Source organism: Cibotium barometz, chromosome 48, assembly GCF_041138505.1.
Source record: "Cibotium barometz isolate CiBa-2024 chromosome 48, ASM4113850v1, whole genome shotgun sequence".
NCBI classification, from domain to species: Eukaryota; Viridiplantae; Streptophyta; class Polypodiopsida; order Cyatheales; family Cibotiaceae; genus Cibotium; species Cibotium barometz.
The window spans coordinates 30,511,963-30,656,141 of NC_141093.1; the positions used below are offsets into that span (position 1 = coordinate 30,511,963).

Here is a 144,179-nt window from a genome sequence, read left to right on the forward strand (position 1 = left end):
GTTTTTTATGATATTATGCATATGAATTTCTAGGCACCAATTTTAATGCTCATTATTGATTGAGTGACTATGTATACATACCGATTGAGTGAATAGGTATGCCTCTATAATATTGCCACAATAGCCTTTTAAAGTTTTAAAAGATAAAGTTGATAGCACAGATAATGGGGCTTAAAACAATAACCTATAAAAAGATAATGGGACTTAAAACAATAACCTATAAAAAGATATTACCTTTCATAAAAGGGTTTTTGATGATATTTTCTAGGCACCAATTTTAATGCTCAGTATTGATTGAGTGATTATGTATACATACCGATTGAGTGAATATGTACAACTCTATAATATTTCTACAATAGCCTTTTAAAGTTTTAAAAGATAAAGTTGATAGTGCAGATAATGGGGCTTTAACAATAACCTATTGACTATGAGCCTTAAGTTCTAAATAGGCAAAATGTTTTCCCTTTAGTCCATAATTTTCTCCAACAAATGAGCCCTCCAGATCATAACACTCCCCACTCCTCTTCATAGCTTGGCGATTTTTAGATGTAGCTATAGCTAGTCTTTGTAGCTTTATGCCACAAATCCTTGCAGCCATTAGCAACCCTTAGCTCTTTTTTTTCAAGGTCAGGAAATCTAGAGCTTCGTGCTTTAAAACTCATGTTTTTTTCTTATGCTTTACATATATGTGATCCTTGGTTTTTACACCCATGCTACTGTTATGGTAATTAATTTATTGTTGGTTGACCCAATAAGTGAAAAGAATATCTTGGGTCAAGTTGAATCCAATCAATGGGGTAATCCAATCAATGGTAACACGTGTGAGACATAAGTTAATTGTGAGTGCATTTGATCAACTTTGTGAACACGTGCGATTCGTGTGAAGACATTGTGAGTGAATCCAATGTGGGAGTGAATCCAATTAATTATGTTTCACATAGTGTGAAGACATTGTGAGTGAATCCAATGTGGGAGTGAATCTAATTAATTATGTTTCACATAGTGTGAAGACATTGTGAGTGAATCCAATGTGGGAGTGAATCCAATTAATTATGTTTCACATAGTGTGAGGACATTGTGAGTGAATCCAATGTGGAATGAATCCAATTAATTATGTGTGATGCATGGTTTATTTGTGAAGCATGGTAGTAAATGATTTCCATTTGTGAGATTTTTTTTGTGAGTGATTCCAAAGTAATTATGATCTAACATTGTGGACTATGTTGAGCATAGATCATGAGTTCGTAACAACCAAGGTGGACATTGGACGGGATTATCTAGCTAAGCACATGTGTGCTAAATATTTGATTTTGTATGGTTTGGCCCATTGTACATATGTTGGGAAAGGTTTATTTTTTATGAGATACTTTAAAAGCATTGGACCATGGTTCAATTTTGTAAAAGCCCAATTTTGGAAAAGCTATACTATTTATGGCTCCAAGGGCTAAATTTATGATAATATGATTTAAATACCACGTGTGGGAGTAGAGCCACACATGTAGGGGGGGGAGATTGCACCCAATCTTGTGTTCTTTGATTTTTATGCTCTTGAATTATGCTATGGTGTTTATGGTTTATTTATTCTATTATTCAATTTGTGGAATATTATAATCTCCATGTACCATGGTCATGTAACAGCAGCTACCTTCCCCCCCTCTCCATAAAGGGAGAGAGATGCAACACAAAAAAACACTTATATTGCATTAAAAAAAGGCCTCCTCATTTACTCCATTGTGCCACACTAATTTATGAGAGAATAGAAGTGTTACAAACACGGTGAAACAAGCTCATACCTCTGTGTGACCATTGTAATGTACTATGTCACCCATATGCACGAGTAGCTAGCTATATCATCATCCATATGCATGAGATGCTAGCTATCTCACAATCCAGAGCTTTAGTTGCATCTATATAAACCCTAAGCTTAAGGCTAGACTCTAACTACCAAACTAATCGTTCACCTCACTTTTCGCAATCACATCAACTAGCCAAAGTGTGAGCTAGGGACATTGATGCAAGACGAGTGTCTCTATAGTAGTCTAAAAGCAACACATGCAGTTGTAAGCTAATTAGAGGCATGTTGCTTAGTAGACTAGTCATATTTAAAAAAAAAACAAAAGGTAAGCATGTTGCTTACTAGACTAGTCCTATAAAATAAGCGTGGATAAATATATACCTTAACCCTTACGCTTAATATACATCTTGACCCTTATGCTTAATATACATCTTAACCCCTACAAAGTGTAAAAAGTGTGGATAAATATACATCTTAAAGCTTACACTTTAAAAAATTAAAATTTGCATCATTCTACTAATAGGATACACCTATAAAAGTAGGAACACTATAATCATCCTAAAAGTGTCCCCTTGAAAGAAAAAAGAACATTAGAATCCTTTTTCAACTCACTATTACACACCACCAACAAGAATATATCACACATGATCCAAAAAAAAGGCTAAATAATGCTTCTAGGAGTGATAAATTCATGTTACCAATGCAAAATGCAAAATTAGACTACTTATAAAGGAACCCTATGTAGCACATGCATTTACGTATTAAAAAATCCCCTATTCAATGGATTGTGCTCTTTTAAAGATGTTTTAAAGATGCTCGTTTTGCAAATTTAAGCCTAGTAAAAGTATCCTTTTGTGTACATTATTGGAAAATAAGAAAACACCCTTTACGCATCCATCTATACTACTATTAAGGAAACAAAGAGAAGTGACAAAGTATTGTGTGGACTCTCTCTACGCCCGTTCATGAGTTTCACAAGGTGCCATGTGTATGCTCTTGTTTGGATATGCTAGCATAGTTAAGAGGTTCAGGCTAGGCTAACCTTAGGCTTGGGCTAAGCATTAAAGGTAGGGCTTTAAGTTAATTATGATCAAGATTATTAGTTAGAGTTGGTCTATGATGCCAATGATCTCCCTTATACCCATGTTAGGTTTGATACTATTTTTTTTTTCTAAATTCATGAAAAAAGTACATATATTCTATTAAAATCTTGTGGTGTCTAACATTATCCTTCTCCCCCCCACCCCCTCCCCCAATACACACACATGCATGCAAGTAAGCATGGGTTTGTGTGCATGCACACGCACTCAAGGAAGCTTCTCATTCTACTAAGCTAAAAGTCTCATTTCGAGCTTGGAAAAGTAAAGATACTCTTTTTAAAATGGGAAACTCACTCATTTAAGATGGGAAAAACCATGCTATAGTGGCCTTGAAAAGGAGTTTCTTAATAAAAAGATCTAGGTGACACTTGAAAGCAATATGAAAGAGTGGGGGTGGAATGGGTGGGCACAAGTAGAGCAATAGGGGCATCGAAATTCCTTTCTCTTTTTCAATGCAGAGTCCTGTAGCATTATAGCCCATGGTATCATTTGTTTAACCATGCATCTCTTTACATGATGGGCACTCTTTTCTATTTGTTTTGTAGATCGAAAGGTACTTCCTCCCTTTAGCTTGAGGCATGACACTTTGAAAATGTTTCTTATTTGGTTGGGGTTTATAGACTAGTTGAGCAAGGGGATGAGGTGGCTTAAATCATGTAAATATTAATCAATGTTTTTAGTAGTTATTCATGCTATTTTATCATTTACAATGTGTCATAGTGAGGAGTTAGCTCGACATGAAAACATTCTCTATAGAGTTTCTTTTTTAAAGAATAGTTATTCTTTTGCTCTAGTGGAATCGCAAGGAAGGGGTTCCCTTTGGAACATAATATTCATTGGTTGACATGCAAAGGCATAAGGAGATGGCATGTAATGAGGCATCTTGATGATCCCAACTTTAAGAGGTATCATAAACAAAAAATCCCTTATAAGGTAAGGCACCATAGTGGCCTCATGATATATGCTACATGTGGCTACTCTATTTTTGGTAACTACCATTCATCGTCTTTTTTGACTGTAAACATTTGGTCATCCTTTTTAATATACACGAGCACATGCCTATATATATGCACATGCCATGCACATGCATATGCATGCTTGTGAATTACAATATGTGCATAGGTGAAACCTTGAGTTTCTTAGGCTCATATCTAGTGACATTTTGAGGAGAATTCATTCCTTCTCTTTGTCTTGATTTGATTTACAATAGTATAATAATATTTTAGCAACTTTATGATGATCTTTGCGGTGAAAAGTGTAAAATTGGAAAATGTGGGATCTCAATATTTATCCTCCCTAAAGATCAATTTTTGTCTCTTTCTTAAGCCACCCCTTCTCTCTCTCTCTCTCTCTCTCTCTCTCTCTCTCTCTCTCTCTCTCTGCATGTGCATGTGTTTAAGTGTGAAGGCTTTTCCCTCATGTTGGAAAAATCCAAGTTTCTTTTTTATGGAATATCATAGTTTATTAAAGCTTCTTTGCATGCACAAGGGTTGCATAAGTAGATGCAACCAAGCTCATGGCCCAACCAATAACTTTGGTAACTAGATAGGGTAACACCATCAAGTCTTGCCAAAGTATTTTTGTGATTGATATAGAATTATGGACCTTTGGTAAAAAGGGTGTCTTTGGAGAAAGCCCATGGTGTGTGTCCATGAGCCATGCACTTGCTATCTCCATGGTTGTAGTGGAGAAAGCCCATGGTGTGTGTCCATGAGCCATGCACTTGCTATCTCCATGGTTGTAGTGGAAAAAGGACCAAGTAAATTAGTCAAGTGTCAAACTTGAAAAACGAGCCACGCTCTTTCTATCTCCGTGCTTGCAGTGGAAAAAGGACCAAGTGTAACAATGTAAATTAGTTAAGCCTCAAATTTGAAAAATGGCGTGTCTATGAGGAATGCATTTTCTGTTTCTGTGCTTATAGTGGCAAAAGGAACAAGTGTAAACTAGTCAAGCCTCAAATTTGAAAAATAACCCAAAATTTCACGAACTAGAAAAGCTCAACTCCACCTCTCTATCTTTTGAAGGGTAAATAATTGATTTCACGAACTAGAAAAGCTCAACTCCACCTCTCTATCTTTTGAAGGGTAAATAATTGATTTCCCTCCTTGGGAAATGTCAATTTCTCATTGATGGTAATAGCGACCTTCAAATCTACAGGCTCTTTATAGAATATATCTCTCTAGGCTCTTTGTGAAACCGTGTTAATTTGGTTTCGGTGAAAAGGACTTCTTTGGGAAAGCTCGATGTGTCTATTTTTGGCAAACAACATGCTTGTTTTGGAGCATTTTGGTCGTGGGAGACTCGTATAATTGTCACTGGCCTGCCGCGAGAGGATAATGTGAAAGCGGAGGGGGTTAGGGAGTTCGTATCAAGGTGAAGTGCAAGGAAACTGGTTGAAGAACAACCTAGGTGTTTATTACTAGGGGGTGTGTATGGAGATCTTCTTGTGTGCAAGCAAGGACTCACTATAGGGCTCTTTATATGAAAATGGGTGTGTGGGGAAAAAGCCCAATCTTTGGACCCTTTGTTTAAGGACAAAGAAGCTTTGCAGTGGCCGTCCACACCCGCGCCCATGACCCACCTCCCCTCCTCGAGCTCTCCAACAAATGGCAGCTTTGGAAGCGCCTGCAATTCTTTGTCCCCCCAAACAAAACAAACACCGGTCTCCTCGCCCATCGCCGCCTGTGTTTCCCCCCTCGCTCCTCCTCGTCGTCGCCGTCATCATCATCATCATCATCATCATCGCAGTTTTAGCTATGGCGCAACCCACACAGCACAGCTCCATCCCCATCCCCATCCCCATCCCCATCCCCCCTCCCCTCCTCTAGAACAGCCCGTACCTCTCATGCCTCGCCTCTGCCATGGGTTGGCTCTTGGGTTGCTTCAAGTGCAGAAATAAACCCCAACGCGGTGCCTCCTATCGCAATCAAGCTAAATCCAAGGTGCCTTTTGACTTTGATCAATCATCGCAGCTCTTATTGCTGGTTTATGATTCTAATCTAACCCTAATTGGATTGATTGGCCAAGCCTTTTCTTCTTTCATTCGGTCAAGAAATGGCTCTTGCTTGGATTCGAGCTTCGATTAAATTTTCATTTTTGATTCCTTTTTTCTGCCACAAATCCTTTTAATCTGTTTTTTTCTTCCTTGTTTTAGAATCAAACTGCGGTTGCGGTGAATGCGCTGCCTGTGAGAGTCAGTTTTGCAGCAGTAGCGCACGGTAAGAGATGCAGTTATTTGGTTTATTTTGAGAGAGAGAGAGAGAGAGAGAGAGAGATTTATCAAAGTCTGCTGGAGACCATGATGACCCATGAGACGACAATCACGAAGACCATAGGATGGTCTTCGTGATTGTTCAGTAGAAGAACCTCAAATGAAACCAATAGAATCCCACTATTCGGTGAAGCCGCTGTCATTGAGAGAAACACAAAAGTTAAAATATTTAGAGGCCCTTGTGCATGCGTGTCTGTGTTGGGGGGGGGGGGGGGGGGGGATGGGGAGAGAGAGAGAGAGAGAGGGAGAGCTTTGATTGTTTCACCTTCTCTTTGACTCCTGAAGTGAGTGTGAGCGTGCGCGCGCGTGTGTGTGTTTTTGAGAGAGAGAGAGAGGGAGGGAGGTTTGATCATTTTACCTTCTCTTTGACTCCTATCAGCCACTAGTCCAGAAGACCTTCACAAAGTGCGGAAATCGCCTTCTGAGTCATCAGCTGCCATCAGCAGTAGTTATGATAAAAGGGATCCCTTTGAATCATGCCCTCCATCCCTAAGCTCCCAAGCTCACGGCAAGAAAAGTGAGGTGGGAAAACGCAGTTCGGGAAAAAACAATGCAAACAAAACAGATCCTTATGGAGAGGAATGGTCTCATGCGGATGAGCTCGATGAAGAGCTTGAGAGTCTCAGAAGGAAACTCATGCAGGAGGCAGATGCAGCAAAGAAGCTGAGTGATGAGGTACACATTCACCATAATCATCGAAAAATAGGCAGCAAAATGTATGCATGTGTGAATGTGCATGTCTGGACTTCATGTTGTCATTTGGGTTATTTATATCCCTTGAATATCCATTTCATGGCAGGTCAAATACCTGAGAGCTTGTCGTGAATTGCTAGAATCTCCTCCCAATGCGTTTAATGTCACATTTGACAAATCAGACAGAGGTTCAAGTGGTCAAGTTGATAGCGGCCAGCATTCATGGCTTCTATCATCCGTCCTTACAAAGATTCAGCCGGGCGGACTTCTCATTGAAGCTTGTTCTACCCCAACAAGTCCTTTCCAGTGCCTTCCCAAATTAGAGAACAGGTATAAGTTAAAAACTTTATATGATGCCAGTTGGACAACTCAATGAGTGTTTGGAACACCCAGATGGTTTACAGTTTCTTGGATACAAGTTTTGTAACCTCTTTTGTAAAATTAACAGGGCGATCCGAGCTTCTCGGAGTGGTGATTTTCAGGACAGTCCTGGAGATGGCAATGTGTTGAAATGTGCTGAACTCAATTTGTTTAGAGTAGAATCGGATGTTTATGATGAGCTTATCAATGGAATCGACGAAAGCATTAAGCCTACACAATGGGCAGAGGATCGTAACTCAAGCGCTGCACTTATTGGGCATAGAGTTCAGTCTCCTCCATGGACCTTTTCTGAAGCAAAGCTTGACATTGCAAATTATAAAAACTGTCAGATCTTTGAGCCGTCTGAGGACTTGTTGCATGAACACCTTGATGTTTCATCTCTGATTGAAGACTCTGAATTAATCACCAATTGGGAAAACTCGTTTGGCAAGTTAGATACAGAAGAGCAACTTTCACATGACCAATCATTGCTTGAAGACTCAACACGAGTAAGTGATAAGTGTCTCACTCAATCAGCTAAGTATCAAAGTCTGTAGTCTTTCTGACACCTATGCCCCACAAATTTCTTGCAGTCATGGCAGGTGCTGGGTCAAGAAGAAGTTGATGAAGAGGATAGACTGGATGCCAGGTCGTGTTCCCAAGTGGGTGAAGCTCTCTCCTCTTCGAGAGGCATGTTGATTGAAGCTAAAGTTAGACATGATATTACACGTGAGTATCTCAATGATGATAGGCTGCCTTATCACACTCTGAGATACTTCTTCTGTAAGTTTGTGTGCACTTTTTAAGATTCTTCTTCTCAGTTGTTGTTGTTTTGTTATACAGGTGATGGGCAGACCATCAATGTGGCAGAAGGCATCGATATGGAGTTTCATTCTGAAATCCCATTGTCCCAGGCAGGGTTTTGTACAGACAAAAATGATACTGCTTCACAAAGCTGCTTCTCCCCTCAATTCAAGCTATCAAAACGGATATGGAGCAGTAAGAGAAAGAGTGCCCCTGAAAAGGAAGGTGGCATCTTTTTGGTGGCTCATAACTCGCAACGTGATGAGAGTGATGTCCATCAAGCGCTGTTACCGCATACACATCCAACAATACAGCAGTGGGAGCAAGTAAATAGTTCTGGAGATGCCAATCACCCATTCTCAGATGCATTATCCCACATGTCAGCAGAGTGCAGCAAGAAACGGAATGACATTAACGGCAATTTTTCTGGCAGTGCAAGTGTACAGTTGGACCATATAAACCACCCTTTAGACACTAGTTCTTTCAAAACTTCAGCTCAGCAGGGCTGCTCAGAAGTCTCTTCTGTAGAAGATGAAACTGTTGCAAAGAGGAATGACAATCTAAACTTGGTGTCCTCTGTCCCAACTGAAGAGGAGAATGGAGCTCAAAGAAAAAAGTTAAGGCATGGAATTAACAGTTCATCTGAGAGGGTGCTGAAGCAGATGAGTTCTCAAAAGCTTCAGCATGGGAGTGTGCTGGTTGAAGAAGAACAAGCTAGGGTTATAGACTCAGCATTTGGGGATGGCCGTGTGAACGTTTCTGCAGCAGGAGCAAACATCTTCCAGCAGGAAGCTTTAAATTCCAAGTTTGTGGAAACCAGCTTGTTCAATTGGCCATCAAGTGAAGGGCCATTCAAGCAAGAGCCGGCTTCATCTACAGCCACTTCACCATCATTGCAGATTCAAAAGCCACGAAAGTTCATAGACAGTCATCCATCTCCTGCCAGACTCGCAGATGACAGACCCATCTTGGGAACAGTTGCAGCACATTGGAGTCCTATCTCAACCAGGAAGTGGTGGGATGGTAAAGGGATTCCCAACTCTACCAACAAATACAAGGAGGTACTAGTCTGCTTTGCATGGACTCATTTATGCAGCCCAACTTTTTTGTCCCCAAGTGCACTTTAAAGAAAGAGTCCAAATCCGCATGCCGAAGAGCATAATTCACAACAATGTTTAAACTTGTCCTAATTTGTACAGGACCAGAAAGTGAGCTGGCATGCAATCCCCTTTGAGGTGAGGCTCGAGCAAGCACTGGCCAAGCAAGATTGTGCGCTCCCAAAGTAGCTGCTGTAAGTGACTACCAAGCAGGCATGTCGAGCAAGCAAAGTTGCCTGTTGAGAGTGAAGGTGGGAATATTCTATAACCCGATTCTTATCTGCTGTATTGGTTGATGACTGTTCATACGTGCATGCAGCTATTAGGAATATACCTGGTTTGAAAATGCTGAAGAACATGAACACCTAAGCCTGTGGCGTGTTTCGGCATGCTACAGGAGGATACTAGGGAGTGGCGATTGGACGTGCTGGCCTCTCGTGGAGATGGTAGGAGAACAGGAGTAGAGTATACATCACATACTATCAAAGCTACAAACATGTCAAGCTTTTGGTCGATCTAAATAATTTCTTCATTCTGAGGTTTCTCATCTAGTAGTCTACACCAGATCGTTACTGTAGATGTTGGTGGATCTGTATTCCACCAAGTTATGCTCTGTTGTGCATAAGGTGTTTTCATGCTGCTTTTGAAGGTCATTTTGAGTAGTTGCTGCTATCTTACTCTCGTGTTTCTTTAAGTATACGTTGTTGCTAGGTTCAACTTTCCCCTTTACCAAAAAAAAAAAGATAACTTTGTAATCGGTTGTGTCTAATTTCTTTGCACACACTGTCACTTGATTCCTACACGACTTTAGATTCGGTACTTGAAGTTTAAATGGTCTTTTGGGTTCTCCATTTTACAACAATATGTTGTTAGATCAGACAGTCAAAGGCATTCTTGCATACAAAACTGAAACACTGCTGTTCAAGATCTTGTCAAGGTTATGCAACAGTTACCAATCTCATCGGTTGGCCACCATACGTATCTATGGACAGCATGCTCAAAACTTACAATCACAACAAATAGTAGAACAGGAAGAGCACAAATCAAGGCTGTTAACATTTGTGCACCCACATTTTTGAGGGTGTGCTTTGACATACTATACTTGGATAACAAGCCAGTGACCCTATGGTTGGATTTTAAAGACATAAGGCTGATTTCGTGAAGTCTTAGAATCTTATCGAGCAAGTCTTTTTTAGAGGCTTTTGAAATTGAATCCATGTTACTAAACATGAAAGCTTAAGATGTAGAAGTAACATTATGGCATGTTTAGAGTGGCCCTTTGGTGGAGTTGGTGTCGTCCTTGACCTCTCTTCATTTCATAGGTATAATAAATGATGGTTTGAGATTGGAATTATTTTTTCTTTTCGAGGTTGCAAGTATTCCTTTCATCTACATGCTAAAGATACCAAGCAAGCTTGCCTTGGTTTTATGTTTCGAGCAGTTTTAGACCAAGGTCTTCCACCAGACCTTAAGGCTATACCATTTTGCAGGAAAGCTGAGAATTTACTATTAGAGTGGGTATCCAAGTTGCTTCGAGGTGGTACATTAATCCTTGTTATACAGCCTTGCAGCATAGGGCTGCTCAACTTTGTGCTGATTACCAAGCCTTAAACAAGCTCATGGTTAAAAGTTTGTGCCCTCTACAATCTATACTTTGGACCAAAAACCTTTACACATACAGCCTGCACTGCGAGTAGATGGACTTGATCACCTATCCATGAACCAGAGTCCTTGCTTGCTATTAGATTCTATAAAGGTGGGGACATGCTGATAAAAGCTCTAAGATCAAATGAAAGTTTGCATATGATAGTTTCGAACAGAGATTATTTTGATTCATGCCTTTTGTGCATAGACGATTAATGTTTTATTCTGAAGCCTTTGATTTTGTCATTGAATGCATTACAAATCACAAGATGCATAAAATATATGCACGGAAGCACTATTAAAGTCGCGAGGATGTGAGCATGAGAGAGAGAGAGAAGGGTGTGTGTGTGTGTGCTATTCAATAGTACACACACAAGATAAGAGCATTGAAAATTGACTAGTTTAACTTGTGGACTTAACTAGTACTATTCAAAACTTATAAAATTATCCCTAAGCCCTCTCTATGGTTGTGCTAACAAACTCTTTGATTATTTGTCCACCACATTCATTTATGTTGATATCATTGATTATTTTTCCACTACATAAGTAGTATTAATTTTATTAAGAGTCATTTGAATATGCTTTTGTAAATGTAATCTTGTGAGTTCACTCGTGCAAATTGGGTGACAAAGCCTTGAGAACAACTCTTGTATTTCTAGTTTATCCACCATGTGTATACTAAGAAAAGAAAAACTGTGCAGGTGGACTCTCTCTATTAAGCATTGATATTATAACCTCTCTCCCTCAATGTACAGAAAAAAGTGGACTAGCCCTAGGGGCCTTGGCCAAGTAACCGGTAGGGCAAGGGCCTTGCCCAAATTATGAGGAAATCACCATTGAAGACATGACTGGAAGCCACAAGAACCTTCCCAACTCGACGTCACCTCAAATTTAATTTTTACGAGTATTTTTTCAAAATCAAAAAGTGCAACCCCTAATGTGGGGCCTTTGAGTGACTGCTTTCCACTTTATCTAATCACTTGTTAATTGATCACCATCTCATAAGATACCATTTCTTAAATGCCCAAATAAATCTGGTAATTAGTTATAATCCCTTTCAATCATACAACGCTTTACAGAGAATTCTATCTTGATAATAAATGTCTTAATCATCTTATTCTTCTTGCCATTATCCATCCAATAACTAGCAATTTTATGGTTAATATGGTTTTTTTAATGCTTCATACGATTTTTTGGATATTCTTCATCATATTATTCTTCTTGCCATTATCCATCCAATCACTAGCAATTGTATGCTTCCTATGATTTTTTGGATATTGTTTTTAAATAGACTGATTTCCATTAGATATTTGAAAATGGGAGTCAATTGCAAGCATGCTCTTTGTAGATCTCATTTTTGGGGATCCAAAAGCTATTTTTCCCTACTCAAAAAAGTGCAGATTGAGCCTTCTTACCCAAGCTAAAGTGATGGTACCAACTCAAACAACTTTATTCTTTATGTTTTTATAAAAAAGCAAGAAAACAAATAAGGGTGCTTAAAACAACAAAAATCAAATGAAATATGATTAATTTATTTTCCTCCAGGCTTCCTAGTACATAAAAAACAACAAAAAATCACACTTTCACCACACTTTTCACCACATAATAGCAACAACATTATCCACACATTCGTTCACCTAAAACTTCACCAAAACTGGAAATGTTGATTTCAAACATGCAAGGAAGCAGTTGAGTGCTCAAAGAAGACGCAAGAAGCAAGAATGCTTCCCCAAAATCAGCGCCAAAAATGTTATGGCTCGTTTCTACCATGATGTTGCCACAATTGGTTGCTTCTTGCTTAGCCAAGAAAGAAACAATTTCCAGATGTATTCATCTTGACAGGATAATGTTGCCACAGTTGATTACTTCTTGCTTAACCAAGATATGCATAAATTGCCAAGAAAGAAATAGTTTCTAAATGTGGACTGTCGTGTATCATAATTGTCTGGCCAATTGGAATCACTGAAGGCCTATAGCTCTAAATCACCCCCCTTAGCATAGAACAATCCAAGATTTTGAGTGCCTTCTTGCAAGTATTGGAAGATACATTTAACTGCCTGCTCTAATGCTTTGTGCCTGGGCAATGCATGGACTTTGAAAGGTGTGACACACTATATAGGATGTCTAGTCGTGAGTTGCACAAATAGATTAGGCATCTAACAACTTGATCATCAATGGTTATGTTAAATGGTTTCATCGGCATCCTATAGACTAAGCTTTACACCAGGTTCTATTGGTGTAGATATAGGTTTGCAACTTTCCATATTGAACCTCATGAGCAGCGTCTTGATGTACTTTGACTACTTAATGACTATACCATCATCTTGCTATATAAGCTGCATACCCAAGTAGTAGTGCAAAAGACTAAGATCTGACATCTCAAAATTTGAGGTAAGGTCAACTTTTGACAACAAGCAAATCCTGCTTGTCCTTTTTCACATATAAAGTGTTTTCCATGGGACACATGAATCTTCTTGTACCAAGCTTTGGAAGCTTGTTTTAAACCATATAAAGCTTTATTAAGCTTGCATATCTTTTGTTCTTCCTGACTAGGTTAAGCAAGTCTAACTAGTTGATTCACATAAACTTCTTTCTGTAAGTCACTATTCAAGAACATTGTTTTGATGTCTAATTGGTGCACTTTCCATCCATGATGGGCTACCAAAACAATAACAAATCAGATAGTGGTCATACAGGAAGTGGGAGCAAAAGCTTATCATAATCAATCCCTTTATATTGGGTATAACCTTTTACACAAATTTGGCCTTGAATCCGTCACACAGATCTATCTGCCTTTCTCTTGATTTTGAAAACCCACTTAGTACCACTAGCTTCCTTGCCAAGTGGTAGATCCATAAATCTAGGATCTCTCCTCACCAAAATAATTTATATATGCCTCAAAGCCATTTCCTAGTTACCAACTCCCATGGAGAGGCTTGCAAAAAACTAAGCTTCAACACAAATGCCTAAGAAGTCAAATAGAGCCAATGAGGTGATAGCTCAAGTGGTGAAGGTGTTTGCCTAGGAGTATAAAAGATGAAAAGATTAGTGAAAGGACTAATCTTTAATTAATTCTTAATCACTTTTTTACATAACTCATTAAGGCTAATGAGCATTGAATGAGTAGATGCTCATGAGTTGTCAAATTGTTCATTTTGGGGATCATTTACGAAGGGAGTAAGGGGGTGCCATAAAAAGGTTGACTTTTTTTTATTCCCACTTATCACGTGCATGTAGCATATAAGCTAATTAGGGCAAATGGCTACCCGTTTGACCCAACAAAGAGTATGCCAGGCCTCCTGAAAACAACATTTATCCATGGCTTTTCAAGACAAGGTGATCGGTGGAGTGTAGCAAAAGAACTTTATTCAATTGAGCGTAAACGAAAAGAAACCATTAGAGACTTTATCCTTCGAATAAAACTCTTGGACTCACGATGTGAGTCATGGGAGAAATTAAACAATATTGAAGAGATGTTTCATGATGGGCTTAAAGAATAACAGCTTACATAACTTGATCATTGTATCCAATCCAAAAACATTTGATCAATGTTGTAAATAAGCAATACGTTTAGATGATAACATGATGGAAGATGATCATGCTATGAGATGTTCCTCATCTAAACCAAGTGAAGTAATGGCTAAAGAATGATCGATCTCGGAATTGTCCTTCCTCTCTCGAATTCTATGCAACCTTACTTAAAAGCTTTCAATCGACATCTCTAAGAGAGGATGAAATCCTTCAAAGCCAAACATCATTAATGCATCTGCAAGTGAGGAGCAAATGCCTTGTGTTCAGTGCAATCACTACGACCATCTCAATCCCCATTGTGCATACAAGGCACCTATTTTTCTATATTGCATATATTTGTAAATCCTTTGGTCATAATACTACAAAGTGTTCCAATTCATCAACAACAATTGACTCAAACTTCCATCTCACGTGCACCAAACAGAAACAATCCAAAGGGTAGAAACCGCTCAAGAAGCAGTTAATCAAACACTTCAATGTTTCTATTGTCGTGGACCGCATAAGGTGGCAGACTACATAGTTTGGAATACTTCCATGTCCACAATCACTGACACCTTGCAACCCATGTGTGAACGATGTGGCATTGATCACATGTTCCAAGATTTCCCAAGGTGAGTTGCTTTCACGCAACCTGTCTCTCACATAATACAACTCTAAATATCTTAAGTGTACAAAACAAGTAATTGTCCATGGTACCCTTGAATGTGCTTATGTGATTGCAAGCCAAGGCATGAGAAACGATCAAAAAGAACGCAAAAGATAACACTTCAAAATGGGTAGCAGAACATGTCTTAAAGCAGGAACCAAAAGACAAAACAAAACCTTCTAAATCCAATAAAAACAAGGGGCAACAAACTGTCGACACCAAAGTTAAATTAAAGGATAGGAAAAAAGATCCTATGGAGGACATAAACCCAAAAGGGGACATCACCCCAAAAGAGCCAGACGCTACACATGATGCAAAAGCATCCACCTCAAAGGCCACCACTCAAGCCACAACACCCATATGTGGACACAAAATACAAAAGCCCAAAAGAAAATTTGTTCTCATCACATGGGTAAACTTAATGAAAACCTGACGATCCAAAGAAAGTCAGAAGATGAAACAAGTTCTGGTACGTCGCTAAAGGAGGATGAAACAAGTTCTGATTCGGCATTAGGTGCACCTCACAAACCAATCAAGAAACTAGAACCCACCCAACCACCCCAAATTGAAAATCATGACCATATGATATATGCGAAACGCAAAAAGCAAGCTTAGGAGAGCATGCTTAGCATGGTTGAGTGTCTTACAGGATCACCGGTTGTGATTGAACCTCATAAGGCCAATCCTAAAAAAGTAACCACCTCTTTCTTAGGGGAGGCGTGTATCTGCCCCTCATCTGAGTGATCTCGGCCCAAAATATAAAACCCAGAGGGGTACCGCTTCCCCTTTCAAGAGAAAGACATACTCTCTACAGAAGAGTCATTAGAGACAGATTGCAGGAATTGTGTGGTTGAGAAAGCACGTGACGAATTCAATAATTTCCTTACAAAATTAAAGCAATCTCTCAAAACCTCGTTTGGAGGAATTCTCTTCTCTGATCGCCTCGTGAAGCCAGCATAGCATGAGCACTTGCACCTTTAAAACCAAGACATAAAGAGCTCCATAGAATAGGACTATGAGGATTCACAAGTTTACAAACAGAACTCAGTTAGAATTGTCAGAGGACCGAGTGTACCATTGTACACATTGGGTACTATTGAAAAAGCTGAGAGCCAAAACGAGGATGAAAGTAAATGGGAATATGAAACAGAAACGAGATCTGAAGCTAAAACACAAACTGAAACATCCATGGTTCTTCTTGAAGATTCTATCATGATATGGTTGGATTTTCCTATGAGTAATGATGTTAAGCGCAAACACATGTTGATTGGCCCTCGAGCTAGTCATAACATCATGACAATAGACACTTGGGTGTCATTGGGACAACCTAAACTAATCCCTACAGACAATGGATAAAACATTGAAGTTCCCAGTTATTTTAGCTATGCTACTCAAACAATCGGTGGAGATGTGGAATTCAGATTCCATGTTACCACAGATCCCCTTGAGTATGAAGTCATCCTTGGTGGAACTTGGATACATGACTTGTTGTATTCACTTGATGAATCCATGCAAATAGTCACCTTGAATACTCCTACATGAATTGTGCAATTGCTCTTACAAGAGGACGAGACCTTGGAGGAGCTGGAGCTTCAAACATACCTTATGGTTGGAATGGACGAGACCTTGGAGGAGCTGGAGCTTCAAACATACCTTATGGTTGGAATGGAAATTTCTAATAAAATCACCACAATCCAAGCACATCTTTATCCAACTCAAGAATATAATCTCATGACCCTTGAGTTATGGGATTTGTTAAGTCAACCAACACTTACAGCTCATTTACACAAGACTTGAACATGCCATGTCTAGGGTACTTTGAACATACAATGTATAAACTAACCCCCTTGTAAGTTTTTTGTGGTTGAGTATGTGTTAGAAGCAGATTTGATCTTAGGGAATAAATGGACTAGTGCTGCCCAAGCACCACTGTGCTTTGCTAGAGCGATAGGGTCATCATGATGGTCAACGACACAAAGTTGACAATACCATACTGCACAAAGGAAGCACAAAGGAAGAGGATCCAACGTTAATGGATTTCTATGATGCTGAACGAAAAAAGTTACAAGTCTCTTCCACGAAAGCCCCTCTACAGAATGGCCTACCATCTGCATCAACGACAGACTTTGATAAAGCATCTACTCCTTCAACTTCATCCTCACCAATAACGAAGTTCAATGCCAAAACCTCACAGTCTCGGCAACTATTCCAAAAAAAGTTTCCTATGCTTATCTATCTATCCCTAACAAGGAACTCAAAGGAAAAACCCTGGAGCAACACCTCTTCATCAACCAATCTCGCCAAAAGAGGGGGCTGCATGCTCAAAAGCCTCCACATAAGTAACCACCACTCTGCGAGAAACTCGAACCTCATCGTCATGTCAACAACATCCATGAGTATCAAAACTACAGTCTCAGTGCCAACCAATGTGAAGGATGGCCCAAAACCTTCCACTTCCACCAAAACTAAAAATCCACCAAGACAACACAAATCAAGATATCTTAATGGTATCAAAAGGTGGGTGGAGAAGAAACTACTTGTAGCCCAAGGCTACCACGAAGGCACCAATCCAATTTGGGTGTCTCGATCATCAAAGCCTATTCCTCAACGTAGCACTTAGAGGCTAAGGAAAAACAAAAGTACTCTACAACACCATCCATAAAAGCCTATGCAAGTTTCTCAAAGGACTCCACCAAGTCAACAAGTGTGGGTACCAAAAAGATTACTGCAAGAACAAGGGTACTACCAAGATAATACCAAAGCTTGGATTCCCACCCACAAGACCTTCTCAAAAAGTCCCCTAAGCATGTTCAAAGAAACAAACCTCAGCACCAAATGCATCAGCCCACCAATTCATAATGTTCATCAAAGATGGGTGCCTATGCACGTGCTTCAACAACAAGGATATTATGATGGCAATCCCATCATATGGTTGCCAAAATCGAACAAAGTGAAGAACAGCCTTGTTGTCGACTTTAACCCCAACAGCTTCACCTAAAGTTCGACAAGAATGGAGTCCCAAGCAACACCAAGCAAGTCACTCAACCACTCTCGTGTATTCAGCACCTACACAAGAGCTTGTGTGTTCAAGCAACCCCAATGGTAACCAACCCTATCGCCTCGACAACATTTGAGCCAAAAATTCAAGAATCAATTCCCACGTCTACAAACAGAGTCTTATGAGCGCATCAAAGACAAACTCGCAATGCTCTTCTCACCCCCTCTGGATGTGAAGCGTAAGTGCAGAAGCTACGCGGGCAGACATAAGAACCTGTTTTCTCAAAAAAGGAGAGTAGCCATAAGAACTTGTTGCTCGCAAGGTGGTAACCCAAAAAACACACACACACACACAAAAACACAAGGGAGTCACACATATGGCCTACCAAACAACTCCCAAGGATCTTTAATAGCCAATACATCTTTGTTAAGCTTATAGCTTACTATTCTTTTGGCTAAGTTAATGTAGCAGCTGCTCCATGAGTACATATCCATACTCATGCACTGGAGGACATTTGTACCAAAGCCTCATCATCAACGACTTTCCAAGTACATCTCTAGATTGGGGGGGCATGGTGGGCGAAAGCCTGGTCAATGGTACAACCCATCGCCTAGAATTTACCTTCAAATTACAAACCTCTCTAAAAGACACTACCATCTTCACAAATTAATGATCTCCAATCCTTAGTGAAGATATCTATATTAACCTTGCAAGTCGACGTAATTCTTTCAATCCTCGCCAACAAGTGGCTACTTCAACACAGAGCAGTTCAATAAGAGTCTATATGACTCACTTCTTGTACTTCATGTATATTTGCTTCATAAGAGCCCTTAAATATATAGTAAAAACATAAAAATCACATGGGAAGAAGCATGTAAGAATAGGTCCTACTCAACAACATTTGATAAGAATCCTGGCACACAAAGGGACATCATTGAAGGCCAATTTCTTCAAATGATGAATGTCTCTTCAATGAATCAAATGAGGAACTAAGAATGTCGCTTCAATGAATCAAATGAGGAACTGAAAATCACCATCTCATTCTGATGATATCTACATTTCTCTGGATAATTCTCTCTCTTCTCTCCCATTATTAACATCTCTTAGCGTCCCCACTAACACAAATAACATGTAACCTTGCTTATGATTTCCAAAAACAAAGTGAGCAAAAAACCCCCAAAAAAACATGTTCACACAAATATAAAAAGGCAATCATTCGCAAAAAACCCCATCCCACCGAACCCGTTTTTAGAAATTCCCAATAAACCACTAACTTTTTTTACTAACTAGCCCTTATTATTCCATCTAGAGAAACAAAAGACCATTGAACATCACTCAACATCAAAGCCATCTACAAGCTTGTCAATTCTCCCCACACAAAGGTCTTCAACGCGATCACGAGGATGTGATCTCCGTCGTGGAGTTGTCACTATTATTAGAACACATACATCCCTTAATTCAATATCAAAGGTAATGTTAATTCCATATTGGTTTTAATTATTTGGTAATTCTTGTGAACGTAAGTTTACATAGTTTGTTAAGTTGTCTAATTCTCTTGTAGATTCAGGAGGATGGTGCGTGCTTCTAGGATCAACTGTTCAGTGCAAGGAGAGCAGAGTCAAGTATCCTAGAATTGAAGAGACAATGCGCTTTTGAGTTCTTCCATGGTAGTCGTTTTCCTTGGCAAGCTTTGGATGAGTCAGAGTGATGTTATGTGTTTAAAATATCAACCATAGGGCCTCACCGCATTAAGATCTGCTGGTGAACCGTATGCGCCAAACATGAGACATGGATTTGAGGAAGGCTTGGGTTTGTTTTGATCACGTCAGGTGTGTGCAAGAATGAACAACAATGGTTGCACATTATATGATCCAAGGTAAGGTTTGGTCTTGTAAAGTTCTTAAAAAAATTGATCTTGTTTTTAGTACTTTTCCAATTATTGTATGATGGCATGCAGCCTGCAAGCAAGAGCTCATGAAAATTGCAACTTGCAAAATGAAAGAGGAGGATACAGTGGCACAGTGCTTTTCTCAGAAATGATTAACAATGTTGTGGTCCAAAAAGGCTTTTCCAAGCCAGATTTTTTTTGGCTTCATGGGGCTGATGAGGCTGGAGCCAACTGGAGGGCAGCTAGGACAGTCTATAATAATGGATCAACAAATATTGGAAGGTCATGAGAATTTGTCTTTTTCATTAGAAAAAAAGTTTAAACATCCATATAGTAGTTATGAATTTTCAGGAAGAGCACAAGCGACTATGTCAGTGGCGTGTGCATTGACTGAGGAAGAGGCACTTTTAAAATACAGACACATTAGATAATGGTGGATGAATGCTAAAGTCGCTAATGAAAACTTACGAGCCATGGATTGTTGTGCCTTAGTTGGTGGCATACTAGATATCTCCATTAGAGGAAACATCTTGTAGGGGTAAGTAATACTTTCTTGGTTTTTGAAAAGAATAGCTTGTATTTGGAATCTGAATTATCAACTTAACTATATGGTTATAGAATATGGTTAGAGCTTGCAAAATTAACTTAATCTCCTGTTGGAGGATGTCGATGACACCAGTGTGCCATACATGCCGACCACCAATCTAGCAGAAACAAAACATGAAAGTTGGTTAGCAAAAGAGAGTTTTAGGGGAACTATCTCTTTATATGATGCAGTTGTTTCAGACCTTGCTAATGCCCTCTTGCAATCCACAAAGAAGCATGCATTCATGCAAGGTAAATATCATAGAGCAGGCCCTACAATAACAAAGTTGATGGAGAAGGCCAAAACATCAAAATCTCCAAGTCCGTAAAAGTAGATTGGTGGGGGAAGCAGTGATGAGTGGCACACCAATGCACGTGCAACCAAACTTTTTTGGTGATAAAATTACCGTTAGATAGCCGGTGTCGAAAACCCATAGTTATAAATCTTGAGGAAGATAACTCATCAAATCATTAGAGTATGTCACAGAAAACCAGCCACGCAAGAAACAAGGTAGAAGATTAAACTTTCCACCCACTATTCCTTTAGCTATACTAAAGGTGGTCAACACAATGCAGAGGGAGAGACAATTGAAGCAGAGGTGTAGGAAATTGCTGAGAGTGACATACACGATTCAATGTGGGCTATGTTGAAATATACAAGTGAATAGGGTGTGTGCGAGAACAAGCCCTTGGCTAGAGGCTGTAGAAGAGAATATGTAAATGTGAGAGAACCTATGAAAAGGTGAGAAGAATCTACTGGGAGAGAATAAAGGGTAGCATGAGAAGATTTAGGAAGTGTGGAGATATTCTAGGAGAGGTGGAGAGAATCAAACAAAAGAGGTGGAGTGAATCAAGGAGAAATCAGTGGGATTTGATGCTTGGATGTAAACACTATAAATTGAGGAATTGGCCTAATGAGAATTTGCTGGTTTTTTATTATCCATGCCTACATTAAGCTATTAGTTAATTACTCACTAATTACATCTTAATTATCATCTAATCACTTTGTTAATGATGTTGATTCTAGCATTTGATCCACCATAGCTCATCACATTGCTGTAATTTTAACATGGTATCAGAGCCTAGCCTAGAATCCATCAAGTTTATGAGCCCATTATCTAGTTAATTAGGATTAGTAGATAATTAGAAAATAATCAAATTTTTTAGTTATTTTTAAGAAGCTTTGTGTACCCCCAGCTAGTGGAGGAGCTCCCTCTCACTCTAGGCACAACATTACCTCAAAACCTTTTAGCCCTAGCTAGCCATAACCATTGGGCTCCAGCCCATGCAAGAAGATCATCAAACCGCCGGCGCATTCAGGAGCAAATCGTATTTTTTACAGCGTAGTTTTTTCTGAAGAAATTATCTTGTCTACTCCAAATCAAATTGATCTAATTCCTCCTCTTAGCCCCAGGGGTTTTCAAGCATGCTCTACAAGCTGGTAAAGTCAGAATTTGATTTGATCAAGTCTACAGTGAGATCCAAGCTCTTCATCAAATCTGCAGGTGACTTTGGTAAAACAGAGATTAAGCATTCAATATTTGGTCAAATATTATGTTTCTTGGCTTAATCCTCTACTAGACTAATTGCTATTGATGGCCTTGAAAGCATTTGAGCTCATTTGAACTCTAAGGCCTCAGATCTGGGCTCCCCGCATACTCTGTTTTCTGCACACAAAATAGAGGATTAATTTACTATAATCAGTGTGATTAATCAATGCTAATCACTATTTTTTGGTGCAATTGAGGGTTCAAATTAACCATTGGGTATCTGATACAGATCCCTATAACTTCAGATTGCAATTCAGAGATGGTTTGATACTCCAACCATCTGTACAAATTGGTTACCCTTGATTTAATGTAATTTTTGGTGATTTTATGCTGATAAATCTGTTGTAATCATCTCCTAAACACCAGATTGAGTTGTAAAAGGGTAGACACTACCCTTGAATCTTGAAATTGGATCAAGAGGTAAGACCCCCTTCACATCATCATGAGTACAACATAAGAGATAACCAAATTTAATGAGGAGCAGTTTTAAACATGGCAGACAAAAACCATGTATCTGCTCATGAGGAAAAATCTGTGGGGGCTAGTTGAGGGAAGAGATGAATGCCCAGAGGTGAGAGGAAAAAATGAGTGGAAGAGCAGGAATGAAAAAGCATTGGGACTTATTGCACTCAGTTTAAATGATGAAATCATTATCACATCACAGGGATACAATGGGCAAAAGATGCATGGGATGAAAATAAATTATTTGGCACACAAGCTAAAAATTCAAAGATAAATCTGTTAATGCAATTCTACAAATTGGATATGAAGGAAAGTGAACCTTTAATCACACACTTGAAAAAAGGTAGAAGATGATGAGGCACTAGTAGCAGTGCTGCTGAAGAGTGTGGACAAAGGTGAATATGAAAATATTGTAGCAACACTGAAGAGTGTACCTGAATTGAAGCTGCACGAGATAGAAGGAGCTCTACTAGAGCAAGAGAGGAGAGGCAAAGAGAAGAAATGGCTCGACTCAACAGCAGGAGAAGAAAAAGCATTCTTCACCCGAGGAGGATTCTCTCGAGGACAAGGACAAGGAAGAGGCAGAGTAGAAGGAAGGACTTTTACTTGCCACAACTGTGGAAAGCCAGGACACATGGCAAGAGACTGCTACAGCAAACCCAGTGGAGAAGGAACGACATCGGCAAACTTCATGGAGGCTCCTAAAGGAAGAGGAGTCAGATCATCTTTTCTGAGAGAGAGAGAGAGAGAGAGAGAGAGAGAGAGAGAGAGAGAAACCCCACAACCCAATGTTACTTGCCCCAATAGAGTAAAACCACCTCTGAGCCACCGATGATGTAGGCCACGTGGTAGATGTATGTGTGAGCACTTTAGTCAAGGTCACGGGCACTTGTAGTAGCCTTGGACACATAGAGAGAGAGTGTGTCAAGGACTATGAGTTTAGGGACTTGAGGCACTGGTCGCGGACTATCAAGTAAGAGGGAAACTTGGTATAGGGTCCAGGTGTGCTAGGAGTATTCACTTGAGGGGAGGTGTTGAAATATACAAGTGAATAGGGTGTGTGCGGGAACAAGCCCTTGGCTAGAGGCTGTAAAAGAGAATCTGTAAATGTGAGAGAACCTGTGAAAAGGTGAGAAGAATCTACTAGGAGAGAATAAAGGGTAGCATGAGAAGATTTAGGAAGTGTGGAGATATTCTGGGAGAGGTGGAGAGAATCCAGCAAAAGAGGTGGAGTGAATCAAGGAGAAATCAATAGGATTTGATGCTTGGATGTAAACACTATAAATTGAGGCATTGGCCTAATGCGAATTTGCTGGTTTTTTATTATCCATGCCTACATTAAGCTATTAGTTAATTACTCACTAATTACATCTTAATTATCATCTAATCACTTTGTTAGTTGATTCTAGCATTTGATCCACCATAGCTCATCACATTGCTGTAATTTTAACAGGCTATACATCGAACATCTCTATATCTCAAGGTAACTTTCCAAGGATGGTTAGGTGGCCAAGATGGCAAGTGCAAAAAGAGCATCAAGAACTGCGGGCAAGGTGTTCCAGCTCCTTCTTTCTATGGTATGAGAGAATATTCTGGGGGGCAAAGGCATTAGTTCATGTAATTTTGAACAGTAGTGTGGATCATACTTGGAGAGTATGTAACACCATCTGTCAATCACCTGGACCCCCATTGTTTGGCCAGTGAGATGAGGTACAAACCTGACTGTGGATGAGATCCAAGCATTGGAGGATGGTGGGTTTGTGTTGCAAAAGGAAAAATGTCAGGAAGCAAAAAATGTAGGCTAACAGTCAACAAGGTACACAAGTGGCATATTGGATATGGTAGCTAAGAGAATAGATTTGACAATTTCAAGCACAGCTATGGTTTTTGAGCATTTACCGTTAAGGTCGGACAAATGGAAGTGTTTGTAATTAAGACTAAGGAATCACTAGTATGCAATGAAAAATACCGGGTTCAAGAGCAGGCAATGTCATGCAAATGCAAAAATACAAATGTAGAAAATAAACTCACATACAATGCTATGCAAATGCAAATGCAAATGCAAATGCATGTGAAGATGAGAGAGAGAGAGAGAGAGAGAGAGAGAGAGAGAGAGAGAGAGAGAGAGAGAGAGAGAGAGAGAGAGAGAGAGAAACGAGGTGAAAGAGAGATAGGAGCAAAAGTGAGGGAAGAAGAGATTATAAATAGGGAGGGTGGGACAAGGAGAGAGACAGGGAGGGTGGGAGAGTGAAAGGGAGGGAGGGAGAGGAGAGATGGGAGAGTGAAAGGGAGGGAAGAGAGAGGGGGAGGGAAGAGGGTGGGAGAAGGAGAGGGCGGGTGGTGTGGATTGGGTTGGGCGGTGGTGGGACAAGGAGAGAGAGAGGGAAGAGGGTGCGAGAGGAGAGAGAGGGAGGGTGAGAGGGTGAGGGAGAGGAGAGAGAGGGAGGCTGGGAGAGTGAGGCCATAGCTAGAATTGGGACCATTCTTAAGAGGCGAAAAAAGAGCCAATTTTGGAGCCTCTACCTCTAGAACCAATCCAACCAGACCTCACATTTCTAGATAAAGTAAAGGAGAACTCAGTGGGAGGCGAAAGTTGGCCTTTCATAGCCTTCCATGGTTCATCATATCATCATAATATTTCCTCCAATGTGATAGGTGATGACTTCATTTCAATCCCATTAGCATGCAAGAGGGTAAGAGAACAAGAGAGAGAGAGGTATTAACTTCGATAGAATGCAACACGAGGGCATATACGACCAACGGTTGGACTTGATCGGGTGGGTCATTTCTACACTAATGAAAGCTTTATCATAGGTGAGCCTCATGTATGCTCCTCTTTCTTTGATTTGAGCCATCTACATCCATTTCTTGAAGGGATTTTCCAAGTAGAGCATCATCAATGGGATCTTGAGGTTGTGAACTATAAGGATGGACTCTCTACATGTAGGTTCTTTGCGTTGCTAAGATTTGATTCATTCTTCGTATGCTTCCTGACAACTACATCCAATACGAGTTGTTTGGTGATATCCATTTTTACCTCCTTGGACCACTCTGAAACTGCCTCTTGCACAAGTTCTCTTATCTTTTGCAATGCATGCCTTGATGTGCCCTTTTTCACCTCATGCAAATGTTCCCCTTGATGCATTATCAATCTCAACATATGTGGAGTAGGCATACAATAGTACACCATAGTGCTACACATTCTTCTATATATAGGTTTGTTCTTACTACAGTAGAAACAAGCTAGTGATCCATATCTATCCGTTGTTAAGTCTAGAGAGGGAAGTTTCTATGTGAGCTAGTGATCCATATCTATCCGTTGTTGTTAAGTCTAGAGAGGGAAGTTTCTATGTGAGCTTGTGTATTATGTGAAAAATTACAAAGCTCCAATAAATACTCTTATAAATCAAAGTTTACTGAAATTAAGTGAAGACAATAAGCTTACCAATCCATCTTGTTGTATTGAGTGTGCCGTTCATAGTTCTACTTCCACACAAGGCATAAGTGCACTCGAATAAGCCTCCACAGGAACTCTTTCATACAACTCCAAGAAACTTCACATGACTCTCTGCAGGTTTCACGCAACAATGGCCATCATGTGCTTGCTCCATTCCTTGCATTGAGAGGCTGAAGGATCACGTACATTTGGTAACTCAAAAGTCACATTACCATTATAGATTTGAGGAATCTCTTCTACTTTCTCAATATGTGTGCTTGCTAATAACATTCTATGAAGAACACTAGCATGAGATTCCTCAGGCAATAAGTATTTGACCACACTCTTCTAAAGTGGTGTACATGTGGGAATCTTCGATTGTAAGATCAATAATTACTTCTTTTAGGGTGCTTGATGTAATGTTGATTGACCCTCCTACTATTGGAATAACAAGGTATTATGTTGTTATATCTTTATAAAAAATATAATATGGTTCCTCTCCAACGGGTCTAGCTGGCTCGATAGGTATAAGATGATCTACACCATCATCTTGTGGTTTGATTGTAAAAACTTTCAATCCAGAGTGAGGACATAATATTCCATCAAAATCATCAACTTTAGTAACATAAAAATGACCCTGTTACAGTTCTAATAATAGGATCACTCTCCAAACCTCCTACAAAAATGTGAAAAGAAGTGTTCTCCATGGCAAGAAAAGCTCTCAGAAAACTAGCTCACAAACACACAAGCTCTTAGAAAACTAGCTCACAAACACACAACAAACTAATGACAACGAATTCAAAATCTAAACACTATTTCTATACATATTAGAAAAAAATTTAAAAATTATATACTCATTTTTAAAAATAATCATTACTCTGACAAACATAAAAACATTCTTCAATCATTATAAATAGTGTCATTAATACACAAAATCTAAAATTCATTTTCAATAATTTTACTATATAATAAATGCTTGCATAGCTAACTCTCATTTAATGATTATTCCATAACTAACTCCCATTTAATGATTATTCCATAACTAACTCCCATAGAATGATTATTCCATAACTAACTCCCATATAATGATTGCATAACCTTTACATGTCTTCTATGACCCAATTTAGACTATAACCTTACTGCCAGTTGTCATCTAGGACTATTGCAAAGCAAAAGAACATAAAATAGCTCTTGTACCTTTTTATGATTCCATACATTTTTATTTCAAGTAAAAAGTACATCCTTGTATAGTTCTCAAGCCACTGACTTTAACCCCAAGTAAGGATGTGCTTGGAAAGAGTTGATAGTTTAGGCATTGCTTGGAAAGAGTGAGTAGTTTAGGCATATGCTTGAAAAGAGTGGGTAGTTCCAGATATGTCCATCTTGCACAAAGTTCCATAACTTGCTATGAAAGGCACAACTTCCTAGCACAACCCCTCCCTCACCCCATGGAGTCGATGTTGGGCAATAGAGTCCATACGTGTGATTGATAAATGAATTGATCTTGTGTGTGTGTGTGTGTGTGTGTGTGTGTGTGTGTGTGTGTGAGAGAGAGAGAGAGAGAGAGAGAGAGAGAGAGAGAGAGAGAGAGAGGTATTAAAGTCATTTGTAATACCATGACCGCCCACCCTCACTGAGGGCCACGGCCACCCTTAGTGAGGGTGGGGGTGGCACATCCTCCCCCCACCAACTAAGGGCAATGGTCACCCTTAGTTGGTGGAGGGGGACAGTCACCCTCAGTTGGCGACCCCCCACCAACTAAGGGTGACCAACGCCCCTTAGTTGGTGTGGGAGTTGTCCAACCCCCCACTAAGGGTGACCGTTGCCCCTAGTGGGGGGGCGCACCTGCCTTCCCCACCTCCCCCTTAAATGCTTGACCCTCCCCCTTAAATGCTTGACCCTCCCTCCCCTAAACGCTTTAGCCACTCCTCCCCCTCCCTACATGTGAACGAATGCGGCAGCCACTCCCTCCCCCTTGCGAACGGGACATCCCCCCCCCCAAAAGCAAAATGCATGTTGTAGCCCCTCCTCTAAAAGCAAAATCCCCCCCCCCCAAAAAAAAGCAAAACGCTCTCCTCTTCCCCTCTTTCTAAACCCATAAAACGACAGCCCCCTTCTCTCACAGACTCTTTCCCTCCCTAAACCCTAAAAGGATAGCTCTCTCCCTCCCTTTCTCTCACATAGACTCTCTCTCTCTCTCTCTCTCTCTCTCTCTCTCTCTCTCTCGCGCCCTTCCTTCACTCTCTTTTTTCCTCTCTCTCTATTCCTTTTCCTCTCCTCTCCTTTCTTGTTCTCATTGTTTCTTCCCTCTCCTTTCTTCTTCTTTGTTCCTTCAAGATTTCTCTTCTTTCAAAACCCTAAATTTTTTGAATTTAATCTTTTTTCTCTCTATTTATATCTATCCCTCTATTTATATCTCCTCTATTTATATCTATTGCTTTTTTGCTCTATTTTTATCTTTTGCTTTCTTATATCTTTTAGGACTCTTTCTTCCTTCCTCTTGTGCTACTTATGCTTTTTTGCTCTATTTTTATCTTTTGCTTTCTTATATCTTTTAGGACTCTTTCTTCCTTGTTCAATCTCCTTCCTCTTGTGCTACTTGTTTGTCCTCATGGAGTCTCCCCAATTCTTCCAAAGAGGGACACAAGTGTCCTTGATGTTCAATGATATCAAGGTAGATATTGGGACCATTTTGCATGTAGACCCCACCGTATTGTCCATGGAATTGGTTTGCCGCTTGGTCATGTTGGCGTGTCGATAGAAGATGTTGAAGTGGGAGAAGTTCCTTTTCCTTTTCCCCTCCAAGATGGTAATATTGACAAGTTAAATTAAACCAAAGGATACATCATTGTGTGTGGCCAGCCAAAGATTGCATAAGTCTTATTTTATCTCTCTCCACCTTTCCAATTATGCTCCTTTTTAGTGGTTTTTTTTAGAGCAATCTATCTTGTATATGTCGATGGGTTTAGATTGTTGCAAATACATCAAAGGAAACCCCACATCAAAAGCTCACAAAACAAAGAAGACCAAACGTGCCAGACAAGTAAGCCAAGAAGTGACAAGTCAAAGAAGAGAAAGAAAGTGCAAGAGAAAGACGATGATGATTGGACTCCTCCTCAAAGGAATCCAAGTCGAGTTGCTAAGTCTTCGAAGAGAGGTGCTTCTTCTTAACCCATTACAGAAACTAAGGAAGTATGAGAGGTGGACGAGGGAATTGAAAAAGAAGGCGAGAATGAAGAGGATTTCATGGTGACTCACGCAACTTGCTTGCGATTAGAACTCCTACAAGACAATCTTAATAGAGTGAAGGTAATTGTTAACCACTTTTTATCAAAGCTTACATAAGGTATCTTTTGGATTACCAACAAGCATAACACGTGTGTGTGTGTGTGTGTGTGTGTGTGTGTGTGCGCGCGCGCGCATTTTAGGTGGTGAAATCCACTCCTTTGCCACCTATTCCCTTGTGCAAACTTATGCCTAACCCCTCAATACGAAGAGTGCACTTTAGGTACAAGAAGATGGCAAGAGAATTTTATACAAATGGCTATGTTGCCACCGATAGATGCAAGTTCATTTGCTCTATCTCCTCATCCCATAATCCTGTTAAAGAAGTGACTCAAGATGATGTTATTGCATGGGATAACATATAGCGATTGAAAAACGGAGAGTTAGAGAATATGATCAAAGGCATGGAGTGGGAATTCATGAGAAATAAGATGTACGTGTGGGACAACAATCATCGTGTTGTGGCATGTACGAAGGAGATTAATAAATGTGAGTCTAATTAAATTGCCTACTTTTTTGAATGCAGTCTTTTATTTTATAAAATAGTTTTGGGACTAACTAGATTTTCACTATCTAACTATAGCATTCAAGAATGTCACATCAAGGCATCCTTGTGCTGATGCTATCCTTATATAATTCAATAAGGATAGCGAGGGGGAGGTTCTCATCACAGTGATAGCTCGATTAAACAGGAAAGAGAATATATGTCTTAAGTCTCTTTGAATTAGGAATATTCGACGTACTATGTTTCAATCTTTCATATAACCTTAAATTTTTTGCCATATGATGAATGAAGTGGGCTATGTTTCTTTTTCCCTTATGGACAAAGTGTACCTCATTAGGGTGCTTGGGCTGGTAAACAAAGAAACAATTATGAAGCACACTAGAGAGATAAACAAAGCATGGATGAATAAGCATGCCTTGACACAGAAAACAAGGGCCACCCATCTTGGTATAACTACGAGCTTTCGAAACTTTCCCAAATAGTATTCCAGGCAAACCTTCAACCTTTCGACACTTGCAATATATGATTAACATTTGCATATTATCCACTAATGTTGTAATTTGTGAATAATAGGATGAGTACCTCGCAGGAGCCACTCGAGATATTGACCCCTTATAGTAGATAGTTTGCTTGCACATGAGTTTGAAGACAAATGGAGAATGACATTTTATAAGGATGAAAGAACGTGGAGGTATGCTATAAAGTGGCTAGTGGTGATCACAAACCCTGCACAAGGAGAAGGTTTCTTTAAGTAAGAAATCCTACACTCTTTCCTCTATCTATTTTGTAGGTAACAACATTTTATAGTTTTAATATTACAATTTAATTTTGGTGTTGTGTTGCAAACAACTAGTGCAAGTTAATTGGGATGAGAAACTAGATTGTTTGCAAAAGATAGACTATATAGCTTGGTAGCTAGCTCATTGCCAAATGACCACAAAGCACAGATTTTGGATATTTTGATTGATGGCAATTTGCAAAGGTTTAAGGATTCACAAATCCCTAAAAGTATGTAATATTTACTTTCCCTATGTTCTTGATATTTCCAAAGTACTCTATTTTGGTGAATAACAATTTCAATGGCAACACAGCAAATGCAAGTTTAGTCAGGGATTCTCTTTTAAGAGCATTCATATGGCATGAGATTGGAGCACAAGATATAGTCGTCTCCTTATAGAAAATATCATAAAAGTACAAGGTAATTTTCCCATATACATTCCTGGAGGACCTCGCCGATCTTAAGAGCTTGTATTTTGGGAAGCTGTTTAAGGAAATGGTGGGATCCCTAAAGAAACAAGGTGTGGTAGCTTCAAACCCTGCTATTATCAAGGCTACCAAAAAGCGTGCTATGTTTAGGTGCGTAACAATCTACAAAGCTTACTTATTACTTAGTTGTACTCTTATATTTATAAATTGAACAAAAATAATAATGTGTAGATGGATTTGTAAGTGCCATATAGAGAGATATATTGCAGATGTGCCTACAATCTTAAAAGATTAACGCAATCCAAAACATGAGAGCACTATGTATACACAACAGTAACTTTGAGACCTTTGGGATGCAGGGATATACAAGAGATGCCCATTATTCCTTGACTTTCCAAGTGGAAAATTTCTCAAGAGCGAGAAGGAGATGTATACTTGAGCTTATAAAGCGAAGCAATCAACCATGGTATGAGCTATATAATTAGATATTTTAGTTTATTTTAAATATTGTTTCTTATATCTTTTCGAATCATGAATTCTATTGTGAAGCCTAGATGTCTACGTGACAAATCACATGTTCAAGGCAAGAGGGAAGGTCTTATAAAAGATGAAGGGGATGATGAAGATGAAGAGGATGATGATGATGAAGAGGATGATGATGATAAAGGGGCAAAAGTGCCAAAGAAGGATGCGATGAAGGGAAAGGAAAAAGGAAAGGCACTACAGGAAGAGGATGACTCTGATACCTCTTCATTAGAATATGACGGAAGCGATTCTGATGATAGCACTCACACAAGATCGAGGTAACACCAAAAGTTAAAGTTTGTCATGTAGCAACACAAGCAGGGCACTCTTTTACTTGTGGTTCATTGGTATTATTGTTACATTATTTGGATACTAACATATATTAAGTTATGGATTCAGATAATCTTGGCAAGAGGTGAAGTGTCAAATGCATCATTGTGACATATTAATCCAATGTAAAGTATTTGCGTAGTGCATGCACTTACAAAATGTATGCTTTGTAGGAGTGTCTCGTCATACCACGACAGTAGTCCCTCAGCACTCTGAGGCGAACATCAAAGTTCTAGTTCCTCTACTGTTATAGAAGCCTTGGAGTTAACAGGTGTAATAATCAATTGTGACCACGTGTGAAAGGATTGTAAAGGTGTGTCTTTTGTATCCTGTAATGACAATTAATGTATAAATCTTTTTTTGGATCAATAGTAAATATTTATATCTATGTGCTAAAAAAGATCAAGTACACTTTAAGTCAAACTGAACTGAACTTTCCTTACAGTCCACTACTTCTCACATTTAATTTCATTTAAGAGATTACAAAGCAAAAACATCTCTCCTCTTCCAACAAAAAGCTAGAATGCTCCCAAGAAAACTGATAACCTAACACGATTCAAGCTTCCATCATTGCTTCAGTGGTGCAGCCCCTTGTTGGCAACTGTTTTTCCAATCTACCACCTTTCTTTGACCAAATTTTCATTATGGGTCTGGTTCCCACTGGGTTCTCTATAAATGCAACAAAGATGTGATCATTCTGTTTTTCCTTGAGGTACCATCTTTTGGTTCTAGGCCCAAATCTGGGTGGATCCCCCCCAATATCCCATCCAGAATCAAACATAAATTAGGTGATGTTCCTCTGCAGGTTCAAGAGGAGATGATCCAGTTCATCACCTCTCAGCCTATTCACATTACAAATAGACTAGCACATACAAACGCATTTATGCATTACATCTGATACCTCTAAGCCAACAAGTGAGATCTTTTGAAAGACAATGGCATTCCTAGTGCACCATATTTCCCATAAAACACAAGCTCTGATAATGTTAAACAGTTGTCCTACATTTTCATCATCATTGATAGACCATTTTTCCATAATCTTGTCCCCCTAATATACCTGAATACCCAACCACTACTCAACCCATTTAGTAATCCTAGCCCATGTTCCTTTGATGGTTGGACTCTGTAATGACAATTGATGTTTAACTCTACTCAACATGGCGTGGCAGGATATTATTCTACAAAGCTAATGGCATTTGTTGGGGACCCTTTGAAGATAGGCCATGCACTTCTGAACTAGGAGTGTCCACCAAAGCTAGAACATGTCTTTGATATGTTGTAGAAGGTCAACATGGGAGACATGACCTTTACTGTTAAAGATGTCAATACAAGCACATCATGTGATTGTATTGTAGTGAGGTTGCCCACAGGAGGTTCTGCTTATGGCTACCCCGATGACTTTGTCCCACCATGGGATCTCTTCACATGTGAGTGATGAGACGATTTTCCCTTCATTAAGACCTTATGTGTTGTTGTGCATATGTTGCATGTATGTCATGCTTACGTTTTTATGTGTGTCATTTTGATGCCACATAGATGGAGAGGAGCATGCATTGCTTTAGATTTGTGAGACCATCTTAGACAATGGCTCTATTATTGTCATTGATATTGTGTATCAAGTGGAAGCCATTATAGCTCACGCCGAGCTCTCTGGCTTCTCCTTAGACACCCTAGTGAATGTGTGATATACAACACAGATTGGAAGGGCCTTTGGACAAGAGGTAAGCAAGACTAACATAGAGGTTGCCATTGAGATCACTTTTTGCTACAAAAAAATTCTCATACTCGTGCAGATACATATCCTCATCATTGCTATCTTCAAGAGCATGGTTGGATAAAACCATACAGAATCTTTCTCACGCCCAAATAGGATAGCATGGTGAGGTATGGAGTTCACAGTTTTGTGCTCCAAAATAAGGGCCTTACATTTTTGGTGGAATTAAGAGAGAGATTTTCTTTGCAGGTGGATTCAACATGGATATGACTTTCGGGATAGCCTGTTGAAGCGTCATGTAAAGCAAGGATAAGTGATAGTAGAGCTTTATGCTGGATGCTATGGTAGGATAAAAATTAAGCATGAACATTGTTTGTATTGATCCTAAAGAGGATGTAGTGGAGGGTGTCTTGATGAAGATTTCACTGTAGTGCAGTAAACATATTTATTTGTGAATATTCAAGTGACTAGGTTTAGCAATTGTTTATGATTGTGTCATGATCTTATTTTTCATATTAAAAAAGAGAGAAAGAGGGTGAGAGCAACACATGTTGGGGTTTTGCAATAAGACATCATTTCCCTCTGCAACGATGTTTATGTACAACATGTTGTACAAACCAATAAAGAATCAACCTTTTCTATATTGTGTGGATGAATAACGTAGTGAAGCATTTGTAGACTCGAGGATCTATACGCAAAACATAAGTTAAGTATGCTATGTTAAGAAATGAGAAGCAAATAAAGAGAGAGTGAGTAAAGAGAGAGAGAGAGAGAGAGAGAGAGAGAGAGAGAGAGAGAGAGAGAGAGAAGGGAAGGGAGAGAGAGTGAGCAAAGAAAGGGATTGAACGAGTGAGAGTGAGAGTGAGAGAGAGAGAGAGAGAGAGAGAGAGAGAGCAAAGATAAGGACGAAAAGAGAGGGAGGGAGGCGAGAGTGAGCAAAGAGAAGGACAGAAAGGGTGAGAAAGAGAGAGAGAGCAAAGAGAGGGTAGAGAGAGATATAGGGAGAGGATAGAGAGAGTGAGTAAAGAGATGGATAAACAGAGAGAGGAGGATATAGAGAGCAAGAGAGGGAAGGAGGATAAGAGGTAAGATAAGGATAGAGAGGGAGAGGAGGATATAGTGAGCGAGAGAGGGAAGGAGGATAGGAGGTAAGAGAGAGAGAGAGAGAGAGAGAGAGAGAGCCAAGAGAAGGATAGAGAGAGAGAGAGAGAGAGAGAGAGAGAGAGAGAGAGAGTAAAGAGAAGGATAGAGAGAGTGAGTAAAGAGATGGATAGAGAGAGAGGAGGAGGATATAGAGAGAAAGAGAGAATAAAGAGATGGATAGAGAGAGAGGAGGATGGATAAGAGGTAAGAGAAGGATAGAAAGGGAGAGGAAAAGGATGGATAAGAGGTAAGAGAAGGATAGAGAGGGAGAGGAGGATAGGAGGTAAGAGAAGGATAGAGAGGGAGAGGAGGATATAGAGAGTGATAGAGGGAAGGAGGATAGGAGGTAAGAGAAGGATAGAGAGAGAGAGAGAGAGAGAGAGAGAGAGAGAGAGAGAGAGAGAGGAGAATGGGAGAGTGAAAGGGAGGGAAGGAGAGGGAAGGAGAGGGAAATTAAGGAGAGAGAAAGAGGGGGAGGATAGAGAGATCAAAGAGAAAGATAGAGAGAGTGAGAGAGGGGGGGATAGAGAGAGTGAGTAAAGAGAATTATAGACAGAGTGAGAGGGGGAGAGTGAAAGAGAGGGAGATGAGGGAGAGTGAGAGAGGGGGAGGGAAGAGGGTGGGAGAAGGAGAAAGAGGGAGGGTGGGAGAGTGAAAGGGAGGGAGGGAGAGAAAGGGACAGTGGTAATAGAAGAGCGAGTGTGTGTGTGTGTTGGCAAAGAGAGACAAGGATAGAGAGAGTGAGAGAGTGAAGGGAGGGAAGAGAGAGAAGAAGGGGAGGGAAGAGGGTAGGAGAAGGAGAGAGAGGCTGGTGTGGCTTGAGCTGGGTGGTGGCTTGGGCTAGGCTAGGGAAGAGAGAGAAGGGGAGGGAAGAGGGTAGGAGGAGAGAGAGGGTGGTGTGGTGGCTTGGGCTGGGCTGCGTGGTGGTGGCAATAGTTAGAGAGAGATTGTTCAAGTAGAGAGAGAGGTAGGCAAGAGAGGCTCCCTCCACCAAGCTCCTTTAGTGACCCCTTGTCTCCATAAAGGGAGGCAACTTTGGAGCTATCATCCAAACCACTTTCAATGGTCATGACATCATTATCTTTGTGCATTATGTTTTGGTGTTATTTTCTTCTTTTGAACCCCTAGTTCCGGTTCTTTTGCTTTTGGATCCGTGGTTCTGGTTCTTTCACCTTTTCAAGGGCTACTATAGCCTTTAGGGCTTCAAGGTTGAACAGTGAGCTTTTTCCTTCTTAGTTGCCTTAGATGTTTCCTTTTGGTAATTGATCTCATCTTGGTCTAGAGCCTTGGATGTTTCCTTGTTGGGGTAATGGCCCTCATCTTGGTTTAGAGCCTTGGATGTTTCCTTAGTAATGGTCCTCATCTTGGTTTGGAGCCTTGTGATGGCATTAAGGGAGACTTTATAAATAATCTATCCTTATATGCTAAAGGAGTACTATATGAATAAGTCCTCCTTATATGCTTAACAAGTTAAGGCTCATCCAAGTGCTGTTGATGCTCCTGCTACTACTAGGGTGATTGTTACATTATTGGGAAAATCCTTGAAAGCATATTTGAATCTACACTTGTAACATGTGCCTCCATATGGAATGAAAATAGGGTTTGGCACACTGGATTCGGGGATGGAGTTAGGATATTTGGTACAATAGTGCTATGAGGAGACTCAATAAGATGGTATAGGCCCTTATAATGGAAACATTGAGAGGTGGTGTGCACAACATGTTATTGAAATCCCTCGCTCTTTGTTGTACTATAGCTTCAATAGCTTCAAACAAGGAGGCCTATGGATGGGAGTTTTTCTAGATATCCATATGAGTCCTACTGCTCATTGGAGTGGTAATATCGGAGTTATGTATGGCATTAGTGGCGGTATATACTTACCTCTTAATATAGGGTTCTAATAAATGAGCACTCGATTATGCACCAATTGAGAAGCATTTGGTGGTAAACTATACCTATCTCTCGGTATAGGGTTATGATAAATGGGCATTAGATTATGCACCGGTTAAGAAGCATTTGGCATGGGTGGTAGGTCTAGTGGTTCCTTTGGCACCATGAGCATAGGTTGTGGTGACGTGTTTCCTTCGTACCAAAATAATGGGTTGTATATCATGGTTCCCATGGCCTTGGCCTTGGGGTTACTCTTGGGCTAGCCCTACCATTGTTGGCCCAAACATTTGAGGATATTTTTTGCTAACTCGTCTATGCTCATGTCCTTGATTTTAGGAGTCTAGTTAATTCTAGTTGGGCACCCTTAGCCATTGAGGATTTGGATGATGTGTCCCCTATCTCATGGTTTAGGTGGATGAATTTTACATCCTTATCTATCTTGCAAGTTGTTTATTATATCTATTACCTGGCCTACAACACTTATCAAAGATGGTGTCTAGACCTATAGATATGGTCATGGAGCCTCTTACTCTTGAGACTAATCATAAAGCAATAAGCCATCTAGTCTTTCACATGGGGGGGCACATCTCATGTGGAGATACTTGGTTCTAGCAATACAGTCCCACATTTTTTCTCCCTCCTCTTGTTTGAGGTTATAGATTTGTGTGATGGCCTGCTTTACCTTCCAGGCAAAGTAAAGATAAACAAATCTTGGTGAGAAAATTAATTCTTCCCATGGCCTCACAAGAACTGGACCAAACGTCTCTAAGAAGAATGTGAGGGAGAGGGTGAGCTTGAGCTTCTTGCAAGCAAACACACACAAGAGTAGACAAGCATATAAAAGAGATGGATGGCTGAATTTTCTTCTATTCTCTTCTCTTCTCTTCTCCCACAACCATAATATAAAGGTAAGAGAAAACACTATAAGGGAAAGTACTCTCCTACTATAACTCTCCTACTATAACATAGAAAGGTTGGTCTAGTGTGAACTTGACCACACAAGCTACCGCTATATAGCTATGCCATAACTCTAATGAACCAAAGTGGTTTGTCACAAAACCTATGAACCATTGGTAGCATATCACCCATAATCTCACCAACCATACTAGTGGCATGAGTGTGGAGCTATTATCCTAGCATGTGTCACCCATATCTGTAGCTTGAAATCTTAACACTCCCCCTCGAGCTCAACTTCATACCATCCACTCCAAGTAAGCTTCTAAATAACTTGCAATGCTTCTTTATACCCAATTCCTTTGTGAAGATCTCAGCTGCCAAATTCTTTGTGCTGATATACACCAAATCCACATCACCTATTAGAACCTTCTCTCTCACAAAGTGATAATGTACCTCAATGTGCTTCATCCTAGCATCATACACTGGGTTACTCATCAACTATATGCTACTCATGTCACAATAAATGACAATAACCCTATCCATGGACTCACCCATATTTGTCAATAGCTTCTACAATCAAGCTACCTCACATGCTACCATAGCATCAGTCCTATACCCATTCTCTCTACTCAATAAAGCAACCGTTGGTTGTATTTTTAATGCTCCAACTAACACTAGCACTCCCAAAAGAAAACATGAAGCCTGTTACTAGATCTAGTCTGAGACACTACCAACAACCAAATCTACATCTATGTATATCCATGTACTTGTACATGTACTCTAGACTCATAGAAAAGTCTGTAGTGTATTGTGGACTATATGTACTTGAGTATCCTTCTGCACCCAAGTGTGGCTTTCTTATTGGGGCATGCATAAACTAACTCACTAACCTAATAGCATAGCTCAAATCTACCTTCATGATAGTTATGTAAATCAAAATTCCTATAATGCGTATGTACATAGTAGGGTTCTCCAAAAGATCACCTATATCTGCAACCAATTTAGTATTCTGATCCAATGGCACTAAGATTTTTTACTTTATTGACCCACTTGCATCCAATTGCCTTCTTCTCCTTAAGTGAAAGCACCAACTCCCATGTCACATTTGTATCTGACATAACCATCTCTTCATCCATGGTATCTTCACAATGCTTATGTCCAAGTGCCTCCTCAAAGCATGAGGGCTCTATATCTTATATTTCTTTGACCATATATGCATACTAATGGGTTATATACCCATTGTATCTCAATATGTCCATTGGATATTTGACTCTTGTAGACTTGCCTACACGTGGATCATTGCTAGGTGGTCTCAACAATACTTTGGCCTTTGTTCACCAGGTGCAGCAATAGTCGAGATCCCAAACTTCTCATCGAGGCTCTATTTTGAGCCACTATCCCCATTAACAAATAAATGACTTACTAAAACATCAGGTGTCAACATGCTCATATTCAACAAACAAGCTCTTACTTGGCATGAGTGCCCCCAACAACCCAATATCTGTAAGACTCAACATTGGCCTTCACCCAAGATTCCTTATTTGGACACTATTGTCTATCCACTAAAACAAGCAAGGTAACACAATGGCATTTGACATGTTTTTCATTTTGTACTTTAGAATATGAACATGATGATCAACAACAACGCAAACCTCTAAGGGTATTCTTCCTATTTGAGGATCCACTGGTGGATGCTCAATCACACTTATGGGCAAAAATATAGGCAAAGGATCCACCACGTTATTTTGCTTGACCCTCTCTCTTAAAACATTGAAAGAACTTGAATCTCTTGTGTCGAGTAAGGGGGCACGAGGACTTGATGGAACAATCTCTGATTCAGGAAGAAACTTAGAGTCCTTTGATTTACCTATCTTTTTGCTTCATTTCTTGCATGTGGGGTTTGCATTAGTGGGAGAGGGGGGCGTTCTTTATTAACCTCCTCATCACTTGAAGAAATTGACTCTTCTGCTTCCTCTTCGATGTAGTCACTTGAAGAGTTCTTATGTAAGCCAAAAAAACTCTAGCACATCACTGTAGGCTCTCCCAAATGTCTACAACCAAAAACAATGAAATCAATGACATGTTTCAAAAAAAGAGACACAAAAGTTAAAAAGAACGAGAAAAGTTTAGTTCTTACCAAGCCTCGAGTTTGCATTGCATCAATCATCAAGTTTTTTTGTGCTTAGAGGATTTATTTCATCCACTCAAAGTCCTTCAATAAAGCAAGAATCTCAAAGCGAGTGGTCATCACACTCAATAAGAAAATAAACCCTATTTTTGCCTTTGTGCTCTTGCACTTTCTCGATGCTTCCAACAAAAGAGTACCTATTAGCAACACCTGAAGGTCCTTTGTGTTTTGTAACAATTAAAAAAAGAGTTGTTGAATCAATTAATTGCATGCGCTTCCCATGACACCCAAAGCTAGGTGTCCAAGCATGCTCGTACTTGCTTTTGGTAGGAACTTTATTCCATATGTCTTTTGTTTGAGAGCTTTGAAGGTTTTTTGCATCTCTCACAAGTGCAAGATTTTCTTTTCTCCTTTCTAACATTTTGGTGATGCTCTTTGGTGTGTGCTGAGCACTAGCTCATAAGGGAATTGTTTAGCAGCAAGAATCTCTCGACAAGAAGAATGAAATGGATATTATGGGCTACCACACCTCCAAGAAGGAACTCAATGCATTCACCTAAAGGAAGAGCAATAGATCACAACTATCGTAGGGCACTTACCAATGCTTCGAACTTGAGTCCCTTGAGGCCTCCAAGCTCATTTGTTAAGCTCCAACCTCCAAGCTCCACCTCCACGCTGTCACCGTAGGGTCGCTCGCACCGTCGCATAAGGCAATCACTCTCTCTCAGTCTCCCATACAAGCATGAATCATACAAGCATAGAAGAGGAACAATGCTAGAATGCTCTCTCTCTCTCTCAATCTCTCTCAAGACACAAGGAAGAGATCTCTATAGCACAAAGGGGATTGTGTCTTTTTATTATGAGAAAATGTCTTATATACATTTGCCCATTATTTACACTTGAAATCCAAAACTTACTTAACTAAGCCTTGGGTGGCCAATATCTTAAATGTATAACTTTTATAGTGCCGTTTCATGGCACTTATTAATGTCCTCATTTTGGAGGATCATGTTTGTTAATCCAAAATGGGATTAACATCCCCCCCTTCCTAATGTAGGTTCTATAGAACCTATTACCAAGGTCTAAAGACCTGCTCTCCGAACTCATGTTGCGAAAGACATCTTAGATGGTGGTAGTAGAGCATGATGCCCCTATCGGATGGCCCTTGGTTCATGTCGAACTTCAATTGTTCAACTTCATAGCCATTGTAGGATTCCCTTTTGTTTAATATTGTGCAGTTGTGCCATAGGACTCCATCTATTGCCACTTCTGGCAAAGTTGGAGACAAACACATTCTTGAGTCGTGTGAAGTTAACCTTATCCTTGGGTTTGAGGGTTCGGAACCACTGATGCGCTTTCTCTTCTAGGGTCAGTGAGAAAGCATGAATCATTGTCACATCACTGATTGGCCTGTAGGTTTCGCATGTGGATTCAAAAATCTCTACATGTTGAATAGGATCCCCATCCCCAGAGAATTTTTGGACGAGCTTGGAAATGATGTGTGGCTTCATGTGGGAGGGTCGGGATTCTAGAGAAGTGCCTCATTCCCTGACCATTCCTCGGCCCATTTCTGCAGCCATATTCAACAAATCCCTCCTTGTGGTTGCATTAAGATCGATGGTTAGATCCACCCTTGGTCTTTAAGGGATTGCTCCCCCCCTACCTAGACCTCGTCCTCTTCCTATGTTGGCTCTTCTAGGCATCTCCAGTCTATGCGATGGTCCTGCCACTTCACCTTGGAATGGCTCATTATTAGTTACCTCTGTACGCCTTTGCAGAATTAAGAGTTCCATGTCCTGTATGAACGTAGGATGATTGATCATCTGCTTGATGTCCTTTTTGGTGTATAGACGGTCCTCCACTTTGCCCGCCACTCTTGTTAGGTTATCCTCTTCTTCTAGGGTTACAAACCCTTCCTCTGCTCTTGGCTCTTCATTTATGGTTCTAAGTTTGGAATTTCTCCCTCACTTCTTCCCATAACTATTTCTGGCTCTTTACCATGTGATTGGAGTAAGGTTATACTTCCCATCTCCTTTTATTCGGCTCTCGCCCTTTGAGCATCGAGCTCTTGTTTCCTTAAGCTCAACTCTCGTAGTTGTCGTTCTACTTCGATCCTTTTTAGATCTAACTCTACTTCCTCTAAGGTTGGGAAGAATACCTGACCCAACTTGGCTGCACTTTCCATGTCTCTTCTCATTCAGGGAGTGCCAGTGTTTGACAGCCTTAAATTTGACGTTTGGATGGGCACTTCTTGCCTTGGACCAAGTCCAATGCTGGTTAACAGACCCATGCCCGCAGATTGCGCTTCTTCGTCATGGCTAGTTTGGAGACCAAAAAATCCCGGGGCGATATAAATGATACCACTGGATCTAGTTGGGGAGGGTGGTTTCTCCTCTTCCCCAAACATGGAGTATCGTAACCCTTCTTCCATGGATTCTTCACTACTAGTTTCAACGGTGGTTAGATTCCTTAAGACACTTAAGTGAGTGCTTACACTGAGTGGCTTGAATCCACACTTTTTTGATAGGAAGATCTTGGGTGATTTGATGCACTATCATCAGGTGTAAGGTCGTCTCCAATAAGCTTTCCAGACCTTAAGTGCATGTATGTATGATTTGATAAGCTATTTTGTTATCCCGATTAAATTTTGATCAGATTCTGTCGACCGGTTGAGATTGCAAAGAACATTTCACGGCGTGAAGTGTTAGAAAATAGTTCACGTCGTGAACGATTTCCTACACTTTCATGTATTTATAATTTTTGCTTTTGGAATCAAAATTCCACATTACCTTGTTATGGGTTTCAAATTTTTCAAGACTTCCATAGCCTTAATTTGACTATACTAAGTTCGTGAGTTTGATTTCATGAAGGCGTGCGATTACAGAAAAAGTTCACACCATGAAGAGATAAGGTTTCACGTCATGAAAAGTAATTGGTTCACGTCGTGAAATAAAAAATAGTTCACGTTGTAAAGGGTTCTAAAATGGTTCACGTCGTGAACTAAAAATTGTTCACACCGTGAAGTGTTCTAAAATAGTTCACGTCTGAACGATTTTCTGCACGTTCACAATTCTTAATTTTGTCAGACCTCGTGGTGTCAGGATAAGGCTACCTAATTTTGGCAAGGTAATCCCATGAATTGCGGTATTAATTGCGACGTTGATGCCGAGAGTGGTTCACGTCGTGAAGTTGCAGAAAACGGTTCACGTTGTGAACAATTTTCCTGCAGTTTCATGTGGGAACTTCCCGCATTGACTAATGTGATTCTGGGTACAAAATACTTATCCAATTGTTTCCAAAATGATTGTGTCATGCCTAGGGAGTGTAATACGAGTTCAAGGCACAGTCAACGGCTCCTTATTTTTTCAATTTTTGTGAATTTTGAAAAGAAGAAAAAATAGAACACCAACTTGCTCGTTCACGTTGATGATTCCAGTGATGCAAATATCAAAATTAACTAGTAAAAACAGTGAAGCTCTCTTCTAAGACCGCTCCACCACCACAAATACACAACAAATACAACCAATTTCTCATGATTTTTTACTTCCACACAAACCTGATCCATTTCCTACACAATGCACTGCCAGAATGCAAAGGCAATCATGAATCTTATGCAATGGGAGCTGAAACTCCAAGAGGAAGGAAGAAACAAAGGTGTTTCCTCGGCAGCGGTGCCAAAAATGTTATGGGCTACCACACCTCCAAGAGGGAACTCAATGCATTCACCTAAAGGAAGAGCAATAGAACACAACTGTCATAGGGCACTTACCAATGCTTCGAACTTGAGTCCCTTGAGACCTCCAAGCTCACTTGTTAAGCTCCAAATCTCCAAGCTCCACCTCCACGCTCCACCTCCACGCTGTCACCGTAGAGTTGCTCGCATCGTCGGCATAAGGCAATCACTCTCTCTCACTCTCCCACACACAACATGAAACATACAAACATAGAAGAGGCACAAATGCTAGCATTCTCTCTCTCAATCTCTCTCAAGACGACACAAAGAAGAGCTCTTAGCACAAAGGGTGATTGTGTCTTTCATTATGAGAAAATGCCTTATATACATTTGGCCCTTATTCACACTTGGGTGCCCAAAACTTACTTAACTAAGGCCTTGGATGGCCAATATCTCATAATGTGTACAACTTTTATAGTGCCTTTTCATGACACTTATTAATGCCCCTCAATTGGAGGAGCATACTTGTTAACCCAAAATGGGATTAACAAAGAGATACTAGGTTCTAGAAACCCTTTGATATCATGTGCACTTTAATTGTTGGCTTTCTTGTCGCCGCAAGCTCTTCATATCTTTCTATGAGACCAGTGGTATCTTTAGAACCAATGTGGTTTGGTAAGTGTCTTCACATCTCGCATCTCATGATATACACAAACACATGCACCTGCAAGTAAAACCTTGTTAACACCAATCCTCCAGGTATATTTTTGTATTTGGGGATCATGGCAGGTGCCCATGGTACCACAACCCATCACCTAGAACCCATTAATCTTGCAGGTCCCTTTAGAGAGCTTCATGCATGCAACCTCTACTTTTGACTTCATTTCCACCACACACCTAACCTTACCCTGGCTTACCTCTAAGCCGCAAAAAAGCATGCCCTCTAGGCATCATGTTGTGAGATTGGGACATAATATCATGTCTGTGCCAAGAAGATCCGGGCTGTTTGACCATGTAAATCATTCCATGGTGGTCTTGGCACCCATTCTGCCACTCAAAGGGCATGGTCCGCTCTTACCAAACCACCTAAACTTGAAGGGCCCAAGCCATGTCCACAAAAAAAGGAGACGCTAGGATCGTCTTGGGCTCTATAATAAAAACAGGTTAGGGTGTTCAAAGGAAAGTCTACCTAACTTCATGTGTGGACCATTATGGAATAACGGTCCACTCTAGCATGTAGCCTATTTAGAAGTGTCAAATCATCTCTAAGTCATGTCTAGACTATCTACTAGGCCAACATCCTGAATATGGGGACGATGGGCAAGTGGGCTTCTCAACCATGGCTAGTCCTCATAATGGGGGCTATACAACCATGGCACTCCTCATAATGTGGGCCATACAAACATGAGCTAGCTGATGCCTAGACTTTATAAATACAAGGGTGGAGTATTTGTATGGCTGAGGAGAATTTTAAAAAACATGGGAGAAATTAATGAGCACCAATTGAAGTTGAATTATGACAACCAAAGTTGCATATCAATTACAAAAAATATAGTGTTTCATGATTTCCAGAAGCATACTAAGATTTAATATCACTTTGTGCATGACCTTCTCATGGATGGAGAGGAGGTCGAGATGGTCCAGTTTCAAATAATGAAGGATTGTGTAGATATCTTCACAAAGGCTCTTGAGATATCTTCTTCAATTGCATTTTCATCATCAGATTGAAGAGGCTATTCACAATAGGTGGACATTAAGAGGGGGTGTTGGAAATCAATGCTTTAGCCTCTATTTGTAACTACATGTCTACTAGTTGGGACTATTTTCTAAGGCCCTATTTAATGAAAAATTACAATGGTTGATGAGCATCATCTTGGGCACTCTCGGTAGGAGGACATCATATGATAGTTGTTGGAGGCTAGATGGTTAGATATAAACTAGATAACATTTAATACACTACCAAACATGGTACCTACAATTATGGATTGATATTCTCTTATATGATCACACTAAGTGTTGAGGAAAACATTCACGAAATGCCTCTTCCTCAAGTTGTGGGGCTCAAACGAATATCTTCCAAATGAGCCTCAAAGTTTCACTCAATTATAGGCTTAAAGTATAGTCTAATATTATCCTTGTCGAGTGGTATGGTTAGACGGGTCAAGTTGGACCTGTGGGGACTTGTGGCCACAACCCACTTGAGCATAGACATCTTTGAATCCTCTATAGATTGGCGACATAGCCTCTCATTTATCATTCTTTCATATGCACCATTTTATTTAGAGGCTCTGTCTTATTATAGGTCTTTTCACCGAAACACATGGGTGGAAGCAGAAGTCATAGATTGTAATGAACCTTTGTATTATCATCCAGCTCCTCTATTCCTTTGTATTATTATCCAACTCCTCTATTCCTTTTTTGCAACTTAACTTAAATTTTCCCTTAGGTATTCCTATGTTTGTTTGTTTATCACAACTTGTGATTTATTACAAACACAAAAAGATACCATGCCTATTATGCTATGAGAGTAAGCAAAGGTTAGAAAAATCTCAATTTGAAATATAGTTATGTTGCCCCTTGGAGTCAAATCTCATGGCTAAACCCTAGTTTTCAATTTGCAATAGAGCATTATGGGTTAGTACAAATTGTTTGCAAAGAATAAATGGATTAAGCTTCCATAGACTTGACTTGATTTCATTGTTTAAGGGAAGGCCCCAACTTTAGCCAAATCGGACGACCAGTCCCACAGCCTATGTACGCCTTCTTCTACATGCAGGGTCCTTTCATATTAGACATCAAGCTCTTAATTATGTTCCAATATCAATATAAATAAACATCTTGGCCTTTCCTTTCTTACCTTGAAGGCTAAAACACCCTGAGAACTAGCCGCCATAAACTAACTAATTCCGAGCTTTCCGAAACTATCATAAAATAATCAGAAGAAGGTGGCTTTGTTGGCACTTTGTGCTCAATATAGAAAATGCCTTCAAGGGAAGACAGGTTCTATAATAATGAGAAGAAGGTGGCTTTGTTGGCACTTTGTGCTCACTCATATTACTTGAGATATTTTGGAGAGTAATTCTTTGACCTAAAACCAAAACTCATAACTTGGCACTAATAATAGTCAATCTATAGATACTAAGTGTGCTTTTTCTTTGGAACTTTAAGAAGGTAGCTTTGTTAGATTTTTTATGTACTCACTCATATTACTTGAGATATTTAGGAGAGTAATTCTTTTGACCTAAAACCAAAACTCATTACCTAGCACCAATAATAGTCAATCCATAGATAACAAGTGTGCTTTTTCTTTGGAACTTTAACATTTGTTTTTGGGTCATAAAATCCAACCACCAATCAATGCTCTTTTAATGCTTTCCTAGTGAAGTGTGGTGTGATCTTATGACCTTTTAAGAATTGCATTAGATTTTACTTGCCTCTGTTTAGATCTCCTCAAAGGTCAACCTATGCCTATGGCTCAATCAGAATAGAGCACCAAACTTTAGATTCGGGAGTTGATAGTTTGCATCTCTTCAAGCATGGACCTATCATGAGCCATCAAAATCTTAAATGAACTTTAATCCGCAATGAAGTCGTAGAGAAAGCTATAGCGCTTTCTCTACTCTCCATACTCAACTCCAGTCCCACAACTAAAAATTGATTAACGTTACGCTCCTTAAGGGAAAATTCTTTGGCGTGTCGTGTGAAAGAAATGACTTGAATTTTGCAAATAAGGATGTAAAAATTGTTATATCTAGTAATTATATCACCATTAAAGGAGGAGATATGGTCAAGCACACTGGATCTATTGTGGATGTTACTATAGGAAAGGCCATGCTAAGTTGTATAGTTGATGCGTTAGGATGAAGGAAAACGTGGAGCGGCCATTAGATCATATGTGGTCGAAAGAGGCAAGACTAGAATTTCATTTAAGCATGGGACTCATTAGAACCGATGAAGGGAGCCAAGACCATAGCATGTTCCAAAAGCAGGATTAAAGTCGAAGCATCTCAAACACGTGAAGATTATCGTGCAAGAGCGATAGTATGGTGAAAGATGAGGCCTAACAGTTAGCACAATTGGATAGAATGTTCGATAAACTAGCATGATGTGGCAAGTTGAAACACAAGTTTCTTGTGTTAGAAATGAGTAGGCTTACATGATAAATGAGACATCAAGTGTAACATAGAAAGGTCATGCAATAGAGTCTCCTCCGGTACTAGAAAGGCCACTCCTAGTACTAGAAAGGCCACTTAGGAGTGGTACATCGTAAATGATATATCTGTGGTAGTGCTCTAGTGGGAAACCTAGATGATGTTGCAAAGGCCAATACATTTTTTAAATGGACAAGAATAGGGAGCTCTTTGTAATTTTATTGACTTATTTTTTAATCTAATATCAATAGTGGTATGAATATTAAGTAATTAAAGATCACTTTTTCACCATCATAAGGCATACACAATCATTGATTACTGCTTCTTGCATTTAAATTTGCCAATTGAGAATATGTAAAATATTGTGTATAAAACACACACCTCAATGTTCCTCTCATGAAGGGATGCTTGCTTCCAAGCAAAACCGTGAAACAAAGTTACATTAACAAACATTTTGTTTAGTGTGCATATTCACATTTTGTTCAGTGCTTATCTTATATTCCAGAAATGAGTAAATCTTTTGTCAAGGTCAAAGTACGCAAGAATTAAATACACAAGGGAAAACCTTTATTCCCAAAAGTAGACAATTTCATAGCGAAAGAGGAAGGAATGGGACCCAAAGAGGTCTACCAAAAGGCATTGGATAAAATAACATGCATATTTATACATCCATCGTTTTTTAGATCTATAGTGTTGACAACCCTTGGCTTACAAGACAAACGTAAGAATATCTAAACACAAACAACATATTGATTTTAACATCCAAAGCTAGAAGGAAAACTACAAGTCCACACAAAACAAGTATCTTCTCTTGGTAGACCAGTGCATTTGCGAGTAGTAGGCAACAAAGAGACGCAATCCTCTCCATTGCTGATCGCTTGTCTAAACCTCGCTGTTTTTTGCTGCACTGAGAAGTATGCATTGCTAAAGTCTTGCTCTTCATCATGGTCCTCACAATTAACCACGATTGGATGTTGCCAGGTAGTTCCTTCATCATGCTCTTGATTGCCACGATCAATTCTCAAATTCTCATCTTCTCTATCATTTCCATAGAAGTATCTTCGCCCTGTTGTGTCCATGTAGAAGATAGTTTCTACATCAAGACATTGTCTCAAGCTCTTCTCCTATCCATGCCATTTCCTGTTTTGCATATTATCCATGATGCAACTGGATCATATTTTCCACTTTGTATCATTCAAAGCAGAGTGTTCTCAAGTACCGCACCCAATTTATTTGGAATGTAATTTTCCATGAACACATAGGCACGCTCAAACAGATTGACTGGTGACAAGCATACCTTATTCTTTAGATCACCTTGACCATACAAAGCATATAGCTCATGGCCGCGAGTTATTTCTTCAGATGACATATTGTGACAAAAGAACTTAAAGTGATTTTTGTGTAATCTTTGATACAGTAGCCTAGCTAACCTTCAAAAGTATGCAAGCGGACTTGATGGAGTCCTCTAGACATAACCAAACCTTCTTGAGGCTTCAAGAAATCCCATTGCATGTATCTCTTAATGAGTTTCCCAATTACTTATTGGGGATGGGACCATGACGGAAACAACCATTTGAAAGTGGAGATGTGGTTTAGTGTGCCGCCTTTCTCTAGTACGAGCATTCCTTTCAAAGACTCCACCAACACTACATGACACTACCATGCGAATGAACATCACGAGGCACCTCCAAGAAGAGCGATAATGACCAGCGCTGTACAACGTCAAAACAAGGAGCACTACACAAAACCAGGCAATAGTATAGCCGCATACAACCACAAGAACACCGGGCCTGGTTGCTACCACCATCAATGGCGGAAGCAACTTGGACGTATCCGAGTGCTGCTGCTTGAGGATGTCCTTGCCTACAACTATTAGCACCTTGTGTATTATATGGTCAAGAGCTCTTGGTTGATTGCAACCACCACCATTGTAATGCAGTGGATACGGCTTGTGAATTTCCCAGCCAAGAACTGAGTCCATGGGGGCAGGGGAGTTGCTGTAAAACATGGGAGCGGGGGAGGGGCACAATATAACAATCTCAAAAAGGACCTGCCTGTGCCGCGTGTGTAAGAATCTCACAAAAAAGAAGTGTTGATTGTGTAGACCATGAAACTAATATAGTGAGTGAAGCTACCGACTGAGTTGACAGGGATAATCGTCTTGGTCTCGAGAGAGAGCCTGTATGCTACCGTACACTGATCGACCAGATTGTCAATCTTGACCCACTCAGATAGCATGGGGAGGTCCAATGACTGCGGCCACGTGAATCCGCCGCTAGCAATTGTCTATAGCCATTATAACTGACCAAATTGTCATGCCCATGGGGATAAGTTTTTTATATAATGGTCTGTGAAATCCATGAGGTAACTTTTACATTACCTGTAAGCACATTATGGATATATAAAAATGCTGCATTGTTGCTCTGTCCATCTAAGAATGAATCTTTAGCATGGCCAGTCTTCAAAAAGTAAAACAGTATCAAAATTCTTCTTTTACCTCTCCAACCTCATAGATTTTTTCTTTTCATGCTTTTGGATCACAAAAGCATTTTGTGGTATGTCTTCCAAGAAACTTTTTGACGAACAAAGATGTGCCAGCCCCTAAAACTATTACGTAGTGGCATAATTATGTGCTTAGCAATGTTTTAGCATAAAAGCCAAATGCTGAAAACTAAACTGGCACCTGCAAGATCCAAAGATATAACTTGCATCCTCTCCAATAAGTAGAGTACCCTCCACCTTGATTCCAAACCCACAAATTCCATCACCCCCACCCTCCACAAAAAAGCTACGTCCATGAAGACCCCAATTCTTGCATATTTACATAAATAAGCCACATCACTAGCTCCAGAGCCAATACTAAGCAGTGAGCTTCAAAACAAGCCTGTTTGCTCATACTCTCTAATAACAAAAATTATTGCAAGGCAGACGATCTTGTGTTTGGCATCCCGATCAACAGCACAATCAAATGCAGGTGTATCCATGCAAAAGTGGTATCTTACATAAGATTTCAGGGTACCGATTTTCTCCAAACTATCAAATTCCTCAAGCAAGTTGCTGACACAAGTATATACAAGACTTCACCCCAAGCTGTGCTCAATGATGACCAGCACTTTGATACAAACCTGGGCTTGATCTCAGCTCAAGCTTCGAGCATGATCTCGGTCTCGAAGGAGTTCCCATATGATACACAGACCATACATCCTCAAAAGTGGCAGCACGGCCACTCCATGTACACAATTCAAGAAGATGTGCCTCCTTTGTGGTCTAGTACACGTTCCACTTCACAGTGCTAGCATGTCAGTTCCCTCCAGTTAATATCTTGGGTACCAAAACATGCCTTTAATGCCGAAAGGATCTGCTTCAAATCCTAGGTTTTTGTAGAAGTCCACTACTGCAAAAAAGTCAATCCCAAATGTCGCAAAGCTAAGTACAGCATAAGATTGTTCACGTTCAAACTGACCATCTCTGATGGGACAGTGCTACTACCTTTTGCATCTGCAAAAAGTGTGATGTTTCCTATGTCCCTCCTTAATAGTGCGCGTACCATCTGCTCTATAAGTGCCTTCCCAAGCCCCTGTCCCTGTATATCAACACACATACATTAAGCAGACAAGACAACGAACTACAACAGAAAATAAAGCGACGTCATCTCAAAAAAGGTTTTGCTAAGTGAAACAAAAAGATGAAATACTCACATGTGCACACCCACTCTCAATCAAAGCTTAAGAAACAAAAATGAGACTCTAATTGTGAACTTAATGGAGTACAGAAATGCCAATTAACTAGAAATGTATGCAACAATGGTTGGCGGATCCTCCATGGAAGGAGACTCATCCACGGCAATGTTTGAGACAGCTTGCAAGCTGGCCTCACGGGCAAGCAGGGGTGTATCACTGATTTTCAGTTTCTTGACAGGTTATTTCCATGTGGATTTAATTCCACCTACAATGGCCAGTGTCTTGGAATTGTACAATTCCCTACAAGATCTCATGGCATACCTTGCTCTTTGACAGCATTTCTTCAGAGTGACTCGTACTGCTCTGTGGACTGGCTTCACAAGCTTAATCTGCTTCCCATCATGCCAAAAGAGTGTCACAAGCTTCTTCATACAATTGGGTGACACTTACGCAGGTGGTGGGGGTGCAAGGAGGACCACAGTGACTGTGACACATGTAACTGGCATTCTTCCGTCACAGGATAGAATTATCTAGGTGTTTTGCATGCCATCTAGTGAGGCTTTATCTCAACATGCCAAAGCCACATTTGTGCCAGCAACCCAGCTCAACAGGAGGGGAACTCCCCTGCCAAGAAGCCAAATATCAGTAATGCACTTCCTTTTTTTCTCTTCCTCCCCTCCCTTGCAGCTCCATCATCGTAGCTGCCACAACCAGCACTTCCACACCCACCACAAGAAAAAAGTGGGCCTAGTGCAGCCACAAAACTATTACGGCCATTCTCCGAGATGCCTCCATCAAATGCCAGCACCTGCTTTCAAGCATTTGCAAGAATGCTGATCTATTTAGAGTATAGCCCACCTTTCATTGCCTGGCCGAGAGGTGGTAGTAATTTACCACCGCATGGTGCTACTCATTACAATGGCCTTTCTCTCATTCCTCCAGGCCATTGATGTAGGATGTATTTAAAAACTTGACAGCCCTGGGGTAACAGGCCATTGATGAATCTTTACAGACACAGAATTGAGCAACCAGATTCTTCAGCATTCCATTCCGCTGCGACAAGCTGCAACCCACCTTATTCCAAAATCCACCAAGCACCCAGCAGGAGGGGCTGAGACAACCTTGAAACAGCTCATTGTGCCAGCCCCCAAGTTATTAGCTGGGTATACATTCTCATATCTCGTGGGGAGCTTGGCACACTAGCTTGGCACGGCTTCAAGCTTTCTTCTAGCGGGGGACAGTGATATCCCATTGCCAGATTGCAATGTCGCAAGGCCCACACCATCACAATCACCAATTTGATTGCCGATGAATATTAGAATAGATCAAAACACACTGATGCAGTAGAGCATGCTATGCCAATAACTTAGCACATTACACTCAGACCAATAGAAGTCGTTAGGGTAACTTCTATTCCAACAGAGGCATTTCTCAGCGTACATTAACTAATTGACCATATATACTCTCTCCACCAGTGCGCACAGTCAAATTGAACCAACACATATGCCAGAATCCCATACCAATGCGTGAGTTTGGCTTTCGAGTTCCAGGATCTTGTATTCCCACTTTCACATTATATAATGGAACACATATTTCTCTTTCATAGTGTAGAGATAAAAAAAATATTCATATCCCATCACAACTACTCAAATCTGGTCAAGGCCTAGTCAATGCTGGTCAAAGATAAGCAGACTGGTGAACGGTGGTTAGAGATGAGGGGACTGGTCAAAACTGCTTAGAACTCGTTGAGTGGTTAAAAACAGTAAAAAATAGCCACTTCTGGGCACAACAGGCTATAGTGGTGCACAATCTTGTACAATTCCCTCTTGTCTGTTAGCTTCAAAGCTCTAATTCCTCCAAAAAGTGGCCCCGCGTATCTTGAAAATGAATCTGATCCTTCAATTTTTTTCGTACTTCTGAATTTTGGCTTTCTGTGTTGCCTTTGTAGTCAACACTCATCAGAAGTAAGCGAGAGTGAACCCAAAACAATCCTCTTCTTTTTTTTTTGAGAGAGAGACTGGTGAACCGTGTTTAAAGATGAGGGGACTGGTCAAAACTGCGTAGAACTCGTTGAGTGGTTAAAAACAGTAAAAAATAGCCACTTCTGACCACAACAGGCTATACTGGTGCACAATCTTGTACAATTCCCTCTTGTCTGTTAGCTTTAAAGCTCTAATTCCTCCAAAAAGAGGCCCCGCATATCTTGAAAATGAATCTGATGCTTTAATTTTTTTCATACTTCTGAATTTTGGCTCTGTGTTGCCTTTCAAGTCAACACTCATCAGAAGCAAGCGAGAGGGAACCCAAAACAATCCTCTCTTTTTTTTGAGAGAGATTTCAACCTATACTTGCCCACCCACACCCCCCCCCCCGGGGCCCCACGCGGCGCCCCGTGAGATTCCAATGCTCTAACCACTTGAGCTACATTCCGGTGGTCTAAAAACAATCCTCTCTTCCCATGTAATTTGCCAGTATTAATGCACACAGTTTCTTGTGTTGCCTTGAGTCATTCGGTGATAGTTGTCAAAATCCATATTCATCTCCCATTGTAATTGCGGCTAAATTCTCCTAGCGCCTTTGGAATGAGAGAAAAAACCATTGGCTAGGTTGCACTGGACCCAAAAGAGTCATGTCAGTGAGATCCCTTTGCTCACCCAGATACCTTTCTTCACCTACTCAGCACAGCTGGGACATCAAATTCACCAGTCTCATTGGTAGATACACAGCATGGCAGGTGCTGAAATCTGGAAGCGTCTCAAGATCAGCTTTGGCATCCCACAAAGTCCAATTATTTTTATGGTTATAAACAAACTATTCAATTGATTGCAATAAACAACTTTGAGAGCATCAAATGCTGGTCAGTTAGAATACTCAAGGTACAGACCTGATAGAGTGGATCCACTATGACATCCCAAATTGTTGCATTGAATACATGGTCAGAAGTTGCACGAGCCATGCCGATAAGCTCTCTTTTCACTTTGGCAGCGCTACCATCTGTTTTGCTTCACAGAAGGTAAGATCAAATCATGGAAAAGCGATATAAAATGAATTTAACAAAGTGAAAATAATGAGAAAAAAATTTATTGAGGTGCATCACAGAGAGACAGCCCAATTGAATTGAACCATTTAAATAAGATAGAAACAGACATGAACAACACTGTTTCCTAGGGGCCCACATTTGTTGCTCTACCTCCAGTACCACAAAGTCAGGGTTTTAATGCGAACTGATGTCTGTGAGGCATACAAATATGCTGGATCCCTGACTCCAGGTTGTCAACTCGCAGAAAAAAATATATATGAGTATGTTGCAATCGCCACAAGAATGCATCAATACACAAGCTGTTTTACATATATCATTGATTCATTGTCACCCATCAGGATGCACGTGGGCCTACATTAGATATGTAGACATAAACATGTCCAAGAAAGAGGGAGGAAAGTCAGCCACGCCATGAACGGTGACTTAGGTGGTTTCACATGGGTTGCACACCTAGAAAGGGGTGTATCACCCTTGAGCAGTGTAGAGTCACCATGAGAGAAGTGGCACAGGAGAAATAGCATACACAGACCAGGACCAAGCCGGCACAGGCTGCAGCCACATTGTGCACACAGGACTGATTTGTGACACATGGATCTTCATACCAACAGTTGCACAAGTAGAACCAAACCTTCAGAAGGAACCTCTTTCTGAAAATGTAGGGAAGCCACCATAAAACTGTTCTTCAAGGCTGCCTCGACTTTTTCTGGAGGCCTTCTTGGCCATCCCACCTGCCCTACGTGATTAAACAAAACACAAAACATCCACACCAATCAAGTCTATGAAATACTCACCCAAAACACTTCTTGACTATGCTACTTTCAATGCAGCAAAGATCAAAAGGTGGAAGGAGAGGCACAGTCTTTGAAATAACATGCACAAATCCAAGGTGAAAGCTAGCAGGGATAATGTCCAACAGACATCAAAAAGTCCTAGAGTCTCCAGCTGAAGCTCAAAAACATCTGTTTAGCGGTTGCATTTTCAAGATCAGTATCTTTCTTCTCTGTATTTTTCATGATAGTGGGCACGAAGTATAGCCTGAAAAGGACTCTGAATCCTCACATTTAAAAGTCTAAGTATGCTCACAAACAGTAGCAAACACATGAAAACTTTTTTGTCTCAAAACCCCATCTTTTACTGTATCAATGAAAATCTATGATTGGGCCTTGATTAGGCATGCAGTTCACCCTTTACCCCAGAACTATCCTAGAGCATTTTTATGGAGAAGATTTATATTATTGCCAAAGGTGATAGAGATAGGAAGGCCATGGAAAAGTTTGAACACAAAGCAAGGCTATAAGCGGAGCGAAGGAGTAGTGCAAGCTGGGTGCTATTATTGCCTTGCTAGTTCGGAATAGAAGGATTGTTCACCTCGTTTTAGTGCAACTAATGGTGTACTTCATCATCTCCATCTCTTGCTCTCAACATCAATGTGCCATAAGATCCTTTTTGGTGCTTTCCTTTTTAATAATGGCCCAAGCACTCTTGGGCAGTCTATTTGCATGCACAACCATGGGCTGCCCACATAATTTGAGCACGTGCCCATTTGTGATACACAAGCCACTTGATTATTGGCCAACCCTTCTTTTTAAAAATGACACTAGCAGGTTGACAAGAACATATACCTAAGCCAAAGCAACAAAAATTGACAACCTTTCATCATTAAACTAGCTTGGAAACAGAATAAAGAATCAATACCTTCGCATTAGCTTGTAAAGTTTTGGAAAAAGATGACCTACATTGTCACCTTGTTGATGTTCTCTCCAAAAATCCTTTCAATACATTCAGCCCCATTCATTTCCCTTGCTCTTGGTTTCTCAATTTCACTCACCATGCTCTCTATAAGAGGCCTCACCCTTAAATCTTAATAAGTCACTTGATTAAAAACTAAGATGCAAATAGAATGCATGTAAGTTATACACTGGTTTGGAGAAGGTGAATGCACTCGCACACAGCTCTTATCTTCACGCTAGGCCTGCACTGGCCTCAAAACTTGAAAAAAGTGAGAATATGATGTGATGCCAAAACCCTAGAAGCAAAAAGAAACAGCAAAAAATGAAGAGATGGCATAAGGTTCCATCGCTCCTATATACACCTTGGATTTGAGCTTTAACACACAGCCATCTTGCCCTTATGTGCAGCCCCTCATCCCCAATCCCTTGGTCCCCCATGCATACACACCGCTGAGCCCCTAGCCAGTGGCCGTAGCCCAAGACCCCTGCTATCCTTCAGCCTCTCGCCTCAAGCAACCAGTTGCACTTGCAACCCTTTTAATATGCAAAAGGACATCCGTTGTACACAAGATGTAGAGCACTGTAAGAAAAATACACTAAGCAGAACTTGATCTTAAGACAATGTACTTGAAGCAAGAGATATAGATAATAGCGCTGAATTACTGTTGCAAACCAAAGTTACAAACTGATGGTGTGTGGCCACCCGTGCACTCAGCGGTAATCTAGGTAGACTCTAGACAAAGGATGTCATGCACATACAAGGGCACACTACTGCAGTGGAGATAGATCTCAATATCTACAAGATAAGATATGCAAGATAGGAGCCGCCACTAGACTATATATAGTCTCCTAGTGGCGGCAATGTACCAGTCGGCTATTGTTGGACCAACATACCCCGACTGACCATACCCCAACTCGGTACATGAACCAACCTCACAACCCAAGGACAAGGTGTCCCGAGAAGATATCCTTCTAGCCAAGACTGCAGTCCATTGACCCATGCATCCTACTTGGTATGTTGCCAAGTCTACATAACTTGTCTCCTAACCATCTGGCCACACATGGCCAACATCCACTAGCGGGCACCTGGGTGCTCAACACAACAACGGTGGCTCATACACAAGGCCTTACAAAATGGATTAGCCCATCACCTGCACAGTGACAGTGACAAGGGTGGAGCGTTGATTTCCAACACCCCCCCTCAATGTCCGCATGTACGTGAACTACCTTTTTGGTCCAATGCCAAGTCGATAAAGATACCACTCCAATAGATCCCTCCCAAGAGCCTTTGTGAAGATATTTGCACAATTCTCCATTGTCAACTTGACTTCTCCATCCAAGATCAGCTCGCGCGCACACCAGCATGGAACACCAGGTTCTTTGCAATTTCCACACAACTTTGATTGTCAAGCAGCACCTAAGTTGGCTGCTCTTAAGCCACACCCATGTCCCCCAAAATTCTCCTCAACTAGACTGCTTCACATGAAGCATAGCATACTAGAACAATACTCACTAAATATTTGTTTATCTACTCGTACCGAGCTCGAGGGGCTTGTTTGAGCCCGTACAATGCCTTCCGGAGAATATATACCTTGCCTTCTAAACCGGGCATCACAAATCCTAGGGACTATTCAACATACACCTCCTCCTTGGGATGTTGTAACTCCAAGTGGGTTTAATTTATAGGATTGTAAACCTGTGTCTACACCATAGTAACATAAAAACGTGTTTTGCCCTCTCGAAACGCCACAAAACGTTTCTAGCATGAAACGTTTCGAAAAAAATCTGCCCATCGAAACGGCATTTCACCCAAATGTAAAGTTAGGTCAAAAAAACGGGCAGAATGTTTTTTTCTTTTTTGCAAATGCGATTTCTGCTATCATTTTCATTCCTGTTTGTTGCTGCCCATTTGCCACTTCGCCCATCCCACACTTCTTCCTAGCTGCAGCACGTTGCTCTACCTCTTCTCCTCGTCCACTCTCTTTGCTCCTTCACTTCTTCTGCTCCACGCCTCTTCTTCCTCGTCCCTTTTCCTCTCTCTCTCTCTCTCTCTCCTCCTCCACGGTCCATCCCTCCTCTTTCCTCCTCTTTCTCTCCTTTTCTTCTCACCTGCTTTCCTTTTGTCCTCTTACAACTTGTTTCTTTCCTCCTCCCTTTCTCTCCTTTTCTTGCCCAAATTTTGAAAATACCAAAAAACCTACTCGCAAAATCATACCCACTAGTCCCAAAAATGCATCTTCATCTTTCTGTTTTACATTAAAAGTACTAAGTGTACTATGTACTATAACTTATGGGCTTGTACACACTATAAGGGTGGGCATTATGCCTTTACCCCAACAACCTCCCACTTAAAGGCAAAGTGCCCTTAAATGAAGGAAAAGAAAAATCAGCATGTACATGATAATATACAAGGCCATATCAAGGCTGAAACTGGCCTCATCCAATGCCCATCAAGTGTCTGCAATGAGCAAACCGCTCCGGAGGCAAACTCTTTGTCAACAGATCAGCCGGGTTGTCATCCGTATGAATCTTAACAAGCTGAATTTGCTTGTTCTCTATCACCTCTCTGATGAAGTGATACTTCACATCCACATGCTTCGTCTTTGCATGAAAGACAGGGTTCTTTGCCAACTGGATGGCACTCTGACTGTCACAATGCAACAATGGGATATCCCCTGTATAGCCCAAATCAACCACTAACCGAGATAGCCATAATGCCTCCTTGCAAGCCTCTGTGGCTGCAATATACTCGGCCTCTGTAGTAGATAAGGCAGTGCACTTCTGCATCCTGGATATCCATGACACAGCACCTCCTGTGAATGTAAACACATAACCGGTAGTAGACTTCCGGTTATCTGGATGACCGGCATAATCCGAATCCGTGTAACCATGCACTAATGCATCCTGTTTGCCAAAGCAAATGCACATATCCTGTGTGCCCTTCAGGTATCTCATGACACCTTTCACTGCTTCCCAATGCTTCTTGCCAGGGTTGGCCATGTATCTAGAAACCACTCCCACTGCAAATGCAATGTCCGGCCTAGTAGCATCCATGGCATACATGACACTGCCACAAGCTGAAGCATACGGAATCTTGGCCATATCAGCCCTGCCACTATCTGACTGTGGGCTGTCCATAGCACTGAGTTTCACATATGGAGGCAAAGGAGTACTAGTCTTCTTCCCCCCGTCCATATTGAACCTCTGCAAAACTTTGCCAATGTATTCCTTCTGAGACAAATACAACACATGCTGATTTCTGTCCCGAAGTATCCGCATACCCAAGATGTGATTTGCATCACCCAAATCCTTCATATCAAAGGTTTGATGCAGCCTCTTCTTCAAGGCATCCATCTCCTTACGAGATTTCCCGGTAATCAACATATCATCAACATACAAGATGAGAATCAATAGACTGCCATCCAAAGCTTTCTTCGTGTATAAGCAGTGATCTATGTCACTTCTCCTGAATTTCTGGGATTCCATGAATGTATCAAATTTATGATACCATTCCCTTGGTGCCTGCTTGAGCCCATAAAGACTCTTTTTTAGCTTGCATACAAGCTTCTCCTTTCCACTTATTGCATAACCCTCTGGCTGTTGCATATATATCTCCTAATGGAGATCACCGTGAAGAAAAGCAGTCTTCACATCCATCTGAATCAAGTTCAGATCATCATGTGCAACAAAAGCTAACACAGCTCGAAGTGTGGTCATTTTGACCACTGGAGAGAAGATCTCCTCAAAGTCCACACCATATTCCTGTTTGAAGCCCTTAGCCACTAACCTGGCTTTGTATCTTGGCTTAGTATCTGGTGCAACTTTGAGCCTGTAAACCCACTTGCAAGGCAAAACCTTCTTGCCTGCAGGAATTTGCACCAACTTCCATGTTCCATTTTTGTGCAGAGAATCCATCTCTGACTTCATAGCACGCTCCCAAAGAGCCTTGTCTGCCCTCTGTAAAGCCTCCTTATAACATGAGGGCTCCCCACAGTCAGTGAGCATCAAGTAGTCAACCCCTGGAACAAACCTGTCAGGGGCTCTGGCGGGTCTTGTGGACCTCCGTACCCAATGACCATCATTTGCAGGTTGCTGTCCAGCCTGCATATCACCTATTGGTGGCTCCTGTTCCATGCCATAAGGCTGAAAAATCATGCCCGGTATCTCCTCTAACTATGGTATATCCATAGGGATATCTTCTACCATCTCTGGCTGTCCATTTGGACCATTTTCAGCACCATTTAAGGCTGGTTTTGCTGCTGTAATGACTGATTTACAGCCCTTGGTTGTTGTCCATGATGTCCATCATCATCAAAGATGACTCTGCCAGGCTCTTGTTGCCTTGCAGGCTCCTTATACATGCATGTTTCATCAAAAATGACATCATTGCAGCATATAATCTTTCTATTCACGGGATCCCAAAGTCTATACCCCATTTCACCTTTGTCACCATATCCTAGGAATATGCATTTGTGAGACTTAGGATCAAGTTTGGTGCACATTTCCCTGCGTATGTGCACGTACGCAACGCAACCAAACACTCTCAAGTGCTTGTATGACGGAGGCTTCCCTGTCCATACTTCTTCTGGCACTTTCCCACCAAGCCTCGTGTTAGGTGACCTGTTTATAAGATGAACGGCTGTCATAACAGCTTCAGCCCAAAAACCATGAGGTAATGCAGCATGTGACAACATAGAACGGACCTTCTCCTAAATGGTCCTGTTCATCCTCTCTGCTGTCCCGTTTTGTGGAGGATCATAAGGAGTAGAGAGCTCCCTCTTGATGCCTTTAGCATCACAAAAGTCCTGAAACTGTTTGGACATATACTCTCCACCATTGTCGGTACGCAAAGCCTTCAGTGTTTTGCCTGTTTGGTTCTCAACAAGAGCAACAAACTTCTCAAACACTGAGAATGTATCACTCTTCAAACGAAGAGGATAAACCCACACCTTGCGTGTGGCATCATCTATAAAAGACACAAAATATTTTGCCCCTCCCAAAGAAAGCTGAGGCATCTCACGTACATCTGTATGCACAAGCTCTAACTGAGCATCTTTCTGTCCAAGAGCTTTCTTGTGGGGGCACTGCAGTTGCCTGCCATATATACAATGCTCACAAAACTGAAAACTTGAAAACTTTAGAGAAGGCAAGTAACCCAAACGAGACAATTGCTCCATTCCTTTGACACTCATGTGTCCCAACCGGCTATGCCACAGAGAGATTTCCGGCAGCTCGGTTGCATTTACATTAGCATGGTGACAAACACCTGCATGCATGAAGTAAAGAGTGTCCACCTTAGAGCCTCTGGCAACAACCAGTGAGCCCTTACTAATCTTCCACTTTCCACGACCAAATGTGGTAACATAATCAGCATCATCAAGCTGTCCAGTGGAAAGCAGGTTCTTCTTGATCTCAGGCACATGCCTGACATCATGGAGCATAAGCTGTGAGCCATCTGAAAACACAAGCCTCACATCACCTCTGCCAAGAATCTTGCATGCATGGTTATCACCCAAATAAACTACTCCTTCATTGCCAGCAGTATACCTGACAAACAAGTCTCTGCAACCTGTGACATGAAAGGAGGCACCTGAATCAATGATCCATGAGTGCATACCATGACCACCTGTAAGAAGTGAATGGGCATCAAGTGAAGATGTGAATAGGACCTCATCCTCACTGTCACCTGCATGTGACACATTGATTTCTTCAATCTTGACTCCACTTTTGCCCTTTGGCTTTACATCTTTGGCTTCATCTTTGTCTTTGTCTTTGCCTTTTCCCTTTTCCTTTTGATCATTTTTCCATTTGTAGCATTGCTTTTTGATGTGTCCCTTCTTGCCACAATAATGGCATTCCAAGTCCTTTTTGGAGCGGGACTTGCTCCTTCCCCGTTCTTGGCTTTTACCCCTTTGCTGGGATCTCCCACGTGCATTCATTGCATTGGACTTTCCAACAGAGTTGTTTTTCCTGTTCATCTCTTCTTGAAGAAGAGAACCCTCAACATCTGCATATGACAACATAGCATTCGAATTGCTAGTGGCTGTCCTGAATGTGTCCCAACTCTCTGGCCTGAACACTGCATACAACAGTCCCGAACAGAAATTGGGCAAAAGCCCCTTGACTGCAAGCTGATTTCTGAGGATTCAAGGCATAAATGTCTTGCCTGCTGCTTTGCCAAGCTTAACAAGCATAAAATCTTGAAAAGCCCCTTGATTTAAGATCAATTGCTGATCATACATGGTACATTGACGCACATGAAGGCATCCAGAGTGTTCACAGTGCTTCCCCCTGGCCACATATACATCTAATACATGAAAGCCCCTTGATTTACAGGCACATTGAGTGCTTGACAGGCATCAACACATTGCCCAAAGCATCAAATGCGAGTGCCTGCATGCAAATCAACCAAATCGGCACAAAAGCCCCTTGATTTGCACTGCAATTTGCTGCAATTTGCCCGAATGTGCGATTTCTCACATCATACAGCATGTATGAATGCTTAATTGCACAATTACATCAAAAGCCCCAAATTTCGGCATCCAATTTCCTGCAAATTGATCCTGATTGTGACCAATGTCACCCAATTTTGCCAATTTTGCTCAAAATTGAGCAATTGGGCACCTGTACCTGCTCAATTGATTGAATGTACTTGCTCAATTGCAAATCCCAAAAAAAAATTGAAGCAAAATACCTTGTAATTTCTGATTTTTTGTTGCAGGAAAGGGGGGTGTGCTGAATTTGGTGCTGCTGCAGAAATCTGATGCTCTGTTCAGCCTCGGAAACCTTAGACCTTGCAGAGACAGAAGGCGGAGAAGCTCCAGCACCCAACATCAAGCTTTGGAAAACAACGGAGCCCAAGAAGCTCCTGCGGGGCTGCTGCTGCTATTACTGTTGTAGAAAGTGGGGCCAGAAGGTGCAAGGCGATGGCACAGATGGACAAATTGGCAGACCGATTCAACGCAGGGAGCGTTGGATACGTGGAACGGCGGGACCACTGGCTTGCGTGTTCGCTTGTTGACGCCGCCTCCGACCGGTAGCCAGCGCTACACGACGTCGCCTTCGCTTGCGTGTCTTCCCTTCGCGCTACGAGTGCTTTCCTTCGCTCACGCCTGCTTGCTGCCTTCGCCGTCTCCGCCTAGTAGCGCTGCACGATTAGCGCTGCTGTTGACGCCCGCCTGCCTAGGACTCATAGACGTGTTCGCCTGGCTGCTGCGACTGTTTCCACGCCTGAGTATGGACACCCGCCACCTGCTCTTTCCGTCAGGCCTCTATTCGGCTGTGGTCATCCGCGCCCTTCTTGGGCAGCTCTGCTAGCTTGGCTATGGCGAACAACAGAGAGCTCGGGACTGCCCTCCGTCCTTCTCTGTTCTCACTTCAGGGACCCTCTTGCCGCCCCTTGAGGGCTCTCACCCGTCGTCCTAACACTTAGTCGACCTGCTATCTCAGCGTCAACCCCTAGTCGACCTGCAGGCTCTGATACCAGTTGAATGGGAGAGATAATTAGGGTTAGAGTTCATGTGGGAGACATACACAGAGAAGAAGGGAGAGAGAGAGAGAGAGAGTTGTGGGGATAAGTCAACTCAATAGCATTGAGTGTGTGTGACTCCCCTATCACACATGTATATTGCACTAGTACACATAGTGCACTTAGTACATTAAAAGTACTAAGTGTACTATGTACTATAACTTATGGGCTTGTACACACTATAAGGGTGGGCATTATGCCTTTACCAGTTGAATGATAATTAGGGTTAGAGTTCATGTGGGAGACATACACAGAGAAGAAGGGAGAGAGAGAGAGAGTTGTGGGGATAAGTCAACTCAATAGCATTGAGTGTGTGTGACTCCCCTATCACACATGTATATTGCACTAGTACACATAGTGCACTTAGTACATTAAAAGTACTAAGTGTACTATGTACTATAACTTATGGGCTTGTACACACTATAAGGGTGGGCATTATGCCTTTACCCCAACACATCGCTCCACAATCATCGCTCCACAAGAGTTTGTAGACATCTATGGTGTGTGAACACTCTAGGACTAGCCATGACACTTTTTCCTTCACACTGAGGTTTTTTCCTTGGGCATGGGAACACCCTCTATTTCTTATTATTGGGTGTACTTATTATCCTTTGTACTTTCTTTGTGTACAACACTTCACTTATCATTATCCAATGGTATGTTTCTCTTCTCCCAAGAGCTTCACGATGGTATTTGTTGCACCCTATGTGTGCCTTGTTTGCAAGCTACTAACCCTAAACCTAACACTCGCTATACATGTTTTCTACTTGACACTTGAGCTTCAATGCCCATTTCTATGTCCAAGAAACTATCTCAGGCACCTAGACCAAGCTTTGGGCACTTGATCTTTTATACTAGATAATGCCCCATTCCCAAAGCTTGTACATTAATGCATATTTGGGCGTCCCGAAATCCACCAAACCCCTAGTGACATCATCACTCCCCCCCCCAAACGGGCGTCTGTCGGCTTCTTGATAGTTGTCCACCGGCTACCAACGCACCTATTGTACCTGTGTGCGAGCCTCAACCAGTGATTGGTTTCTGCCATGTGGCACTTGCTGTAAAGTGTGTCACACACGTGTCACCATTTGGTTCCCTCACCAGTCTCGGCCAGTGTTTTATACACTAGGTGGAACCAAGGTGTGAATGAGGATCTTTCCACAGAAGAAAGCAGGAACATTAACTGGCAAAAGATGGCATCTAGGCAAAAGTACCATGGGATTTTCATCATTAAAGAGAGGAGATAGTGTTTTCACACCCTATTAACAAAGGGGTGGACATATTATTATTATTGGACAGGTATATGTGGACAAAACAAGGCGCCTAACTCCAAGCTTGGGGAGCAAGTTTGGGGAAAAGCTTAAAGGTTGCTATTTTTTGGGGGCAAAGCCACTTATGGCATAAAGGGGAACAACACTGCAAAGAATGGCGGGCTAGGTTCATTAAAAAGGGGCTGGCTCTCTCTCTCTCTCTTTGGGGACATGCGCCTATTTCATCACGGCAGTCGGGCAGATCTCTCTCTTACTCTCTCGCCCAACCCCTCCCTCGCCCTTGCCTACCCTCCACCCCTCCCCTCCCGCCCACCCCCCCTCCCCCTCTCGCCCTTGTCCCTAGTCGCCACCCCTCTCTCCTCTCTCACACAAGCACTCCTGCCTCGCCTACTGTGCCCAGCCCACCCTGCCATCTCTCTCTTTCCCTCTCTCTCTCAAAGGAGCCGCCAACGTTGAAGAGGAGCAGCCAATGCTAAGGAAGTAACAACATGGACGAAGAGGAGATTGCTGCCGAACTCGGAGGAGCCGTCGATGCTGCATTTCATATACAGGTAAAGTCCCCTTTTGTTAAGAAGTTTTATGTGAGAAAAGGTAGGGAATGGACACTCTCCCCGGGGTCAAAGCGATTGGGGAAGACATCCAAGAGAATCGATGAAGCAATGTATGATGAGATACACAGATTGGTCAGGACAGAGATACGCCTCCTGCGTGAGGAAGTTAAGCAAGAAATGTAGCAAGAAACACATGCTTGTTTGGCCGAAACGTATGCAAAGATGAAGGGCGAGATGCAAGCCCAAGTACGGGCGGAACTACAGGTTGTACAAACTCTCATGCAGGCTGAAATCAAAAAAGAATTGCAAGAGGAAATGCATGCAATGATTGCAGAGAAAGACAGTATGATCTTGGAATTAAGGGCAGAGCTGAATGCATGCAAGGAAAAGTTATACCATCAAAATGATGGACAAGGCATGGCTGCAGCACCTCAAATGCAAGAGGAAATAAAAGAACTAAAAATATAGGTGGAGAAGGAGATAAAAACCTTCACCGAGGTTGCACAGCGCACCAAGGCAGAGGTGGAAGAAAATGCTAAGTGGATTGATGTGGTAAAAAAGCACAAGGGAATGCCTGAGAATAAAGTGGAGGTGATGAATGCAACCCTCGAAGAAGAGGCTAAACGGTGAGCCAGAGCCCTACATGTACGGGTTACAAGGTGGGGGGAGAAAGGTACTCCTCAAGAAGATGCTAAGACACTGAGTACAAAGATAGGAGCCACAGAGATTCCTATAGCAGAGACCTGAAGAGTGGGAAAGGATGCCACCAGAGCACGAGCATTGATATTGAAATTTGCATATATGAATAAGAAGGCAGCCTTTCTCGCAAGAGGGCCGCGCTTAAGGGAGAGAATTTATCTAGATGAGGATCTTACGCCGGCCCAGGTAGCACACCGGAAGGAAAACCTGCCTCGAGTGTTCGAAGCACGTAAAGAGGGGAAGTGGGCTGTATATAGAGATGGGCAAGTGTTCATCCGGGAGCGCTAGTCATCCTGGCAGGGCGCGGCCTGTGGGACCTTGAAGTTATCGGTGTGGAACTGCAATGGAGCCCTACGGGTAGATGCAGGGTACTTCGAGGACACTTTCAAAGGCCGGGATATTGCCATGTATACAGAGACACACCAATGTGCAGGGAGTAAATTATTGTAGGTTCCTGGGTATAGATGGGAATCAGTATGTAGACCCCAACCACGCATAGCAGGGGGGACTAGAGGAAGTGGGGGGGTAGCAGTACTGTTACGGGAGGCAATACATGTGATGCATAGAGGTGCAGACGCACGCTGCATGTGGATCAAAGTGAGCACAAATAGACCTTGGGACATTTACATTGCAATATGCTACTTCCCACCGGCACATTCCAAATACGCTACACCGGGAGAATCACCATATATGCCGATGTACGAGGACATCATGAGATTTGCAAGCTTGGGAGATGTACTACTAACGGGGAACTTTAGTACACGTACAGGCCGGGAACAATCAGCTCTCTATGCTACGGATGAGCCCATGTACCGCGAGCTAGCAGCAGATGAGATAGGGATGCAGAGATCTGCCCAGGACATAGGAGAGGTGACAGAATATGGGAAACACTTCCTAGCTTTGGGGAGTGCACATGGGCTAGTTATCTATAAGGGCCTATCCCGTTGGCCAAGTTCACATGCTCTCACATGCTGGAACAAAAAGGGAGGAGCTAGTACAGTAGATTACCTGATGGCTCACCTACCTTGATACATGATATACAGGATCTCTCCATTTCGGGCGGATAGCAGCAAACCATGCATATTTGACATTTTCTGTGACTTGTGGATATGTAACACCACCCTCTAGTCATACCAGATACCCAAGATACCACTTTACTCGGGAGACCTCTAGGGTATATGGCAGTGCAGTATATGATGGTCTATTCGCTCTTGACCCGAGCAGTCCACTTGATGAGCTTACGAAAGAGTTGGCGGATGTATTACATGGTTCAGCGGCATATGCTTTCCCGTATACCCCCCCTCTTTCTACCCCTCCACACCATACGGCCCCACAGAATGGTTGGTACGATGATGAATGTCGCGAAACTCGTGATTGCTTGCAGCGGGAGATCACCCTTGGCATCCACACACATAGACAGGCCAGAACGCTCTTCAAACGCCTTGTGCGGAAGAAGAAGCAGGATTACCTGGCCAAGCTTGAGATGGAGATATACCAACTATTTTTGGGACAGGACAGCAAGAGGGCATGGAAGATGTTCCATGAGCAACAGCCACCTCTGCAGGCTCGCCCACCCTTTTAATTGCAAGGGTATCACCAAAATTCTTGACGTATCTGTAGATGTCATATGTGTACCTAGGAGTCACATTCAGCGGACCATAGTTCTCTATGAGGTAGGCAGTAGAGGCTAGATTGTCACGTGGATATGCAACCCTAGGGGAACTAGAGAGACAATGTACCTACATTCAATTTCAGGAGCCGCGCACCAAACTCTGGTTGTTTGACACATTGGTCACACCTACACTCTTATATGGCTCACCCATATGGGGACCTAGCCTCTACCACACGAGGAGGGAGACCAGAGAGAGATTTCTATGATGGATGGCACGTACTAGAGAAACCACTGGTGACTATGATCGCACGCATGATTTGGAGCAAACCATCGGTACCTCATGAGATTGTCAAAGCACAGATAGGAGCCGCACCAATGGTTACCGAAGCCCTATTCCAGTCAATGACATTTTTGCAGAGGATATGGGAGCTCCTAGCACTTATCTCTTCCAGGCAGTTAGCAGAGCAGACGGCGATACACGATGTTGGTGCACCCAGATGTGTACCTGGCTGAGATTACATGGCATGACGATTGATGCACTCCCTCCATTTGATTGCAGCCTAGACTGCCCCTTCTTGGACCTTAGTGGCGATCATGATGGACATCGTGAGGCTAGATGCAGAAAGGACATGGTCCAGCCCCCCCCCCTACCACTAGGCATGAAGATGGCCCACTATCGGAACCATTTTCTACATCTCTCCCCAAATGGCTTTTGTGACACGGTCTACATACATGGACACCCATCTCTCACATGGCATTCGCAGTGCCATTGGACAGATCCGCACTTCATCACATCAACTGAGGGTAGAGATTGGCAGATACGAGGGGATGAAGCCAGAAGACCGAATATGTCAGCTATGTGTTACATTATTGGCCCTCTATGGTCATTTGGGGACGCCCGTCCGACCATTGTGCCATGCTTGCAATTAGTATCGTGAGTGATATCATAATAAATACTACATTGTAAGATACGATTGGCATATGCTTTGCAGGTCTATGCTATGTATGCTGTGATTGGGTGATGCCATGTGTACGCAAGCTAGTGTTAGTTGATATTGGTGTTCGATTGCCTCACCTAACTTGTTGACTTGTTGAGTATAGGTGATGAGTACGAGGATGCCGAATGAGGCGTCGTACTTATGCGAGGGTCACCGAATGAGGTGTCGCATAGGCATGAGTGTACAAGGGTCACTGAACGAGATGTTGCACGTGCGAGGGTCACCGAACGAGGTGTCGCGTACGTTTTGTCATGTGCATGGACATTTACATCGCCTCGACATTTATGAGTTATACTTCATTATTTTTGGTTGGCCGCGTGCCATTTATTTGTACTCAAATATTTATGTTCACCGATGTGCACGGGTGTTTTCCTTTCAAAGCTGTTCAGGACTGTTTTAGGACTTTTTTAGTCCTTTTTGTCTTACTTTTGATGAGACACCATCAGCTGTGTACTATGTTTTGGTCTCATAGGCCACTTTGGCCTTTCACAAACGTTAATATATCTTTCTTTCTTTCTGCAGCCGTACAGGAGCTTCAGGCGGCAGTACCTTTTTTTTTTCTCTCTCTCTCTCTCTCTCTGTGGCAGCCGTACTCTGCTGCAGTCAGGCAGCCCCCCCTTTCCCCCGCCCTGTTGCGCCGGCCGTACAGCATACAGCCTTGCCTCTTTTTCTTGCACAGGTTGTACACAGGGTACAGCAGTCACCTCTTCCTTGCTTATGCCGTTTGTACTGAGGGGGTACTGGCCGTACAGCACAGCACCTCCTGCATACGCTGGTCATACAGGGTTCAGCAGGAGTGGTCCACACGTGTGAAGCCCAAGAGCTGATTTGAGGCCTATTTAAGGGGCTTCTCTTGGTGACTGTTCCTCAGCTAACTGGAGCTGAGTTGTTCTCTCAAATATTTGTGGAAAGATCTGGTGTTGTGCACACCCGCACCTTGGTTATTGTAAAAAGCTTCTCATTGAATAAAGAAGATTCCTACGGGGGGCCGGCCATTCCAGCTCAGTGCAATGTTATTATATTATTTATGGTTCTTCTGCTGTATTATGCTGTGTCTTGTATTTGAAGTGTTGGTCTACTATCATTATTATCGTTTGTGGACCCCGACGCTGTGACACACGTGCCCAAGCCATGCACCACAATAGTTGGGGACATGTGTTGGGCACAATATGAATGTTTAATGACATTTTGATGACTTTTTGGGACCTTAAAAGGCTGGCCGACCAACATACGACCTTGCCATCAAAATCCCTATATAAAGGAGGTCTATGTTCATTCTTCATCCATTCTGAGACAGGGGATGCAGAGCCAAAACCAAGGGCAAGAGAGCTAAGACTAAGGGAATGCAACCACAACATCTAAAGCAGCAAAGTAAACCCATCTCAGCATTTTTCATTGACGCACAGAGACATTGTACCTCTCAATCCCAGGCAGCTACCACATCAAGAAAGGAGGGTGTTCCCTATGGGAAAACCCAATTCTGGTCAGTTCTCTATTTGGCCCAGCAATCAGTCATATCATTGTACTCATTCAACTTGCAGCAATACGAACAAATACACCTGCAATGGTGGCGGCCCTTAAGTGGATGATTAGGACCCAGGTATTGTGCACTCTCCCTATTCTGCTTATCTCTCTCTCTTTCTTCCATTCTCTCTTCCCAAATCAGCAAGTTAACGCACTCCTTAATCAACATCAAAAGCTTCCGCTACGCCTCATAAAACGGCAACCCCCTCTCCTACCCAGACCTGCCCGCCCCCCCCCCCCCCCCCCCCCCCCCCCCCCAAAAAAAAATAACACAAAAAAATAGATGTTTAGAGTTATGATCTGTTCTTTCAAAAGTATCAATTTCTTTGGATTGTTTTGGAAGAAAAGGAAAGATCCACATGCATCTTGCTAGTATTGTTTTGCGTCTTAGGTCAAAATGGTAGTCTATTTATAGGTTCAATGCAACATGTGTGCTTGAACAATTGAATCACATGGTACCTTGATGTAAAGAACTTCTAGCTCATAAACATCTACAGCTTCACCCGATGCAAAAATGATCTTCTCTTTTGTGCCATCTGGATGAACTGTCTCCATCAGAACAACTTGTTCTTCATCATCAACCGGTCCTTCAGCTCCTTTCTCATCCTGAGCAGGTTCAGCAAGCAATGTAGGAGGATCCTTAACAAATCTGCACAGCTTTCAAACAGCTCTCAGTTAGATGCTGTGGCAAAATCGAGACAAAAACAACCTGCATTTAAACCCGCCCCCCAAAAAAATAAAATAATAATAGCTTTCAAAAAACGGAAAAAAGAAAATACCCTGATCTCAAAGAGTCCCAAAAATTCACTTTTATTGTAGAGCCTCGTTTCAAAGCACCTGCCACAATGAAAATATACACTTCTCAAATGTATCCAAAGCTCAGTCGATGAGAGCATGCTAAGGACACAAATAAACATCCTGTTTGACAAATAATGGATCCAAGGTAATCCCAGAAAAGCTACAATACCAAAATTATATGCTGATTCTGCAAATATAAAGTCTGATCACTTGAATTTTTGTAAATAAATTGACTTTTAGACAACTTGCTAATATGAAGTTTGTCACCATTACCAGCTGCTATCCTTAGCTTTTTGAAGCTCTAGCTCTTTTACAAGATTTATACATATTTTTTATTGATTTCTCATGCCCTTGCTCAATTTTAAAAGCATCTTGGAAACTATGGAAGCATGTCGAGGATCTCATATAAATCTCCAACAATGGTTCCATAAGATGTTGTCTAGCAAAAGTTTCGTAACTTAATGTGAAATCTTTGCCAAAGAAGAAAAAGCCAGGGTGGAAAAGTTGTAAACTTTGATACCAATTACACAAAACTCAAATTAATGTTTAAATTCCTAAGAACTAGGGAGGATCAAAACAAACATGCTTGCTTTATCATGATTGAATGACGAAAATAATAATCACTTAATCACTAAGATGAGAAAATATTTAATCACTAAATATGAGAACAAGAAAATATACTCAAAATGCCAACTATTTATTTATAAGATCTCTCATGCAACTGATCACAATTACACCACTTTATAGCTCCAATGAGCAAACATACACCGCACTAGTGTGCCACCTAGCATGCCACCCATGTGTGGACCTAAAATGCCCACATCTCTCAATCTCCATCCACACCTTTTTGACTCTTCACACAATTCTTCTACCATGATCCCCTTTGCTATCAATCATTTACAAATAACCTTTGACATGATGAACCGCACAACAAACACAGCAACCACATCCATCACAACAATTTCAGCAATAAAAAGGTTAAGAGAGAGAGAGGAGACGATACTCATAAGCTATAATTCCATGTGACGTTGCCAAAAGAGTTAAAAAAGGAAGGTGTAATATGCGGAAGCTTCGGAGAAGGATCGGTACTTCAAAACTCCGAAAACAGCACTCTTTTCGCGACGGAATTAACGCACAAAACTGAAAGACGATGTGCAGAAAATAGAGAGAGAAGGGGGAGATGGAGAAGGACACAGTATTGGGTCCCAATTACCCTCTGTAGGGCCCCCACCACGGATGGTGTATTTGCTTTATTAGAATGATGTAAATCTAAAACAAATACAAAGTACTTGACCTTTTCTTGGCTGGAAAACCTGCCCTTGACCTTCAATCCTTCACCCCTTAGCTTTAGCAAACCCTTGGCTGTCCTGGCCCTTGAATGCTTGATGCTCTTGGTGAATTATGAGATCGATGAAATGATTTATGACTTGGGTATTTATACCCCTCCCTTCATGCAGTCGGCTGGTTTCAGTAAGCACCCACGACTGAGTCTAATTAATAAACTGATTTCACACTTGTTTAGACCCTGTCCAGCCTGCGCATGCTTCTGGGCAGCACCCTGGCTGCTGGGCATGCTGCGCAGAGGTGTGGGACAGTTCCCTACACCTGGCCGCCTGCTGTTTAGGGCTTTGGACCCAGACGACTGCCTGTCCAGCAGTAGTACATCTGGCCGACAACCCCTCCCAGCCCTTGCCTTGGCTGGTGGGCAAGGCTTGGGCCCTCCTGGCCCCTTGGGGGTGGTTCTACACCTCCCCCATGCCCAGACTAAGTATGCAAGCTACAAATCCTTGCACTGGGGTAGCCCTATGGGCTGGCCCCATCTCTACATGCAAACTACATGCCTACAGAGGCCTGGCATCCAGTTGCAAACCAGATACACAGCACATCTGACATCATTCCAGAGGGAGACTCACAGCGCGGACTGGCACTGCTTCATGTGCAGGACAATGCACACCTGACCTTGGACTCGTGTGCAGGACGATGCACACCTGACCTCGGACGACTGAGATGGACCCCTAGCTGACTCGTCCCGGACTGGGCTCACATGGGACCAGTTCACCATCCCAGGTCCTGCACCTACTGTACAGAATGTCTACGTGGCATCCAAGTGCGGGATGCACGTGACATCCCCTTCTGCTTAACTTGACGGAAGCTGCATAGCCTCCAAATAATCCGTCAATAATGCCGGATAGTCTTCGAAAAATTCTTTGTCGAGCCATACCGCTTCATGAGTTCCTCGGTCCTGAAACTTCGTGAGGAACTGTCGTAGTCTTCGGCCTGAGCCATGCTTGAAACGGTGCAGAAGGATCTGTTCTGGAACCATTACTTCTGCTTCATCAATGATGTCTGGTTCCGCTTCGTCTTTGACCTCTGAAGGGGGTGGACCTGCATATGGCTTTAACCAACTGACATGAAATACATCGTGCATAGTCCAACTCGGAGGTAGCTTTAACTGCATAGACACCTCATTAATCTTTTTCCGGATGGGAAATGGTCCGAAGCTCCTGAAAGACAACTTTGGGCATCGCTTGCCCACCTGCTTCAATCTTTGCTTCATAATCCGAAGATATACCCAATCTCCTTCCGAAAACTTCATGTCCCTTCGGTCTTTATTGGCCTGTCGAGTGTAGGCCTCTTGCGCTTTAGCCAATCTGTCTTTAACGGACTCTAGGATCTCCTAGTAAGACTCCGTCACTCTGTTCGCCTCCGGTACTGAAGACGAAGTCCTGGTTAACAACGACTGGAAAGGTCTTCCAAACGCTGCCTCATATGGAGTCCTGCCAATAGCTGAAGAAAAAGAGTCATTTAAAACAGCTTGAACTAAAGGCAAAAACGATTCCCACTTACCTTGCTGATCGTGGACATAGCACTTCAGCACATCAAAGGCCAACTGGTTGTATATCTCTGTCTGGCCATCTGTCTGTGGGTGGAATGCACTGGAAAAATTCAACTTAGTACCAAAATTATCAAACAATGCCCTCCAAAAATGACTAGTAAACTTGGCATCTCGGTCTGACACTATGGTCCTAGGAATTCCACCAATCGGGTACCAATGCCGAATGAATAGCTGGGCAACATCCTCGGCGGTCACATTGGCCCTGCAAGGAATAAGCATCACAAATTTGCTGAACCTGTCAACAATAGTCAAACATTGTGTATTACGCTTACTCGGACTGGGAGGCAGATTTGTGACAAAGTCCATCGAAATGTCTTGGAAAGGACCCTCAGGAATTGGCAAAGGCTGTAACAACCCTATCTTCTTTCCACGAGGAGCTTTCACCTTTTGACAAATGTCACAGCGTTGTACATATGTAAACACATCACGCCTCATCTTTGGCCAATAGTATTGCCGTTCTAACTTCTCCAAAGTCGAATTCATGCCCCTATGACCACCTGTAATGGCGTCATGGGCATCATGGAGAAGAGCTGCCCGGAATGATTTCATGACACACAGTCGGCCTTTGTAGTAAAGCCAACCATCGCGTATCACAAAATGGCATGGTCCTGTGGCATCCAATGCCTGTTCCCACTGAGTACCGAATTCCTCGGAATCCACGTACGTGTGCTTCATGTTTTCTAGTCCAGTACCAACAAGGTCAAGTCTAGTGGTCTGAATCGCAGATACTTGTCCCTTCCTGCTCAAAGCATCCGCCACTGGATTGGCCTTTCCTGGAAGGTACTCAATCATGCCACCAAACTGCTGGAATATCTGACTCCAGCGGTGCTGTCGATCACTCCACTGTGCACTTGGCATCGTCTGAATCCAGCGCAATGCCTGATGGTCAGTGCGAACCTCGAAGTCACGGCCATACAGGAAATGTTTCCAATGTTTCAAGGCCTGTATAACTGCTAGGAGTTCACGATCATAGACTGAGTAGTTCTTTTCGGCGGGCAGTAACTTACGAGACATGTAAGCTACCGGATGACCATTCTGTTGCAATACACCTCCAATTGCGATGTTACTCGCATCGGTGATCACCTGAAATGGTTCGTCCCACGAGGCAAGGGCTAGACAAGGCGCTTCTGACAAAGCCACCTTGAGGTTCTGGAATGCCTCCAACGCTCATGGAGTCATTCGAATCTTTTGCCTCCTTGTTTTCACTCCCTTTAGCAGATCGGTGAGGTCTGCCGAGAGATCAGAAAACTTATCAATGTGGGTGGAATATGCCTGGCATATACCCACAAATGATCTAATGTCATAAGCAGTCTGAGGTACTTCCCAGTTAACAATCTCGGCCACTTTAGCCGGATCAAGTCGAATGCCTTCGGCACTGATTATATATCCCAAGTAATGTACCTGGAACAGATAAAATTCTGACTTTTTTTCATTGACATAGAGCTCGTTGCTTTCCAGCAACTTAAGGACTTTCTCCACATCAATGTCATGCTGCTCAACTGTAGCTGAAAATATGAGTATGTCGTCCAGAAATATGAACACACACACTCCGATCAACTCCCGGAAAATACGCATCATCATGCGGTTAAATGTAGCTGGGGCGTTCGTCAAACCAAATGGCATGACCACAAATTCATAGTGGGCCCGTTCTGTACGGAAAGCTGTCTTGGGGATGTCCCCCTCAACAATCCGAACCTGGTGGTACCCACTCTTTAAATCCAATTTAGAGAACACCTTAGCTCCATTCAGCCTCTCGAGAATATAGTCAATTCGAGGCATCGGGAATCTGCTCTTGATAATCAGCTTGTTGAGTGCACGATAATCGACACACAACCGAGAAGACCCATCTTTCTTCTTGACAAATAAGATCGGTGCTGCAAATGGCGACACGCTGGGGTGGATGAAGCCAGCTTGCAACAATTCTTGGAGTTGGCGGTCCAACTCCGATTCCATTGCCTTCGAAAGGCGATATGGAAACTTGCTCGGGGGTTCCGAGCCTGGGAGGAGGTCAATCTTGTGATCCTCTGGTTTGGACGGGGGAAGCTGGGGAGGGAGACTGTCCCGAAGAAAAATCTTCTGGAACTTTTCATGGAGAACCGAGTACTTCTCGGAAGCACTGGCCACCGTCTGGGCTGTCTGGATGTAAATCATCGCACACTGTGCGCCTTTCCTGACTGCTCGCTTAGCCTACAAGTGGCTTATGAGCGGAAAGTTTGGAATACCTGGCTCACACTTAATGGTCACCGGGGTGTTTGACACATTCCGATCAATCTGGAACGTGTGCTTGTCCCACTTGACATCAGGAAGGAACTTGTGAAACCACTGGATACCCAAAATTATGTCTGCTCCTACAAGAGGGGCAACCATAAAGTCACGCACAAACTCTATGCCTTGAATCACTAATTTAGCACCTAGAGCTTCATACTTGACGCTCGTTGTCATACCTGTGCTAAAACCCTCAACTTGTTTGTCCACCGGAGTTAGGTCGAGACGGGCACGCCTAGCGGCCTCTTCCGTGATCACATCCTCCGTGCTGCCGCTGTCAAATAAGACAACGACTCTCTGGCCACCTATGTAGCCAAAGGACTTGAGCAATTCGTTGCGCTCATACTCCTGGTCATGGGCGCCCTTCTGCTTATCTTCGAGCTCCCGGCTAATAATTGCTCCAACTGAAGCACCGGGGGTTGAAGAACTAGGGGTAGCCACTGGGGTCTGTGTGGGAGCTGTGCTCACCACGGAAGCCGTGGAGGCGGCGGCGGCCTTTGGAGGCTTCTTCGGGCAATCCCGAGAAGTATGTCCTTTTGTGTGACAAAAGTAACATCTACCCTCCTTCCTGTACTGAGCAAGCTCCTCAGCACTCAACTTGCCACCTGTCTTGCCTGCCTCCGCTTTCTGGTCTGGAGTAAGCTTAGACGCATTGTTCGAGTTCTTGGAGCCAGAGGCTCCCGGGCTCTGTCCTGGGGAAGACCCCGTCTGGTTCTGGCTTTTGCCCCCCGAAGCGTTAGCCTTGGGAGAAGCCGGCTGGGAAGTCTTGGGCTTGCCACCATTGTGTTTCATTTCTGCACTCTGCGCAAGCAAGAGTGCGTCCTCAAAGGTGGCTGGTCTAAACATACGCACCTCCCATTGGATGTGCGTGTCCAGGCCATACAAAAACTGCCCTTTCTTGTCCGCATCAGATAAGCCTAATTGTAGACACAAGGTCGAAATTCTATTGGCAAACTGAAGGACTGGTTGCGCATTCTGACGCGCACCCCTGAACTCGTCTTCGAGTCGCTCAAGGTAGTGGGGCGGTAAAAACCGCTGCTTAAGGTCACGGACGAACTCGTCCCACCCATAAGCTGCCATACCTGATCTGGTGTGGGCATGAGCCCACTGAGTCCACCAAGGAATGGCCTCACCTTCCAAATACCAACTGGCTAAGATCACTTTGTCAATATCTGATTTCCTAACTGCGGCAAAGTAAGCTTCAAATTGATGTAACCATGAATACAGAGTAGTGGGATCGAGTTTACCATTATACTTACTGAAATTCATTTTCTCGGGAAAATGATTCGAGGGCGCCGCCGGTGTCAATCTAGCGTCCAGAGCTCGGAGGTAACGCTCGTGTTCCACTCGTCGCATGGCTTCGTCTTCTCGTTGTCGAGTCTCCAATGCACGCATCTGCATCTCAAGCAAGGAGCTTGGCTGCGGCTGTGACCCCTCGAAAGGGTCCCTGTGACGAGGATCTGGTATCTGGGGTACGGAAGGAGAGGGAGGAGGAGATGGAAAACGCGACGCTGGAGAGCGAGAACGCTCCTCCAGAGCCAAAATCCGCGCCTTCTGCTCATCCAACTTGGTTGTCTGGTCTGCGATTGCTCGCATCATCTGCTGGAACATGTCTTGTACACTCAAGCCGGGTGCCCTCGCTGGGCTGCCTGGTGCACTCTGGTCCCATGGTTCTGGTTCTCTCTCGTCGCCGAAGTTCGCCATAGCGGGAAAATGCAGTTCCTTTCCGGAACGCAATCTGACCATCCACTATCTGTGTGGGAGACTTCCGGAGGCTTCCGGAGGGTAAAAACCAACCGTCCTTCGAGGGACAGGAGTCACTCCGAAAGGGGTAGTCCACCGGCGTCTAAAAACCAACCACACGAGCGAAAAAATTTTCTGGTTTTCTTTGCTGAATCTTTGTCCTTGAAGTGAGCTCTGATACCACTGTAATATGCGGAATCTTCGGAGAAGGATCGGTACTTCAAAACTCCGAAAACAGCACTCTTTTCGCGACGGAATTAACGCACAAAACTGAAAGACGATGTGCAGAAAATAGAGAGAGAAGGGGGAGATGGAGAAGGACACAGTATTGGGTCCCAATTACCCTCTGTAGGGCCCCCACCACGGATGGTGTATTTGCTTTATTAGAATGATGTAAATCTGAAACAAATACAAAGTACTTGACCTTTTCTTGGCTGGAAAACCTGCCCTTGACCTTCAATCCTTCACCCCTTAGCTTTAGCAAACCCTTGGCTGTCCTGGCCCTTGAATGCTTGATGCTCTTGGTGAATTATGAGATCGATGAAATGATTTATGACTTGGGTATTTATACCCCTCCCTTCATGCAGTCGGCTGGTTTCAGTAAGCACCCACGACTGAGTCTAATTAATAAACTGATTTCACACTTGTTTAGACCCTGTCCAGCCTGCGCATGCTTCTGGGCAGCACCCTGGCTGCTGGGCATGCTGCGCAGAGGTGTGGGACAGTTCCCTACACCTGGCCGCCTGCTGTTTAGGGCTTTGGACCCAGACGACTGCCTGTCCAGCAGTAGTACATCTGGCCGACAGCCCCTCCCAGCCCTTGCCTTGGCTGGTGGGCAAGGCTTGGGCCCTCCTGGCCCCTTGGGGGTGGTTCTACACCTCCCCCATGCCCAGACTAAGTATGCAAGCTGCAAATCCTTGCACTGGGGTAGCCCTATGGGCTGGCCCCATCTCTACATGCAAACTACATGCCTACAGAGGCCTGGCATCCAGTTGCAAACCAGATACACAGCACATCTGACATCATTCCAGAGGGAGACTCACAGCGCGGACTGGCACTGCTTCATGTGCAGGACAATGCACACCTGACCTTGGACTCGTGTGCAGGACGATGCACACCTGACCTCGGACGACTGAGATGGATCCCTGGCTGACTCGTCCCGGACTGGGCTCACATGGGACCAGTTCACCATCCCAGGTCCTGCACCTACTGTACAGAATGTCTACGTGGCATCCAAGTGCGGGATGCACGTGACAGAAGGAGGCAAAGAGAGAGAAAGAAAAGAGAAAGGGTGTCATTAGTCCTAACTCATCAGAACGCTATCCTAGTAAAGATCTTTAGGGGCATAACATAGATACATTGATTGAGAGACATGCACACACCAGCACAGTCTCACAGCATCAAACCTCTCTGTTGGAAGCTTGGAGAGAAGCCGAATAGCCATATCCTATGTAGAGATATTCTTGCCACATACAGTAAGCTCGTCCTGGAGATCTTTCATCTTCGTGATGAAAGCAGATAAAGATGGAAAGGCAAAAAACAAAAGATTCAAAAGGCTGCTTTCCCAAAGCCAAAATCCGACCCGGAGACATAATATCGTAAAGATTTGCAAGGGCCTTCCAAACTTTATGTGCCGCATCTACTGTACACACATGAGAGAGAACAGGATCTTGACAATTCAACATGAGAAAGGAGAAAACACGACTATCATTTGCCGCCCAAGAATCAACCTGTGCCTGTGTCACACCAACTGTAGAAAGGGTGGGAGGGATGGCATTGGCAGCTCTAACAAGCCATTCTACTCCACGGAAGGCTGATTTCACCTTCACCTTCCACAAAGTATAGTTGGAGCCATCCAACTTGGCAGACTCTGAGAACATATGAAGCACAGTCGAGGCAGCCATCACTGAACTCGGGCTCAATCTCAGAAGAAAACGCACAACTCAGAAGAAAGAAGTGTCCACCACAAGTACCAAGTTGCCACCAAAGCCAAAATCCACATAAGACCCCCTTTGCAAGGGATATTCTCCACTAAGCCAGAATCCACACAAGACCCCCTTTGCAAGGGATATTCTCCACTGGAGAAGAAAATGCAGCCAACAAAGGGGCTGCAAACTGAAAATACAGGCCGACCAGCTTCCATACCTCAGATGAGAAAAACGCTGAAGAGAAGGTACCTTCAGTCTGAAAACGATGAAGCCCAGGTGACCGTAGAGTGACCAGCAGCAACTGTCCAAAAAACGCAGCAACCAGAGGACTGCACATCTGAAAAACACAGACGAGAAAGGGCTGTAGACGGGGCAGAATATGGGGCAGCAGAAAAACACTGATCCTAGACCATCCCCTTCCGAGTGCAAGAGGAGCTTCTTGATTCCGAGTTTTCCAACGACACAACATCATACCTATTGGGGGCGGAGGGGAACCTCTAGAGATTCGCGAGGCGATTGAGATTTTGTGTCATGCATCCGGAACACAGATAAACTAGCACAAGTCGTGTGGATTTTGGGTTGGCTCATTGCTTGCCCCGACTTGGTGTCGGGTTGAAGCTTTTCATGGGTACCGAGGAGAACTCCAGTTCATTATCTTGGATGCCAGGTTGGCATTGACGTCTCCCCTAAACAGCAGCTCGCCCCCTTCTTTTGAGCATTCGGAAGAAGCTGTTATATTGGAACTCGGCCACACTTTCCGTAGCTGGCCGAGTAGTGATGGTGAACCTCGTTCTTCTTGCCACATGTGGTACATTCCCTCCTGTTGGTCTTTCTCCCGGGCACGTATTGGTCAGGTTCAACGTTTGATCCAAAACTTTCTGTAGGCTACCAATGATGGGAGACCGGACCAGGGCAAGCATGAGATGGATCTTCACAGAGATGCGAGCACATGGCTTTAGCCCAACATTTGAGGACAAATTTGTAGCCATTCTCTTGCATGCCTGGGATCATCTCAAGCCGGCCCGACAGTAATCAGCTCCAATAGCCTCCGAGGAGCGGCTCCGGCAGCCTCTGATCTAGAATCCTATGGTCCATCTACCCAGTGGTCGCACACTCGAGGCTCGCCCACACGTATTATGGGGAGCCTTGGGTACAAGCCCCGCTAGGTCGCTTGGAGATTGGCTTCCATTCAAACAGCTACCCCCAGTGTAACTATTTGGCCCTCTGAGCTCTTTTCACATGATGGAACTCATGCCCGGACACTTGGACAAGTTGATGGACACATGGGAACAGGGATCCTTAAGTTGGCACAAGAGAGCACCAGTCTTGATCAAAAAGCAGGAAAAAGAAAACAGTCAAATTATGTTGACTAAGAGCTGAGGGCACCATTGAAAAGAGGACATCAAACTGGATCAAAAAGCTAAAAGCCACTTTTCCAAAAAGTAGCGCCAAAAAGCAAGGCCCTGAAGCTGTAAAAGCACAAATTAAGAATTTTGGCTATTATTAATAATATTTATATGAGAGAAAAAAAAAGGCAACAGCAAGTGAAACCGATCCCGTCAAGTGGGAAAGACTCAGTTGGACACTTGTAGTTGGTTGATAAAAGACCAAATCTTGCGGAATGAGGAAGATGAAACCACCCTTGTTGATGAAGGAGCAGTCTCGTGTAGAACTAACAAAACAAGCACCACCACGAGAGACCACAGCCGCCTGTGAGAGCAGCCACAATAGTCCTGGTGGATGTGGCCACGTCTGAAAACAGTGAAGAAGAAAGGCAGCGCAGCCTGTAGAGAGTCCACGTCTCAGAGCAGCCACAACATAGCCTTGTGAAGGGCAGGTTTCAGCAGTTGCCTAGGGTAGCAACACATTCTATAATCCGAAGGCTGTCCTGAATGCAGTCTTATGGACATCTTGCGGCACCACTCGGATCTGGTGATAACCACTCTTCAAATCAAGTCTGCTAAAGCAAGCTGAGCCATCAAGCTTATCCAAGATATCATCAATACGTGGAATAGGAAATCTGTTCTTGATGGTAAGCTTGTTCAAAGCTCTATAGTCAACACACATACGGAATGATCCGTCCTTCTTTTGAACAAGAAGCACAGGAGAGCAGTAAGGTGAGGAACTGGGCTGAACCAAACCTTTCTCTAAAAGCTCGTTAACCTGCTTCATAATTTCTTCTTGTTGTGCAGCACTCACTCGGTATGCGGGTTTGTTAGGTGGAGAACTACCTGGCACAAGATCTATGCAATGATCTTCGGGCCTTTGGGGAGGTAGTTCACCTGGCAATGAGTCAGCAAAACAGTCTTTGAATGCATTAAGAAAATTCAGCCTATCATTAGACATAGCATCCACATTTTGTTGATTTGGCACAAGACTATCACGCACAAAAATCAAGTACGCAGAAAGACTCTTTTTCATTGCTTTATTAATTTGGATGTGTGATACAACTGGGATAGAATCCCCTTCTTTGCCAGCATCAATAAAGTGCATGCGGCCTTTATGCATAAAAGAGATCATATTGGACTTGTAGTCTTTGCGGGGCTCAAGCCTATGATGCCACGGCTTGCCCAACAATACATCACATCCATTCAAAGGAGCAACTAAGAAATGCTCATTGTCAAGGTAGCCCTGAATATGAATACGCAACTTCCCAATCAAAGGGGTAACCTGCACCTCTTTGCCAATAAATGCAGCTTCAGCTTCAATCTGAGGTCCCATGTTTTCAACCTCAATACCCAATGCAGCTGCCATTTGCATAGAGATGAAATTGTCAGTTGCACAGTCATCAAACATGAAGAGTGCGGGCTGATCCTTAACTTGCCCCCATGCCTTGCAAACCATTCTCTCTTTAGCATCATGACCTGTATTACCTTGCACATCAGGAACTGCATGAACATTTGCTTTGGTATGCTTGTCCTCGTGCTTTGGTTTGCGATCTGGGCATTGCCGGAACATGTGGTCTTTGCTACCACAAGAAAAGCATTTTCCATCCTTAGCATATTGCTCTCTTTGCTCCGGGGTTAATCCAAATTTGTTCTTTCTTGGGCCCTGTTCTTTATTTTCAGCTTTACCACCCTTGTAAGGCTCCCGGAAGTTCTTTTTAGGTGGCTGTCCGCCCTTTTGCTGATTTGGGACAGCCTTGTCCTTCGCCTTGGAACCTCCTTGATCTTGCTTGATCTTGAGCACCAATTGCTCTGTGGCAAGAGCAGAAGCTGTGAGTTGCTGCAACGTATGTTTTGGGTGCAATTCAATACCCGATCTATAAGCAGGTTGCAATCCAGAACGAAACTTCCTCTTTCTTTCCTCCTCAGAGATTAGCATGAAGGGAGTCACTTCCAGCAACACTTTCCAAAATTTGTTCACATACTGTTGCACACTCTCATTATCTTTTTGTTCCAGCCTGTCCCACTTTTGAGTGAGAGTTTGCTCTGCATTGGGTGGCAAGAACTGAGCATAAAATCTGTCTTTGAATTCCTTCCAAGTAGAGATGGGATCCTTGGTGATCTTTTCGGTGATCCACCAATGGGCAGCAGTGCCTTTCAGAAACATACTAGCATGGCGCACCTTCGACTTTTCTGTAAAGTCTTCATCGCTAAAAGCAATGTCGAACTGTGCCACAAACGCTAGCACCTTAGAAGCATCATGTTCACCATGAAAGACATCAAATTTGACAGATTTATCACCTGCTTTGAACTCCTTGAGCTTCCTGGCATGAGGCTCATGGTCCTCTCTTTTTCTTTTCCCCTTATCCAACGGGGTAGCCCTATCTGCATGGGCTCCATGGGCTGTCATAGAAGCTTCATGGGGCACGGTGGCATGTGCTCCACGAACTCGAAGCTCAGATGCATGTGGCTTACCTGCATATAGCATGGTCTCTCCATGAGACAACTCAGAAGGCAAAATTTTTCTGGAAGCAGACCTGTCACCATGAGATACATATCTTGCATGCATGTGACTTTCGTGCCCTCCATGAGCACTGGCATACATATTTCTGTCAGGCTTAGTGCCTTGGGGAGAGGATGCATGACGAGAGGTGACAGTCACCTCTTCCTTTTGCATATAAGATTTCAGCCTCTGGGATGCAGGATCTCCATGCTTTAAACGAGGTGGATTTCTGAATTTTAGCTCTCCGTCATCCCCCTCTTTGATATCACCTTTGCGAAGGAGATAGGCAAGTGCCAACTCCCTTGGTTTCTTGCCCACTTCACGAGCCATTGATTCAAAGGTTACATCAATCATAGCATCAGCCTTCCTGGCTTCAATAGCACTTTGCAGATGAGGATCTTCATGCAAAAACTTCAATTCTTGCTCTTGAGCCTGCAAAAGTTTTCTCATATGTTCCATTTCAGCCCTCATAGCATCAGGGTCTTGTTCAAGCATAACTGTCTTTCCTGGAGACAGTTGACCTTTGGATTTACTATCCAGAACCCTTTCAAGAGGCTTGTGTCTACCTCGCAGGGCATCAGACCCACGAGAAGCACTAGAGGGACCCCTCGAATTTGGTACTTCCAAAGGGTTGCCTTGGCTGTCCATTGTGTTCAAAGTTTGCTAAAAGCGGGATGTCCAATACACAGGTTCGTTTCCCCACTAGGAAGAGGGAAACAACCGTGCTCTGATACCAATGAAACCGATCCCGTCAAGTGGGAAAGACTCAGTTGGACACTTGTAGTTGGTTGATAAAAGACCAAATCTTGCGGAATGAGGAAGATGAAACCACCCTTGTTGATGAAGGAGCAGTCTCGTGTAGAACTAACAAAACAAGCACCACCACGAGAGACCACAGCCGCCTGTGAGAGCAGCCACAATAGTCCTGGTGGATGTGGCCACGTCTGAAAACAGTGAAGAAGAAAGGCAGCGCAGCCTGTAGAGAGTCCACGTCTCAGAGCAGCCACAACATAGCCTTGTGAAGGGCAGGTTTCAGCAGTTGCATACGAGAGCCGTCGTTTGCATGATGCTGAGCTTCATATGGATATCTATGAGAAAGAGCTCTTGGCTGTAATTCACGCCTTAAAGATTTGGAAACACTATCTTCTTGGGGCTGAATTTGTGGTCAAGACAGATCATCAAAGCTTGAGATACTTTCTATCTCAAACCAAGCTTTCAGAGAAGCAAATGAGAATGGCAAATTTTCTTTCCATGTTTCATTTTCAGATTGTGCATACTCCAGGAAAGAAAAATGTGGTGGCCGATGCACTATCTAGGAGGCCTTATATTGCTGCAGTCTCAGTGGCCTCTCAGACCGGGGGGATGTCACCAATTGGCCGACCATTTGGTCCATTCCTAGTTTTTGCGTCTCGTTCACTTGAGGCCAGGCCAGTGTCTCGTGTGAAGAGGCCAGTATTTTGCTGACATGGACGGGAGCCAGACTGGTGCCACCCGTGTGTTAGCAGGATGGTGTCGTATGGACGGGAGCCAGATCAGTGCCACCCGTGTATGACCTAGACTGTGTTCGATCCATGGGACTGTCACGCCATGGAAGAGCCAGTATTCGTGCCGTGTTTTACCTATGGGACTGTCACACCTAGGGAAACTCGTGCCTGGAACTGCGTCTTACCTATGGGACTGTCACTCCATAGGAAGACCAGGATTTTTATGTAATAAATGTCGTGCCAGTTTTGTGCCGACAGATATTTTGTACATGTTCCATGAACGGGAGATATGTCCATGTTACTTTTTGCACATGCACACATATTTTGCATGTTTGAAACTGTTTTCGCATGACATGTATTCGTGTGTTTGCCTGCTTGACGTGTTACTTACTGAGCGGGGACGCCTGCCAGTGAGTCGTGAAGTGTGCTCTGTATTCTGACGAGTTTCAGTGCATGTGAACAGGTGGTAAGTATATGGTACATGTTGTTTTAATATTTAAAATTCTAACCCTTTGATTTATAAGGTTAGGGGATTCACACTTATTTAAAAGTGGGCACCCCCTTTGGGCACCCACTTTGGGGCCAAGGTGGGGAGCCCCACTTTTTAAGTGAGTGTGGGGGTGGGCATGGTCACCAACCCCCACTAGTCCCCCACATGCATGCCTAGAATTTACTAAGGCTAACTTCACTTTAATTTATTAAAGAGAAATCTCTCTTTCAAGCGTGGGATTAAATCGCTTCTCCCTGGCGTGGCTTCATCACCCTTCGTAAGCTTCTTGGCGGCTGGAGATTTGCTACGCCTGCTGCTGGGGTGTTTATGCTGCTGCTGCCTACACCAACCTCTCTACAGGCGGGCTACGAACTGCACAGCAGGAGACTGCCTATGCTGCTGCTCTCCACAGGCGGCTGCTCATCTCCTACAGGCAGCTGGCTGCGCCTGACCCTCTACAGGCGACTGAACCTGTCCCCAGGTGGCTGTCTTCCACCTTTGCTCTGCCAGCTGCGCCTGCCCCTCTACAGGCGGCTGAACCCTGCTGCTGGTGGCTGCGTTGAAATCTGCAAGGTACTACTCATGCTGCTGCTGCCTGCGCCAACATCTCTACAGGCGGTTGAATGTGTTGCTACCCTAGGCAACTGCTGAAACCTGCCCTTCACAAGGCTATGTTGTGGCTGCTCTGAGACGTGGACTCTCTACAGGCTGCGCTGCCTTTCTTCTTCACTGTTTTCAGACGTGGCCACATCCACCAGGACTATTGTGGCTGCTCTCACAGGCGGCTGTGGTCTCTCGTGGTGGTGCTTGTTTTGTTAGTTCTACACGAGACTGCTCCTTCATCAACAAGGGTGGTTTCATCTTCCTCATTCCGCAAGATTTGGTCTTTTATCAACCAACTACAAGTGTCCAACTGAGTCTTTCCCACTTGACGGGATCGGTTTCAGCAAGTAGATAAAGCGAAAGCAAAGCAAAGCAAGGCAAAAGCAGGGACCCCTTTTTCAAGTATATAAAGAAGCTTGCACCCTCTTGGAGATTCATAGAAGAATTTGTGAAGAACCACCTTGGAGGATCATCTTGTGTGAGCAAGGATCTTCATCATCATCATCTACCTCTCCGCCTCCCTCCACCACCCTGCTTTGTCCCTACATAGCCAACTTCCGCTGAGCACCGCCTCTACAACGCCCATCTCTGTTGGCTAAGCCGCCTGCCATCGATTGAGCCACCAATGGCGCCGCCGCCCAGAGCCCAGCTCCGCCACCGCCTATTCGCTGGTTTGCACCGCCTATGTGTTGTCCACCTGCGCCGCCTCCAACAGCCACTACCGCCACCAATGCACCTTCAACAATGCCGCCATCAAGCCGCCGCCTAAGCCGAGTTGAGACGGCTGCCGCCATCTTGAGAACGCCGACGCCGCTTCATTGTACTTGTGCCACCCTTGAGGAGGAAAACCTTGAGCTACTATTGCATCATTTCCTCTTGCCCTGCCAGCATCTCTACCACAGTGTTTTGCTTATCAAGACTTCTTTCAGATTGGGGTAAATAGTAAATTGTGGGATTTTGTAAGCATCAAGTATTTGATTTATACCTTGGTACTAGCCCAGAGGAAGACTCATGTGGGTCTATTGGAAGGTTGGCGATTTCAAGCTTGTGATCTATGGCTAGAAGGCGCCTTGGATTATCCCATAAGCTTGTGATCTATGGCTAGAAGGTGCCTTGGATTATCCCATAAGTGGAAGCATGGGAAGTTGAAGAGCCATATATAGGCTAGAGCGGCACCTTGTCATAATCATCTCCTCCAACCGGTGTTTTGGGAGGCAGCTCACTGGGAGATGGGAGCCCGGTGGAGGGATGCTGCAGTGCCCGTTGGGGGTGTTTGTGGAGCTCGATGGTGATGCGTCTCCTACGTGTGTTAGTCTTCCGCTACGCATTCTGACATGGTATCAGAGCCCGGGCATGTGTGGTCCTGAGCGGCTCAGGCGTGTCGTCCTGGGCGATCCCCTCGCGCCTCGGTGGCTTGCGGAGCTCGAATCGAGGGAGGATGTTGGAAGGTTGGCGATTTCGAGCTTGTGATCTATGGCTAGAAGGTGCCTTGGATTATCCCATAAGTGGAAGCATGGGAAGTTGAAGAGCCATATATAGGCTAGAGTGGCACCTTGTCATAATCATCTCCTCCAGCCGGTGTTTTGGGAGGCACCTCACCGGGAGATGGGAGCCCAGTGGAGGGATGCTGCAGTGCCCGTTGGGGGTGTTTGTGGAGCTCGATGGTGATGCGTCTCCTACGTGCATTGGACATGTCACCCTCGTAGTGAGCTCGGCATCAGAGATCCTGTGCCTCGACCTCGACTTCAGCCCGACCTCGACATCGGCACTCTTGTTTGATATTGTATTCATTTGTTGTATTGGTCCTAGCTTGGAAGAGCCCGTGGATTGTCCTTCATGAAAAGGGGGCGGGTCCTTTTCCCCGCTCAGCGTGGTGTACTATGCAAGATTCCTATTCCCTTCTCTCTCTCTCCCCTCTCTCTCTATATCTTTATCTCTTGGACACGTGGTTGAGTCTATCACTGCATGCCCCGCTAGGCTTACACCCAGAGGCACAGGAGAGAAGCCTTATTGGGATCCAGGGTAGAGATTGGCTAGCCTCGACATCGACTCTTCCATCCCTTTGGAGTGGCTGGCCTCGATACTGGATCCTTCTCCTCCGCAATGGCTGGGAGTGTTCACCGGGCATGGTATATCGCTAGCAATATATGGCGCGGATGAGTACTCTACCTTACTCACCTTCTCTATTGGGCTACAATCCCAGGGCCTCCCGCCGCATTTTCTCAGAGAATTCTGGAAGTGGTTGTGGGACAGGTTTCAACCGCGGAAGATCAACCTTTTCATGTGGCAGTTGGCATATAAGAGCTTCGCCAGTGAAGTCTATCTGGAGCATCTGGCTCAATATCATTCATACCCTCCACGATCAGTGGGGCAGCTTCAAGGCGGCTCATGCCACGTGAGGAGGCGTCACAAGGCCTTCCTTAGGATTTGGCGGCACAATCCCTTTCTTATAGATACTGGTGGCGAGCCCACTTGGCAATATAGACCGCCTGTGTGGTTATTTCTCCCTCCCCCCTTGTATGAGATAGCCTTCTCCTCCTACAACGGCCAGCCAGAGACAAAGTGCATCCTCCACTTTGTTCATCTTGACTCCTGTTTCCCCTTTGGAGACGGATTTGTACTTAGCTATTTCGGCTATTTTTCTTAGTAACTAATAGAGGGACCTTTTTCCCCGGAAAAAAAAAAGTGTATTCTGTAGTATGCACCCTTGAAATTGATGAAAAGTGCTTGAAAGATGAAGAGGGAGTGCTCTAGTTTATACGTTTGAGGCTTCAATGCTCTAGCCAAATGACAAGTGGCTACTTTAATCGACAAGTGTTAGCTAAATTGACTAGTGTAAAGTGAAATGACAAGTGTAGAGACACTTGTCCCATTCTAGATGCCACGTGTCTTAATTTAAGATCCTTCTATGCTAAAAATATCCCAACTCATAAAGAATTTGACAAAGGTGCTTTAGTAAATCTCGATCCTTGCAAAAATCCGAAGGTTTTGACGCAAATAAAATTTCTATGAGAGTCTGTCAAAAAGAATTATGTTGGCAGAAGCTTCCATGTGGAAATTCCTCTCCATCATTTGGGTGGATAAAATGCTTAGGTCAGAGACAAAAGCCTCCATCTCGTAATCTTGCCTTTGGCCCTATTGCTGGTACTCTTCCACCCTGTTGTACTTTGGTTGGAGACAGTGAAGGAGACCTTTTCAAACTCATGCACAGCAACCATCCTAGATGTTTTATCTATTTCTTAGAGCTGGAGGAGAAGTGACTTAAATGAATCTTCTTCCTTCTTGGACCCAAAATAGCAACTCTCCTAGATTCTAGGAGTTGCATGCTTTGGGTCCAAGAAGGCTTCATTGTAAAGATTCACTTGTTCATGTTTTGTTCAAATGATTTGAGTTTTGCCTTTGAAATCACTCATCACTCATCTGGGCGTTTTGGTCAATTTGACCACCCAAGTGCTAAATCCAATTATCTGGGCATCTGGTCTATGACTGCCCGACTGAAAACTTTGGGCGTTCTGGCCAAAGGCCACTCATGAATAGAAATGGAGGGGAGAACTTCCTCCCAAGTAACTGGAACAGCACGAGGAGAAGAAACAAGAGACCGGCACCTCTGGTGATTCTGATGGAGCTTTGGCTGCTCGAGATAAAGGGAAGAATCGACCAAAGAAAGGGAAAGGGGGTTCTGACAAGAACTCCAAGGACGACGACAAAGACAAGGATAAATCTTCTAAAAACAAGGACATGGAGTGTCACTACCATAGCAAGAAGGGTCATAAACAGCCCCAATGTTACAAGAAGAAGTGGGATGAAGAAGGAAAGGACTCTACCTCTATAATGGTGTCCCACATCAAGAAGGATGATGGTATTATTCTGTTAGCCAGTGCTTCTCGTACACTGGCACTTGTGACTTCTCAGCCTCAGTCTAGGATTGTGGATAGTGGTGATACTGCTCACATGACACCTCATCAGGATTGGTTCCAGGACTTTACTACCAGGACAAGCACTATCACTTTGGGTGATTCCTCTTCCATGCCAATTCATGGACATGGCACCTGTCGGAATGCATAGCGGAAATGAGACAAACTGTTGTGAGAGAGAAATGCAGAACTGTAGGAGAGAGAAGCTATATAAACTCTACTATATACACAAGATCTGGTACAAAACTGGTCTGGGGGGCAAGGCATGCATATATACTACCTGGGGCAACCAGTCAGCTAGTAGCAACTGGGCCAACAGCCCACACATGGGCCCACGACTGGAATATGTCCAGTCAGCCAGCATAATAGAAGTCAGCCAGCTCCTGGATCAAGTCGGCTCAATGACAAGACAAGTTGGCCAGCACAGAGCAGTCCCCCACGACCAGACAAAACAGGGAAAAAAAACATGGACAATGAGGAAAAATGGAGAATACTCCTAACCGGACGGGCACACCCACAACAAAGACCCTCACTCCCTACCGAGTAATATGGTACAGATAGGAGATGACTGCTAACACCCCCTCTCAACTCCTGGATGTGGAACTAGTGAGCTGGAGTGCTGATGGAGCATTTGTTGTTTGAGGTAGAGGCTTTGTGAAGAGGTTCGCCGTCGAACAAAAGATAAGCAAGATGTCACCAACCAAAATCTTCTCACGAACAAAGTGATATTGTATCTCTATGTGCTTGGTTCGGGCATGGAAGACTTGGTTCCAAGCAATAGCTATACAGCTCTGGTTATTGCACTGGATGACCGTGGTTTCCTTCTATGGAAACCCAATCTCGCCAAGTAACCTCCATAGCCACACCACCTCGCAAGCAGCACCACAAATAGCCCAGTACTCTTGCCTCAGTAGAAGACAAGGCAATAGTTGGCTACCTCTTGCTGCTCCAAGAAATAGCTCCTGAGCCAAGGGTAAATCCGTAGCCTGATGTAGATCTCCTCGTGACTAGATCTCCTCCCCAATCAAAGTCACTCCAACCTCCGAGACTGACTCGGTCATTCATTCCCCCTCCAATGTCATAGAAGAGTTCAAGATCCACAGTATCCTACAAATACCTCAAGATCCACAATCATGCGTCCCAATGAGGCTTCAAAGGTGTATGCATAAATGAGCTCAATAGCCCCACTGGAAAACTCAAGTTCAATATGGTGTTCAGCAACCAAATCAATGTACCAACAAGCTTCCGATACAAGGAGGCATCAACCTACTCACAAGGATCATTTACTGTAAGTTTGGTATTCGGGTCCATTGGAGATGAAAAAGGCTTGTAGTTCTCCATCCCAAAGGCCTCCAACAACTCATGAACATACCATTGCTGAGAAACAAAGAACCCACTCTAGGTCTGCCAAATCTCCAATCCCAAAAAGAAATGGAGTAAGCCTAAGTCCGTCATCTCAAACTCCTTTGACGAGGTAGCCTTCGTCACACCTATGTGCTCCACATGAATGGCAGTGAGAACAAGATCAACCACATAGAGGATAATCAAGGTAACCATACCGCGGTCCTGAAAGAGATACAAGTTCGGATCTGCAACTAATCTCTGGAAACCCTTTCTAAGAATCAGATTCCAAGCCCTGGGAGCCTGTTTAAGACCATACAAGACCTTCCTTAACTTGTAAACCATGCCCTTTGGTCTTGGAACCTCAAAGCCAAGAGGCTGCTCAACATGCACCTCCTCTTACAAGTCACCATTCACGAACGCAAATTTCACATCCATCTAATACACCGGCCACTACTGAGAAGAGGCAAGGGCAAGAATTGTCCGAATTGTGGTCATCCTAGCTATCGGTGCAAAAGTGTCCTCATAGTCGATGCCAGGTCATTGAGCATAGCCCTTAATCACAAATCTGGCCTTTTGCTTGTCCACCGACTCATCAGACATATACTTAGTCTTGTAGACCCACTTGACACCAATGACTAACCATTTTGATGGCCTCAGAACCAACTCCCAAGTGTTATTCTTCTCTATGGCTTCAAGTTCCACTTGCATGGCTTTCCTCCAAGTCTCTTGGGAAAGAGCTTCCTTAACGTAGGTGGGCTCTTTGTCCCAAATGATATGAAACATCAAAGCATAGTTCACCAATAATAGCTCCTCTGATTGACTTTTATCACGAACTCTGTGCGATCTCTGAGGTCCATCCTCTATGGTCCACTCGGAGGGATACTCCGTAACACCTGACTCCCAAATGGTGTCTGAAACCGGCCTCTGATAGAAACCAGAGTGCGGTAGACTAGCAGTCACCCGTCCACTTGTAGTCTAGATGTGAAAACAAAACAGATTGGAGCTAGAGTGCCCAAATCTGAAAACAAAGCGACACCTGTTGGCCCCAAAGCTTGGCGCCCCTTGCAGTATTTCTTTATTCAATTCCAAAAATATGAATGGCTGAGTACAACAAAAATCAGCCAAGAGATTACACTTGTATGTCCAATCTGATGGCCCACAATACCTCTTAGCACAGAGGATCTATGCACACAGATCTGTGTTTCACAATAACACACTGTGCCTCCCTCTGATCAGCCAAGACCACTAAGCAGGGCAGCCATGAGCATACATCTGGCATAACTCAAGTGCATGACTCAACATCTCAGCTCATACATACATATGCTGTCCAAACTCTGTCTCAACCCTTGTCAATCTGCCATACCCCTCCTCTCACAAGGGGCCAGATAGCTCATATCTGCAACAGACATCAAGCAGTAGAAAGAGAGATAGATGAACAGATGAGGAGCTTACCCAAAATCAGCTCGTGAAACAGCACTGGAGGTAGCAACGGTACCAATCTGTACTTGCAGGCACTTGTTTCCACAACCCTGCTTCACACGCATGCACGTACTTGTCGGTACCCTCCTCCTTGTGTTCACTTCTATGCTGTCTTTGAATGTACAGATCTGAAAAACAGCCCCGTACCCGTCTGTACTACCTCGGGATACGTGCCAGGAGTTGTACTTGCAAATGCCGCCTGCAACCAGCACCTGTGCTCGCCTGAATCAGCGCAGCCAGATTTGTCCAGAATCTGTCCTGCGCCGCCTGCAGCAGTACAGTGCTGTACCTAGACTGTCCGTACACTGTACGGCAGTCGTACTGTACTGTACGACCTGCACCTAATCCAGCAGCCTGTCCGTACAGTCCCTGCTACAGCCGCCTGCAGGCAGCAGATGTTCACGCAGCCAACAGTGCGCAGCCAGTCCCAGAAAGAGAGAGCGCTAGCAGCAGATCTGGCCGTACGGCTGGTTTGCACTCAGAAAAACAGCAGCAGCAGCACACACAAAATCTGCAGTCGTCTCCTTCTTCCCTTCAGCTTTTCCACGCATGATAGCATACAAGGATGCTCCACGACTCCTTTTCCCAAAAGCTAGAGAGAGGGGGAGGAGAGAGAAGCACTCACTCCAAAAGTGGAGTGGCCTCCTCCCCATAAAAATCCTAGGGCCCCAAACTTAAAAAGTCCCTAGGGGCCACTAAGGCCTAGGGGCAACTTTAATAAACATTAAAAGTTTAATGTTCTAGTTCCCCCCTTCACCTAGGGATGTCCACACATCTTTAACTCTGTCCGGGCACCCCCCATGTGAATCATTCAATATTCTGACTCTGCAACCACCATGCCCACACTTGTGCTGTTCCGTTTTCACAGGGCCATGACAGTGTCCAACAACCACTTAGGTACTCGAATAGAACGTGGAGCCTCCTGCTGCTGCTGGGGCTCATCTCCAACCTCGGGCTCAACCTCTACAACTGATTGAGGCTGGCTAGTTGGAACAATAGCTTGGGAATCATCCTCATACTCATCTGGTTCTCCAAGAAGTGGTGGCTCCTCAACAATGGAAGCTGGAACATGCTCATCAAAGACATCATCTCTGCTGACAACAACCTCGTTCCGCTCTGGGTCATATAACCTGTAGCCTTTGGAAAGAGAGTTATATCCCACAAATACAAGCTTCTGGGACTTCGAGTCAAGCTTCCCCCTCTGCTTCTTTGAAATGTGAACATAGGCATCCCTCCCAAAACCACAAAAATGGGAGACATCTAGTTTCTTGCCAAAATAAGCCTCATATGGAGTCATCCTAGGTACTGAAGTCGTCCGAGATCGGTTCGTCCGAGATCGGTTGAGGGTATGGACAGTCGTAGCCACAGCCTATCCCCAAAGCGGACGAGGAAGATCACAATGCTCCAGCATCATCCTCGCCATCTCCACCACAGTCCGGTTCTTATGCTCAACTAATCCATTCTTTGAAGGCGATCCTGTATTGGCCAGCTCCCGCTTGATGCCATGTTCCACACAATAGCATTACAAAAAAACTCCCCTCCTTTGTTAGCCCAAATAGTTTACATGCAATCCAGACTCCTTTTCCACCATAACATGGCACTCCTTGAGCCGAGCAAAGGCTTGGTGCTTCTGGGAAAGAAAATAAACCCATGTGAACCTACTACAATGATCCACAAGCAACATGAAATACAAGGAACCTCCCAAAGATGGGGTCTGCATAGGTCCACACAAATCAGTGTGTACCAACTCCAAAGGTTTCGAAGCCCGTCTAGTAGTCTACTTCGGAAAAGACTCCCTGTGCTGCTTACCACGAATGCAAGAAGTACAATGTCCTTGCCTGCTGCCAACATCTGACAAGCCATCCACCATCTTGTCCCGGAAAGCCTGCCACAACGCATCCACATTCAAGTGGCCAAAACGGAAATGCCACAAATCACCGAGCTGAGTATCTGTCAAAGAAGAGAGTGCTGAGAGTAATCTGTCAGAGAAGAGAGTGCTGAGAGTTTTTAAATCCCATTCTCCACTCCGCTCTCCCAAACACCCTAGCCTGTTGCTTTGTCTCGGAGCCCAACAAAATGCTCATCAAACTCCATCCGCATGTCAGTCTTGCAAACCTCATGCACTGACAAAAGATGAAATCCAAGGGATGGGACATAAAGAACCCGGGAGAAATGCTTCCCCCCTCTGCCATCGGGAATAATCTCCAACTTGTCCTCACTGTAAATCGGGATAGTGGATTTGTCACCAATAAAGATGTGACATGTCTGCCGTTGAAGATCTTGTAATAACTCTTGAGAAGGAGTCATGTGCCTGGAACCACCACTGTCAAGAATCCACTCCCGAATATCCCTAGCAATGAGACCAACTGCCTCCCGACTCGAAGAAGATGACGCTCAGGTGTCCATAATCTCCAAGTGCACAAAAGCTGGAGTCTTTGCAGCCATAGCTGAGGAATCAGCACCTTTCTCGGTGCTCCGCTGAGGACACTTCCTCCAATAGTGACCCTACAAGATCCGGTACAAAACTAGTGTGGGGGGCAAGGCATGTGTATATATACTACCTGGGACAGCCAGTCGGCCAGTAGCGCAACTGGGCCGACAGCCCCCAAATGGACCCACGACTAGGCCTTCTGCATTATGTTCTTGGCTTTGAGATTTGGCAAACCCCTAAGGGTATTTTCTTTTCTCAGTAAAAGTACACACAGGAGATTCTTGACAGGTTTCAGATGACTGTGTGTAGACCATTATCTTCTCCTATGGATACTAGTGAGAAGCTGTCTTCTTGATGCTTTTCCAGGGATTCATTTGGGATAGTATCGGGTTTTCGTCGGATGTTTGGTATGGTTGACCTACTTCCGATTGGACATTTGTTTCACGATCAGCTTATTGAGTTCTTTCACATCCAAGTCCTGTCAGCAGCATTGGCGGTGTGCTCTCACGGTGCTTCGGTACTTGAGTGGTACTTTGGATTTTGGCATATTCTATGGCCAGGGGCACACTCTTCTTGGATGGACTAATTCAAATTAGGCTAGAGATCCGGATACTCGTCGTTTAACCACTGGTTCATGGGGCAGTAAAAAGCAGCCTACTGTGGCACTTTCCTCTATAGAGATGAAGTATTGAGAAACTAGTTATGCTGCATGTGCGGCAATTTGGTTGCGGAGATTATTGGGAGAACTTGGCTTTCCTCCTTCCGGTTCTACTCTTCTTTATTGTGACAATCAGAGTTGCATCGCCATCGCCAAGAACCCTGTGTTTCATGCTTGTACGGAACACATTGAGATTCAATATCACTATGTTCGTGAACGGGTTCTTGCTATTTGCGTTTGGAGTATTATCCTTCAGTAGATAATGCGGCAAATTTGTTCACCAAGCCGGTGTCTCAAGCTTCCTTGGCTCCTCATCTTCGGCTTCTTGGAGTTTGTTCAGCATTTGGCGCTGAGAGGGGGTGTTACCATATTCATCCCCATATGTTGCCCATGTATTTGCCCATATTTGTTCCTTTTATGGCCCTTGGTTGTGGGCTGGCGACCCGTATTTTTCCTCTTTTTCTTGGTATTTTGTTGTTTTGTTGTTGGTCGGTTCCCTCATTCTGCTGTCAGCCAGGACAAATGCTCACAAGCATTTAAATGCTTTTAGCACTACAGGTCCTTATCTAGGGCCACAATTAAAACTCACTTATAGTCCAAAAAGCATCTTTTTAATAATAAAACCTCCTCTTTTTATCTTTTTAGTATTTAAAAAGTTTTTAATCTTTTACTTTTCACAAGCTAGTCGCATCATTCCAAGCCTGTAAGGTGGCCTTGCGCTGCTATCCTACCACATGTCAGTGCTTTTCAAGTACTTTTTTTCCCAAAAACTCATTTTTTCCCCTTTTTTGTGCATTGCGTTTTTGCATATCAACCACCTCTATTTTGATGCTTCAGAGACATCCCCCCAACTTATTAAATAGTTGTCCTTAACAATTAGTTCTTGCTTTTCTCTACTTTTGTAAGCCTGGTGACATATTCTACCACGTATCCAAGAGACATAAATATAGAGAGAGAAGATAGATAGATAGAGAGAGAGAGAGAGAGAGAGACTTTATTAACGTCTTCCAAAAGACCGAACTCGGCCTATGAGACAAATCGGTGTACCTGTATGGGGTATCCTCTGTCATCGCAACAAAATGAAAAAGTACTGAACTAAAAAGCTGAATCTGGGTGTGCAATAAGTACAATGAGTGGGGGAGGGGATGGAGCTCTACTACTAGGAGAATGCAAAGCTATATGCATGGAGTATACAATCATGATATGCAACCTAGCTAGCTCCATCCTATACCATACTGGGAGTATAAAATGGTATACATCAATGAAGGGGGTGTCCACAGCTCCTTGAAGAACATGCCTGGGTGTGCTCTGAAGCGAGCCAGTCGCTCCGCACCCTCTCTATGAAACTGAGCTCTGATCTCTGTCATCTCTCTCTAGTATAGGCGTGTCCGAATGCCAGGTGTCCTCTGTCTCCCGCGGGCTCTGAGTGTCTCTACTCTCTGGAGAGTAATTCCCTGCCGTGTAGGGGCTGGGAGTGGGATGGATCTCTGGAAAAATGTAGTAATCTATGTCTGTCGTCCCCCCTCTGGAGCTGTCTGAGCCTGTAATGATGTCTCTCTGTGGCGCTGTATGTCTAGAATGAATCTCCCCAGTATGCGCTGGTCTACTGCCTCAAAGATCTGGCGTAGGGAATGTGGCTCTCTGAATAAAATGGGATCTCTCTCTCTGATGGCTGTATATGCTCTGCATCTGCATACATAATGCTCCTCACTCTCCACCTCCTCTCTGCACAATCTGCATACCCTCTCCTCTCGGGGGATCCGTGCTGCTCTGCCAGTCTCAATCTCCAATCGGTGTGATGAAACTCTAAGCTGACCAATAGCCACTCGGGAGCCGTGTGGTAAAAAGCCCTCCATGTATCTAGGCCTCTCTATAAATCCATCATCAGTGATACTCATGAAGTGATCTCTGTAGTATAGCATCTTCGGTGGAAGAGGCTGTGTAGGCAATATCCATGTCTATCGTGTATAGAGCTGCCATAGGTCCTGTCTCAATACTCTGTTCCTCTCACTATGAGAGAGACGGATATGTGGTGCATCCCTGTCATACTGGAATGGTGGTAGATGATCCATGTCTAGGCCATGCTATGAGAACCAATGTGTGACCTGTGCATACCATGATCATCTGTCTCCTGCCTCGGCCAGCTGTCTAGATGCCTCAAAAGCTCTATATGGCAATCTGTCCTGTGGCATCTCTCTGAATCTGTCTAGCAGGCATATAGTCTGAAATATGGCCTCTACCATCATAGGAGGCGCAACAAACTCTGCTCGGATAATGTCATGAGGTACTGACGGTTTGTTGCGTATCATGCGTGCCATCATGAGAGCCTGTGGTCTCTCTATCTGTGTCCACCAATGGGTAGCAAGGCCTGGCGCCCATACCGCTGCTCCATACATCAATGCCGGTGTGACTAATGTGTCAAATAGCCACCCCTCCGTCCGGGGCTCCTGAAAATGCGCCTCGTGGCACTCTCTCTCTTGCATAGCCAATGCTGCATATCCCCGTGTCAATCTAGCTCTGGCTGCTGAACCCATGGTGAAGCGTGTGGCTACTGCAGAGAAGGTAACCCCTAGGTACACGTATGATGTCACCACCTCCACCTGGCGTCTTGCGAGAGTGAATGTTAGCTGACTCCTGGCCTGTCTCGACGTATGAAAGACCACGGGCAACACAACAGTTCAGGAGAAACAACTTTAGATGGCAGGTAGGCAGGAGCGGCAACCAAACAAATGTCAAAAGGCGGCACAACACTGTCAGCTAGCACAAGAGGCAAAGGCGGAGGCGGCTGATACAAGCTGGCGGAGGTGAGCACTAGCAGCAGCAGGTGATGGGCTGTAGGCAATGCTTCACGTAGCGCAGCCCAGCAATGCAGCTAGCGCTAGCAAAAACAGCAGCAGATCTTCGCTTCTCCAATGATGATGGCTACGTCTTGATTGTACATGAGGAGGGGAGGTTCATGCTTCTTTTATACCTATGAGAGGTCTCGCTTTTTGCCAAAAAGGTTATACATGCTTTTGCTTTTGCCTTTCTCTTTGTTTTTTCCCTTTTGCTTTTGAATAATAAAATATTACTCAACTTTTAACAAAGTTCTTCAGCTTTTCTTTTCTAACTTTAGGGCCTTGCTTTTTGGCCTTGGAGCTGCTTTTTAGAAAAGTGACCTTTAGCTTTTTGGTCCGGCTCAATCTCTTCTTGCCAGTAGTGCCCTTGGCTCGCAATCAACCCAATTTGACTGTTTGCTTTTCTCTGCTTTTTGACCAAGACTCTTGCTTTTTCTTGAGCAAACCTTAACGATATATATATATACCTAGATGAATCCAAGAACATGCCCAAATTCACCTTTTACGAATGTGCATGTTATATATGATCCCTGTCCCCATGCCTTCTTCCACCTATCTAGCATCCGGGCAAGGATTCCATCATGTGAAATAGAGCTAGGAGGGCCAAATAGTTACATTCCCTCCCTCTTATAACACAGTTGTCCTCAACCATGGAATGCAAGGGTTCCAATCATATCCATATGTTCCAAGTACATCCATATGTTCCAAGTACATCCATATGTTCCCAGTACTAGCGCTGTCTGGTGAACCTGGACATCTGGTCTTTCTCCATATATGTGGCGTCATTTGCTCATCTGGCAACATCTCAATGTCTTATCTTTGATCGATGGCTTTGGTTTTTATGGTACTTCTTTATGGCATGTCACATGTGTTAGATGAAATAAATGCATACTTACCTCCTCCAAAAACTAGACAAAAGCTAGTCAACAAACAAGTATGCATCATTCGTGTCTACTGGGTATTCCAGTTACTAGCCAGGTAGTCTGGAGCCTAGTGGACTATCACATGCCATAAATCCAAGCATTGTTCACTGATCAAAAACAGCACACAAAGTCAAAGAAATTCAAACGTACATCAATATACAATGCACAAGTCATGATCCTCTTGTTCATGGATTGTCCTGTCTGGTCTCATCGGAAACCGGTGCTGAGCTATCTAGCTCCCAAGGGAAACCGCTCAAACTATCCTTAAGGCCATCTGGTCACTAGGACTGCCCAAGAGTTCACATGCAACGGAATTATGCGTAGATGTAGAATCCTGTCACACAGTCTCACATCGCCTTCTTTATCCTAAGTTTCATGAGTCTTTAGCAATCCACTTCATCACTTCACACTTTAAGAGATGAGAGAGAGAGAGAGAGAGAGAGAGAGATTTGTAAACCTTATTGGGTCCCAAATTAGCCACTAAAGGGCCCCCTCCTATTGCTAGGAGTATTTGCTTTATTACTTTGAAGAGAATGACTGACTTTGGACTGTAGATAAGCCAAACGCAAGACCTTCGGAAGAGTCGGGCTGACTGTACACTGATGTAGCACCAATGATGTCCAATCTCAAGGCCAATGCACTCTTCCAAGGGGCTGTAGGAAGGCTGAAAACTGTGGCTGGAGATGGGCTGAATTGGGACTGCTCTAGGCTGTGAACATGCAAGGGGAATGAATGAATATGCTGCGTTTCCCTTCACCCGGGAGGATGGAGAAAACGATGAAGTATGTGAATGCTGAAATCTGCTGTAGGGCTGAGAAACGCAGGTGGACTGAATCGTTTCTTCCCTATGCTGATGATGCTGCGTTTTGCTGAAGGCTGGCTGCCTGTAGGTTGCAAAACAATGATGATCTACTTGTTGTAGGCTGAATCGATGATGATCCAATTGTTGAATGCTAAGATGGAATGAATGATGCAAACGATGGCTATTTATCTAAGCATAAGGTGCTGGTTGGCTGGCTACAGAGCTGGCCGACTAGGCATTGAATGTTATACGACTCGATAAAGTGTTCTATGCTAAATAGTGGTGATAATAATGCTAATAAGCTGGCCCACTTAGCAATAAATGCTACCAACTAGATGATAAATATGAATAAATGGTGGAATAATATTCTAAGGCTTATGCAAGGGTTTACATGCAAATGGGATGAATGCTATGCAATGCAGAATGCTTTCTAATGCAAACCCTAAAGCTTCTACTCACTTCTACATGCATGAATGATTCTCTTTAAGTGGATTAAGGGACTTGACTGATTGACTAACACTCTAAGATGAATGACCTACGTAGCTTGTGCTTGACATATCCCGGACTGGAGATTACAATGGGACCACGGCATACGACAATATCATATCCTACAGGGTTCTCCTGTTGTACAATGATGCACTGATGATGAGCCATCTTGTCACCATGCATTACAGTGCAAAGTGCATGTGACATTAGCAATGGCTATTTCTACAATTCAAATCAATATTCTAGCAACTTTTAAAGATCAATATGCAAACGATCGAGACTTCGCAAATACTTTTCAAGTGATCACGACACCACAGTCTAGTCCTTCTGTCACAAAATTCCTCACAGCTTCTGTTTTCTATTGTTCATGTGTGACACATGGAGCCTGACATGACATACATGTCTGGCTGGTGGAGCCTGACATGGTGTGTCACTATGGCATATGGAGCCTGACATGACAGTACATGTATGCCTCATGGATGCACGGCGGGGGAGACCTCTGGTGAGATAGCTCGTACAAGTGCAGAGTGAGCTTTTAAGTCTTGATTCTCCCAAGCTGAAAGTTCTGCGAGAAAGGCATCCTCCTGGTCCTGAGTCCACTTCCTAGAGTTGGTAGGGCATTCGGGCTTTCGTTCGTGGCCCTGAACAATCTCCCAGAGTCCCTTGTGTGTGAACAAGACCTTCATTTGTAGCTTCCAGGGATTGTAACTTCACAAGGTTACAGAATCTGTAGACTTGCCCTTGTCCTTGGCTTTGCCTTTGTCCCTTATGTGTGAACCAGACCTTCATCTGTAGCTTCCAGTGATTGTAACTTCACAAGATTGTATACAAGTAAGGAGATCTATGAGAAGGGCAAGGCAAATTTATGGTTCAAGGACTAGACATCAAAGGTGGCTCCAAATTAGATAACTTATGATGAGTTTATGAAAAGGTTGTGGAACTTTTGGACTACAAGTTCAACCAACTCCATAAGGAGGGAGGGGCCCTATGCCACAGTCACGTTCCCAATGTACCAGATCGAGTTCAATGCCTTGCTTTTGGGCATACATTGCACAAAATGAGCCCCAAAACAACAAAGCAACAACCTTGGAAGCTACCCTTCACTTTGCCAAGGTGTTCCATGATACATTCGGACCCAAGCGTGACAACAGTGCACCAGCATCCTCAACATCAAAGTTCTTGGACAAGAAGAACAAGAAGACAGGCTTAAATGCTACGACTCATTCTTCCGCTCCACTGTGGAAAAGGCAAAAATTGCACCCAGCATAGGCAGGCTCGTAAACCAGAACTCCACCATTTATAAGGCACAAACTTAAAACTTCTGCTCCGCACAGACTCAGATTGCACCCAAAATTCGCTTCGGAAAGGCCAGTAGATGGGATCACCAAGAGCGTTGCTGAATAAGGAAAGCAAGCAAGTCAAGTATGGCTAAGAGGCAAAGATCTCTTATTTTTATGGTAATGGGAAGGCAACATCTCTCTCTCTCTCTCTCTCTCTCTCTCTCTCTCTCTCTCTCACACACGCGCACACACACACACACGCACGCACACACACACACACACGTACACACCTGGCAGCAGATGTGGAATACTGTTCAGGTGAGAGTGCAAGGGGTGTCTTGGAACTGCTCTTTGTTGATGTCGCAAACGCTGAAGCCTGCATAAACGACCAAACGTGATTCAGAACTTCAATATTGAAACGAGCTAATTTCCAAGATTATGAAAGGAGAATCAACATACCATGGGTGAAGAGGCGGAAGAAGCACACAGCTATGGGCTGGATTGTTGATGGTAAGCACAGCCATGGCGCGCCACCCGTTATGCCCTCCTCCCTATCAACAACCCTCTCATGCTCTTGGTGTCATGCTCTTGGTGTGTTCCTTGTGACAAGATTAAAAATGATTACTATCGTTGATCCTTTGGCCTTATTTCTATTCAAAAAAATTAAACTAGGTGCAAGAGCACTTTCCTTTTTTTCCAAAGAAAAAAAGTAACAATGAAAGGGCCTATGTGAAAAATTCTTCATAATTTAATTTTGAATATACATGTTATAAGAGCACTTAAAGTTGGGAGTAAATCTTCAAATATCTGAATATATATTTGTTATAAGAACACACAAAACCCGAAATAAAGCTCAAATATAGACAAATGATCATTTGACCTACACAAATTTATCCCCCTAACAATTGCATTTTTTATGCCATTTATTACTAGGGGCCTGAGAATTAGAGTATTGACACCCTCGATAAGGGCATTTGGCAGCAAGGTTAAGGTGGTTTAAAGAAGTTTTTCACCCGATGAGAATCGTAGCAAGATTGAGGTTGTTTAAAGAAGTTTTTCACGTTTGAGCTTCACTTGGAGCATGTGCAAAAAGAAAGTAAAACAATTATGCCATGGGGTGGACAATGTACACATTGTAATAATTCTCCAAAAAATGTAACTAACTAGTCTTCATTCTTTAAGAAGTCTAAGATATTTATTTGTGAGGATTGTCTTATCTTCTTATCCACGTTATTGTAGAGACAAGATTTGTGATCAATCATACTAATGGGAATTGCATATAAGAAGATGGCTAAGGCCATCAATTATCCATTGTAACCTTAACGGCAAGTCATGAAAAACGACAACAAAATCGTGCAAACAACAACTCAAGTCCATTTTGCCAAAAAAAACATCAAAAAAGGACTACTTTTTAGAGATTGTTTAAACTAAATCACTTTTTTTGTGTGCTTTTAAAAAATAGTAAATATTGCTATCTTTTCATACATTTTAGAATGCATTTGATCACTTAAATCAAGAGAACTCTCAAAAAAAGACTTGATTTGGACCAAACCAAAACCTTCACATTCCATGAAAATTTGAGTACAAAAAACATTACAATAATTGCAAAAAAATAAAATCTTCTCCTTGCAACTAAGAGAGATCTTTGACCTTTTGTTTCAATATCTCTACGGTTGTCTTGCACACGTGACCAGATTTTTTAAAATTAAACCCATACACAAGGATTTCTATTTCCTCTAGATTGAGCGTGTCCACATGGCGACAACTTCCTACATTCTTCCCCTTTTTACTTTATTTTAGCATCTTAGGATCGTACTTGCCTTTCAATGTATCTTCTCCAGTTGTCCAATACCAATGCACTTCCACAACATTCAATACATCCTGCTCTTTCAAAACCTTTGTGACTTTTGCAAGCCAAAATGGATCATCATTTTCATCGTTTGGTAGCGAGAACCGCGATCAGTGTGCCCTCACTTAGCTCATTTACATTTCCTTCACACGTTTCTTTCTCTTTTTGTCGACACTTTGTGCTCTTCCTAGGACCAATATATATTTTCCTTGTTTCTCCATGAATAAGAGATAATAACTCCACTGAAATTGGCACATCACTGACACCAGAAGCTACAACATTTTCACTAAGCCCACTCTTGTGCCACACAAATGCATGTTGTTGTCGCTGAAATGTGTCATTCCTAAACTCTTCAACCAGTTTCTCCTACTTTGCAAAAAACCTTTCCCACCATGCTAGAGAGCTCGCTGGAAAATACACGTGCAGCATGTATTGTCTCCTTGATCTCGTTCAAGCATTGTAGAAAAACAATTGTGAGCGATTTTCTTTCTTAGCTTTTTGTGTCTCGGTCATTTGGTAAAGAGCAGCATGTACTTTGCTCATTTAATTTCACGACATGGCACAAATAGTAAGAACTTCAAACCCTCTGCTGGCAACCAATCTTCAGAGTTTAAGTATTTTTTGGACCACATGAGAGTATGTTCCTCCCCTTGCTTGATTGAAAACGATGATCATTGAGCTGTGCAAATGATGTCATGTTAGTGGCCTTGTTGATTTGCAAATCATCTAAAATCATATGTTTCTTCCACGATTTTGATGGAGGGCTTGGGAGAATATACATCCTCTAACAAGGTGCAGATCTGTGGAAGGTCAGATGCACTTTTCTTTGCCAATTTGATCGAGAACCTACTAAACATCCAGGCAATCTGGTCACGTGTGTGTCCCACCAACAAAAACCCAAGCTTGACTTTCTTGAATATCTTCTTTAGTACCAACAAGGAGAACTTGACTTTCTTGAATATCTTCTTTAGTACCAACATATTCAAGTACGCAACAAGGAGAACTTGGTTTTTGTTTTCTTTGCTAGTGTTATCCAGTTAAGTAGAGAACGAGTGGTAGTTCGCCTTGCCATTCTTTGATGCTATTTTGAATGATGGTGATTATCAAATTAGGATCGTTATGAATGTTAGGATAATTAAAAAAGATCCTTAATAACATGACACCATTGAAAACTAAAGCTCCTACAACATGGAGTTGGATAAAATTTTCCTCCTTAAGATTCTTAGGAGTACGCATAAAACGAGGCAACATGGTTTTCTTTTGATCCATGCCATCAATGACTAGGGCTACATATTTCTTTTGATCCATGCCATCAATGACTAGGTCTACATATTTCTCCTTCTTCTCTAAACACTTTTTTCATGTGCTTTGCTAATGTTTGGCACTCCGTGCTCTGCTGCTCCCTGTGAATCCTCAAGGCCTGTAGAATGGACACTCCAAAAGAGATTCAAGAGTGTCAATTTTTTTCCAATATAAATTTTTAATTCAAAATAACCAACACAGCCACTTTAAAAGATCTAGAACTTCAAACTTAACTTACATTTTTCTTCTATAGTCTTTGATGTGTCTCGCTTTGCTTTCAACTCCGCACATATCTCGTAAACACCCATCCTACTCTTCTTGGGAATTTTGACGTGAGAGAAATCTTGTCTCCATATTCTCAAGAAAGAGGAAAGTGAGAGAGTGGGGTTTAGACTTTATTTTTGTGACTCCACATATAAATTGTACACCTCTCTTTTAGTAAAATTATCGGGGAGATATGTGAGTGAGGTAGTACTTCTCCATTGAAGGTGATAAAGTTTCCCAACCATTGCTTTAGGAAACAATATTGGGGGGTTTCATGTGTGCTAAATGTTAAAGAAAAACTTTATTGGGCAGATTTTTTAAATTCTAAGATTGCTTATAACAAATACCTTTTAAAAATCTTTCTTTGCAAAACGCAACATCCAAGACCGTATATTTAGTTGACAAGGTTGAGAGTCGTTACACAAAAGGCCTTAAGAACACATTTGGTGAACCTCTCCCTAAACTTAATTGCTATGCTCTAGTTGGATTTTCTGAAATCCTAAGCTTCTCAAACAATTTTTGGCACAACAAAAATCTCTACATGTCTCTCAAATCGCTAAACTTGAAAGAAGCTACTACTTTCTCGCACCTCTTACCATTCGAGGTCTTCGTTTCTCGCGATCTCTCTCATTAACCACTACATTGCCATTAAGCTGTTGTGGTTCTTGTTAGACCGCATCAAAAGAAACTCTTCTTAAGCACCGTCTAGAACAAGGAGTTTTTTCATTAGCATTCAAATTTGTGTTTACAAAAGGTGTTAGTGAGATACAAGGGCCTAAGGGTTACGAATTGCTAGGACTACTTAGAAGCTCCATTTTATAAAGTGTGACAATTAAAATGAACTAACTCGGACTTCTGAAGGGGTGACTTAGTAGGGTTATTCTTTTTCAATTGAAAATAATTTTAATATTTAATTAAATAAATAATTCTAAATTTAAAAACTATGAGGCTTTAAAAGGGGAGGGAGGGGTTTATTTTTCACATATGCAAGTTGTGTTTGGAGCTCTAGAGCACTCAACTAACTTCTCTACAAACGTGTCTTTTTTATTGCATTGCCTCAAAATCCTAAAACAAATAAAAAGTACAAAATATTCTACAACAACAAATAGAAAAAATGAAACATTTTTTCAATCTAAAAGGTTTTGATTTTTTTGAAATTTTTAAAAATCATGTTGGTTGCTTGGAATTTTTAACTCAAAAATGACTCTCTTTTCTAAATTCTTGCAGAAGATGTTGATATGGTGCCTGCAATAGAACTTAGCGGAGAGTACTATGAGGAAACGGTGGAGGTCACGTCTGAATTTTACGTCCTACAGAATAGCACGCCAGTACCTGTGTTTCAAACCATGGTACAATGGAAGGGTAAGAACCATAACTCGAACCTGAGAAGAGGACCACTACAATGTTTTGGCTGCGGAAGGCTGCATCGAGTCGCTGAGTGCCCAGACAAGGATATGTGTTAAAACCCTAAGATCTCTCTAGATAATTGTTATGCATAAATCAGGCATAAACTCATCCACCCGACCACCCCCGAGCCCAAGGGATGCACACATGAATTATAATGAAGTACATCATACCTTTACCTCGATGTCCCATACCATCAAGAGGTATAACTCCAATCAAGTAGTATGTAGCTATAGTAGTGTGAAATGGTAGGTGAGTAGTTATGATCCTCTACACAATAGAACATAACATAACCTAGCCTCAAGATAACATCAAGAGACCATAGCCTAAGCCCCCCTTGTGAGTGTGCCCCATGCCCCTATTATATAGGAGAGCCCTCAAGTGACTCTTGACTCTCCATCTCCCATGTGTGACCTTTGGATGCCTGACCCTAACCTTAACCCTTAAGGCTAGTCCTAACCCATGCTCCACTAGAGCTTGTTCCCATGCTTCCATGCTCACAAGCTTAATGTGGGTTAGCCTCCTAGTATATGCACACATAATGTGCATATAACACACTTCCCCTCTCTCAAAACATTGCGCTCTTGCAATGAAAAGAAGGAGAACTGCGCTGAACAATCTCAACCGACTCCCAAGTCGAATCCTCTATTTCCCTATCTTTCCACCTAATTTTAACCTCAGGGATTAGTCAACTACAAAGTTTTCTTTCCCTGAATTCAAGTACCTTATCAGGTTCATGTGGAACATAGGATAATTCTTTGACTTCAACGAGTTCTTGAGGAGTAACAATGTTATCCGCACCTCCCAGTTTCCCTTTCAATCTATTGATATGAAAGACTGGATGAACTCTAACATGTGGAGGTAGTTTAAGTTCATACATAACTGTGTCAATCCGATGTATAACTCGAAATAGACCACAATATCCTAGGAGATAAATTCGAGCATTTTCCATGTTGACAAAGTCCAAGAATCTTTATGAACTTTTAAATAAACCAACGCTCCTGGTTCAAAACAACAAGTTGAGCATCCTCTATTAGCATAGAACCGTGCCCTATCCTGATGCAAATTCCATCATTGGAATATATTTTTTTCAATTTGATGCTTTTCCAGAGACTATGCACACAAAGCATATCATCTACAATCTGATTCATACGCTCTGTTTGCCCATCATCAGACTGTAGTAGCGGATGATCAAAGGAACTCATACTCAAAGTAGTTTCCTCGTTATAAACCATTCGGAATAAAGTAGAAAAACATGGCATTATAACAGTAGGAACCAGGTATCCATCGGCGACCCGACGTACCCACATCTGCACCTAGAATTATTGGCATCCCGAGTTATCCATATCAACATAGAGAGTCATCAACATCTCGATGAGTCATATATGTCCATCCGTAAACCATCAGGTTGACTATATAAATCACCTAAAGGGCGAAACTAGAGAAAGAAATGCCAACAAAGGAAAAATCCAAATTTCCTTAATCCAAACACAACAAGATAAACTCCTTGAACTCTAAAGAAAGAGATTTCAACAAGTGAAAATGCCAACGAGATTACACTCATCAATACATACAGGCTATAGATAAAAGAAATTTATCTAGACAATGCCTACATTATAACTTCAAATGAATTCAAAAAATGAGATTGTCTTTGAATTTAAGGTCAACATGCTAAGTGATGTAAGGAAAGTAACAATCCTGAGCCCAAATTATCCCATAGTATAATATATGTGAGGGATCGCTAGCGTCCCATACCACCATGATACCACCCATACATACATTATTAATTTGAAACTCCCTAGTATGCCGTCTAGGAAATATGAATAAAATCATGTATAAAAGGAATAAGATGGCCTTATCCCAGACTTTCACATACTAAAACCTGTCTCTATATTCTTGAGACTACATCAAGGAATAACTCTTTTTTAGTACATCATTAGAAAAGAATTTTGAATTATTAATGCCTTTCTAATAATAACTACCCAATAAACTCAATAAAGTCAGGGCAAAAAAATAGCAATTCACCTAGATATATAAGCAACTAGGTATCTAAGTTGGAATATGTACAAAAGTACAAGGAACATAGTCTAAAATTACGTGCAAAAAACGAAGGCAAATGCTACCTTCAAAGCACAAGATATTATCCAAAAGATCAAAAGATCCTTATAAAAGCATAAAAGCTCCTCGAATCCATAAAAACCATAGTTGATCATAAAAATCAATGCATGCCAGCTAATGGACATTAATCATGCCAAAAGAAGCATTAAAATTGATGGCCAACTCATCAATCCGGAGTATATGAACGTGGTGTCGTTGAAGCAAAACTCCAAAGTAAGCAAGTGAAACACATGTGTGTAGCACTCATTAAAAAATCCCTAGACACAAGTGATCTAGGCAAAACCTGATGAGTCCAAATAAAAGTTGAAAAACATCCAATAAAATCCACCAAAACAAACAGATCAACTAACCCATGATAGAATTTATCTTAGACTTAAGAAATTAAGCATAGACCACACTTAAATAAGTGCAAAATAAATTATCATGGATAAGTGTCAAAGGTGAAACACACTTTGAACGCAGATTATAGCCATCAAAAGTATGGAACATGTCCAAAAAGAATGGCTAAACAATGGCAAAAAATCATGAAAACATCGTTTAGAATAAATCCAAACAGAAATATAAACTAATATGAGGTGTAATCATATTAATAATATGTGAATAACCCACATCTATCTAATGTCAGCACGTGAAAACGTACTTCAACATTAAATAATCCTCGAAATATTAAATTCTCGAGAAAAAGAATTATCATGATTTTTTCCAATTTTTTCTAATTTTATAGGGTCTCAAAATACGAGAATTTTGAATTCCACCAAACCTATCTTACGGCATTCCAAACCTATATTTTTCTAAAAAAAATTAGTAATTTAATTTGCCAAAATACCATTGATATTTTATAAATACCAAATTTTTAGGATTTTTAAAAATAATTTCTAGAAAATTTCTAATTTTTCCTGAGATTCCCATCATTTACAAAATTCCCGATTCTGCCCGACAATTCTCAAACCCAATGAAAATTTATAATTTTAATGGTTTTTTTAATTTTCTAGGTCAAAAAATATTTTTTTAAAGGAGTTTGAATAGTCACGGGCGCTCCAATGGACACACCACATGCCAAACACCAACTCCACATTTTCTAAAAATTTAAAATAACCTTTGTCTAATTTTTCACTAATTTTCAAGAATTTTTTGAATTTTTTAATTAACCCTGAACGCATTTAGAATACGAACGGTCAAAAAATTTCAGAATCCCAACGGTTTTCTCGGAATACGGAAAGCCAACAGTTTCGGGAAAATGAAAAGAGAAAAAAAAATCGGAATGTGAAAGGTCAAAAGTTTCCGAAATCCGAAAGGTCAAAAGATTTTTCAAAATTCGGAAAGCCAAAAGGTTTCGGGAAAGCGAAAAGCCAAAGGTTTTAAGAGAAAAATTTTCAAAAATTTCGGAGAATTTTTTTTTCTCAAATCTCATACCTCCTATATAATAGGGGCATGGGGCACACTCAAGGGGGGGGGCTTAGGCTATGGTCTCTTGATGTGTGACCCTTGGATGCCTGACCCTAACCTTAACCCTTAAGGTTAGTCCTAACCCATGCTCCACTAGAGCTTGTTCCCATCATGCTCCCATGCTCACAAGCCTAATGTGGGTTAGCCTCCTAGTATATGCACACATAATGTGGGTTAGCCTCCTAGTATATGCACACATAATATGCATATAACAGTATGGTTCATACACACCAACCCTAATGACATGCCAGTACTCACTTATACTAAATGTGGAATTGATCATTTGATCAAGGATTGTCCATACCATGCAAGTGGTTTGACTTCTACTGCCAATCAGGCCACCATCCTAACCATTAGTGTGCAACCTGGAAATATCACATCACTCAATGTCTTGACAAGAGCTCAAGCTCAATTAGGAGACAAGGGAAATAACCGAGCAGATGTGACTATTTCCAGAACTGGCCGCAAGAGAAGAGTGAAAAAAGTGGGTAAGGGTGACACAAGGGTCACAATCCAAGATGGATCCGAAGAAGATACAATCGACACCGGATCCACCCAATCGAGAGAAGAGGGGGATCAAAGGATCAATCACACAAGGGGCCGGATCTAGAAGAGCAAATGGAGAAACAACAACTCCTAAAGGGGTCGGTGAATACCCCAATGCCGACAAGGAAATAAGAAAGCTCGAAGACGCCAGGGCCTTAGTTGAAGAATACCAACGGCTTCATGAAGCAAAGCTAAGGGCTAACCAGGTCGTCAGGGATACAATTTATCCACGAAATGAGTTAACTAGGGAAAGGGAATTGGACGTACCTACTCCAATTCCAGAAGAAACATAAGAGGGATCGCAAGCAAACACAATGTCCAGAATGTTTGAGGAAAATGCATTGGGGGAGTCCATCCGTTCCTTCCCTATGGAGGAATGCGAGTCACACACCTGGGGAGAATCCTCTATCTCCAAAGAACCCAGAGACATAGGAAGTCTCGATGTACTGTCCACGCCTATACAAATGCCATTAGGGTAACTATTACGCTATTCACCAACCCTATGGACAGATATAAAAGAATGGGTAGAAGGCGGCCGATACTATAGATGAGGCTCTGCCACCTCTGGCAGAAAGAACACACACAAGGAAAACTCGAGTTGTTAAGATATCCATTAATCAACTGGGGCGCTATTTTACAAGCGATGACACAAATGCTACAATCCCGATTCATCATAATGGGTACCAGCAGGCACTCGCTATCCTGGATGGTGGGATGGGGGTTAGCATCATCACAAAACGTTGCTAGGAAAATTGGGGGAAACTTGATCTAAAAAAAGCAGATCTAATCGTTAAAATGACTAACGGAACATCTTCAAGGCCCAGTGGACTTCTGGAGAATGTGAAATTCAAACTCTTTACATTTCGCTCTACCATCATACATTTGTGGTCATGGACTTCCTACGCCAACCTGATTCATATGACATAATATTGGGGAGACCCTTCATGAGAGGAAATCCAAATTGGTGCATGATTGGGCATTAGATCACGTGTGCGTACATAGGGATTCACAAATTTTAAAGATAGATCTGAGAACATGGAAAGCACACCCCATGGAAGGAAAATTGTTTGGTAATGATTTGGTCACAATGGAACGAGCCACCTCTATACAAATATGCTAGCCCTCGGTGGGAAATCCCAAGGAAGAAGAGGAAACGAAAATGTACGCGTCACTTCAACCTCTGGGCTTCAGTGAAAACTGGATACATATGTTGGCTACCATAGATGTGATGCAACCCAGGGGGACCCAATATGTGGAATCTGGAACTGTCCCCATGACCTCTATCTATATGGTTAATTGGCAGACCATTGATGAAGCATCAAAAGAGGAGACATCGAGTACAGAAGGGACCATAGCACAAGGTCATGCCAATGCTCAACGCCTCAGAAGGTAGCAAAAATAGAAACGATATATTTCCCGACAAAATGCCCTATTACGAAGAAAACCCATAGATGCCCAGTGGTGGCTGAGATACCTTGAGGCCACTAAGGTACACGATGAGTTCTCTAAGGATTGGGGTGAGGAGTTGAGTAAGATATCACTGGAGGGAAGACACAAGGAGAAAGTCACCCTTCAAGAGCTAGAAACACCTAAGCTTACAAAAGCTGGGCGTCGAAAACACAACAAAGCCTTGGCAGAAGCAGAACGTGAGGCTAGAAAGATCATGACTAAAACCAAAAGTAAAAATGAAGACAAACCAGAATTGCTCTCAGTACCCAACCACTTCAAAATCTATACTGTTGTGACAAGCGAAAAGTGGTCCGACTGACGACAACAAGGGTTGAGGATGGGTTGTCCACATCATACGATGGCCCGACATAAGTCAAACCGACATAAGTCAAGGAAGTGGATATTGCAGGACCAGGGGAGGAAGCTCGACCCGTATACATTGTTAAGGGCTTGACTTCGGCAGAAGAAGATGAGCTCGTCGCTCTCCTTAAGGAATTTAAGGACTGTTTTGCCTAGAATTACAAGGAGATGAAGGGGGTACCACTTGAGGCAGTACAACATACGATTCCAATCATGGAAGGGTCGTGGACAACCATAAACCATACTAGATGAATCCTAAGTATGCGGCAATTGTAAAGGAGGAAATAGACAAGCTCATTGCTGCGGATTTCATCTATGAAATCGAACATACGGATTGGTTGTCACCAATCGTAATAGTGCCAAAAAAGAATGGAAAACTTAAGGTACGTGTTGATCTTAAAAAGGTCAATGCAGCTACTAGGAAAGACCATTATCCACACTACCCTATACTGAACATGTTTTGGAAAGAGTGTTTGGGGAAGAAGCTTACAGCTTCTTGGATGGATTCTCCGGTTACAATCACGTGTCCATAGCACCAGAGGATCAGCATAAGATAGCTTTCAATACAATGTGGGGGACAAGGTTATTCCCTTTGGCCTCACCAATACCCTAGCAACATTTCAATGAGGTTGATGTGCACAGCCTTCAAGGACTACTTACAAAAGTGGTTGGAGGTATTCATTGACAATCTATGTGCACACTCTCGATGGGCAGACCATCTGGCCTACTTAATAAAAGTGTTCGAGCGATGTCGATTATATTGTATATCCCTGAACCCTTTAAAGTGTCAGTTTTGGGTCAAACATGGTGTGATATTGGGACACATTATCTCAAAGAATGGTATATCCACGGATGATAGCAAGGTCAAGTTGATATTGGAGCTGCCACCGCCTACCAATTACAAAGGTGTACAAAGATTTATGGGCCATGTGGGGTATTATCACTGCTTCATAATTTTCTATGCTGAAATAGCTAGACCATTGTACAAGCTCCTCATTGTCTTTGAATGGACTAAGGAATGCCAGGAAGCATATGATCGACTAAAGCAAGCATTGGCTAGCACGCCAATTTTATGACCCCTCAATTGGGATCTCATATTTCACGTGCATATTGATGCATCAAATTTTGCTATTTCACGTGCATATTGATGCATCAAATTCTATGACCCCTCAATTGGGATCTCATATTTCACGTGCATATTGGTTGCATACTCCTGGTGAGTTCAAATTGGACTATCCAATCTGCTTTGCTAGTTGTCAGTTAAATGATGCAGAGGTGCACTACACCACCACAGAGAGGAAAGGATTGGCCATGGTTTACACCGTCAAGAAGTATCAAAATTACCTCTTGGACAACAAATCCGTATTCTTCGTGGACCATCAACCCTTATTATACCTATTGAATAAGCCTTGCACCAGAGTGAGAATCACACGATGGTTACTATTATTATTGGAATTCGACTTTACAGTCACGGTAAGAAAAGGAACACAACATGTGTTAACTGATCATATGTCAAGAATTCCAAATGGGGAACAAGCAACTAGTATTGAAGATGATCTCCCTGATGCTTATTTGTTCAAATTGGACATGGTACCCGAATGGAGCGAGGAGATCTCAGATTATCTAGCTCATGGTTTTTTCGCAGGAAATATCAAGCTTGCTACACCTTATCAATTGATTACGGGAGAACTATATAAGCTAGGAAAAGATAATGTGCTAAGAAGATGAGTTTGTCTATAATATTGGATGAAGCTCATTGAGGGATAATAGGTGCGCATTTTGCTGGAGAGATCACAACTCGAAAAGTGCTTCAAGTAGGACTATGGTGCCTACGTTATTCAGAGATGCCATAGAATTTATCAAAAGGTACGAAGAATGTCGGCGTTTCGCTATCCCACAACAAAAGGAAAAGATGCCGCTCACCCCTATTATTGTAAGACAACCATTCAAGAAATGGGGAGTAGATTTTATTCGACCTATTAATCCAACAACACATCCATCTCAAGCCCGATACGTGACGTGGCCACGGACTATTTCACAAAATGGGCAGAAGCTAGAGCCTCAAAGAGAGCTGATGCACGAATAACAACAAAATTCTTATATGAGCAAATTATCTTGAGGTTCGGCTACCCATTAGAATTAGATAGTGATCGCAGCTCACATTTTATTAATGAGGTGATTGATCATTTACTTGCGGGATTCTTAGTGGTCCATCGAAAATCATCACCTTATTATCCATAGGCCAATGATCAAGCAAAGAGTACAAACAAAATTTTGTGTACTATCTTTACAAAAACCTTGGAAGAAAGTCGAACAGACTAGGAACATAAGCTGACAGTAGTCCTATGGGCATATCGAACATCATATAAGGTAGCGATGGGGTACACTCCCTTCCGTCTAGCTTATGGTGTTGACATAGTTATGCCTATGGAATTCCTAGTCCCAAGCTTACGGATTGCAATACAAGAACATCTGACGGAGAATGCATTAGGTGAAAGGCTAATTGACGTAGAGAAGCTTGATGTGACTAGGCTAATAGCATCACATGGACTCATGGTTGAAAAACTACACAGGAAACATTGGTTCGACAAAAATCTAAAACAAAAAGAACTGGAAACGGGGGACCTTGTCTTCATGTATGGTTCTTCATGTATGGTGTACGAAGCACTAGGAAAAAGAAACGCAAATACTGAGACCTAGGACCATTCCGAGTATTTGAGATCACACCTCAGGGGTTTGTTCGAATTGAGACAATTGATGACATACAGATGGAGGGTTACGTTAATGGAAGTAAATCAAAAAAATATTTTAGACCACTGACCCAAGAGATGCTCTTGCAAGAACATCTCTTAAAACAACAGAAACAGCTCGCAATCATAAGAGGAAGCCTCTAGCATAGAAGGGATTGGATCACAAGGCCGTACCAGCACACTCAACGCTTCTCAAAAGATGGCAAAAAAAGAAATATAATATATTGCCCGATGAAATGCCCTATTACAAAGAAAACCCACGGATGCCCAATGGCTGAGATACGTCAAAGCCACTAAGGTACACGATGAGTTTTCTAAGGATTGGTGTGAGGAATTGAGTAAGATATCACTGGAGGGGAAACATAAGGAGAAAGTCATCCTTCAAGAGCCAGAAACACCTAAGCTTACGAAAGCGGAACAAAGCTCTAGCAGAAGTCAAGCGAGACGCCATAAAAGTCATGGCTAAACAAAAAGTGAGAATGAGGATTAACCAGACTTGCTTTCAGTACTACCAGACCACTTCAGAACCTACACTATTGAGACGAACAAAGGTAGTCTGATTGATGGCAAAAAGGGTTAAGGAAGATGGGTTGTCCACATCATACAATGGCCTGGCTAAAGTCAAGGAAGTTGATATTGCGGGACCAGGGGAGAAAGCCAAACCTATATATATATTGCTAAGGACTTAACTTCGGCTGAACAAAATGAGCTTGTTACTCTCCTTAAGGAATTTAAGGATTGTTTCACCTGGAACTACAAGGAGATGAAGGGTGTACCACCTAAGGTGGTGCAGCATACGATCCCAATCATGGAAGGATCAAGACCAACCAGGCAGAAACCATACCAAATGAATCCTAAGCATGTGGAAATTGTAAAGGAGGAAATAGATAAACTCGTTGATGCGGATTTCATCTATGAGATAGAACATACGGATTGGTTGTCACCGATAGTAATAGCGCCAAAAAAGAATGGGAAACTCAGGGTATGTGTTGATCTTAAAAAGGTCAACGCAACTACTAGGAAAGATTTATGGGCCACGTTGGGTATTGCTGCCGCTTCATAATCTTCTATGCTGAAATCGCCAGGCCATTGTACAAGCTACTCATTGTCTTTGAATGGACTAAGGAATGCCAGGAAGTATATGATCGATTGAAGCAGGCATTGACTAGTGCGCCAATTCTAAGACCCCCCAACTAGGACCTCATATTTCATGTGCATATTGATGCATCAAACTTTGCTATTGGATGCGTACTAGCATAGCTCGGTGAGTTCAAATTGGACTATCCAGTCTACTTCGTTAGTCATCAATTGAACGATGCAGAGGTGAATTACACCACCACAGAACGAGAAGGATTGGCCATGGTTTATGTAGTCAAGAAGTATCAACATTACATATTGGCCAATAAATTCATATTCTTCGTGGACCATCAGGCCTTATTATACTTGGTGAACAAGCCTCACACCACGGGAAGAATCACACGCTGGTTGCTATTACTATTGGAATTCGACTTTTTCTTGTATTCTCTTGCTTTTGATTGGTTTAAAATTGAATATTATGAATTAAATATTATGTGTAATGCTTGTTTGTTCAAACTGGACATGGTGCTGCCCGAATGGAGCGAGGAGATATCAAATTATCTAGCTTATGGTTTTCCACATGAAACACCATTGAACAAAGATAAAATGTGGCAGCTTATCAAGCTTGCTGCACCTTATCAATTAATTGCGGGAGAACTATATAAGCAAGGTAAGGACAATGTCCTAAGAAGATGTGTGAGAGAAGATGAGTTCGCCACGATATTGGATGAAGCTCATTCAGGGATAGTCGAGTCGAAGGGCATTTTATTGGAGAGATTACGGCTCGCAAGGTACTTCAAGCAGGATTATGGTGGCTTACGTTGTTCAGGGATACCATAGAGTTTGTTAAAAGGTGCAAAGAATGTTAGCGATTTGCTATTCCACAACAAAGGGACAAGATGCCGCTCACCCCTGTTATTGTAAGACAATCTTTCAAAAAATGAGGGATTGGTTTTGTTGGAGCCATTAGTCCAGCAGCACATCCATCGCTCGCAAGCCCAATATGTAATCGTGGCCATGGTCTATTTCACCAAATGGGCAGAAGCTAGAGCCTCGAAGCGAGCTGATGCACAAACAGCAGCAAAATTCTTATATGAGCAAATTATCTCAAGATTTGGCTGCCCATTAGAATTAGTTAGTGATCACGGTTCACATTTCACTAATGAGGTGATTGATCATTTACTTGCTAGATTATTAGTAATCCACCAGAAATCATCACCTTATTATCCAGAGGCTAATGGTCAAGCAAAGAGTACAAACAAAATTTTGTGTACTATCTTGACGAAAACTTTAGACGCAAGTCAAACGGACTGGGCATACCAAACATCATATAAGGTAGCGATGGGATACACTCCCTTCCATTTAACTTATGGTGTTGAGGCAGTAATGCCTGTAGAATACCTAGTTCCGAGCTTAAGGATTGCAGTGCAAGAACATCTAACGGAGAATGCATTAGCTTGATGAGACCAGATTAATTGCATCTCATGGACTCATGGTCGAGAAACTACACATAAAGCATTGGTTCAACAAAAACTTGAAACAAAAAGAATTGGACACGGGGGACCTTGTCCTCATGTATGGTGTAGGAAGCACCAAGAAAAAGAAACTCAAGTACAGAGGCCTAGGACCCTTTCGAGTGTCTGAGATCACACCTCAAGGGTCAGTTAGAATTGAAACAATTGACGGTGTACAGATGGAGGGTTACGTTAATGGGAGCAAACTCAAAAAATATTTTGGATGCTCTTGCAAGAACATCTCTTAAAACAACAAAAGCAACTTGCAAAGGAAAAAATCCACCAAGCTCAAGAAGAAGCTAAGGCAAGGGAGGCCAAAGCCAAACAATTACTCTAGAAGAGAATGTTGCACGTGAACATGGCTTCCTTAACTCTCCTGGGACGAAGGGGAACTGAACATTGAGCCAGCACGACTTAGGGTGGAACTCTCTACGGCTTAGGGTGGAACTCTCTACGGCTAATGCCATGCAACAAGCATTGCATTAATAGATACGGGATCAAGTCATAACCTGATCTCATATGAGACAGCCTTAGATAAGCCGCACCTTGAACCCACCAATGCACAAGTACGCAGTGTGCACTTGATAACTACGAAAGCTGAGGGATTTTTAAGTGTTAACATTTCCATCAGAAATAATTCCTTGGTTGGAAAGGTGTTTGTCATACCTACGGGTTCCATGGAAGAGGAAATGATCCTAGAACGATCCTGGATTTGCACCAGCAATTCTAATATCCAATGGGAGAAGAGGGCTACACTTCTGAATGAGGGCGACAACATTATATCCATACCCTTATGAAGCCTGACAAACATAGAGAAGCAGGCCATGATTGAGGAGATAACAACACCAAGCACGGTGACATCAACTCATAAAGCAAAAAAGGCAGCAATTCTGCATTCCCTACACAAAAAGCGTCCTAAGTCACAGGGTACACAACAATGGGTGCCCAAGGTTTAACTTAGAAAACCAGTCCCACAAGGAGGAGAAGAAGGTTAATAATGAAACAATAAGAAGGTTTCAAAAGGGACTCAAAAAATCACAAATGGCCTTCACAAGCAGGTTGGCGGTGCTCCAGACAAATCAACACTCCACAAGGCATTCATAAACAATGGGTTTGAAAGAATTTGCTTATGGCACAAGGTTACTACCAAGGCAATACGACAGTATGGGTGCCCAAACCCCACCCAGTGGTGGGTGGCTACCATTGCAAACAGCTTTGAATACAAAAAAGAAAAGGGTAGTAAAGGCATGCAAAACCAACTCCCAACTAAAACCAATGCTCAACTGCACAAACACTGGTGTGGAGGAAGAAGACGACTCAACAAGATGGGTTAAATATAGCCAAAACAATACCACTAACCACCTTTATCGAGACAAGGACCTTGAAGGGAGAAAAAAAGAAGTTCAACAAATGGATATTGATACAAGTCCCAATCCATAGGACTCGGTAGAAAAACTATTTAGTTGGGTGGAGGGAAGAATCAAACACTCCCACACGGAGCTAAAGCGCCTGCAACAACACCTACCCAGAAGTGCCAAGGTGTCACCTTGGTTCCCATGGCAATAAAAGATGAAGGTATCCATTAGTCACAAAATGGATACAAGGTAAAATTAGGTATCATTCACTCCTTTATATGCATGTTTGAATGACTGAGCATGAAGAAAAATAGAAGGTATCAATCTTCCACACTCATGATCTGGAAAAGTTCACGCCATGAACGGGTACAAAAAGATTCACGCTGTGAACCAATCTCAAAGGGTTCACGCCGTGAACTAATCCAAAACAGTTCACACCATGAACTGGTGCAAAATGCTTCACGTCGTGAAACGGTCACTTTTCACGAGCCAATCACAAGATGACATGTGGCATTCTTCATTAAGGTAGCTGCCCAATCCAACATTTGCGCCATAAATTTAAAAATCTTTCCTTTTTTCATCATTTTCCATCATGTGCTTAACGCAATCAGTCTTCTTGCATCGCATCCCTCCTTGCTTCTTCGAACTCTAATCGACATTCATGCATTAAGGTGGGAGCTTGGGCCCTTCTTTGTTTTTCTTTTCTTTTATCTTTCAAACTTTCATTATAATCAATTGAATGTCTCGGGCACACAAAGTCTTGCACGTCAAACAACTGTCTTGCAGTTTCATTAAACGATTCCTTGTGATTTGCTCTGTGTTTGCTCTAAACTCCGCTAGGCGGTCTCATCCCAAAATGCACTAAACAAATCTATAAGAAAAAACAAAACAATAAATACGTCATGACCAAAACCTCCAGTTTCACATAACTGAAACCTGCACTTTCATGCTATTAAATCTCATGGATTTCCATCTCACGGATTTCCATCTCACAGAAATCCACTTCACACTTTTAACTTTCACGCTTTTAACTCTCACGGATTTCCATCTCACAGAAATCCACTTCACGCTTTTAACTCTCACAGAAATCCACTTCACGCTTTTAACTCTCATGGAAATCCATCTCACAAGTTTTCCCCGACTCACGAGATTACTCCTCACGACCTGCACTTTCACAGTTTGAGCACCTACATCTTCACGCTACATAATTGACCTCTTCAACTAACACACCTTGTTTATTGCTCACACCACTAACGCCCTTCTCATCACGATTAACCTTCTTGCCATTCATACCCATAAAGAAAAATAGGGAGTGGTACTTGCCCCACCTGTCTAGAGATTGATCTTCTTTACATATGTCGACCTTATACCTGAAGCCGAGACCCCCACGATAACACCTACAGGCTCCCTGGTGAGCCAGAAGAAGAGGCCAACATGGGGACCAAAGATTAATTACTTGGGCCCATATGCCCAAGCCTTCCTTGGTGCCATCATCAACAACAAGGAGATCTATATACGGCACATGGAAAGGTGGTGCTGCAGTACCACAGCCCGGAGTGCCTCCAAATTTTGGAAGAGGCAGAAGTAAAGGACAAATTGGAGAAGGTGCGCCTCGGCAGAATGACATAGATTCTTCCCAAGAATATCAACACGGAGCTTTGTGCCAAGTACATCAAAACAAATGACAAAGCCACCAAGCAGGATATAATAACAAAGGCCAATGGCACAACAGAGCAGATCTTGATCACGGAAGATCTAATATGTGAAGCTCTGCAGTTCCCACCACTAGTCAAGATACATGCTCATGCCTTTGACAAGATACCCCTCGATGCAATGCTAAAGAAGAGCTCCTATAATTCCAATGGAGCTGAATATGAGAACATCAGAGATGAAGCAACATAGAAGGCATCCAGGCCAATGTCTTTGATCATGCAGGTGAAGCCAGTGGATCGGTATACAACAAGGTACCACTGAACTGAATTGCAAAAGTCCATGAAGCAAAGGAGGAGGACTGGGCATACTACATACACTGGGAAATGGAGAACTACCTCAAATCCCATCAATCCAACATATGCAACCCATACCTCATGACACAAGTCCTAAACCATGTGGCTCAGAGGACCCTTCCAGAACCAAAACCGGCATAGTAGATACAATTGGCACTCCTTCCAGAGCAACCAGCGATGCTGACTGCTACAGAGATGCAAGAAGGGCAAGTTGTCCTCATGAAAACAAAAGCCATAATGAAGGAGATCAAGAAAGGAAGACAAAAGAAGAAAGAAAGATGAGGGGCGTCATTCCAGATGTGGCTAAGGAAACACAACGGATTGAGGCTAAGCTCGCACAAGAGATTAAACCATACCAGGAAGTACTGGAACAACAAGAAGCCACTGTTAGTGAGGCCACCCAAGAACAAACACAGCAGATGACTCCTCCTTAAAGCCCAGCTCAGCTAATATTCAAAAACCAGTCTCCGCTCAAGGATTCTACTATGACAGACACACTTGCGGGAATGGAGCCAAAGATAGTAGCAAAAGCAATGCCAACTGAAGAATCTCGAGAGCTTGAAACAGCAATGTCGATTCTAGTGCAAGATCCAGCAGCGTCACTGGATACAAGTAAAAGACCAAGAGATGAAGATACACCCAGTCCGAGCAAAAGAAGGCGTGTGGAGGACGAAGAAAGAATACCAAAGCTGTCATTCCTACAGAATATAGACTATGAACAATTCTTACAAGAAACTATGGAAGGCTTGGATGGGCTACTAAACCTGCCACATGCTGGACTGGAAGGGGCAGCACAGGCACAAGTGCAACACTGTGGGAGCAGGAGCAACGAGTATGGCTATGCCATCTCCTCACCATACATATGCTTTATGATCGTAATGCTGCACTCTGGAAGCAAGTTCATGAGTCCAACATACAAGTACAAACCTTAAAAGAACACCTGACAGCAGCAAAGGCCACACATCGCGAGATGTGATCACATGAAGAGTTTAAAGGCCACCAAGGAGCAAGAGACCAGGTACAAAGCGCTGCAAAATAATAATTTGTTCCTCAACCAAACTATTGTCCAAAGAATTAAAGAGAACACGGATCTTAAGGAGAAGCTGGAGTAGGCTAAAGAGCAACTTCAGAAGGAAGTTACCCACAACCACAAGCTATTAGCCATTCATGCCTAGCAAGTACAAGAGCTCCAGCGTACGTCCCTGGCCAAAGAAGAGGAACTACAAAGCCAGATCCAGCAGTTATCCTTAAGTCTAACGGAAGCAGAAAGCAGAGCTACTCACTTGTTGCAACAAGAAAGGGAACAGACAAACAAGGCACATGCAGAAAAGGTGAGAGCCCTTAATGATACCATTAGTGCCAATCAAGTTGAGATGCAGAGAATGGTGATAGCACACCAAGAGGTAATGGCACAAGTCACCCAACAATTATAAGACAATTAAAGACTGGCTGCCGAAAGACTTCAGAGAATCATAGAAGCTTAAGAAAGAGAGGCTACTGCAAGATGTGCCCAAGAGGAAGCAACTAGGCGCTTCGAGGAGTTGGATGCTACACGGCGGATGGTCCGAGAAACAGCCATATCAAACCTCCTCAGCACACCAATGGCTCCCATCTACAAGAATTGGAATGCTAACTGGCCATACAGGATAGTAGTCAAAGACAAGAGCCTATAGATGAAATGCGCCTACTCCTGAGCGAGTAGGTCAATTGCTAGTAACTCCTCGGGCCCCTCCTCAAACTCTTACTCTATTTTTGTCTATATAACCCTCTCATTGCTTCAATATGATATAAATCTATCTAAGGACTTAAGCCTAGGTGAACTAACCCTCATTAAGAAAAATATTGAGCGTGATGTCGATCCCACTATCATTATGGGAATTTTGCGAGGAAATATAATATTAACTAATCCACATGATATTTACTTTTATCCATTGCACCCTATTGTGTTAAACCTTTGCAGTTGATGTCGGGTACTCCAAAACTCTGAAATCCTAGACAACAGTGTCAAAAAATTAGACTTGTTTGTTCCAGATGATATTCTTGAAACACCAGCCAACTACGAGGTGGTAGCACAAAGTTATCAATGGATTATAAGCCATGGGTGGCTAGAAGTCTACAATACTCACCAGCACTTAAACTTATGTGTCTTCTTTATACCACCCTTTTGGTATTCTAAAACTATACCATAATATCTACAAACATTTAGAATCCATGTTAACAAATGTCCTTTTACACTTTTGATAACACTCATATTGAATATTCTAACATAAGTCTTGAGGATATCATTGAGCTTCAAAATTTTATGAAATCCCACAAACCTAGCCACCCACCCCCTAGCTCAGGAAGACACACCAACTTCATCATCTGACCCTACATACACAGTGTATTCGAATGTAGCTAGTAAACTACTTAATCCGTATCCTAATGCACTGCCTACTAACTAGTCTCAAGCCGACTGCATTTTTTCTACTCTCCCTTCTCAACATATAGAATTTCCAACTAACACTCTCGCCCCCGAGCAAGTACCAACACATGATCTATCTCCACCACGGCAAACTCAAGAGGTATGCCATACTCTCCCCCAAGAAAATATTGAAGCTTTTACTAATGATACTATTTTGGAGTCATTGTCTGGTGTAGAGTATGAAGGCTTCATTCGAGCTGGCAATCCACTACTAAAGCCAAAGCTAATGTTCAAGGTTTTAATGCAAATAACACCATTTGAACCAACTCGAAGGATTCTACTAGAGGCCTACTCTGATGTCACACCAACAAAACAACATTATGTACCATAACCTCTACGAGCACCTCGCCCATATTTAGAAGAACTACTACTTTTGGCTAGAGAGGGTACCTTGTGGTCTAACATAGCACGGAGGACCAAATTAGCCAATCCACAATTGGTTGACCTGCTGAAAATCTCAGTGGTTACATTTATGATCAATTATTACTTTCGCAGAGGGTGGAGGAAAGCTCACCCATGAGGGGGCTATGCAACAATCATCACAGATGATGCACACCCCAAGTTAGAAGATTTTGGAATACAACCAGACTAGAGAAAGGAATTCCTAACAATTCTAGAATACAGTCATGTGTATATGTGTGCGCCACCAACTCAACAAGTTGACCCCTTGTACATGCCACTAAAGAGAAGATGGACTCCGCTAGAGTTTTAAGAGGCCAAGCAATGCGACTTGCATGTCTGTCTAACTTCCCAATCTTCATGCCAGCAACATTTACAGACATAAGGAAGCAAAGAAAACAAATGCTGACTTGGATACAGGCATGGCGCCGTATCCAATCCCAGACCCAGCAATAGTGACTCGTGTTAGATTCTTAAAATTGCTCATGGTCCTGATTGATCAACCCAAGGAACCATATGATGGATATGAAGCTAAACAACTGCAATTCGACATGAATCAAGGTCCATCTGGACATGATGATGTACTATCATCACCTAAGATGTCTTCCTACCTACATGCATGTCACATTCGAGGACATGGTGGACATAGGGTTCTGGAGATCACACTCAGCATTCAGAAGAACCCTCAAAAAGCTTCAATCATGCCGAAAAATTTATCGTCATGAGTTTGGTGACCAGCTGTTTCGACCTCGGTGAAACAGGTTCTGAGGACAAAACCTACATCAGGTAGGGGGGCATACTTGTTAATCCCATTTTGGATTAACAAGTATGCAAATTGAGGACATTAATAAGTGTCATGAAAAAGGCACTATAAAAGTTATACATTATGAGATATTGGCCACCCAAGGCCTTAGTTAAGTAAGTTTTGGGCGTCCAAGTGTTAATAAGGGCCAAATGTACATAAGGCATTTTCTCATATGAAAAGACACAATCCCCCTTTGTACTATTGAGAGCTCTTCTTTGTGTCTTGAGAGATATTGAGAGAGAGCATTCTAGCATTTGTGCCTCTTCTATGCTTGTATATTTCATGCTTGTGTGGGAGAGTGAGAGAGAGTGATTGCCTTATGTGACGATGCGAGCGACTCTACGACGGTGATAGTGTGGAAGTGGAGCTTGGAGGTTTAGAGCTTAACAAGTGAGCTTGGAGGCCTCAAGGGACTCAAGTTCGAAGCATTGGTAAGTTGACAGTTGTGTAAGGTTCAAAATATTAACGTGGAAAAGGGAATGGAAAAGGGAAGAGTAGAAGTCGATAAGGGCTTAGGCATTGCGACCTTTATTTTGTGATGCTACATGTATAGGAAATTAGGCATTGCGACCTTTATTTTTGTGATGCTACATATATAGGAAATTAGCCTAATCGTTTATCTTTCTATAGTGAAGAACATTAATGTCTTACTCTTGTCCATCTTTAGATAATTCCCTTGCCATATTAGCTAATGGCACTATGTTGGATTGTTGAGAAAAAATGGGAGGTGGGATTGGTGACCTTTGAGGGTTAGAAAACATCTTCATTAGCCCTTGTTGGTAAGGGGTCTTGGAACTTAACCTAAGGATGCTATAGCCCTTGGTATGGAGCTATGGGGAAAGGTATTTTTTCTCTATACATACCTTTGTACCACCGTACGGCATTGCATCTCTAGATCTAGGATCGAGGCATTAATTGGGCATATGTCTTTCAATGCAAAACGAACACCACACAGTCTCATTATAGATATAGCTTGGGGTTATTGGCACCAATCACTTTAAGCTATCCTTGATCATTGTCACCAATTCTTCGGTTGCCTTACCCATCTCATCTTGTGGTTTTCTCTCATTCCATTGAACTAACATTTGGCCACTAAATCTATATGTTAGTGTTATGGAGACCTTTATGGTAGGCCACCCTATCATCTTGTGGTTTTCTCTCATTCCATTGAACTTTTGGCCACTAAATCTATATGTTAGTGTTGACCCTTGCTGGACATATCATCTTCACCTTCTTTAGGCCATAGGCAACACCAAAATTCACTTAAAAGCTATATATTGTATATTTTACATATGTGCTCATCGCTTAAGGTGCACCATGGGATCAAGGAGTTTGCATGTGTGTTCAGGAGACCTTTATGGTAGGCCACCCTATCATCTTGTGGTTTTCTCTCATTCCATTGAACTTTTGGCCACTAAATCTATATGTCAGTGTTGACCCTTGCTGGACGTATCATCTTCACCTTCTTTGGGCCATAGGCAACACCGAAATTCACTTAAAAGCTATATATTGTATATTTTACATATGTGCTCATCATCGCTTAAGGTGCACCATGGGATCAAGGAGTTTGCATGTGTGTTCATCGCTTATCTATGAAAGCTATACTAGGGGATCAAGGAGTTTGCATGTGTGTTCATCGCTTATCTATGAAAGCTATACTAGGGGATCAAGGAGTTTAGGTTACTACCTTTTTCGATGAGTGTTTACACTAGCCTAGGTGGGCTAGAGAGCCTAAGAACCTTATTTTTAAGTTTTTCCACCCAAATGGTGTAAACACAAAGGAAGGAGATAACGCAAAAAGGAAAGCCAACCTCTCATTCTCTAGTATTCTCTTATGCTAATTTAATAGAGTTTTCTTCTTCTTTACTCTCGTATGTTATTACTTTCTTGCTTGCCTCTTTCTTGTTTGAGCTCTTGTGTGCTTACTTTTTGCATGTATGTGAGAGTGTGTGTGAGATTGAGTTTTGAGGAGGGTCGAGCTTCCATTGGTGTGCAACAACTGACAAGGAGGTTGATCTCTCGAGTACTTCTTCCACGATGCTATTTATGACAATTGGTGAGCCGTGAGCGTTCATGATGTGAGTGACACACCCCGACCGTGCTTTGTGTGTGTTAGACCATGGCATATCGGTTTCACGATTGAGCTTCCACATGCCTCTCAAGGGGGCAGTGAGGCAAAGCCCCATAACAAGAGTAGTTTCCAGTGTCCTTTCCATGGCGTAAGGAATTACCACAAACTGCACCCCTCTGCTAGGGAATAGCCCCACCGCATATCCACATTACATTTTGAATGCTTGTGAACGGTATAATTGCACTGCTCTGCTGGGGAATAGCCCCACTGCATATCCACAGTACATTTTAAATACTTGTGTGAACGGTATAATTTTGTTATATTTTTTGTTTTTGCAAGAATGGAATAGAAATAAAATCTCAAAAAAACCTTTTATTTTGCTACATTATTCTTGTTTTCTATTACATTTTCTTACTTCTTAAGAAATCTATGTTCAGTTCTTCTTGTTACCCTTAAAACTGTCTTTAAATTTTTGCAATTCTTGTTTTGGCTAATCTTTGCATTTTTTGTTTTTTGTTCATTTTTCATTTTCGAGAAATCTATGTTCAGTTCTTCTTGTTACCCTTAAAACTGTCTTTAAATTTTTACAATTCTTGTTTTGGCTAATCTTTGCATTTTTTTTTTGGTTCATTTTTCATTTTCGATAAAAAAATAGTAATTTGGGGTTGAAATCAAATTTAATTGGTTAAATAGACCTAAAAATTGGTTTCCAAGCATGGGGTTTATCCCAATTTTGACTCCTTACACAAAGAAATTCTGATAAAAACAAGGATTTGGGTAGGATTTGCAAAACAGATTAGTTTCTGTGTTTTGCATCTTTTTGCATTTTTACCAAAACAATGTGGGTTAACTTGGCTTAATCTCCCTCTAATTTGGGTCACTAGCTGGTTGGTAGCCTTAGTTGGCTAGCCACATTCAATGCACGCAAGCTTTTAGGCCCTAAGTCAAAGAGTGATTCTAGGAAAAATCTGAAAATCTTGACACCACTCCTTTTCGGTTAATTTGTGAAATTGGAAATCGAAACCGAAACCATTAAAAATAAAAATAAAAATATTAAAAAAATAAAAAATAAAACAAACTAAAACAAAATATTTTTTTGAAAAAAGAAAAGAAATAGTTGCCACATTGGCAGTCCAAGAAAAAAAAAAGGAAAAGTGCAGTCACAAACTCTCTAGATACCCGCCGTTTTAGGCCATGGGAATCACGTTGGTACAACTTGTACAATACCCCAAATTTTTTAAATTTTCCATAGTAAACTTACTATACCAATTGGCACTTAGGTACTCCGAAAAAAGTGCATGCACAACTCTTCCCAAAGTGTTAAGAACTGTCTAAAACCCACTTTGGACAAGTTTCCCCTAATGCCAATTTTTTAAAAAAAATAAATTGGTCATTCAATTCCTTAGCCCCCGACTAGTCCTTACGGTTTGGACGTGTTTTAGAGGCCAATTTAGAGGACAACACATCCACTGAGCTAGGGACATACCAACCTACTCTAGGCTGCTCTGGACCTTCAATCCGACCCTAATTTAGCATAATCAAGGTCCTAGACTTACCACCCTCATCTAAACTTGACTCAATGGAAGGTTCTCAAGATCTAGTGAGAGGAAGCCTTTCCCCATCCACGTCAGCAAGACTGGTGCCACTAGTGACACCTCGTCTGAACTTAACTCGATGGAAGGTTCTCAAGATCTAGGGAGAGGAAGCCATGCCCCAACCATGTCAACCAGACCTGCTTCTAGCATGTTTGGTCATGTGGTGAGCTATCTTAGACGTTTGGCTTTTTGGCTTCGGCTTCAGCTTCGGCTTTGGATGTGTTATCTTTGGACCACTCTATAACACATATCAGCGCATAAATGGATGAGTTAAGGTTGACTCTAGAGCAACACTAGATGTAGCCTCGTTTGCAAGGAGGAAGCATCCATGTTGATATCCCTAACCAAGCATCCATGTTGATATCCCTAACCAAGCATGCACCTATTGTTAGTCTACCCATTTACCCACCTCTTGCACAAGTGCTTATGCTTTAACGGCAGAACATTGGAAGAAGTGCAGGCAGAGGTACTAATTCAGGCTGCTAGAGCAAAAGAAGAAGAGGCTTTGTGGTTTGGAACAATAATGATTAGCGGCCCAAGCAGCTCAATCTACCCAAAATTAGTTCCAAGCTAGGACTATGCAAGTAATACCTAACATCCAAGATACGGGTGGTGACATTGCACATGTCACCAAGAGAGAACTAGGCATGCAAATCCTAGACCAACATCTACTCCCAAAAGACTAAGAGGACGACGTAACAACAGAAACTCTTATAGATTTTGGGACTATCCAAACATACAGTGTTAGTTGTGGCTCTAGAGATTGTCCAAACAATCTCTAGAGCCACCACTGATGAGAAGGAACGTTTACAGGGTATATCTATGAATGTATATATAGGATCATTAAACATGAAAGGATCCAAAGACCAATGGACCAAGTCAGGACATCCAAGGCTAGAGCCCCATAATGAGTGAAATGGCAACACCTCCTATAAGCCCACAAGGCCCTACTATTGTAGTTTCACCCGGCTAATACAAATAGAATGACCTAAGACAAACAAGATTTAAAACAAAATTAAAAAAACAAAAAAAAAAGCCTCACACATCCAAATCTCCCAAAAAAAGTATTTCAAAGTGTGGCCTCACACCGAGTAATATTGGGTGATCCCAATAGCTTGGAATGGATAGAAAAACAAATCTAAGCCCTAGGCTAGTCCCCTTTAGTGAACGCCAAAAATGTTAAAATCCATAGCTTACATTATCATGTGTCGTTTGGTCTTGTCTTAGGGCTAAAAATTGTACTTTGTGATGTGGGTGTGCTAGCTCATCGTATTCTCACTCCGTTGTTACACTAAAATCCTCCTTTACTAAGGGGGTGAAGGAAGAGCTCTATTTGCCTAGATGGAGGAAAGGGAAGAGCCTTCATGGTGGTTCTCTCACGAGAACTAGGTGGAGAAAAATCTAATGAGAGGGAGAGGCTTACACTTAGCCTATTGAAGCAAGAAAACCATCAAGCATACAAGAATCTAATAAAACACAAGTAGAGAAGAAGGCTCATATATTATTCTATTATTTACAAGGGAATGAAAGTCCATTACTCAATATCAAAAATGACTTATTTACAATGGCAAGTGTTTACACTTGGTTGATCATAACTTAAAAATAGTCTTGGGCCAATAATTCTAGCCTTAAACGTGTATATGCAATGTTTGTTCCTTCCCAATTCAACATGCGCCACTTTAAAAAGTCTAGCACCGTCCTAAAAAAGATGGGTTTGAGTTACAAAAGATAGGTTTCAACTACACATGGATAAGATGGCAAAGCTCCTTACAATAAGTTGACCATGTTAACCCACGAAGTGGTTAACATATATACATCCAAAGTTTATCAAGAACATTTTGTAGCATATGTTCAGTAAACTTAGGGTCCATTGATAACCTTCATGGCTAATTTGCATTAATACTATGGAGTGCTTAGTGTAAGTAGCTTTACATGAGTTTTGAGAGAGAGAGAGAGAGAGAGAGAGAGAGATAGTGACAAAGGAAGAGAGAGAGATTATGTGTGTAAAGCATCATTAACAAAGTTTGTGATGTTTTTATCCATAAAATGTATGTGGATGTGTGTGTGAGTATATACATGCATATTAACACACCCTCAAACTTGGTTCTCTCTCTCTCTCTCTCTCTCTCTCTCTCTCTCTCTCTCTCTCTCTCTCTCTCTCTCTCTCTCTCTCTCTCTCTCTCTCTCTCTCTCTCTCTCTCAATTCTTTTCACTATGTCGTAATCATGCTCTCTTTCTCTCTAGACATCTTTTCACTATGTCGTAATCATGCTCTCTCTCTCTCTCTCTCTCTCTCTCTCTCTCTCTCTCTCTCTCTCTCTCTCTCTCTCTCTCTCTCTCAATTCTTTTCACTATGTCGTAATCATGCTCTCTTTCTCTCTAGACATCTTTAAATTTTTTGATACCACACATTTGTGAATATAAATCTTGTCTTTTTATTATATTGTGTAGAAGGAGATGAAGGATATGATGCATGCCCCAAAAGCTCATAAAGGTTGAGCTTGTGTCCATTGACCCACATCCAAGTCAACTCCTCTTTAATTGATATACTCATGATATTGTGCACTTTGGGATATTATGCAAAAAGAAGTAGCCAACAATGACTTGTAGTATTTGAATTATTAAGAGTTTTCTGAGGTTTTTAATTTTTCTTTACTTTACACTCCTTTTGGTGGAGCACCTCATTAGCCTTAAGGGATTTTATTTTTAAACCTTTGTGACCATTTATTTATATCTTATAAGAGTGCATTAATGTTGGAATTAATTACTTACATCGTTTGTAAATGATTTCTAGTGAAGTTGCAAACACTAGTTTCTACAAGTTTAACATTAGTATTGCCTACCATGGATGGCTATGATTTTTTATTCAAATTTAATCTTCTTATATGGTTTTGCATGACAATATATCACTTTTACTACTATTTGGTGAAGAAAATATTGGACGTAGTTTTAACACTTCGGTCCACTTCGGTCCAATGCAATAGTTCGCTGGTATAGATTGCATTTTAGATAAGCTTGAAACTTTATTTTTAATGCACAAATACTTGTCACTCAATGATTCTTAATGCTTCATTTCTGTGACTTTGTTAAGGAGTTGTTTAATGTGTGAGATTATTTCTTTTGATAACATGTGAAGTTTAGTAGACTATGTTGTCATTGTTATTGGTCCACATCTTCAAATGTGTGATTGCAATAACAAGCAAGTTATAGTAGTGATACATGCCTACCCACCAATACTGGTCTTACCCCTTCACATTTGGACATATGATAACAATATGTTTACAATATGGTGGCAGGTAGTACCAGTCTTACCCCTTCACTTTTGGAGATATAATAACAATATGTTTACAATATGGTGGCAGGTATCATTCTTGCCCCTTCACTTTTGGAGATATGATCCAATATATTTTAGTGATAACAATATGTTTACTATACTCTTTTCTCTTTTAATATTGTTTCTTTTGATGTTATCTAGTTTGCTCTCTGCGGCAAATTGGTAATGATTTGTTTATGTTCAAATTTTGGTGTTTGGAAAGAGCAAGATGTTACTTTGGAATTTGGATAATGATATTACTTTTAAAGCTATTGTAAATAGTTATACAATGTGATAATGGCTAGTGTTAATGAAATGTTGTTCTTGCTACGCACACATTTTATTGGTAATGCGGGTCCAACACTATCGGGATACATAATCGTAACACATACACACACATACATAGTTTTATTTATATCACAGCAACAAATGGGAAGAGTTGAACACATGTTTGAGAACATTGCAAGCATAACATGTGTTCAGTGTGTTACTATGGGTTGCATGTAGTAATGATTGCACTTGATTTTAACCATCAAGTCTCAAACAAACATTTTGACATTGGAAGGTGAGGTAAACATGGCCTTCATGGGTTGGGTTATAAATGAGTATATGGATCCACCAATAGTAGTTGCATACATGGAGGTATACAACGATGTGGTATTAGTATACTTGAGATGGGGAAAAGAGACTAGGTTTTGGTATACAACGATGTGGTATTAGTATACTTGAGATGGGGAAAAGAGACTAGGTTTTGGGTAAAGAATTGCATTTTCATATGAAAGAGTTATAGAAACTACAAGTGAGAAAGGAATATAGAATGTTGGGAGAGCATTAATATTGCAAGGAACTTCAATATTGCTAGTTTAATTTGTGCAAAAAAAGACACGTTTATGATGAATTGTTAGAGTATGCAATGCATAATCTCATTGCATTGACTTCTTTTGGTGTTAGTTTGATATTCCTAAGCATGTTTGCCACTACCCTAAAAACGTGTGTGAAAATTTTAGAGATGGTTATAACGAGAAGTAATGAAGAACACCATGTTGCCTAGTTTATTAAAACATGTGTTAGTGCCTGAGCTGTCAGTAATTACCCTTTACTTACTCTTTGGTAGCAATCAAGGTTGAAGCTTTGAACCTTAAAGGCATGTTTTCACAAGTGCCTTGGTAGTTATATATACCCAAATGATCTCTTAGATAGCGAAGGAGTAGTTTTTCACACTACATGAGCAGTTAGTTGTTATCTTCCTGCTGTTGTACAGTGTGTTTTTGGGACTTGTAGTTTGATGAATACAAGACAGCAGTACCTTTGATTCTTTGTGTTGTGATGTTTATTGCTTCTATACTGTGCAGTTTCATGCTTATATGTGCAGTCTACTATTGTGTTTTCCCCTGAACTGCATGTGTCTTGATTGAATAATTGTTAGGGCGGTAAGCCCCTTACACTTTGGCGATCCTGCTGTTGTATCGAATTCAGTTTGAACCGTATGGCAGTCAGGAATACAGCAGGGTACTAACATGTTGGTTGACATAGACCACCTGAGGGAATTCTCGAATTGGGTAACCCCACAAGAAGGGGCTGAGGAGTATGCAACAAAGTTTCTGTAGGAATTCTTTCCAAACCTACCAGGAGAAATCAAGATTTCCATTGCTGACAGGGTAGTTACATCATTCTTACCTTTTGGTGCTTGCAATTTGCCTAATTATAGCCTGTATGATGAGAAGAAAGTGCTAGTACAGTACTTAAGACAAAGAAGAAGAGGCCATGCATGAGTGAGTCGGGACGAGGGTTCAATGTACCAGAGCATTCATATGGCACAAGGTTTAGATTCAGGAGAGAAGCTTCAAAACGAGCAAGGCAAGAAGATGAGTCTGGTAGTTATGACCAAGAAGAACCTGTAAGGGGGGAAGCTGCAGGAGTAGAAATTATTGGGGAGGGGATTGAACTGCAAGGACCTGAACACAGGCTGCAGGAGAACCCACCTGCAAACCAACAAGGCCAACAAACAACTCCTCTCATAGCAAACCCACTCTTGGGGCAATTGGTCAATGTATTGTTAACTCGGACAGTCTTGAAGGAAAGAAGACAGTTATAGTTTGCACCAACAGGGACATCTAATATACCTTTCAACCCACTTCCGGTAAGAACACTCAAACCACTTCCGATACCCCCAATGGCTGCACCAACAAATCCCAAAGTGGGCGCGGCAAAGTTCAGTGGGAAAAAGTCCCAAGATGCTGATAGCCATGTTAGTCAGTTTCAGACAAGGTGGTCTGCAAGTGGTTATGAGGTATTACATCCGGATGTAGTCAAGAAGGAACATTTTACAGCAACACTGCAAGGAAAAGCCATGGATTGGTTCTTGCAGTATGGCATGGCAGCTTTTGCTGACTATAATGATTTGAAACAGAGATTTTTATTGAGGTTCAGGGAAGATAAAACACCTGAAGATATTTTGAAGAAGATGAGGAAATTGAAACAAAAGGATTTGTTGGTTGAAGATTATGCACAGAAGTTCAGAAACTTGAATAATACGTTGGAAGTAGCACAGCAACCTTTCATGGAGCAGTTAAGAGATTGCTTTTGTAAGGGTCTCAACAAGCAATATAGAAGTGCAATAGCAAGGAGACCTCCATTAGCCAATGCTGCACAGGATTTCACTGACTTGGTTGAAGCATCTGCCAGAGCTGAAAGAAGGTACGGAGGTAAGGCAATTGGCAAAAAGAAGAAAAAGAAGAGCGAGGACTTAGACTCGGAATCAGAAGATTCAGAGTCAGAAGATGAGGATTCAGATCACGATACTGAAGTGGAAACTGACACTGATGAAGATGAAAACTGGTTAGAAAAGAAAAAGAAAAAGAAGAAGGATAAGGCAAAGAAGAAGCAGAAGGAGGATAAGGGTACTCCAAAGAAGGAAAGGAAGCAAAAGGATGTGGTGACTGTAGACTCAGTCAACAAAATTATTCAGGATAAACTGTAGACAATTGGCATGAGCCAGTTTGGAATGTCAGAGAAACCATACTGTCAGGTATGTCAAAGATTTGGACATCAGTATGAGAATTGTTATTATAATCCAAACTTCAGGGAAAGAAGCCCTGAGTATATTACTCAAAAGCTGAGGGAGGTAGCTACAAATGTGATAGCTCCTCACGGTCCTAATAGAAGGTAAGAGGGACCTGCACCTAATAGAAGGTATCAGGGACCTGCACCTCAAAGAAGGTTTCAGAACCCAAATAATTGGGGATATCAGAACAGTGGTCAAAATAATATGCAGCAATTACAATGTAATTATTGTGGAGCTGTGGGACATAGACAAGGTAATTATTGTGGAGCTGTGGGACATAGACAAGGACCTGATTACAATGTAATTATTGTGGAGCTGTGGGACATAGACAAGGACCTGATTGTGAGCTGTGGTGCAAACATAGGAATGATAGGGGAATCCCTATTATCAGGTACAATAACAATAATAACAACATTAATAATAGACCTCTTGTGCAAAATCAACAACCTCCCCCACAGCAAGGGCCTCTAGGTCAAGCTAACTTGGTGATACTTGAAGAATGGACTAAGACAGAATGGATTGAAGAGAAACCAGTAGAGTTTCATAAGGAGGAATAGGAAACTGATCAGAAAGTACAGGAGTCTCAAGTTGCTCAGGGAATAGCTAAACATTATAATTGTGATTGTGTGGCGTGTATCCAAATTGAGGATATTCCAGAGACAAGTGGATGCAGTGAGGCTATGGTGGTCACAAGGGCAAAAGCAAAGACAAGGAAGTCAATTTTGGAAGATGAGGAAAATTCGGATAGTATGAACTGGAAGGAGCAGAAAGCAGTTAGAACAGGAGCACTCAAAGAAGTACAGAAAGCAGTTAGAACAGGAGCACTCAAAGAAGTGCAGAAATTTCAAAGCGGAAGTGTACCACAAGATGAATGGAATTTTGTTATTAGATCCTTGGATGACTAGGGAATTAGACAATCAGAAGGAAGCAAGATTGCACTGAAAGAGCAGGACAGTGGTGATGAATTTTATGAAGCTTTGTTGTCTGCTCCAATAGCATTTATTGTAAAGCAAATGTTGAGGTTAGTACCTGCATTTTCACAACAATTGCTGAAAAAGCTCACTGAAGAAATGGAAGCAAAGACACGGGGACAAGAAATAGAAATTGAGAAAACTTTTTGTGGGAAAATATGTGAAGTCCAACCCCTGGATGTTGATTACAAGGCACCAGTGGTTGGGGCATCTATTGGAAAGGTGTTTTTTCCAGGCGTGCTCTTGGATGGGGGGTCAGGAGTCGATATCATTCCGGAGTCGACCTGCCAACGTCTGAATCTTTTGAAGTGGGATCCAGCACCTTTTTAGGTGAAGATGGCAGACCAAAGACGGGTTCAACCTTTGGAGATTTTGAGAAATTTGCAGATCTCAGTTGGGGGACTGCAGTTTGTAGCCAACTTTGTAGTCCTTAGGCTGGAAGAATCTGCTTGTTCTTATCCAATGATGTTGGGAAGACCTTGGTTAAGAGCAGCAAGAGTGAAGCAGCTATGGGGATCAAACTCCATAGTAATGAAAAGAGGGAAGAAAAAAGTTAGAATGCAGATGGATGCAAAAAAGATAATTCCACCTGGTTTCAGGGCATTGCATGTGCAGAAGGACTGAATATGGTAGCAGAGATTGGAGAGGATGTAGAAGAAGAATTTCTTAGAACTAATTCATCAGTTGTGCCTATCTTTGAAGTTGATGTGCAAAAGATAGCAACCCAGTATGTTTTGTAGCTTGAAGATGATGGGATACAGTCTTTAACTCAGAAACCAGTGATTGCTCAGGAGAGTAAGCAGTCAACTAATGAAATGGGTAATGAGCTGCTAAAGAATTTGCAGATAATAAACAAAGAAGAGGAGGAAGCTATTGAGACAATTAAGCAGGCAGAGAGGGCCTTTGAACATCAGATGGAAAGAACTGCTAGGGTAACTCAGGATGAACCACGCAGGAACTGAATCTGAATACTCAGGAGGAACCACAGACAGTGAAGATGTCAGCAAATTTGGATGAGGAGTTTAAACACCAACTGAGGGAATTGTTGTTAGAATTTAAAGATGTTTTCGCATGGAAATACACAGATATGAAAGGAATTGATGCTAGTTTTTGTCAACACAAAATTAATTTGAAAGAAGATGTAGTTCCAGCTGTGCAACAAAGGTACAGGATGAATCCTAATTATGCCAAACAGGTTAAAGAAGAGAGTGACGAATTGTTAGCTGTAGGATTCATTTATCCTTTGGATGAGGTTACTTGGCTGTCACCTATTGTTGTAGTTCCAAAGAAGAATGGAAAGATCAGGGTGTGTAAGGACTATAGGAAATTGAATGCAGCTACAGTCACTGATCCATTTCATTTTCCTTTTTGTGATACACTACTGGATGCAATAGCTGGACATGAGATTTACAATTTTTTGGATGGGTTTAGTGGTTACAACCAAATATTAATGGCACCTGAAGACAAGGATAAAACAGCTTTTGTGACTGAATGGGGAGTTTATGCTAGTAATGTGATGACATTTGGATTGAAAAATGCTCCCCCTACATTTCAAAGGGTGATACAAAGAGTATTTACTGACTTCCTTACAACATTCATGAGGGTTTTCTTGGATGATTTCAGTGTTTTTGGAAAAAAGTAGGAGCCTCTTGAACACTTGAGGTTGTGTTTTCAAAAATGCAGGGAGTTTGGCCTGTCATTAAATCCAGCCAAATGTGAATTTGCAGTAAAAAGAGTTCTTTTAGGACATGTCATTTCTGAAGAAGGTATGTCTATTGATCCACAAAAGGTGGAGGCTATATGTAAGGCACCAGCACGGAGAACAATTAAACAGTTCAGCAGATTTCTGGGTCAAGTGAAGTTTCATAACAGATTGAGGTATTTGGCTCATGTATGTACATCATTAACAAAGCTTACAAAGAAGGGTGTTGTATTTGAATGGGAGAAGAGCAAGATAAAGCATTCAGGGTTCTGAAGAAGAAGATGTTGACTGTAGCACCAGTTTTGATTGTTCCAGATTGGAAGTTGCCATTTCACATTTTTGTTGATGCATCTAATGTAGCAGTGGGTGCAGCTTTAATGCAAGAAACAATCAAGGGCTGGTTCAAGCCAATTTACTATGCAAGCAGGGTCCTGACACCTACAGAGAAGAATTACACAGTTACTGAAAGGGAGTGCTTGGGGATGATTTATGCACTTCAAAAGTTCAGGCATTACCTATTGGCAAATAGGGTAATTTTTCATGTGGATCATCAGGCATTGATTTACTTGGTCAATAAACCCCACCTTTCAGGGAGGTTGGCCAGGTGGGTACTGCTTCTGCAGGAGTTTGATTATGTGGTGATACATACTCGAGGAAGACTTCATGTATTGGCTGATTATCTGAGTAGATTGGAAACAGGAGAAGGTGATTCTTCAGGGGTACCTGATCAATTGCCTGATGAAGAGATATTTCTAGTTCAGGTGACTGACCAATCAGGGGACAGGTATGAGGATATGCTTCAGTTTTTAACTGAAGGAGTGTTGTCTGCACAAATGAATAAGGATCAGAGGAAAAGATTAGCATTAAGAAGTAAACCATTTACAGTCATTGCAAGAGTACTGTATAAAAGAGGGATTGATCAAGTCATCAGGAGATGTGATCTTGAGTTTGAACAAAAAGCAGTATTGGCTGAAGCTCATGCAGATAATTCTAGAGGACATTTTTCAGGGGAAGTGACTGCAAGGAAAATTTTTTAGGCAAGGCTTTGGTGGCCTACTGTGATAAAGGATGCTCAGGAATTTACTAAGAAGTGTTTGCTATGCCAAAGGGAGGGTAGACCATTGAATGTGGACAGAATGCCTCTACAGCCTATCTTGCCTTTGGAACCATTTCAAAAGTGGGGATTAGATTTTGTTGGTCCCATCAAGCCACCTGCTAGGTTCACACAGAACAGGTATATTTTGGTTGCACGACTGATTACTGTACAAAGTGGGTAGAAGCTGTGGCTTTGAGGGATAACAAAGCAAGGAGTGTGGCTAAATTTTTGTATAAGAATATTATGACCAGATTTGGATGTTCAATTGAGTTAGTTTCTCATCAAGGAGGGCATTTCATTAATAAAGTGATCAGTAAACTTTGCAAGGTTGCCTTGGGAAAGTTGGAGGCAGAATCAAATGCCAGAAGTTTATTTAAAGCATTTGCAGTTGAATGATGCTCATATTTTTCAAGATGAGTACTTCACTGAAGAATTGGTGGCCAAGGTGTTTGATCTTTCTACTGCAGATGATAATGAAGTTGGAAAGGCTACTGAGAAAGTCATGTCTAAGGCTTTTGGTCAGTCTCAGGGAGAAAGGCATTACTATCAGTTGTCGGGTATGAAGAACCCAGTGAGATTGCAATAAATAAAGTGGTTCATAGAGAGGGTATTTTTGTTGGTCAAGTCTGGGTACATTAGTAGAGAAAATTATGGAATAGTGTTGGCAGCAGAGAGTGGTAGACAGATGGGATGGCCAAATATTATCTATGACAGGATCAAGTTTGAACTGTATACCAAGCAGAAGAGGAAAGATAGAACTACTAAAGTGGGTCCTTATCTCGCAGCAATTTTCTAGTATATGTGAATAACAAAAGCATTTTGAGGGGTAGACAATTTTTGGTACCATCACATTTGCCTGAGGATTCAGGGTCTGCACAAAGAAGGGAAAAAAGGCAGAAATTGCATCAGGATCATAGGGCTATGCAGATGCCTGAGGTGGCAGAAGACCTTATGTCTGCAGGGTATTCAAAGAAGGAGTCTTTGTTGGCAGCAGTTAGAATGAATTTGGACAAGCAATTTGGGGATTTGTTTTTGCTAAAACTGTGGAAGAGCTAGTTGAGAAAACTGCAGTGCTTGTGTCAGCTAAGACAGGTTTTAAAATCAAAAGGCTGAAGAGCAGTGCTGCAGAGCAGTGCTGCAAAGGAAGAGTCAGTTCTTAAAGCTGGAGTTTCTGATGTGGGTGAGCCTAGCATGGCTAAGGCTAACTTTACAAATGTGTCATTTTCTGAGGCACACAGAATGCTTTGAATTTGGTTAAGGAATATATGGAACAATAGTCTATGGATTTTACATTACTGAGCAGGGAAAATGATGGGCTTCATAGTGAGTTAAAGCAAATTAAGAAGGGAGTTTTAAAAGATAGGAGGAAACAGACTGAAGTTGATGCTTTGCAGGTCAAGGTCAATGAATTAACTGATGCAAGTAAACTGATACAGAAGAGTTAAGACTACTACAAGAAGGTAGTAGCAACTAGAGAGAAGACTTCAGATACAGTTAGACAATGGAGAGATGAATGGTTTCAGGTGATGCAAAGTCAGTTGACTGAAATGTCTACCTTAAATGCAACCTTGGAGAGCAGCAATAGGGTTTTGCTAAGTAGGGTTACAGCTTGTAGGAAGGTAGAGGAGAAAATTAGACAAATGTCAGAGGAAGAGTTGGATGGAGCAGATCAAATTACAAATGTATGATGTGGTAAGTAAGCCATATCAGGCTTTTGCAGAGGAAGAGACAAAAGAAGAGAATTTGTTATTGCAGAAATAGTATACTGAGCTGAAGCAGCAGTATGAACAGTTGCAGCAAACAGGTGTATTTGCAACCTGCACAAGTTGAGGAGCAGAATGATGTTGTAATGCTGGATAATGTTCAGGGTGAACTTCAAATACAGTCAACTAAATATGCAATAGTAGCAGACACAATGGCAGTGGCACCTTTGGTGGATGCAGGAGGACAAGGGAATGTTGTGAAGAACTAGTTCAGGAAGTGTTGGATAAGGAGACTGAAGCAAGAACACTGGAGATAGTTGCAGGAGTGGTGGATGCAGACATTGGTGGGGAGTTTGACAGGTTTAGTGATGTTGAAGTTGCAGATGCAAAGGAGCATTAGGCTGAAGCTGAAGACCATTTTGATATTGTTTCTGATCAAGGGATTAGGGGTCCTCACGATGTTTTGTAAACATTGCCCACCGGGTGTGCCAGGTGTGTTAGTGCCTAAGCTGTCAGTAATTACCCTTTACTTACTCTTTGGTAGCAATCAAGGTTGAAGCTGGTCCAAATCGGGTTCACATCAAAGGTCCATGGTGTTTCTTGATCAGGTCTGAGAATTGTTTTAGACAAGTTTTTTTTAATTTAATTTTTTTACTTTTTTATTTTTTACTAGGCTCACATTTCTAGATTCACGCCTCTAGACTCATGTCTGTAGGCCTATGTCTCCAAGCTCACGGCTCACGTGTCTAGGTTCACACCTTTAGACTCAATGATGTATTTAGACTCGCATCTCTAGGCTCATGGCTTACATGTCCAGGTTCATGTTTATAGACTCAAGCATTTTTTTTAATGAACTTGGCTCACGTACTTCCATGGTGTAAAATAGGCCTATCTGGGCACAAAAATCTAAGAACAGCGCCTATGACAATGTTGGTGTACACTTATTAAGTAATAAGTTTACTTAATTCCCCAATAATTATGAAGAACAAGAATTTTCCTTCTTGGAATTTGTAGTTGGTAAGTACAAATTATATGATAAGAATATCTTCCAAATACATGGGTAAGTATGTCCGTTTACAGGTTTTTATAATTAGTTTGTATTATATTAGGTATAACTACCTCCAGGATCATGGTTTGTGTGTCGAGGCTCACCATGTCTCCAGGCTCACGTCTCATGTTTCTAAGCTCACGACTCAAAGCTCACGTGTCCAGATTCACGTCTTTTTACGCATGACTATGGGCTCAAATCCCTTGCCCAAGAGCTGGTTTGACTTGGTTTTTTATGATTTTTTAGACTTGATGGGATGTGCTTAGTATTCCTAATCCTAATTATAAATTTTGATACAACTAATTAAGCTTTTTTTAATTATTTTTAGATGATTTAGCATGCTTCTACTCTACCAATTTTGCAATGCACGAACAAATTATGAAATGCATGAACTGAAATTGAAAACTTCACTCTAATTCAACTTAATGGAGCTCAATGCTCATGTTTTCAAAGTGGATTCCACTCCTAATCACACTATTTGCTAAGTTAATTCTTGAATCAAAGCAATGAAATCTAAGCCTCTTGGGTTCCAATTTCATGCAAATCACCAAAAAATCAAGGTTTTGCCCTACCAATAGATGAACATAGAATTTTCCTAAATGCAAAATAAACTCTAAATAAAATTGAACACAAGAAACAAACACATCCAAGGCTCCAAAACCGTATTCTTTTCAGAGTGTGACATCCTAATCCACACCGGGAAATATTGGGTGATCCCAATAGCTTGGAATGGACAGAAAAATTAGGCCAGTCCCCGAAAGCGGTGCCAAATATGTTCAAGTCAAGAGCTTAGCTTAGCCTTGCTGAAGCATGTATTATTGGATCTTGCCACGTCCGTCGTGTCCTCACTCCTATGTCATGCTGGAATACTTCTTGCCAAAGGGATGAAGGGAGATCTCATAATACCTAGATGGAGGCAAGAAGAGATGATTCTTCACAATGGTTCTTTCTCACAAAAAGCACGGGAAGAAGAAGCTAATCAAAGAGAGGGAGAGCTCATAAGTAAACTATTACAATGGAATGATTGTATATTGCTTATGGTCAAAAATGACTTATATACAACTGACTAGTTTTCACACTAGGTTGACCACTTAAAAATAGTCCGATCTCTACTACTAGTCTTAAGCAACTATGTACACTAAGTCAAGCACATAGTAAGGCCACCTTATATGTTCCAATGCCGTCTTACAATAGTTAAGTGTCCATTCTCATGGAGGTAAGATGGCAAAAGTACCTTACGCTAGGTCCGACGAGCAAAACCATGCTAACCGACAGAGTATTTAATGATTGTCGCCATGAGCCACCTCTTGGGCGCAACTCACATGAGAGAATAGCTCGTGTGCTACCTCCATTGACTCCTCATTCACCAACATGGGACTCACCCCGTACCACTGATCAATTCAAATAATACAATCATTTTAGAAAACAACTAAAAAGACATAGAATATATAAATAAATAACAATGGATCATACAGCATTTCTAACATGGTATTTCCTTCTAGCTTTGAGACTTGAATTGAATTCCGTTCTTTGGGACTCACCCTGTACCACAGATGAATTCGAATAATATAATCATTTCAAAAAACAACTAAAAAGATATTGAGTATATAAATGAATAACAATGCATTATACACTATTTCTAGCATGGTATTTCCTTTCAGCTTTGAAACTTCAATTTAATTATTCTCTTTGGGGTTTATTTCATGAAACCCACCCATAAGTTTGGCCTCTACCCTAACCTTGGTCAAGAGGACAAGTCCACATTTATACTAACCAAATTTATTTATCCAATTATGGAGTTCTATTGGTGTAAAACAAACTCAACTGAGAGATTTGGTAAATTTGACTTAGCACTTCAACTTGAATGTTGGATACTTCACAACCCTAATTAAACTTTGCAAAATTATATCCATCTCTTATGACAACCAGCTTGGTTTCATAGGATTGAATAAGAACCTTCATATCCAACTATTCTCTCTCTAAATTTACACTAATATCTCTTCATAGGATCGAATAAGAACCTTCATATCCAACTATTCTCTCTCTAAATTTACACTAATGTCTCTTTAAAAAATCTTCTTTCTAGTCTATTCCTCTCAACACTAGGCATTAACTCATTTTTCCTTCCTTGTTTAAGTAAACATGAATACAACTTAAATTTCAACAATTACGAGCTTTCTCTCTCTAGAATCTAATCTTCTCTCGAGAATCTGGTATTCTCTGTCTAGAGCCTAACCTTATCTCTCTAGAAATATGCATAGCCACTAAATCCAAACATGTTTAGTATTTTGACAACTATGCTTCGTAAATATTTATTTG

The 144,179-nt window shown here is 42.2% G+C and overlaps 2 protein-coding genes across 3 annotated transcripts; one reads left to right on the top strand and one right to left on the bottom strand.

The window, feature by feature from the left end:
• Positions 1-5,519: 5,519 nt before the first annotated feature.
• LOC147611063 (uncharacterized) lies at positions 5,520-9,827 on the top strand. Of its 2 annotated transcripts, none has more exons than XM_086785708.1 (9): positions 5,520-5,837; positions 6,050-6,113; positions 6,546-6,841; positions 6,966-7,189; positions 7,308-7,728; positions 7,813-7,948; positions 8,063-9,084; positions 9,223-9,371; positions 9,518-9,827. In XM_086785708.1, the coding sequence occupies exons 1-8, from the start codon at positions 5,757-5,759 to the stop codon at positions 9,307-9,309; spliced, it is 2,331 nt and encodes a 776-aa protein (XP_086641834.1). In that variant the 5' UTR covers positions 5,520-5,756; the 3' UTR covers positions 9,310-9,371; positions 9,518-9,827. The 2 variants fall into 2 exon arrangements, with proteins under 2 accessions (XP_086641834.1, XP_086641836.1); XM_086785710.1 differs by having other exon boundaries at positions 5,533-5,837; positions 9,440-9,655.
• A 40,275-nt stretch (positions 9,828-50,102) lies between these two features.
• Positions 50,103-102,809, bottom strand: LOC147611064 (histone acetyltransferase TAP1-like). Its single transcript, XM_086785711.1, has 8 exons — positions 102,649-102,809; positions 102,480-102,565; positions 70,720-70,777; positions 70,400-70,589; positions 54,656-54,755; positions 53,872-53,981; positions 50,797-50,890; positions 50,103-50,701 (listed from the first exon to the last, which is right to left on the bottom strand). Exons 1-8 carry the CDS (start codon positions 102,711-102,713, stop codon positions 50,622-50,624), a joined length of 783 nt encoding a protein of 260 aa, XP_086641837.1. The 5' UTR covers positions 102,714-102,809; the 3' UTR covers positions 50,103-50,621.
• Between the last annotated feature and the right edge of the window lie 41,370 nt (positions 102,810-144,179).

Coding starts and splice junctions, on each gene's coding strand:
- LOC147611063 (XM_086785708.1), top strand. CDS start 5,757: ATGGGTTGGCTCTTGGGTTGCTTCAAGTGCAGAAATAAACCCCAACGC. Junction 7,190..7,307: donor CTTCCCAAATTAGAGAACAG/GTATAAGTTAAA, acceptor TAAAATTAACAG/GGCGATCCGAGCTTCTCGGA. Junction 9,085..9,222: donor CTACCAACAAATACAAGGAG/GTACTAGTCTGC, acceptor TAATTTGTACAG/GACCAGAAAGTGAGCTGGCA.
- LOC147611064 (XM_086785711.1), bottom strand. CDS start 102,713: ATGGCTGTGCTTACCATCAACAATCCAGCCCATAGCTGTGTGCTTCTT. Junction 70,590..70,719: donor TGGGACTCTTTGAGATCAGG/GTATTTTCTTTT, acceptor AAAGCTGTGCAG/ATTTGTTAAGGATCCTCCTA. Junction 54,756..70,399: donor TAGAAGTTCTTTACATCAAG/GTACCATGTGAT, acceptor CACGTAGGGCAG/GTGGGATGGCCAAGAAGGCC.